This window comes from Rhinolophus hipposideros (genome assembly GCF_964194185.1).
Source record: "Rhinolophus hipposideros genome assembly, chromosome: 22".
NCBI classification, from domain to species: Eukaryota; Metazoa; Chordata; class Mammalia; order Chiroptera; family Rhinolophidae; genus Rhinolophus; species Rhinolophus hipposideros.
Window position 1 is genome coordinate 22,606,645 of NC_138068.1, and position 141,213 is coordinate 22,747,857.

The 141,213-nt window shown below is 49.5% G+C and overlaps 4 protein-coding genes and 1 pseudogene across 15 annotated transcripts in view; 2 read left to right on the forward strand and 3 right to left on the reverse strand.

Annotated features, from left to right (window-relative positions):
• The first annotated feature begins 1,550 nt into the window (after nucleotides 1–1,550).
• On the forward strand, nucleotides 1,551–47,503 carry BCL2L1 (BCL2 like 1). 4 transcript variants are annotated; one of them, XM_081033730.1, is made up of 3 exons: nucleotides 1,551–1,666; nucleotides 3,208–3,883; nucleotides 43,667–45,330. In XM_081033730.1, the coding sequence occupies exons 2-3, from the start codon at nucleotides 3,320–3,322 to the stop codon at nucleotides 43,802–43,804; spliced, it is 702 nt and encodes a 233-aa protein (XP_080889856.1). In that variant the 5' UTR covers nucleotides 1,551–1,666; nucleotides 3,208–3,319; the 3' UTR covers nucleotides 43,805–45,330. The 4 variants fall into 4 exon arrangements, with proteins under 4 accessions (XP_080889856.1, XP_080889855.1, XP_080889853.1 ...); XM_081033729.1 differs by having other exon boundaries at nucleotides 1,566–1,779; XM_081033727.1 differs by lacking the exon at nucleotides 1,551–1,666 and adding an exon at nucleotides 2,391–2,475 and having other exon boundaries at nucleotides 43,667–45,324.
• Nucleotides 47,504–52,688: 5,185 nt separating this feature from the next.
• LOC308490875 (ATP synthase-coupling factor 6, mitochondrial-like) lies at nucleotides 52,689–53,015 on the forward strand (annotated as a pseudogene). Its single transcript has one exon. The product of its transcript is annotated as an ATP synthase-coupling factor 6, mitochondrial-like (transcript).
• A 6,050-nt stretch (nucleotides 53,016–59,065) lies between these two features.
• COX4I2 (cytochrome c oxidase subunit 4I2) lies at nucleotides 59,066–64,730 on the reverse strand. Its single transcript, XM_081033702.1, has 5 exons — nucleotides 64,630–64,730; nucleotides 63,497–63,578; nucleotides 62,025–62,189; nucleotides 61,075–61,206; nucleotides 59,066–59,321 (listed from the first exon to the last, which is right to left on the reverse strand). The coding sequence occupies exons 2-5, from the start codon at nucleotides 63,576–63,578 to the stop codon at nucleotides 59,185–59,187; spliced, it is 516 nt and encodes a 171-aa protein (XP_080889828.1). The 5' UTR covers nucleotides 64,630–64,730; the 3' UTR covers nucleotides 59,066–59,184.
• A 13,359-nt stretch (nucleotides 64,731–78,089) lies between these two features.
• ID1 (inhibitor of DNA binding 1) lies at nucleotides 78,090–81,940 on the reverse strand. The gene is made up of 3 exons (XM_081033748.1): nucleotides 81,856–81,940; nucleotides 80,521–81,753; nucleotides 78,090–80,286 (listed from the first exon to the last, which is right to left on the reverse strand). Exons 2-3 carry the CDS (start codon nucleotides 80,941–80,943, stop codon nucleotides 80,245–80,247), a joined length of 465 nt encoding a protein of 154 aa, XP_080889874.1. The 5' UTR covers nucleotides 80,944–81,753; nucleotides 81,856–81,940; the 3' UTR covers nucleotides 78,090–80,244.
• A 22,364-nt stretch (nucleotides 81,941–104,304) lies between these two features.
• HM13 (histocompatibility minor 13) overlaps nucleotides 104,305–141,213 on the reverse strand; it is a 37,653-nt gene continuing 744 nt past the window's right edge. Inside the window, exons 2-14 of one of the 8 annotated variants that reach the window (XR_013992272.1) lie at nucleotides 133,301–133,399; nucleotides 132,820–132,948; nucleotides 128,106–128,188; nucleotides 122,771–122,859; nucleotides 120,985–121,070; nucleotides 120,758–120,883; nucleotides 119,907–119,964; nucleotides 116,835–116,918; nucleotides 113,737–113,773; nucleotides 111,698–111,800; nucleotides 107,506–107,591; nucleotides 105,589–105,791; nucleotides 104,305–104,742 (exon numbers count right to left, since the gene is read on the reverse strand). Coding sequence is in view for 6 of the 8 variants with exons in the window: in XM_081033731.1 (XP_080889857.1) it covers nucleotides 104,643–104,742; nucleotides 105,645–105,791; nucleotides 107,506–107,591; nucleotides 111,698–111,800; nucleotides 113,737–113,773; nucleotides 116,835–116,918; nucleotides 119,907–119,964; nucleotides 120,758–120,883; nucleotides 120,985–121,070; nucleotides 122,771–122,859; nucleotides 128,106–128,188; nucleotides 132,820–132,948; nucleotides 133,301–133,399 (1,227 nt within the window). In the remaining 2 variants the exon portion in view is untranslated. The remainder of the gene's footprint in view (nucleotides 104,743–105,588; nucleotides 105,792–107,505; nucleotides 107,592–111,697; nucleotides 111,801–113,736; nucleotides 113,774–116,834; nucleotides 116,919–119,906; nucleotides 119,965–120,757; nucleotides 120,884–120,984; nucleotides 121,071–122,770; nucleotides 122,860–128,105; nucleotides 128,189–132,819; nucleotides 132,949–133,300; nucleotides 133,400–141,213) is intronic. The other 7 variants (XM_081033731.1, XM_081033732.1, XR_013992273.1 and 4 more) reach the window with 7 other exon arrangements.

The window sequence follows — 141,213 nt, forward strand, 5'->3', positions numbered from 1 at the left end:
AAGAAATGAAAAATAAAAGTGCGTCTCAATTTTTATTTCTGATTGGCAAGGATAAAAATATTTGCTAACACATTGTGCAGTTCAGGATGTGAGGAAATAGACACTCTCATACTTTACTAATGGGAGGACAAACTGGTACAACTGCTGTGGAGAGCACTTTGCCAATATCCATTCTAACAAATCAAAAACAAATCCATACACTCATTTACTGATAATTCCACTTCCAGGAATTTACCTAGCAGATGAACTCCCACATATGTAAAATAACAAATGGCCAAGTTATAGTATTATTTGTAATAGGAGAGGATTGGAAACTACCTAAGAGTTCCAAAATAGGGGATTGAGCAAGTAAATTATGGCATGTCTTTATAAAGTTGTGTTAATTTTAGAAATTGAGGCAGATCCAAAATGTAGAAATCAGCAAAAAAGGAAGAGGTAGAAGCTTTTATAGCAAGCTACTGTTTGTGTAAAACATTTACACGTGTTTGTGAATATAGTGACCTTCTCTGAAAGACCACAGGGGAAAGGAGTTAAGGGTGATCTCCGTGAGGGGAACCGGGGACTGGAAAGCAGGGTGGGAATAGGACTTCCTTTTTCATTCTACACTCTTTGGTATGTTTTTAACATTCAGTGTTCCTGTATCCCTATTTTTTTAATCAATCGAATTAACACAAAGTAAAACACGTTTTAATGTTTAGAATCCAGTCCAACTTACTTCCATGGTCAGCTTTCCAACCTCCTCTCGTACCACATTTGCCCTTCCTCACACTACCTTGCAGTCATAATGCTTCTCCTTCAGCTTCTGGAACATACCAAGATCTTCCTGCCTCAGGACATTTTACACAAGCTGTTCCCTCTGCCTAGGTTGATATTCTCTAGCCTCTTCTGAGGGGTGTGAATTTTCTTATACTTCAAGGCCTGGGTTCTATATCATCTCTCCAAAGAGCACATCCCTGGCCACCCAGTCTAAAGTAGCACCTCTCCCTTCACCATCTTTATGATGATACCCTGATTTACTTTCTTCATAGCACTCGTCGCTATTTGAAATTACCTTGTTTGTTTAATTTCTTAGTTATTTACTGTCTCTCTCCATCTCAAGGGTTTAAGTCTCCATGGAAGCAGGGACCGTGTCTTGTCTTGTTCCCAACTGTCTTCAGACACCAAACAATAAGCGTTTGATGAATTTATGCAGCATATACTACAGACCACCCACTGTTCTACGGACTTCACACATCACTCTTTTAATCTTTATAGTAACTCAATGAGGGAGATTGGTATTTACCCATTTTACAGTTAAGGAAAGTGAGGCACGGAGCGATTGAGTAACTTGGTCAACTGACTTCTCAGTCACAACACGATGCTTTTTCGATATATAAGCGGACGGAGGGGTGAAATTGACTAAATGAATGGAAATGTGAAATGTAAACGTTGATGCAAATATATATACATGTATATTTTTTGCGTCTCCGGGTTCCCAGCTCTACCGCAAGGAGGCGCTCTCTTCCAGGTCTTGACGCCAGTCCTCAAGGCGCGCACTCCTTTTGCGTCTCGGGCTCGCGCGCGCTGCCGCGGCACCGGAAGTGACTGAGCTTGCAAGTTCCCCCGGTGTCTTCAGGGGAAACTGAGGCCGGCTCGTTCGGAAGAGACAGCCCGAGCACTCCGCCAGGTAGGCCGGCCCGGGTTCGCGGCGCGGAACCCGGCCGCGAAGAGCCCTCGCGTCTGGAAGCGACCTGACCAACAAGGGGGAATGTGGCCCCCCACGGCTCGCGGGGCTTGCAGGTGAGAGCGCCGCCTCCTCTGTGCGTGGCAGGCGCTGCGCCCAATGGGAGCCCTCGCCGTCCCGCTTGCGTACCGACTGGGCTCTCTGATTGGGTATGCTGGGGCGGGCCGGCGGGGGCGAGACCCCTCCTCCCAGAAAGGTCTAGGGGGCGCCCCTGAGGGAGAGCGGTTGCCTAGCAACGGGGCGGTGGCCCGGCGGGTACCCGGCCCTGAGCGCGGGAGAAGCCGCGAGGCCGCAGCCCACCCACCCCGGGCTCCGGAGAGCGGCAGCCCCCGGCCCCCAAGTCCTCCCGGGGGCGCGAGGAAGCTGCCTCGGGCCTGGCCCCAGGAAAACGTGGTCTCGGCTGTGGGAGCCCTCGAGCAGGCCTCGACCCTTCTCCCTGACCGGAGGAGAGGCCCGGCGCCTCACCCTCACCCCGTCTTTGTGCAGGGCGCCGGCGGCCATTGTGTCCGTGTGGGGAATGGAGGACCCGGCAATCCCCCACCGCCACCGCCGCGTCCAGGGCCTTTGGGGAATTCAAAGAATACCAGCGGCGTTTCTGAGGGGTCCGCGGCCTTCAGCCTCCCGGCAAGACCCGGGGATGGCTTTTCCGAAGTCAGACCGCAGAGCCGAAGCAGTTTCCCCCGCCCTGCGTCCCTCCTCGAAACCTTGAGCCCCATTGAGAAGTCCCTTCAGGGTTTCGGAAGCCTGGGCCGGTACTTAAATAGAAAAAAAAAAAAAAAAAAAAGAAAAGAAAAAAAAAAGGCTCGGCTCCCCAGCAGCCACCTCCGGGAGAGTTCTCCTGGCTCCCAGTAGGAGGCGGAGGGAGAGCCGAGGAGCGTCTAGAGCGAGGGGGCTGGGCTCCCGGTGGCAGGAGGCCGCCCTCGTTCTGGGCGATGGAGGAAGAAGCCCGCGAGGCGGTGGGTTCGTGAGCTTCCTAATTCCTGTGCCGCCTTCTGGGCTCCCAGCCTGCCGGGGCGCATGATCCCTCCAGCCGGAGCTGGTTTTTCTGCCAGCCGCCGCGAGGCCGGCTGACTTACCGGCATCCCGGCTGCCACCTCCTCTTCCGACCTATATGATACAAAAGATATTCGGGGACTGCACCTGCCTGCCGTCGCCTGAGACGGATTTGAAAGTAGGTGGTGCGGGGGTGGGGGTGGGATGCAGACTGCCCATGGGGGTGCCTTTCCGAGGAAGACATTTCGGAGAAAAGGGGGGTGGCCGGGGTAAAAAAAAAAAAAAAAAAAAAAGGCCGGTGTAATGATTCAGAGCCCACGGGGGCTTTTAATTCGACTTCATTGAACTCCGGGAAGCTGGACCCAGACCTTCCTAAGAGCCACAAAGAAACCAGTTCTCGTACCTGGAGGTGCAGAGGGATGTGGTAGGTTAAATGGTATGCATGTGAATTTTCTTTTTCCCTGAAGCTCTTTTTTTTTTTTTCCCTTTAGAACGTTATCTTGGTTTTGGATCTCAGAAGACAACCACTAAGCAGAGACCAGACTCCGTGAGTGAGCAGGTGTTTTGGACAATGGACTGGTGGAGCCCATCCCTATTATAAAAATGTCTCAGAGCAACCGGGAGCTGGTAGTTGACTTTCTCTCCTACAAGCTTTCCCAGAAAGGATACAGCTGGAGTCAGTTTAGTGATGTGGAAGAGAACAGAACTGAGGCCCCAGAAGGGACTGCATCCGAGATGGAGACCCCCAGTGCCATCAATGGCAATCCATCCTGGCACCTGGCGGACAGTCCTGCGGTGAATGGAGCCACTGGCCACAGCAGCAGCTTGGATGCCCGGGAGGTGATCCCCATGGCGGCGGTGAAGCAAGCACTGAGGGAGGCAGGCGATGAGTTTGAACTGAGGTACCGACGGGCATTCAGCGACCTGACATCCCAGCTCCACATCACCCCAGGGACAGCGTATCAGAGCTTTGAGCAGGTAGTGAATGAACTCTTCCGGGATGGGGTGAACTGGGGTCGCATTGTGGCCTTTTTCTCCTTCGGTGGGGCACTTTGCGTGGAAAGCGTGGACAAGGAGATGCAGGTATTGGTGAGTCGGATTGCAACGTGGATGGCCACTTACCTGAACGACCACCTAGAGCCTTGGATCCAGGAGAACGGCGGCTGGGTAAGGACCATGTCCCTTGTGTGTCCCCTTTTCTGGGCCTCTCGTCAGAGAGATCCCCAACAGCCTTTCCTCCTATCTCTTTCTGTTGTGCTGGGCGATTATTGGACGTGTTATTTAAGAAGACATGATCGGCCTCATTACACCACAAGAGGTTGATTGTTCTGAAATAGATGATCTCGTTCTTGAAGGACCAGGCATCTTTCATTCTGGTCACCCTCATGACCCCACTCTTTCATACTTGTGTTCCAGTTTCTCAGCAGAGGAAAACATAACCTGTGTGTTCATTTGTCCCAGAACCTTTGAGAGTGGGAAGTTAGCCCAGTGTTCCCCTCACCCTGACATAATGGCTCGCCACGCAAAGGGGTGATGAGTAGAATGCCTGAAGAAGATAAGTGAGTATCAGGGACCCACAGCCCCTCCATTCTTATTCCCTTAGAGGTGCCAATACTGTCCTGGGCTTTCCTCCCCGACATCAAGTTCGATTTATTTCAGAGTTTGCATATCTGATACTCTCAGTAAAGGGCATGGTCAGGCAGGAGTTCTCACTGGCTTGGATGGCTGAGGATTGTCTCATTTTAGGGCAGTGACCAATTGTGTTTGTGCTTCATCTCTATGTTCATTTGCTCTGATGTGTGTAACTTTCTGCATGGTTGGCCTGTTTGCAGAGCTCTTGCTGTGTCACGCATTAAGCCCCGGACTTTGTACTTCACTGCCTGGGGTCCGTTGGTGAACTCCAGCTGTTCTGCCTGTTGCCTTCCGGCCATGGCTCTGGGGCTTCTTCACGGGGCACTGTTTGTTGGCAAAGTAAGAACCCAGTCTGTAGCACTCAATGGGCCATTGAGATGGAGTGACTCACTTTGGAATCAAACTGATAAGGGGATGAGTCCTAGCACTGTCACTTAACTAGCTGTGTGACCCTGGACACGCTGGTTTACCTTGAGCCTCAGTTTCTTCCACTAAAAAAATGAGGCAAGTCCTCTTTGTCCTGCACGGTATTGGAGCTAAAGTGAGCACTGTGACTGCTACTAACAAGTTGGCTGTATAGTACCAGACACACTTTCTGGAACCAGGAGTCATGCTTCATTGCTTCCCAGAGAGGGAGAATTCTCTTACCCATCATCAGGTCAGGATGAAATGGTGGTGAGAGATTCTGTACCAGTGGTCATTGTTGCTCTCCTACAGCAAACTCAGTCCTATGTCCTCGTTATCTCCCTGCCTAAGGGAGGTACAGGGCTTATGAGAGACACTCTGTCCCCTCACAATACCCCCAAAATTGAGCAGGCTGTGGAAAATAAGTCATCTATTGAAGAAGCTGAAGTGGAAGGGGCCATGCACCGTGGACTCAGGAATGTCAAGAATGCAATTATCCATAGGCTGGGCCTAGGGCGTGGCAGGCACTTCAGTTACCACTGAGCAGAGAACTCTGAGTTGGCCCTGGAACCCCACCCCCTGTTCTATTTCCCATTTTTTTGCAACTTCATCAACTCTTCCCACTGCCCGTTAGGGGTCACATCAATAGAGGTCAGTTGACTGGGAGGGGGTTGGGGAAGGGAAAGATAGAGGGCCCTCTTGCGCTTAGGCTGATCAGACTTAAAAGCCATTCTGTAAATGAACTCCCTGGGGGGATAAATGATTAAATAGTTCCTGTTGGTTTGTGAGATGACCTCTCATTCACTCCTGCTTTGATTCTCTTTGGGGGCAAATATTTGTTCAGCTGATTACAGGAGGGACAGGATTCCAGTGCTTCAGACACACCCACTGAGGCAGGCATCGCCAAGGAGAGACTTGGGCCATTTGCCCACTCTGCCTGACTATTGTCTTTGGCCAGTGGTCCTAATACCAGGTGGGTTGTTGCCAGCTATAAACAAAAGGCAATCTGGGAGAGGTGCCTGGGCTGCCTGGCACCAGAGACTTGCCAGCCACCCAGTGTTGCACGTGGAAAGAAGTTTTCGACACAGCAGCACTGGGCGAGTTCATTATACAACCACTGGATTGAAATTCCATTTTCTCCTCTTTGCTCAAGAGTTACCAGAGCCTGTTGGACAACATACCATGTGTTACTTCCTCTTGGTGAATGGAGGGGATGTGTGCTGAAGAGCTAGTTATGTCAACCATTTCTGGGCATGCATTCTTCCTGAGGCCAGGAGGTAAAGAACGTTTGACTCAGGATCCTTTGGGTAGAAGGTACCTGCCCACTTCTCTCTCAGGTACCATCCTGTTTGAGCTGACAGACTGGCTACTGCAGTGACATCTCATGACGTCCCTGCAGGCTGTGGCTGGGGGAATCCATGAAGGTAGGAGTTACGGGTCGTTCCACCCTTGGATATACTCTAAATTTAGCATCCCTACAGGAAAGCAAAAGGAAATAAGCCTTTATGGACTGCATCTTACATTTGAAGCATTGTGTTAAGTCTTGTACGTATGCAACCAAAATTTATTGAGCATCTGCTATGAACCACACACTGTATTAGGTGCCGGCCATAAGCCTGACAGGTACCTTCCGTCATGGAAATGGCAAACTATTTTATATGTTCCACACAATAGTAATCTTCCAAGGTAGGTAGGCTTATTCTCAGTTTACCTGTGAAGCTCCTGGTAGCTTAGTGACTGGCCCTAGGTGTCCCTCAGCCAGTTAAGTGACTGAATGAGAATTTACACGTAGGCCGGCCTGACTCCAAAGTCAAATTCTTTCCATCCATATCAGGTTGTCCTAGGAGGAATAAAGTGACCCCAGCATACTAGCGGAGAAACGCTGTTGGGCCAAGCACAGCATGCCTGAAGAGGTGCTCAAACCGCTCTGTGACCCTGGTATTTTTCGGGTAGCTGCAGGAAGAACCGTGCCTTTGTTGGCAGTAGCAGGTTCCCAAAGGCACGTGTGTGGCCTCAGACTCTGGCACTGGTAAAATTCAAGTGGGTATTGGGTTTGCCCAGTCAGAGTGAGCTGTTTGTTAATTATGTCATTGTTAAAACCTTCTCAGACCCTACCAATAGGTAAGAATCGTGTGCGTGTAGGGAGAAGGTGGCCTGCTCCAGGTATGTCTATAAAGACTGGAATTCCAGACTTACAGCCACACCACCGCCTGCCTGGAGTCAGCTGGCAAGATGCTGAACCTGTTTGTCTCTTGTACATCCATCTCTCCCACCTATAAAATGGAGTCATGATAGCCACCAGCCATAGCTTGACTCTAGTAAAGGATCTAGAACAAAGGCCCTTCCTGGGCCCTAATTGTAGGGTGGAAGCACCCCTTTTCATGAATAGACTACCTGCCTCAGAAGACTGAACTTTGCCCCCAGAGTTTCTGAAGAAACGAAGCCAGCCCCTGAACTATGGTATATACAGTGACCTTCCCTGAAGGGTCAGAGTGTTTCTGGGGCTTTCCAATGGCAATGTGGACAGTTATGGAGTGAGGACCCTGGTGGGCCACGCTGCCCCTGGGTAATCTCGTAGCTAAATGGAAACACTATTGTTAAGAGCAGTGAATAGAATGTGGGGGAGAAAACATAATTTGGCCTCTTCCAGGGTGCATGGCTCGTAGGTTTCTTCTTGTCTGTTCTGGATATACATTTAGCTGAAACACCTTAATGACCTTTGCAAAGCTCAGCAGCTGTTGGCAATTCTGCGGTTTTCTTGGGGAAACCCCATTAGAAACCCCAAACGTGGAAATTTTTAGTAATCTCATTCAGGTCCCAAAGTGAGACAGAGGTGTATGAGGGGCTCCCCCTCAAAGCACCCAGTTCTTCTGGATGTACATTTGAGGTTGCTCTTAAAACTCTATCACCATCACAGGGTTTTCCAGACTTCCTAGGACTAATTTCCCCAATAGCCCCATGGAGCCCTTCAGCTTTTGGTAGAAAATTACCCAGGTATTTTTTCAGGGGCCCCAACGGAACCCAGAGGGTTTTCTTGACTTTTGTGTGGGAAGTTACCAGATTTGTTGCGGCTGCAGGAAGCAGCAGTTGTTAGCTGTCTTCCCCAGCAGGTATCTGTCCGAAGGCCAATGGGCTTGAGTGTCTTCTTCTGTGCCCAGCCTCCCTGGTTTTTCCAGCACCCTCAGCCTTTCATCATGGGGCTTTCTTTCAGCAGCCCTGGTTTGGTCTGGGTGTAGCATGGATAGAGTTAGGGGTATTTCCCAGTGAGCTGCTCTTCTACAGAAACGTTATCTCCTACTACCTTAATTAGCAGGGCCCTGTTCCCACCCCAGCCTCCAACCTAATTCCACGGAGTCCTCCCTAAGGACTCTCTCTTTTCTTTGAAGGAGTCACTCTGCTCCTGGATCTACTACTTCTCTTCTGTTCCATCAGCCAACAGTCATCTTCCCCATTCCCTGTTGGCAGGCCTGAGTCACCACAGCTCCACAGGGTCTTTTTTTTTTTTTTAGCTTGGGGAAGAGAAGACCCAGGAGAATGTGATCACCGGTTTCAAATATCTGAAGAAGAGGGCTAAACCTTTTTCTATCAGTATAATACCCAGCAGAACTTGGATAAATGAGAGGAAAATAACAGTGATAGAGTTTAAATCAGTGTCAAGAAGACATTTCTGAAACAACCGTATCTCTATGAGGTCTAGCAGCTTCCTGAGGGTCCTTCCATACTTGTGTGTCCACGCTTATTTCCTCAGCACTGAGTAGAGGTCTTGGGCAGAGCAAGTACCTAATGAAAGGATGCCCACTAAATTTCTGAAGAAGTAGACACTTATCAAACCACAATAACATAATAGGAATTGCCCTTTACCTAATCATTTAGTCATTGGTTCAAACAGTATTTATTGAGCTCCTCCTATGTGCCTAGGTACTAAGGGCACAGCATTAAATAAAACTAATTTTCTGTTCTCATGGAGCTCACATTCTGGTGGAGAGAGACAGACAATAAACATGTAATTACACATATACATGTGCATATATACACACATGCATTTTATATATATACATGTATATATGTGTATACATATAACATATTTTAGGTGATAGTAAGTGCTATGGAGAAAATAAAGCAGGTTGAGGCATAGGGCATGCCTAGCAAGGGAGATGGGGCTGCAATTTTGAAAGAGTGGTGAAGGCAGGCATCACCAAAAAGATAATATTTGAGCCAAGACGTGAAGAAGGTGAGGTGGTGGACGATGTGGGTACTTGTATAAAGAATGTTGTGAGCAGAGGAGATGGGCTCAGCAGGGAGTATGCTTCGCGTGTTCAAGTACAAGCAAGAAGGCCAGTGTAGCTGGAGAAGACAGTGAGAGGGCATATGGTAGGAGGTGAAAGTGTAGAGCGGTTGGGATTGAGGGGGAGAGGTAGCCAGGGCCCAGATCACGTAGGGCATTGCAGGCCTTGGTGAGTGCTTAGCTTCGGTTGAATGAGAGGCCAGGAGGTTTGGAGCAGAGATGAAATGGTCTGAATTCTGTATGGGTGGCAGCTGGGAGCCCAGTGAGGAGGTGAGAAAAATAGTGGTTGGATCAGGAGGTAGAGTGATGAAAAGGCGCTAGAAAATAAGACCAGGCTTGCACATAGCCTATTGATGGGACCAGACATCTTGGAAGCCACATTTTCTTAACTACTTGGAGATCATAGAATGAGAACCAAATAAGCTAGATGTTCTTCAGGGATAGTTCTCTGAATGTGGTATCCGGAATGGTTGTCCTTCACTGTCTTAACAACTGCCACATGTCGGGGTTCAGGTCCCCCCTTACCCATGTCTAGCTGTGTGACCTTGGGCAAGCTCCTTGAACCCTCTGAACTTTGGGCAAATAATACCTGCCTCACAAGGTCATGGCAAAGGCCTAATGAGGTATGCCTGAGATGCATGTTAGTCTCGTTGTTACCATCTTTGCCACAGAATTCATGTCGGAGACCCATTTGCAGAATTTTCAGCACCCACTCTCCTTTCTGTGTACTCGACAGTGACCCTCCAGCACCCCCTGCGCAGGCCGGCCCTGCCGTGCTCCTGTGCCATGTTGGTACAAGCACTGGCCTCTGAGTCAGGATCCCCGTGCTACTCTCATCTGCTCCAACTCACTCCCACCTTGGCCAGGTCCCTTCAGCCCCGGCCGCAGGCCCCTGTCTGTAAGATGGAGGGTTGAGGTAGACAGTCTAGGACTCTTGGCTCTCACTGGCCGTAGGCCTGTGGCAGATTCCACTGTTACGGCATATGTTACATTAGTTATGTCCTAGGGTGGCTGTTTCCTATCAGCAGCTGCAGCACTTTAACTGCAAAAATTAACGAATCCCAGTATCAGTTTAGGATAGTTTATCATTGGCCCCTCAATAATAACGCTCCACCTTTATGAAGCACTTTATAGCTTAGAAAGCGCTTTCTTTCCACTTTGCCTTTTTGATGCTCAGAGCCACCCAAGGAGGTGCTGGGGGGAAATCAGGCTGAGAAAGATGAAGTGACTTGGCAAAGTAGCATCAGGAGGTCTAAGACGCGAATCTGGACTGGACCACTTGTTTGTTGTGTGACCTTGGGCAAGTTTTTTAGCTTGTAAATGGCTATAATGATAGTGCCTTGTTCAAAAGATTGAGTGAGTTCATGTCTTGAGGCTCTCAGAATAGTGACTATTAGGATCAGCGACAAACAGCAGCCGCATCCTAGGGCTCCTTCAGGTCACGTCATCTGACTTCCCATTTATTACGTATTGATTTTTTTGCAAATAGTGTTTTTGCAGAAAGAAACTGCCTTTGGAATCTTCCGCTACTTGGTTTCATCCTTGAGACTCTCAGGCCAAGCTAGAGCCTTACCGCTCGCTCCGAGCTACAGGGCTTCTTGGGCAGACTCCAGAGCTCCCCTCGGAACTAGAGGTTTTTCTCTCATTCAGGAAATGCCATTGCCATGACTTCCATGGACTGCTTCCTGTCCCAGCCCAGCAGCCTGATTCCTGCTGGCGAGATTATGGAAACTGGAAAGTAATGTTCCTACAGGCTTGCCATTCCACCGACTGCTCTTTTTGAATGTGTCCCTCCCTTTCCTCTTGTCAGTTACTTTCTTTACTCCCTCCCCTTTCACCCTTCACCTAGCTTCTCTCTCCTGCCCCTGATCCTCCCCTTAAGAGTTAGAAAGTACATTTCTACCTAGTTCTGTCCCGCTACTCCATGCTAGCAGTTTGGTCAGAACTCGGGTTTTCTCTACGGCTCCATCACTCAGTAGCAGTTTCAGTCTTGGACTCCCCCTAGAGGAACATTAAGGCTGTCACTTGCAGTGCTTTGTGTCATCCATTAACCCTCAGTTCCCCAGGGGTCCCCACCCCACCCCGGCACCGGATGGAGACTCCTAAGAGAGATCGTGGAGGTTTGGCACCTATAAATCCTGCCTCTTGGAGATTGACGGAGGATAGAGTGAAGTGGAGCCTGTCACTCCCTCCCCCCAGTCACCTTTCAGGAGGAAGCTAGAAGGTTGGAAATGTTGGACAATCATCTGAGGAATGGGAGCTAGCTTGGGAGGGGATTGGAACGCACTCAACTATGCCTCAGATCCTTTGTTCCGCTCTTGAAAGAGAAACATTCCCCTCCCTCCTCCCTGCCCCCCCCACACACGTGCCTTTGTTCCCCTGAGTCAGGCAGCTGGGAACACAGTGTCCCTTCCAAGGAGCCTGACTTGCCTCTGCAGAGGCTGGCGTCCTCATCAGCAGGACTGGGGTTTGTGCTCAGGAGCCCCCAGCCTCTTGTCCTTCCCGTAGCAAAGTTTTCCTCTCAGAGGCTGAGCACTTGCCCCCACACAGCTGCCCAGGCACTTCCCGGGAATTATTCCATGGGATGCCCATGTCCCAGGATTAAACAGTCCCTCCCTCTTATTCCACATGGTGATTAGTATTATTGTTAACATTACTATTAATAGACCTAACATTTATCATGTACTTACTCTATGCCAAGCATTGTTCAAAGTGCTTTACGTGTATTAATTTATTCCATTCGCATAGCAACCCCTGAAGTTGGTACTATTCTTATCCCCATTTACAAATCAGGAAACTGAGGTACAGGATGGTTAAGCAGCTTTTGCAAGGTAGTAGGTGGCAAAGCCTGGGAGGGTAGCTTCCAGCCTCCCACTTTAAACACTACACTGTGTCCTCTTCCCCCACTGTACCAGTGTCCAGATGATCCCTGACTCTTGTCCTGTGCTCACTGTGACAGGCCTTTCACCAACATCAGGTCTGTGTCACTGTCGCAACAACCTTGTCATTCATTATAGGGCACAGATTTGGGAGGACTCGTTTAATAGGTGGCAGAGTTAGGATTTGAGACCAAGTCTGCCTTACTCCAAAGCTCATGTTATGTATCTCTAATCCTTCTTTAAAACCCTACACGGTAGGTGTTGTCTTCATTTTATGGTTGAGGAAACTGAGGCTCAGAGAGCAGTGACATGCTCAGGGCCTCACAGGCTAGTACCAGGAGGACCCGGGATTCAAACTCGAGGTGTTTGACGTCACACTTGACCACCTTCGTAGTCTGTAGCATGATGATAATTGCTTTTATGTGCGTGGTAACACTTGATAATTTACCAGACTCCTTTGTACACATCATTTCACAGTGACGTGGGTATGTTCAGCCCCATTTCAGGGAGGAAACTAAGGCCCGAGGCTTGTCCCACAGTAGTGACAGTCAGACTTGGAAGAATCCATGTTTTGGCTTGTCAGTGTCATCGATGGATTGCTCAGAGCTGTCGTCAGAGTTTCGTTTCATTTGTTAAATCAGTCAGTACTGATGAATGCTTTGTATGTGCTAAATACCGTTTCCCCAAAAATAAGACCTAGCTGGACAGTCAGCTCTAATCGTCCTATGGTGCAAAAATTAATATAAGCCCCGTCTTATTTTACTACAATGTAATTTTTGCTCCAAAAGACGCATTAGAGCTGATTGTCCGGCAAGGTCTTATTTTCGGGGAAACGCGGTACTGGGGAAACGATACTGCAGTGACCTCAGTGGTCTGTTTCTGTGCGCCACACCTTGGGTCTGGCTAGTGTCCTCTGCCATCTGAACAGACTGTGTGTGTATCACCCACCCGTTTCCTTAGCTCCCAGACACGCCAGGCAGGGTTCATTCTAATTAGTATGTACTGATCACCTTCAACACACCCATAGAGAAAGCTCTGGGCTCCGATTCGAGACTTAGCTTGGTGTTTTCACTGGTGGTGTAACACTAGGCAAATCAGCTTCAAATTTTCATTCATAAATTGGAGAGAATAATACCAACCTACCAGAGTAAGCAAGGCTTAAATGAGAAAGTGAAACACAAGTGTGTTTTAGTAATAATAATAACAGATACTCTGTGTTGAGTGCTGGCTCTGTGCCAGGTGTTGTGTTTATGCCCTTGACATAATCATCTTGTTTGGTCCTCAAAACTTCTCTGCTTTGAAAATGGAGAAAGCAGAGCTTCCGGAGGCTCTATAACATGTCCACGGTAACACACCGTCCACAGTAACACACCTCGTACATCTTGCCCTCAGGTATATCTGGTGCCAAAGCCCATCCTCCAGCTGCTGCGTCATAGCTTCTTTGCAGGCCTGGACTGGCTTATTTCATCTTGAGTACCTGGCACAGGGCCTGGAGTTGGGCAGGGGCTCAGCCAGGGTCTCCTCAATGAACATGAAGGGTTGTTATAATTAGATGCAGTTTAAGCTGCAAAAACGTCTCTATCCGTAAGGAAGTAAACTCATTTGAAGCAGTAGGAACAGACCGAAAACACTTGGTGAATGGCTCCAGGCAAACTATACCAAATCTGTGGTGTAGACTCCAGAAGTGGAAGAGGACTGAACCACTGGCTGCGTCCCACAGTGCCCTGGACCTCAGCCAAGCGGCCCACTTCCACCATGGGCTCCTCAGTGATGACTCGGCCCGGAGGCCCCCACCCTCAGCCGGTATCAGTGCACACCCTCTGCCTCGCCAGCTGCGTCACAGCCCAGACCCTCTTCTTTGCCAAGGAGAAGGTGTCGGGAAGGAGAAAGGCCACTGGAAGCTTGAATAATAGTTTACTCAACAGCGTGGTTTTGTGTCAGTCACACCGAGTCCTCAGTTTCCTCATCTGTAAAATGAGGAAAATAGTCATCCCTCAGTGAAGCTAAGAGCAGTAGTTTCTTTCTCATTGGCTTGCTCTGTTTCTTCTGCCTGGATCACTCTTCCCCTAGGTCTGAGCAGGGCTGTCTTTTTGTCATTCAGGTCTCAACTCAAATATCACTTCACCAGAGACCACTCATGTTTACATGTTTACTGTCCATGTCCTCCAGGAAAACCTCCACTCCAGAGTGTAGGGGCTTTGTCTCGTGTCTTCCTTCGTCCCCAGCATCTAGCAGAGTGTGTGACCTACAGGAGACACTCAGCAAACATTTGTTGAATGAGGAGGAAGGAGGAATGAGTGATTCTGTCGCCCACCTCGCACAGTTCCTGACACGGTCTATTCAGTCAATGCTGGTGTCATTATTACCTTGTAGAGAGATGTAGGCCATAGGCTTTACAGTAGGTGAAAGAATGTGGCAAGGCCGGGCTCGGGAGGTAAGAACCACCCAGGCAGATGTGGAGGATGGAAGGTGTGTGAAACATTTGGGAGACAGTGAGGGGTGGTCTGGCTGAAGAGGGTCTGGGTTGTCAGTAAAGCTGGTTATGGAGAAGGGAGCGTGACTGATGGTGGAGGCCTCTGGGCAGTCGGATGGGGATGGTTGACAGTAGTGGTGGGCCCAGTGGGGAGAAGCCCCAAACCAGAGGGATGCAGCTAGGACTCAGTAACCCCTGCGAAAGAGAATCCCTTGCCAGCTGGGGCTCAGCAGACAGAGCAGCAGGGAGATAAAAGCCAGAGGCACCTGTGACCTGCAGATCAGGTAGGCTGCCCTGGTTGTTATTTTGGGGCTCTGGGCCAGGTGCAGATTCAAAGGCTTGATTGAAGCTTTTTGGCAACTCTGGTCTCTGCTGGGTAAACATCACCTGTCTCCTGCCACCTGTGGCAACAATGCCAGGAAGGTGCCCTGGGCAGGCCCAAAGGGACCCAGCGTTCTTGCTGCCCTCCTGGAGCAAGAAATCCCCCCCAGGAGAGGCCACTCCTTCCCTGCCCCACAGCTCTCTTCTGAAGGGTTCAGGTGGCACTAAGGGGCCTCTTGCCCAAGAGGCCCCCATGGTTCCGGCCCATGGAAGTCAGGGGCGGGGCATTGGGAGCCGTTGACAGCTGGGCCCAGCTGGGGGGAGGGGTCAGTTTGGGAGCAGGTGCAGATTTCGGGGAGGGTGGGGCCTGAAGGGAAGTAGGGATCTTGGTAGGCTGTAAAATTTCCCTCCCGTTCCCCCACCCCCCAGCCACAGCTGGTTTCTCCAGGAACCTGATGACCTAGTTACAATGCTTAGAAATTGTTAGCTTAGTTTAATTCAGGGCTGTGCCAGTCTTTCCTCTCTGGGGCTTCTTGGGTCCAAAAGGTGCCCTGCCATTCCCCCAAGGGGGTTCCATGTGAAGGACACACATCATATCACGTGTCCAGGCTTCTTGCCCAAGAGAGTGAAGAACCAATGAGGCTCTTTCCTGTTGTGCCCCTCCATCCCAGGGAGGAGACTCCCTTGTCCCCGCCCTCTTCTATCTCTCTCTGGGGGCTTAGTAGGTAGCAAATGGAGGTCACAGACTTCTTCCTTGGAGGTTCAGAGAAGGAGCAACGCCTATTGCCCTGGGAATAGCTTGAGCATACGTAACTATTCCCACCTCACCTTCCCATCTCAGTGTGGTGTTCAGACCTGTTGGGAGGGAGTGAGGAAGAATCTGTTGGGGGCTCTGGAGGCTCCCGCCCTCCAGGCAGCAGCTGTTCCTGTTATTCCTGATGTCTGCCTGCAGTGCCTCCCTGGGAGACATTCCATCCCTGTTAAGAATCAGGTACAAAATGTGACGAACCAGTGCTGAATCCTACTTGCTCTCTGGTTATCCTTGGGCAAATTACTTAATCTCCCCCAGCCTTAGTTTCCTCATCTATAAAAAAGGGGATAATCATATATAATGCTTTTCTTCAAAGACCCTTGTAAGCATGAAAATAAGTGGTGAAAGCCACATATATGAAGCATTTAGCATGGAGTCCGGCATATGGTACTTACTACCTGGTCTGACAGTGACTGTTGCTGCTGTTGGCCGATTGCCCTCACAGGTGACCACAGTGCTGTGATCACTAGGGAGTTCCTCTTCAGAAGCAAACTTTTAGGCTGACAGGGTATGTGGATATCTTCTCAACCAAGAGCTTGGAGATTTTAAGATTCCTGAAGCTAGGGACTGTGGCTTATCACTTTGTCCCCACCTCCTCTACGAGGGTCTCAAGTCGTGCTTTGTAGCCAGTAGTGGTTGGGCAGTGTTGTAGACTAGGCGTTTGGCAATGGGGCATATTTTCTTCAACTTTTGCAAGTGCCTCCAAGAAACGGGAAACGGGGACCTCCTCTGCTTTCTTCGCTGCTGTAGCCCTCCCACAGAACCTGGAGCATAGAAGGCCCTTCACCATTATTTGTTGGCTGAGTGGAAGACTTAATGAGCTGAATATTTAAAGTGTGTAGGAGCATGTCTAGCATGTAGTAGGTGCCTGGCATATCTTTTTTCTCCTTTAAATTTTTATTGGGGAATATTGGGGAACGGTGTGTTTCTCCAGGACCCATCAGCTCCAAGTAGTCGTCCTTCAGTCTAGTCATGGAGGGCGCAGCTCAGCTCCAAGTCCAGTTACTATTTTCAATCTTTAGTTGCATGGGGCGCAGCCCACCATCCCACACGGGAATTGAACCGGCAACCTTGTTGAGAGCTTGCGCTCTAACCATCTGGCCACCCCTCCAGCAGCTCAGAAGCAGCTCGTTGTCTTCAATCTAGTGGAGGGCGCAGCTCACTGGCCCATGTGGGAATCGAACCCGCAACCCTGTTGTTCAGAGCTCGCACTCCAACCAGCTGAGCCATCCGGTGGCCCAGCACGTCTTTGAATGATTAAACAAAGTACTGTGGGGACTCGAGTTTTTCCAGGATGGCCCCACTCCTTGTTTACTGCGTGGCCATAAGCCTCTTGCCCAAGCTCTGCCTGTTGCCTCATCTGTTGAAGAAAGATAACACCCGCTTTGCCTCCCTTGTGGGCTAGCTGCGAGGCCCAGGGAGATGATAGATGAAAAAGCACTTTAAGAACTTGAAGTGTTTGATCTTGTTGCTGCTCCTTGACTGAGGTCACAGCCACAGCTGTGTCATTCATTCATTCATTTAACCAACAAGCAGTGTCCTAGCTCTGCCACTCATCTGACTTCATGAATTTGGATAAGTTACTTTACTTCTCTAAGCTTGGGCATCTATAAAGTGTAAATGATATTCATTTCACAGGATTGTTAGAAGAAAGACTAAGCAAGGTGCTCTGAGCTACTGAGGGTGGAAACTGTGTCTCACTCATTATTATCAGCTACTGTGAGGCTGTTCATAAAACATTCAGAGTGATGAGTGGTGGGTGTAAAATGCCCTGCACGGGCCTGAGGTAGATAGCGTGGTCGCTGACCAAATGCTGGGTCTTTCCTTTTCCTCTAACTGAAGTTTCGTCCTTTATTAATTCAGCCATCGGTTGTCTTCTGCAGTCAAATTACCAGGCAAGGCTAAAGCTAGGCTTCTGAGTGTGACTCAGATTTGAAGTAGAAGTGAGTATTAACTCCTAACCCCGGGATGTCCTCACCCTCCCACGCTGGACTTCCGAGTGGGAACTCTGACCCAGCTGAGATCAGTGGTGCTTTAACATCAGACAGGCACCGCAGACCTCACCCCACGCTTACCTCTGATTCAGAGCAAGAACACCTACCCATTGTTCTGCCCGCTCCCTGTCTACTGCTCAGTGAGAAAAATTGTCCTTTGCGCGCAGCACCTACATTCATGTGGAACCCTAGGGGTTACCATATCAAGGAAGTCCCGAGGGAGTCACTCAGGAATGGCCCTTTGGGGCAGGGTCCTGGGAGGGGTCTCCTGGGACTGGGTCTAGAAGCAGGTGCAGACCTGAGGCCCCAGGCTGGTGGCTGAGTGATGAAACTGAGAGGTGAAGAGGGCCAGACAAGAAGTAAACCCCGAGGAAACAGCCTGCCTGTCCATGCAGGTGTCTGGGCACCTGGGGGCAGTTTCTGGGTCTGATTTACTTGGTTGTGGTTACAAATTAGTACCCCAAGCCTCAGTGAGGGGAACCCCTGCACCTCCAGGGCAAAGCCTGCAGTGGGCACCCAGGTCAGTACCTTTGAACCTTCTCAGACTCCGGCAGGGTGAAAGAGGCCTTTCCTTTGGGCCCCACAGCACCTACTGCTGGAAGGTCTCCCGGGACAATGAAATAACAGCCACAGCTCCTTTTATGGGGTCCCCGCTGGCACCATGCTGGACATTTTTTAAAAGAATGGGATCATTTCATTATTGGAATTCTGGGCTCTGGAGTCAGACAGCTGGGTTTGAATCTGAGCTCCGTCATGTACTAGTTGTTTGATTATGGCGTGTTCTTCTCCCTTCTCAGCCTCAGTTCTCCTGTCTGAAAAATGGAGAAAATAATACCTGCCAATAGGGTTTTTGTAAGGATGAAATGAAATCATATATGTCACGCTTAGCACAGATGTTACATTAACTTTAATAATAGCTAACGTTTATTGAACACTTACACTTACGTGTTTTCTATGTGTTCGTTCAGCGGATTCTAAAAACAGTACCACTGAGATAGGTACTCTTATTCTTCTCATTTTACAGGGAGAAAAGTGAGGCATTAGGAAATTCAGGAATTTGCCTGGAGATGCCCAGGTAGGAAGTAGTGAAGTCAGGAATTGCACTTGGGCAGGTTCCACAGGCCGCGCGTGTCCTACCTCCGGATGAAAGGGCCTTAGAAATGCTGCTGCTGTTACTCTTGTATCCAGCGATGTACTTGTCTGTGGTGTGTGGTCTGTCTGCCGAATTCTGAGCTCAGCGAAGGCAAGAAACCCATCTTAGTCACCTTGCACCCCAGAGACCAACATAGTACTCATAGTACTCATTAATATTTGCCTAATGGCTGAGAATAGTCCCTCTCTTCATTAATCAATCAATAGCTTTTTATCGACCATTTCCTGTAGACTAGATTTGAGGTAAATCCTGGGAGGAATGCAAAGTACAACTATGCCTCTGTAAACGGAAGATTGGGTGTGTGTGGTGGTAGGGGGAGCATTCCAGAGCGCTGTGTCATGGGCAGAAACTTCCACATTGGAGGCAGAGACAATACAGGTGGCTGAGGAATGTTTTCCAAGCTGGGATTCCCACCCCTCCCTGATTGGGCCACTCCCTTCGTCTCCTGCAGAACAAAGTGACAGAGATTCCCCAATCCTGCCCAGGGCAGAAACCAAGCCTTCGCTTTGCTCCCTCTCCAGTGAGGAGGACGCATCATCTTTCTTGCTCAGGCACCCAGTTCATGGGAGTCTAGAATGACGGGAGAAGTCAGAAGTTGGGAGCTGGGAAAGGACCCTTAAAAATCACTTCTGCACCAACACTGCAGCCAGAGTAATCTTTTAAGAACCGAACTCAGAACTTATTACATTCTTGCTTGTAACCCTCCTTCCCAGGGCCTCTCAGGTGTCATGATCTGGTACTGGCAGCCTCTGCAGCCTCCTACCCTCCATCCTTCCCTCTCTGCACTCAAGCCACAGGGGCTCCTGTTGTTCCGTTCCTGCTCTCTGGCACACTTGTCCCTGCCTGAGGGCCTTTGTAGTTGCTCTTCCCTCTGCCTGGAATGCTCTGCCCCTGATGTTTGCCTTGCTGATTCTTTTAGTTGACTCAGCTCACAGGTCACCTGTTCTGAGAGGTTCTTTCTGACCTTTGGTCTAAAGTAGCTGAGCTACTTGTATAAATCACTCTCTAGTCTTTTACCTTCTTGTATTTTTGTCATAGCACTGACCTCTATTTGAAAATTTCTTTTTGTTTGTTTACTTGTTTTTTTGTGGGTTTTTTTTTTTTTGGCTGTCTCTTCCACTAGAATATATGCCCCATGATTATAAGGACTTTGGTTTGTTCATCATTTTATCTCTAGTGCCTAAAACTGTGCCTTGCAGGTAGTAAACATTCATTGAATGATTTCAGAATGAATGATTGACCAAATGAACAAAGCTAAGGCATTGTTTTTAGTTTTTATTGTATACATCGAAAAGCTGAGGCCCAGAGAAGAGAAGCTAGTAAGAATTGGGAGTGTTCTTTCACCTGACTTTTGAATGCTAAGTGCCCCGCACTGTACTCAATGATTTACATGAATTATTTTTGTCACTTATCTTTAGTTGTTATTTGGTAAATCATTTTTTGTGCACCATTGTAGTATTTTAAAGAAAACTGGACCAACTGTTATCTTCATTGGAACCTCATTCTGTTTTACAAAGAGTTGGAGGCAATTTAGGAAAATTCATAGACCCAAAAGGATAAAATACCTAGGGGAGTCAGGTGAAAGGAGAGTATAGGTAAGAAGACAAGAACCAGAACTAAGATTAGTTCACAGAAATGGATACCATACAATTGCCTTTGAACTGAGCAGTTTTTGTATCATTCTTTATGATTGGTAAGTAAGTTATGCCCAGATTCTTGAAAGTGATGTTTTTTCAAAAATCCAGTGACACACGTGACCTTGGGATTGTCCTAGACTGCACGTGATGGTGCGGGGTTTGTTGGTTCCCTCACTGCCTCATCAGCGGGGCTCCTGGAGCATGATCTCCTCTTCTTCCTCATTGGCCATAGGGGCCAGTCTAGCAGGGAGGAGCTGGACCCACTCCCCAACCCTCTGTGGACCCAGCCAACTTCGTTTCAAGGAGAGCCTTTTTCCCAGAAGATTTATTAACTGAGTATCACCATTGAAGACCCAGTTCTGCCCTCAAGATACTTCCAATTGAATTAGAAGAAAAAGACATAATGCACATAAAAAGATTTTGTGAAAGGCAACGCTAAATGCCAAATAAGAGAAGCACTTCACAGAAGAAGTGAGATTTTGTGCTGGGACTTACCACAGAGACAGGGAAACTGGCTGGTGCTCCTATCAGCTGGAGCCAGATATGTGGGAGCCTCGAGTGCCAGGGAAGGATTCCAAGGCTCTGCTCAGCAGCCCTGGTATCCCAGTAGGTGAGTCATTGCGAGGCACGGATGCCCATCCTGGCTGCCATCGGCCCACTGATTCCCAGGTAGCAGTGACAGCACCTGAAATGGGAGCCAGGACCTTGAACTACCAGTAAGCAGAGCAGTAAGTGTGGGGCCATTGTCGGTTTAGCCTTTGGTCATCCCAGGTGCATTCATTCATTTGGTGATTCCACAGATGTTTATTGAGCACCAACTACAGTTGACCCTTGAACAGCTTGGGGGTGGGGAGGCAGTTCGGGGCGCCAAACCCTCCCCATTACCCCCAAACAGTCGAAAATCTGCATAATTTAAGTCAGCCCTCCGCAGGCAGGGATTCCCTGCTGGTTGAAAATCCTACCTGCCGGGTCCTGTGCTACATGCTGGGGGTGCTGTGGTGAAGAAGACAGTCAAGGATACTGCTTTCCTAGAACGCTTACGTTACTGGGGGGAAAGACAGCCTGAGAAACAAACAAATAAGGTGATTTCAGATAGAGGGTTAAATGATGTAAAGAAAATGAAACTGAGTGATGAAATGTCTAAGGAAGCAACTTTATACAGGGAGGTCAAGGAAAGCCTCTCTGGGGAGGTGACATTTGACCTGAGAGTAGATTAAGGAGCAAGCCAGCCTGGGAAGATTTGAAGCAAAGATTTTACAAACAGATAATGAGGCGGGATTGAACTTGGTTGGTCTGAGCTTTGGGACCACACAGATAACTCAGCTGTGACACTGGTGGGCCCAGTCTGGGCCTTTGTTTCCCTTTGTGTTATAGATGAGGATGATCGTTCATACCCCCCTCACAGAGATCCGAAGGGAGTATAATGGTGACTACCGTCTATTGAGCACCTACCCCATGCCAGGCACTCAACATGCGTTTTCTCATTTAATCCTCACTCCCGGCCTATGTGGTAAATGGTCTGTTAACCCCAGTTTCTTTCCCATTGAGGAAACTGAGGTTCGGAGAGATGAAGTTCCATGCCCACGGTCCTGCAGCTTGTACATGGTGGAACAGATTGGTGTGGCTCCAAAGCCAGGTTTCTTTCCACAGCTCCACCCTTGGAATAAATGGAGCATTGTTAGTTCAGGACATGCAGAAAGCTGCTGAGCCAAAGGAGAGTTGGGGAAGCATCTTGGAATGAGTCTTGAAGGTCATCTACTGGCCTCCCTACTGAGAGGACTCTTTGCTCATCTGAAGGACGAAGTCTGGGGTTACTGTTGGCCTTTGCCAAAGGCATGTTCGGACTTAGCCAGCTGAGTATCCTCCAGTTTCCTGCTTTTACCATCTCAGCTGCTGGTCAGGAGGTTTGGGAAGGTGACATCATCCAGCTGAATCAGCTGCTGCTTCTAGACACACTAACGGGAACTGAAAGTCATTGCCCTTTTTCTTCCCACTCTGCGCTATCTCGTCAGAACAAGGCTGGGGTGCGGGTATCCCACCTGTCCACAGGGTCTTGGCTGAAACTGTTCTCCCACTTTTAAAGAGCTAGAAGGTGCATTTTCTTGGAGAAACCTGTCCTCCAGGCTTCTCCAGCTAAGGGAACAGAGTGCCCTTGAGGGAAAGGAGGATCGACAGGAGGGCCACCCCATCCCTCTCTTCCACCTTCATTTAGCCCTGTGACTCTGACGAAAACTCCCGACCTTCTGATCTCATTTGCCTAAGTTCAAAGCTCAGGCCCAGCACACAAAATGCTATTTGTGGACTTAGACAGTAAGGCATTTAGAGTCTGGTCAAGAGGACAAAAAGACAGCTTACATTTCAGAGCAGAGCTGCCACCACACTATGATCTATTGGATATCCCCCTTGATCCAGTGACCAAAAAGGAAAAAAATAAGTAGAATACATTGAAAGAAAGAAAATCAAAAGACAAAGAAAGTAATAAAAAGATGGCTCAGTGAGGTGAGTAGGACAACAAGCTTCTTTCAGCGTCACTGTTTTCATGTGTAAAACGGATGTCATTGGGGTATGCGGCTCCTTGGGCAATTGGAATATCACACAGCATATAAAGCATTCAGCAGTGTACCCAGGCCCCAGGGAGTGCTCAATGAATGGTAGCCCTGTAGGTAGGTTCTCAAAAGAGAGACAGGCCATTGGCGAGGGTCTAGGAAGGCTTCTGGACAAGATGGACTCAGAACTGGACTTTGTAGCCTGGTAGGCTGTGGATGAATGGATGCTGGCTGGAAGCAGCCTACTCAAGTGGGAAGAGGACGGACTTTGGATGCTGACAGTCTGCTGTGTAATCCTTGACAGGTGACTTGACTTCTCAGAGCCTCCGTTTTCTTCTCTGTAAAATGAGGATACTGTTGAATCCACCTCGCTGAACGGTTGAGGAGATGAACACGGTGCTATATTTATAATGAAAACCGCTGTGTAGAGTGCCCAGTACGTGCTGTTGATGTTTCTTATTTAGCAGGGGAACTAGCCTGGTAAAAAGGCTGGAAGTGGGATGTGAGAGGGCACAGCTATTGCTCATTCCCTGTCTCACCTGGACAACTCTGCCAGCCGTCTTCCTGCTTCTGTCCTTGCCCACAGAGCAACCAGTGATCCTTCTAAAATAGAAGCCAGAGCCTATCATTCTTCAGTTCAGACTCTTTATTCATGAGAATAAAAGCCAACTGTATACAGTGCTCGGCAGATGGAGGACAGTCCCCTAGAAATAAGTGCCCTAGGCTCATTTCTTCTCAGGAGCAGCCCTGCTCCAGCTCCCGTGTCCCGGGGCATGTATGCAGTCAGATGACACGGTGGTGATGGTATACACATACACCCAGAACATTTCATACTAGCAAAGGACATTGACTACTGCCTCGGGACTACCAGAGGTCATCAGGAATGAGAAAGCCAAGAACATTCAGCCAGGCCTCTTCCCCTCCGAATCTGAGTCATTTCCTGAGAAGTGTTGCTCATTCATTCATTTACACACATTTATTGAGTGCCTGCCATGTGTCAGCACTGAGCTATAGGTTGGGATGGATACCATGTGAACCAAACCAATGTCCCTGTTTCACTGTGAGCAAGGGCAGGAAGAAGAGACCAGCCAGAAGCTGGGCAGGTGGCGATCATGGCGTGTACGAGGGCGGAGGTGGTAGAAGTGGTGAGCAGGTCAGAGCTTCCATGTAATTTGAAGATCAGGCTGGACTTGCTGATGATGGGATAAGGGCTGTGAGAGAGAAAGGCATCCGGGTTTTCTGTCCTGAGCAGCTGGAAGGAGCTTGTTGCTGTTTAATGGGAAGGGGAAGACGTCATGGCCAGTTGTAGTTTCCCGTGAGGTCTGTGGAGTCGGACTGCCTGAATTCAAGTCCAAGTTTGCTTGTTCTTTGATTGTGGGTAAGGGTTTAACTTTATCACGCCTCAGTCTCCTCAAATGTAAATCTGTCTAGGCCATAGGCAGTTGGGTGCTGTGAAAACTAAATGAGGGGAATTTGTGTGAAGGGCTTAGGACAGTGCCTGGCATATAGTAACGCATCAGTTAAGAAAACGTTAGCTCTGATTATTGTGGAAGGCAGGGAATTCCATGACCAAGCAGGCAGCAGGTCCCACCCCCACCTCCATCACCCCCTCTAGGAGCCCACCCTCCAGGAGGCAGCTCAGACACCATCTGTCCAGCAGAGAAAAGCCACAGGGAGACAGCTTTTGGGGGGCGTTAGATAGATGAGCCCTTCTCAGGAAACCTAATCTTATTCTCAGCAGGTGCTAATCCCAGCAGCCTCCCTTGGTATCTGAGCCCAGCCCACCCAGTTCCTCTCCCACCCCCACCCTGAGTTCCAGACCCTCTTCCCCTTCTCACCAGCTCCAAGCAGCCACCAGGACATTTCCTTACCAGATGGAGGGGCTCCTGCAGAAGGAGGCCACCTTCCATCTGACTGGTCCCGTCCTTCACATGTATCAGGTCACCAAGGGCTTCAGGTGCCACCTGTCCAGAGCCACCTCCCCACCCCCCCTACACACACACACACACACACACACACAGGTGCCAGTTACTGGGCGTGCTTGATCCAGCAGATCCTGGCTGGAGCCAGCTGGAGCCAGGGACTCCCACTGTGCCCCAGCTGCCGCCTGCCCTCCCACCCACAGGCGGAGGACAGGCTTAACCCCTTGCACGCCACACATACAGCCAGAGTTAGTGGCTGTAGTTCTGGCTTGGAGCATTGCACTGTTCCGGCACATTTTTTGCTTTTTTAAAGAAATTTATCATAAACAGAGACTATCTAATGCATATGTAAAGTTTCAAAAATAGGAAAATGATCACCTGTGAACAAACTCATTACCCAGTTTATGAAATCAAACATTTATGAAGACATAGAGCCCCTGTGTGTCCCTCTCCAAGCATAGCCACCCCCTACCCATTCTCTGAGATGCCATTTGGGTTTATCATTCCCTTGCCTTTTTACTACATATGTATATTCTTCTGCATGCTTTTAAATTTCATTTAAATATGCTGCGTGTATTCATCTGCAGTTTGCTTTTTTCATTCAGTATTGTGAGATCCATTGATGTTATGTGTACATAACATCATATCTGTTTGTATGATTATGTCTCAAATTGTGTATCCATTCTACTGTCAGTGGTTTTTTGGGTTGTTTCCTTGTTTTCACTATTTCAAACAATGTGGTTTTGAACATTCTGTGTGTGTGTCTCCTGCAACTGCACATGTTCAAGAGTTAGTTTCTCCGAAGACTTTAGCTGCCCATCAGAAATACCCAGAGGGTTTGTTAAACCAGTTTGCTGGGCTCCACCCCCACAGTGTTTGATTCTGTATGTCTGGGATGGGGCCCTGAGAATTTGCATTTTCTAGCAAGTTCTCAGGTAATACTGCTGCTGCAGGTCTTGGGACCACACTTTGAGAATCACTGCTGTAGGGTATAATATACCCAGGAGTGGAATTGCTGGATAAAAGGTAATGCCTGATTGTTTTCCTCTGTATTTGTAAGAATTTAGGGTGCCACCAGCAGCATATGAGTTTCCAGTGCTTTACGTCTTTGTTAATACTGATATGGTCAGACTGAATTTTTTATAGGGCTGGTGGGTGTGAGATGGCCATCTTGTGGTTTTAATTTGCATTTCTCTGATTACAAGTGAGATTGAGAATCTTTTTTTAACACCTATTGACCATTCGTGTTGCCTCTTTCATAAAATACTTGTTCAAGTCTTTGCTCTGTTTTCTTTTTATTTGATTTTTTTCTTATGGATTTGTAGGAATTCTTTATATATTTTGAATACTGAACTTTTCTCTACGTACGTTACGATATATAGGCTCTCAGTTTGTAGTTTGTCTTTTCATTTTTCACTTTTTCACATCTAGTCTTGATGACTAGAATTTCTTAATTTTTATGAAGTTGAGTCTTTTCTTCTGTGATTCACACCTTTTATGTTTTGTTGAATAAATTCTTCCTTAACCTGTGGTCCGAAAATCATCTGTCTTTTAAAGTTTTGCCTTTCACATTTAAGTCTTTAACAGATCTGGAATTGACTCTGCTGTCACCTTAGTAGTATTTTTGTTGGTGGAATACCTTTATTTCAGTAGGTTTTAAATGTCTGTGAATCTGAATTATTTATAACTTGAGTTGTACCTAAAGCTTATTATATACACTGCATTAATATTTCATATTGAACATTAATATTTCATATTGGGAAAGAGTTTGGATCACATTTAAAACCTTTCCGAGATTTTTGTTGGATTTTTCAAATTGTAGATATGATAATGGTATTATGGTCTTTTCTTTTTTCCTCTTTAAGATTCCTTATTTTTTAGAAATACATACTGAACTATGGTTGGAATTTGCTTCAAAATAATAGAGGTGAAGGAGAGTGGTTGGGAAACAGAGGAAGTAACATTGGTACTGAGTTGATAATTGTTGAAGCAGAGTGATGGGTATATAATGGTTCATTTTATCATTCTTTCTACTTTTATACTGTTTAAATTTTTTCATAATAAAAAGTAAAAAATATCCAAGGACTATTTCCAGGGTTACTTATGAGATAGAGCATCTTTTCTTATATTTTATTATCCATTTGTATTTCTTCCAGAGCCAGTTGGGTCTCCATATACTTCCAGGAGTCTCTGATAGAGCGTTCTTAGCATGCAAGCAGGAGATTAATTGTTGAGTAAAACAGGAGTGGGGGAAAAATAAGGGGGGAGAGGATTTCTCAGGCCTAGTTGCCAGCCTTCCCCTAGAGCCAAATGGCCCCCACTCTCTCCAGAACTAGGTCCCCTCCCATCCCTTTTTTTCTTCCAGGCTATCAGGGAGAAATTTAACCAGAACCTTCTTTCCATATTATTCTATGTGGACAGACTTAACTTACAGGATAGAGGAACCTCCTCATGGATCCTGGTTCTCTCCCAGTTTAACAGCGCCCAGAGACAAAGGGTCAGAGATGGTGGCAACCCTAGTGCAGTTGGTCACATAGTAGTGATGTTATTTTGGTGTCACAAGATGCAATACCAGAGTTGTCATTTTTCTCTGACAGTATAACTGGCCAAAGAGTCTGCCTCTGTGGAGTCCCAACTGCTTCTCATGGTAGAATCAGTCAGTCAGTCAGTATCTCTCTATCCACACATTTATCCCTCCCTCCTCCGCCCCTTTAACTTTTTATTCATTTTCTTGAAATAGGTAACATATTCATGTAGTCCAAAATGTGAAAGGAACAATTGTCTCCCTCCCATCACTGTTTCCTAGCCACCCAGTTCCCTTCCTGGGAGAATAGATTGTAGACACAAGCAAACACATATATAATTCCCCAATTTTTACACCAGTGGTCATGTGCTATACACCGTTTGGTACCTTGATTTTTTTCTCTCTTAACAGCGTCTCTTAGAGATCCTTCTATATCCATTCAAGAGCTTCCTCATTCTTTTTAATAGCTGCATAGTATTTTATACATGGTGCTATCCTCTACTTCATCCAGTTCCCCTGGGTAGACAGTCTCTGCAGCCTTTTGCAATTATAATAGTGGTACTCAATGAACAGCCCTGCGTACTTGTCATTTGACCTATGTGTAAACACACGGTATCTGGGGGGTAAATTCTAGCAGTGGACTTGCAGGCTCAAGGGTGTGTGCACTTGTGATTTTATAAATGGTGTTGCCGCCCTGAGCCTGTAGCCGCAGCGCCTGTATACGGGGTCTTTTCTCTGCACAACCTTCCATCACATTCATTGAGTGCCAGGCCCTGGAGACAAAGAACACTTTCATGTATCAAGTGAAATTGTTACTGAGTGCCAGGTACAGGCACGTTACCCGGAAACACAGCCACCCAACAAGCAAGGTTTTTAAGCGAGAAAACTAAAGCTTGGAAAGCATAATAAATAGTGTGATGGGGTCACTGACCCAGGCTAGTAAGTGGCATATCTGGGATTTAAACCCAATAAACACCTCTGCTACCTCTGCACTTAAAGCGCGCCCTGCACTACCTCTCAGGAAGAAGAACGTGTGGGCTTAGAGGCTAACACAGGTGAGAAATCAGGCTCAGAGAGAGTAACTGGCCAAAAGAACAAACAGCCAGGAAGCTATGGAGTCCCCTGGGAGGACCCACATATGTCTGTTCTGGGGCCTGTGGTCTGTACTGAGCTGCCGCCCTTCCTTCCATGGAAAGAGTTTCCAAATCTAATTAGGATTCCATCCAGCGCCCCAGCTGCTACTACACGGAACCACAAGTCCCTGTTCTTGCTGTGTATCTATTGACCAGCAGAGAGGCCCACAGACGTAACCCGTGTGTGATTAGTACACAGTTCAGAGGAGAGTGCCGTCATCACTGATGAAGACAGCAGGGTTGCTGCCGTTTATGCGTGCGCTGTAAGGAACACTGTGTTATGTGTGTAGCCCTCGCAGTAATCCTGCTGGAGAAACATATTATTGTCCTCATTGTCTAGATTAGAAAACTGAGAGTAAAATAGTAGTTAAATAATAGTCCCAAGGTCAAATTCTAATCAGGACAGAATCCAAATCCAATCTGTTAGACTCAGAAGCCCTCACTTGCTCACTGTTGGTGTCTGTGGGTTTCCTTTGGCTCCCTCTGCCTCCCCTACTTTTCTGTATTGTTTGGTGCCCCCTCCATAGGGTGAGTCTGACTTCTCCACCTCACGCTGACTGCTTTAGAGGAGACAGCCAATAGCCCCATGTACCCTACCCCCACCCCCAGTGCTTAGCACAGGGCAGCCAAAGAGTGGGACGCCACATGACACCTGAGGATTGGTGGGTGATGGCTGGCGATGATGCTCTCTGATAACTGCCTCAGAAAGGACCCATCTCCCGGTCATGTAACACGTGTTCTTTGAACATCTGTCATGTGCTCACTACTCCAGTAGGAGAGAAGTATAAAGTACAGGCCTAGCTCTCAACAACTTAGATTGTGAGACTGCAAGTACCAGAAAAGACTACAAGGGTTAGCGGAGTTCAGAGGAGAGAGGCGGCATAGCGTGATGATAACAGTAACACATATTCATGGAGCGCTGTAGGGTAGGTCTTACTCCCGTCTTATAAATGTGATCAGCCAGGTTGTACAGCAAACAACCGTGTTTCCCCGAAAATGAGACCTAGCCGGACTACCAGCTCTAATGCATCTTTTGGAGCAAAAATTAATGTAAGACCCAGTCTTATTTTACTGTAATGTAAGACCAGGTCTTATAATAAGACTGGGACTTATATTAATTTTTGCCCCAAAAGACGCATTAGAGCTGATGATCCGGCTAGGCCTTATTTTTGGGGAAACACGGTAAGTATCAGTTAGGACTCTGAACTCCTCAGGGGACAGCGCTGTGGCTTCTGTGCTGGGTGGCCTAGAGGATCCAGGTAAAGGGAGTCTGGAAGGATGGGCCAGATGTGGACAAGAAGGGAGAGGCTGAGATGTCGTAGGACGGAAGGCTGAGAAGTGGCGCTCTCATACCCCTAAGATATTACAGTGTACGCCTGTCTCCTTCCGCAGGGGGGACCGCCTGGCTAGGGCCTCAGTCATAGCACAGGAACCATCACTAAGGCTTTGTGTCCGCACGTTATCTCAGTGAGCCTCTGACTGTGCGAGGAGGTAGAGGAGGCTTTCTTACCATGGAGGGAACGCAGGTCTTCTGCCTTGAAATCCGTCCGTGCTGCCTCCACTTTTCTATCATGGGAGAGCACAGGCGACACACCTGGGTTTGAACCCCGCCTCCTCCATGTTGTGTCTCTGGAATCTTCAACTTTGCAAGTTAGGGCAATTCCAGGTAAAGAACAGGGGAGACAGGCATATGGTAAGGCGTGAACATTATACGTGAGACATAATGACACCAGAGTTCCTATAGTGCTGTTTTTCAATGCACTTTGGTTTACGTATGAAGACAGTGCGGTGTCCCCGGGGGTGAAGTGACTTGTCCAAGATCACACAGCGAGTTTATAAAGGGCAGCGCTGGGATTAGAACTTGGGTCTCTGGTCTCCTAAGAGAGCTTACTACTTTTCCCTTATGCAGCACTGCCCCCTGAGGGGACGCGGGGCAGAGGCCTCGGGGTCGCCTCAGAGCACATGGGGCAAGAGAGAGGGCCTCAGAGATCATCTGAGCCATCCTCCACCCTTGAGTGATCAGAAAAGTGAGGCCCAGGGCGCTTAATGGACATGTCCGCACCCACCTAGAACGACCACAGAGCAGGAGTAAACCCTCCTGTCCTGACTCAAGGTCCCAGGTCCTTTGTACAGTACCATGCAAAACTTCGAAATTGCCTTTTTTCCCATGCAAATCGAAAGCCTCATTCCAAATGCCAGCAGCAGTTTACGATTAGAACAACTGGTTTGGGGAGTTTTTGTCCAAATGCAATGTTGTTTTCTTTCTCTCTTTCTCTCTCAATTCTTAGTAAGGATAATACACTAGAAGTGGAGGGAGCTTCAGTGGGAGACCTTGATAGAAAACATAAAAATTTGGTAGTCTCCAAAATCTAGGGGGTCCTCAAAGCCAGGAAATAATGTAGAGGACAGTCTCCTTGCCTATCCCAGCTCGCTTGCCACTTGTTCGGCCCCACTCACAACCTACCTTCCAAAGGCCCAAACTTCCCTTGGCAGCTGCATCTGGTGAACGCCAACGGAAATCCCTGGTATTTTTCTTTGCATGCAGCCAACCATGGAGATGTAGGTCAGGCATTGCTGGCCTGGCAGTTACAGCAGCTCGAGCTTTACCTCCTGCACCTGCAGCCATGTTTGCTGAGCCCCATGGGGATGGGAAAAGGATGTTCCCCTCCAAACAGATCGAATCCTCAAGACTCCATGTGGGCGGAGCTGGCTGGGACTTAGGGGGGTGCTGGAAGAGACCACTTGGAATGTGGGGGACTACCTAGGAGGGTGGCTGCTTCTCTTCCCTGAATGTCTGATGCCTGCTGTGACTAGAAGCAGGGTTGACAGTACCTCTGCTCAGCTCAACTCAGCGTTATCATCACTGATGAAGACTAGAAAGGTCCCACCCTCCCCTTGGGCCCCCAGGCCTGCAGCTGAACCCCCACGCCTGTCTGGTGTTTACGGGATTGAAGCTGCCACCCTTTGGGACCTAGCCTGTTTTTATTTCTGCTCTCAGCTGTCTCTTGTCTCCGTGGACCTCACCTCCAGGTTTGTGCGTGCCCTTCCCCCATGATGCAGCCCCACGGGGCTCCTCCAGCCCGGTGCCCTCCTCTTTGGCCTTTGTTCTCTTCAGCACAGTTGCCAGTTCTGTGCCTGCCCTTGGGGAGAGCTTTCTTAGCCCCTCACACAAGCTCTGTTGGTCCAACCTAGCTGCACCCTTTCCAAGATTCAGGCTGCACCCTGGGTGGGGGCAGGGCTAAAGTTCCGAGATACAGAGGGGACACCTGTGTGGCTGCTCGGACTGGCCTCCAATTTGCTGGCTATTCTGTCCTGAGTTTTTTCCTGCCCTGGACCTCATGTAGCCCCTTGGTAAAGATGTGGGGACCAGGATTGATACATGTGCCATTGGTCTTCAAAATAACTTACAGGTGATATGCAAATGGACATTTTTACTTTAATAGTCAATGCTTTTATTTTACATTGATTTCCATCTGTGGCAAATGATTCTGGTTTTCTATTTAGAGTAGATATAATATCAGTTGCCTTTTCATTTATTTATTTAGCAAATATTCAGTGTCTACTCTATGCCAAGCTCTGTTCTAGTTACTGGCGACGCCTGTGCTCGTGGAGTTTACATTCTGAAAAGACAGAGAGTGCTGGTGGGGGTGGAGGGCGTCTAGGCCGCTGATGGCCTTTGTGTTTTGAACAAAGTGATTGGAAACGGCTTCTCTGAGGAGGCAGGTGAGCAGAGATCTGCATGACCATATAACAGTCTATGGTAAGAACATTCCAGACAGAAGGAACAAGTACAGAGACCCCCAGGTGAGGAGGGTGTGCTTTGCATGTCTCAGGAAGAGCAGAGGAGATGAGTGTGAGTGGAACAGAGTGAGCGAGGAGATAGTGGTAGAAGGTCAAGGTTTGTGTGAGCCATGGTGAGACACCCTGGCTCTGGCTCTGGGTAGATGGGGGGAGGCAGTGGGGTGTTTTGACCAGACAGGATCCAACTCCTTTTAGAAGGAGCGTTTTGTGTGGTGAGGGACCATAGCGGGCGGTGAGAGGCTGGGACACCAGGAGGGAGGTGGTTACAACTATACAGGCAGAAAATGGTGTTGGCTTGGACCAGGTGATGGCGGGAGAGGTCGTGAGAAGTGGTGGATTCTGGATCAGTTTGGAATACAGATCCAAAGGAATTTGCTGACAGACGAAAGCTAGAAAAGATTTAAGGGGGACTGCAAAGAGTTCCAGACTTCAGCACCTGGAAGGATGAAGCTAGTACCATTTACTAAAAATAGGAAAAGATGCAGAAAGAACGGGTTTGGGGAGGGTTAAGAATTTTCAGTACATTTACTTAAATTTTTTAAAGTGAGTCAATTGATAGAAAAATGTTAATGATACCTGGACAAGACCAACACAGTGCTGGCTGAAATTGTAGATGGGATGGACCACATGTGTCTGTGCTTCCTTCCAGCTCTAAAATTCTGCTTTGCTGATTTCGGCCCTCCAGGTCTCCCACTGATGAAGAATGGGAACTTGAGACTCAGCCTAGAATGTAGCTGATACAGAAGGAATGAGAGGAGGGGAATCCCTTAAGCCAGGCTTACCTCGTGTTAATTTGGAAGGACTTGGGAAGTTCTTGCACACATCCTGGCCTCCTGGCATTGCCTCCTTCACTCACGCACTGGCTCACTAAGCACCTTCTGCCTAGTAGGCCTTGGAGACAACACAGGTCTGACGTCCTCTCTGTCCTAATATAAAGCAAGCTGTGTCTACCTCTACGGTCACCCCATGCCTGGCCTCTCCACGGCCCTGCTTTTTCCTGGAGTTGGGGTGATGTGTTTGCTGAAAGTGAACAATCATCACAGCCCAGGCAGACCCTGCCCTCCCTTTGCCCTCCTTTTATTGCTATCCACACTTTGGGGCCTGGGAGCAAATGGCTTTGCCTCCCTGAGAGCAGAATTGGTTTTGTGTTACTTCATTCCGTAGTTATCAAGCTGGGGAAAAATCCTCAAAGGCTCTTCCCCTGCCTTTTGAGAAACAGAAGGCCAGAGAGGCAAACAACTCCCACAGTCCACATCCTGCCCATCAGCACATCCTTTCAGCTCTACTTTAAAAAAAAAATTCTGAATCTGACTGCTGCTCACCAACTTCTCTGGCACTGTCCTGGCTAAGCCACCATCGTATTTCTCCGGGACGACTACGGCAGCTCCCCACCAGACCTCTTGCTTCCACCCTTTCCCCTGGAGGTCTCCACCTAGCAGCCAGAGGGACTCTTGTTAAAACCCAAGTGAGATCATGTCCCTCCCCACTCACAGCACTGCAGTGTTCGCATGTCACTTAGAGAACAAACCCAAGGCCTTAAATGGCCTTCACCACCCTGCACAGTCTGACCTTTGGCTACTGCCAGACACATTGCTACCACGTTCCTTCATTCACTTGACTTCAGCCACTCTGGTGTCTTTCCTGATCCGGGAACATCCCAAGTATGCACCTGCCTCAGGGCCTTTGCACTTGCTGTCTCCTCTGCCTTTCCTCAGATCCTTGTAGAACCTGTTTTCTTACTTCATTCAGGACCCTGGTCAAATGTCACCTCTTCAAGCTTTCCCTGACCATGAGTTCTAATCCTGCCCTCTTCCATGTTTCTCTAACCTTTTTTCTCTCATTTATTTTTCCTTTTACCACTCATCGTCGCCATCTGACACATTTGTTTATTGCCTGTCTCTTCCCATTAAATTGTAAACTCATGCAGGTGGGAATTTTCATCTGATTTAGTCACTGCTTTATCCCCAGCACTTAGCATAGTACCTGGCATTTAGTGGACACTTAATAAAGATTTATGGAATGAATGAGCGTCCAGAGCTAAGCAGAGCAGTTTGTCTGGTCCTTCCTGCAACCCCACAGGTCAACCCACAAAAGGGTCACGGTCTATCTTGGAAAAGTCAGCTAACAGCTCTACCAAAGCTCCTTGGCATCACTTGTTTCCAAGATAATGACCAGGTAGTGGGAGGGACTCTGCAAGGACAGGCCTTGCAGGGACTGGGTTAGGGGTAAGGGAGGCACAGAGCAGCCATCAGCACGCCTCTCCCTTTCCCAGCCCTGAGGAAATGCAGCCCCAGTGGAGCCTTCAGCTTGGAGGTTTGGGCATGGGGGGGGGGGGTGAGAGAGTACTCACATGTGCATGCACTGGGGGAGGGAAGGGTGGTACAGGGATTCGCTCCCGCCCCCAAATCCTCCAGGGCTGTTGCCTTCTGCTGTGGAATTCCAAACATTTCCAATCAGATAAAGGTGGCTGAAAATACCAGGGACTTGTCTGGACTAGTTGGAGGCGGTGCTGGGGCGAGGAGGTTGAGGCCACAGGGGCAGAGACCAGCAAGGTCTGGCCTGTCCGAGGAGCTTGCCCTGAGTCACAGGTGCCACTGCCCTTTCCCCCTGGAATCCTGCAGGTTTGAGGGCAAGGCTGAGCAGGCTTTGGGCTGGAGGAGAATCCCACTCTTTGGTGGCAACAAGTCTTTCTCAGAATGTCACCTGTCATTTCCCACACTAATTACTGGATCTTTTGGATGCCTTTGAGAAAGAGAACCCAGGTAGTCACTCACACGTCCATATATGAGTTCCTTTCATCCTCCTCACGCTGCAGCAGCAGTAGGAGCCCTTTAAGATGATTCCCTTCGTTTTACAGATGGCGAAAGTTCCAAGCTTTCCCAGCATCCCAGACAGGGAACTGGACTCACCCTAAGCAAATCAGGGACAGAGCTGGGCCCACATCTGCTGACTCTCAGCTTAGCGCTCTTTTCTTCACAGCATGCAGCATTTCTCACCACCAGCCGAGACTCTGGGGACAGCTGTGGGCGGAAAGCAGGGAGTGGTGCTTTACACTAGGGAGTATTTGGAGGCATAGACCCCCGAAGGAAGCACGAGTTTTAGGGAAAGGTTTGGCCCCAGAAAACAAGCTCCTATTCCTTGTAGGTTGTTATCACAGTCCCTCCTGCCTTTGCCTCAACACAATGCAGAAGATGCCTTTTTCAGAACCTTCTTGTAGTTTCCTACCCCCTTTCCTGAGCCTGGGAGAACTTGGTGTCTTGGGAATCCTCGGCACCTGCCCAGTCGCCTGGTGTCTCGTGTCCTTCTGGTTTTGCCAGGCAGGGAGGATGAGCATGAAGAGAGAGAAAACTGGTTTTTCTTCCCTTCTCTCCTTACTGTCTACCAGTCAGCTCCACTCATCAGCACCTTCTCTGGGCCGGGCACTGACTTGGCTGGACCTGGGGGACAGAACTCCCGGTCAGAAATGAGCAGCTCCACAAACTGCTGAGAGGGCTGAAGAGACAGGGAGCAGGAGGCCTCCTTGAAGCCGTTCCGACCTGAGATAAGTGGAGAGCGCTTTGCAGAGGGACCAGCCTGGCAAAGGCCCTGACAGAACAGGACATGGCTGGAGGCCTGAGGCAGCCAGGTCCAGACAAAGCTGAGGAGACCCACAGGGTCCTGCAGACCATGGAGAAGGCTCTGAGACTCAAACTGGGTTTTGGTCTAAGAAGAAGAAGAGTAATAATAGCTGCCATTTGCTAAAAGCACTAGGTACTGTGCAGAGTTCTAAGGGCTTTACAGGCATCGAATCCTCAGTGTTCTTGTGAAATAAGTACACTTTTAGTCCTCATTTTATATATGAGATCCACAGCTAAACATCTTAGTCTCGTTGCAAGATGTACTGGGTACTTGCCTGCTTTTTGTTTGGTCTGGCAGCTCAGCTTGGTGGAGAAATGGAGGTCAGTTTGTCACCAGCCTTGGCCTTATCCAGATAGCGCTGCCATTTTACACATGAGGAAACTGATACTCAGAGGAGCAGGACCTGGTCCAGGGCCCAGTGCAAGGCCCGCAGAGCTTCCTCTGCCAGCCCGTGTTGCCTTCTCAGGCAGCCCTTGGGACAGAGTTGAAGAAGGGCAGCAGAGGGGAGAGGAACAAAACCAAAGCCCAGCCAGTGGGGAGAGAGAGAGGGAAAGAGGCAAGGCTTTCCCATAGCGCTGTCCAAAGGGGAAAGTTTTCCCGTAGAGCTATCCAAAGATGAAATGCTCCACCCCGGAGGGACGGGGCCCCTTAGGACAAGTGTGTAAGCAGAGAATACCCTAGAGAGGGTTGTGAACTCCCACGGTTATGGACCATCTGGAACGAAACAGACCCACTATGTGACCTGGGTGCTCCGCCTTTCTGCCGCCCATCTGGGCAACGACGGTGGTGGTGGTGAGCTCGGGCATCGCGGGGAAGGTCGGATATGTGCTTGTCTGCCTGTTTCAAAGGTGAACCTGGTCCTTCTTCCTGGACACTGGGAGAAGAGTAGACGGCTGTGGCAGAATAGGGAGTCACCAGGGATGGGATGAAGGAGGGCTGAGATGAGCGAGGCCTCAGAATTCCAGGGAATGGATGCCGATGAGCATGGAGCTCCACCCAGGAGCCGTTAGTACTTGGGCTCTGGAGCCAGGATGCCTGGATTCAAATCCCAACTCTGCCATTTATGAGCTGTATGGCACTCTGCGCCTGATTCCTCATAGTCTTGATGGCACTTAACTGCATGGGGTTAGTGTGATGATTCAGTGAGTTGGTATGCACGATGAAACTCCGAGCACCAGGGTGAGTACTCAGTAAGCACCAGTCACCACTCCTAGGGAAGGAGGTTATGAGCCCCGACACGAGCATCTGTGCCCCCTATAGCTGCTTTTCTGAATTCTCTCTCTGCCTCCAAGGCTAGCACCCTGGTTCTGAGCTGAGGAGGTGGAGAGCCCACGCTCACACTGCTGGGCCCGATAGCTTTCTTGATTCCCCAGCGAGGTGTTATCTCCTCCGGCACAACCACTTCCTTTTCTGAGAAATGAGCGCATCTGTGAGGCTTAGCTTCTTAGAACTCGTGGTGGGGGAGGAGAGGCTGGCAGCTGACAGGCAGAGTGGGAGAAAGATTAAATAAAACAAAGTTTGCTATGAGGTGCCTTCAAATATTCCCTAAAGATCAGATGGCATGGGCCCCCCATGACACCCTCTTCAGCCAGTAACACCAGGTCACCTTGCTTTACCAAGTGCTTTCATCCCCTGATCTCACCACTACTGCCTTATGGGTGGTGAGAAACTAAGGCACAGAAGTCGAGAGGCTTGCTATGGCACCCACAGCCAGGCTGGCTAGTCAGCCCAGCAGGCTGGCGCCCATCTCTTTGCCCCTGCTCCAATGAGCTGCCTCTCTGAGTTGCCCACATCCAGGCCCATGCTCCCCCAGGAAAGCCAAAGGAAGTGGATTCCAACCACAAACCTCACTTCTTCCGAGTCTCCCCCTGCAACCCCTTGCTGAGAGAATGATAAGGCCTCTCTGTTTGCCCCACCCCTCCTTCCTGCCATCTCCCAGGGATGTCCTGACAAGGCCTCATCGGTCTACTCAGCAGGCATTTATCAGCCTCTCCCCTAGGGAAACTGAGGCCAGGAGCAGAAGGTGACTCTGCAAGTGACTCGGGGCCGGAGCATGCAGGGCCATGAGGAGGCCAGAGCCAAGTACAGTCCTAATGGCCCTGGCACTTTCTCTAGGCTGCTAGAGCCCCTTCCTCTTCTCCACCTAGCTCTTTCCCGAAATAACCAAGCAGGAAGGAAGCGGTGGGCCTGGGCCCTGCAGAGTCACCCTAGAGGAAGGAAGGGCTCGTCTGGCACAGGCGCTTGTTCCCCACTGAAGCCAGGACGGAAGGGTTTCACTTTCCCTCCTGGTCGTCACATCCTTTTCCTGTGGCACCCAGTTCCCCTCAGCTGGCTGGGGGCCAGAGCTCATTCATTCAGCTGGTGGCCTCAGGCCACCTTCCCCCTCCGAGAGGGACTCAGGACTGTAGGCCTGGTCCAGAATGTGGGGTTTGCTGCTGCACATGCTGGGACTTGCACTTGGCTTCCCCGCTTCCCCATTTGGGGCAGGTCTCAATATCTCTGAGCCTCAGTTTACCCGGCCTTAGAATGAGGACCTCCTTCCGTAGCAGAAGTGCGTGCACCTGGACCTCAGTGGGGCCCGGGGAAGTACTGTGCTTTTGAAAGTGAGCCGAGTGCGTATCGAGGTTAGGAGCAAAGACGCGAGTCAGTTGTTGGTGTAGGCAGCCCGGCCAGGTCACCAGATTCATTTAGAATGGCACGTGCTGTGTTCCAGGCACAGTCAGGTTCTGGAAATAGAAGTTACAAAACAACACACAGTCCAGTAGGGGAGACAAGACAGAAAAAGAAGCACTCAAGTTACGATTATTGTGCATGTAATCAGGGAATATGGCCTAGTCAGGGTAAAATGCTTTAGCTCAGTGCCTGGCACAGGTAGAACATTCCAATGTGTAGTACAGGTCTGCTGCTACAACAGGTATTATTTTATTGTTATTTAAGAAGTGCGGACACTAGGAGCCGGAGAGGTGAAGTGACCTACTCACAGTCACACTGCTAAGTAAGAAGTGTGGCAACGTGGGAGGTGGGATTGGAGGAGTGATCAGATTCAAGCAGGGGCTGCATTGCATCCCCGGCGGGGGGGGGGGGGATCTGCCGGTACCTGGGCCATTGCCACAGGGACGACGACGTGCCAGCCTTTCCCCTGACTTCTCCAGGGTGGCCACTGGCTCAGGGCGACCTGCACTGTTCAGTTGGCTGCCTCTGGGCAGAGATCTAGCTGAAGTCAGTCTGTGCCTGTCTGGCTGGGTCCCTGGCTTCAGACAGGGGTCAGACTTGGTCCTTGCCTGCACTGAGCCCCCCAGACTGATAGGGGAGAACGACACAGACAGAGGGCCTCAACCTAGGGATACTTGCCTCTCCTTCCCGCGCCGGGGCCTGCACGCTGCTTGCTTCTGCTGGAGCACGCTCTTTCTCGACCGATGTTATGGGTCCTCCTCGGCCCCTCCACCCTGTCATTCAGGTCTCAGCTCCAAAACCTCTCTTCCCCAGAGACACCTCTGAGCACGCCCCCTGCATAGTCCCCCAGGTATTCTCTGTCCCCTCCTCATGACTTACTGAGTTCGAAACCCCATCACCTCTGAAATTGTTCTCTTCTTATCCTCTCTGCTTCCCACTAAGACAGTGTTTCTCAACCTTTTTTCCTTCTCACCGCCGCCTAAGGAGTCTTTTTACACGTCCTCATTGCCCTCCCGTGACATTTGAATACCACAGCTGTATAGTGTATCCCTACATGTGCTGTGGCCCCACGGAGAGCCACAAACCACTGTAACAGCCAAGAATTTTTCGCTTCGCCCCATTGGAGGTGACGTCACCCCCACTGAGCATGCACAGACTAGAACACAAGCTCCCTGAAAGCAGAACCCTGTCTGCCTTGCTCAATGCTGTCTCCAGTGCTGGGCTTGGAGTGTGATAGGTGCTTAGTAAATAAATAATTTGTGGTGTGAATGAAAGTCCATAAACCCTGGAGTACTTAGGAAACATTCATCCCGGAGTTGAAGGATGGGCTAGTAGGGCCGGTATCTGGGAAGACAGGACTCCAGAGTGGAGTCTTGCAAGCTGAGCAGGGGTTGGCTAACTGAGGAAGGGAGATGCGGGAGGGTGGCCAGTTAGCGGACACGTGTTAGCAGAGGCACATGTGGGGCCGGTGGGGTGGGGCCATCCCTTGTGTGTGACCGACCGTGGGAGGCCTTGGCTTCTTCTAAGACCCCTGGTTCTTGTGTCACCATTCTGAAGGGCCTCAATGCCAAGTCGGGAGACCCCAGTTCCTAGTCCAAGCTCTACCACACACCGGCGTGTGACGCTGTAGAATGTGCAGGTGGGTTGGCATTGCCAGCTCGTGGGGTCTGCCGGGCTAGGAGTCCGTGATTCTCCCATGGGGATCGTTAGCCACTGCCTCTCTCCAGTGGCCTTGAAAATCCCCATGTGGATCCCCAACATAGCGGTCACAGTTACAGAGACACTTCCCACATTTGCTCTCACACAGCTGAGGATGCAGACATCTCTCAGGCCTGGGTCTCATGAGAGTCTGTGTGACATCAGAGACCTCCCTACAAGCCACCCTTCCATCTTACCTCCCTGCCCACCAGGCCACGCTAGCTACAACTAATGGGAGCCGCTGAGAAGCAGTGGGAGCTTATCTCTGCTATTCCAGACTGGGCTGCTTTGCAGTCCTGTTTATTTATCCAGAGCAGCCGCCCGCTGAGAAAATGGCTGTGTTTGTTTCCAAGTGTGTCGTGGGAGCCGTGGGCTAAATATACCCACACCACTGCCTCCCAGCACCCGCCCTGGAACAGCACGCCCCGTTTTGCTCGTGCTCTCTCTGCAAAAGCAATCCCCAGAATCTACAGCCCTTGGAAAGCCTACTGTCCCCTCCCCAGGAGAAGGAGCTCCTTGAAGTGGAGACAACGGTTGTCCAAGCCAGGAATGCACACGTGGGGACTGGTCAGGTCAGAGCCTTGTTCTCCATGGCACCGAAATGAGAATGTTCCCTCCACCCTGGAATGACTGTTCCTGGACAGGGAGTGCTTTGTGCCCTTGCAGTGACAGGGCCTATTTACTCCAGCCCAGCCCTAGAGCCGAAAATTTCCTGTGGCTGCCAGCCCTCTACTTCAGGAAAGTTCCCATCGAGGGAGCCAGGCCTCTCCCACTTTGGCTACAAACACAGTGTCCCTGGTTTCTTGTGGGACATTTGGCCCCTTGGGATAGATAACCAGGGCCTTTTGGCCATGGCCTCACTTCTCCCATGCTCCCACAGCCCAGGACTCTCCCCGCTCACAGATCCAGCTTTTTTGTGACTCCACCTGGACCTACTTTGCTTGGGATCAGAAAAATTAAAACTCCTATACGAATTTTCTTGTCTGCCAACACCCATGGAGGCTGGCCAGGATGAAGGGGGAGAGACGGAAGCACGTCCACACCAGCCATGCCTGGGCAGCGACAAGACTAAGAGTTAGGAGGCTGGCTGCTGCCGCTGCTGCTGCCCTTCTCTCCCCAGACCCAAGGCTCCACCTCCGCCCATCGCCATCCCCCTTTTCCAGGGAATCCATTCAGCACTAGTGACAGCCCCCCACTGAGGGAATGCCCTGCAGTGGCAGCACTCCCTTTGGAGCCAGGAGGTCCTGGGTTCTGATCCTGACGTTGCCACCTGTTAGCTGGGTGACCCCAGGCAGGGTCTTCCCGCTGTAAACCTCAGTTGTCTCATCCGTGAAATGAGGTTCAGATCTCTTGTCTGGGGATTCTGATGAAGGTGAAATGAGATAACTGTGACTGGCACGTGGCAGACATGCAATGTCCTTGTTCTACTCAGGCATTTGTGCCACCACCAACTATGTGCCAGACACTGCTGGGCACGGGGTGTGTAGAAGTGAGACAGGATCTCTGCCTCTTGAAGCCACATCTAGTGCAGGAGGTAAATCAAACAAAAATGGAGTGTAGAGTCTGGTTATGTAAAGTGCTAAGACGAAGAATAAAGCAAGGGGAGGGGATAGATAGGCAGGAGAGATGGGGGTGGGTACCTTGTCACACATGGTAGCCAGGGAAGGCCTCTGAGGAGATGCCGTTTGAGCAGAGTCGGGAGTGAAATGAGGGAGTGAGGCAGGAGACATCTGAGGTCAAGTGCTCCAGGAAGGAGAACAGCAAACTCCCGAGCTCAGCAGATACTCGAGGAACAGGAGGAGGAGGCTGGTGCTCCATGTGGAATGTGCAGTGGGAGGGGCCCGGTCCCCCCAGGCCTGGCTGGCCGGTAGGGCATTTATTCCAGGTGTGATGGGAAGCCTGGCAAGGTGCAGGGCTTAGAGCCATGTGGTCTGAGTGCAGGGCCTTTCCCCATCCACCCGCTTTTCCCCAGAAGATGGGAAGCTTTCTGGTGAGGACTCTGGCTGATGCGTCACTGCTCCTCCCGAATGGCTTAATGAATGTTGAGGGTTGTCCGAGTCGCGTTGGCAGCTCTGTGCACATGGCGCGCCTCTAGAGTAAGTAACAGGAATAGGTGTGAACAGCAACGACCCCAGCTTTCTAAGTGCAAGGGAAGGCTGTGGAGGACCTAGCACAGGCTCGCCAGGATCTGGTCTGTTGTTACAAATCTTCTCTGTGTGGAGCAGGGAACAAGGCTCAGCGCCATCGAGACCAGAAGTGGGGCCAGGCGGGTATCGGAGTGAGCAGACTAGCCACGTGGGACCTGGGACCCACTGGAGATGGAGGCCCTGTCTGAGGAAGCCACCACTCAGCCAGTTGGGACCAGGTGGAAATGTGGGCCAAGGGTGTGAGCTCTTGGTGGAGAGGCAAGAGCACAGGCTCTGGAATCAGCCAGTGATTCATTCCCTCCCTAGACACACACAGCACACTGGTTTCTAGGCGCCAGACACCAGGCTTGGATTCTGGTTCCATCACTGACAAAGCTGGGTGACCTATCAAGTCCCTCCTCCCTCAGAGGCCCAGCTTCCTGGTCCGTAAATGGGGAGAGACAGCCTGCTTTGCAGCATTGCTGGGAGGATTAAAGGACAAATGGGATGGCAAGCTCCTCATTGAGGGTGCTCCACGCTCCCCTCTCCCTGCCCCACAGGCTGGCTCCGCCCTGGGCTGGGGAATTGAACCCGAAGCTCCGCCCTCCCATATCATGTGCTTCCCTCCTGACTATCTTCTGAGGGCTGTTGCTCACTTCTCCTGGGCCTAGAGTCATGCCCCCAGCGCTGGGGACAGGGACAAGACCTTAGACCCATCCTGCATGGTTGTTACCCTCTACTCGGACCTGCTCTGCCCACCATCAGCCTGCCCTGGACAGAGGCTCCCTCCAGAGGAAGGAGGAGCCCCTGGCCACGGGCTCGGACCTGCTCTGTCCCTTTTCTCTCCCTTCCTCCCTCCCTCCATCACAGCAGTGGAAAGGCTGAGGCTTTCTCAGACTCTACTTCAAGCTTCTCTGTGGCTTCCAGACCACACATAGTCCAGCTCTCACTCACCCTGCAGCCTCGGCTCTCCTATCCCTCCCTCCCTCTTCACTCCGCTCCAGACATTTGGCCTGTTGTTCCCTGACCCTGCCCATCTCTTTCTCACCTCAGGTTCTGGAGTACCACTTCCTAGCTGTCTGACCTTGGACAAAGCTCTTGCCCTACGTTGCACTTGTTTTCTCAGCAATAAAATGGGTTGGTAATCCCCAGCTGTGGTGTCAGGGACGGCATCCCTTAACCCTTTGGCCCAGAGTGGACACATGGCTAGTTTTTCAAATCACCAAGGCCATCGTGTGTAGGTGGCCCTCTTTCTCCTACCCACTCACATTACTGTTTGAGGACTCAAACAACACCTCCCCTTCTCTTTGTTCCTGCAGGACACTTTTGTGGAACTCTACGGGAACAATGCAGCAGCCGAGAGCCGGAAGGGCCAGGAGCGCTTCAACCGCTGGGTCTTGACGGGCGTGACTTTGGCTGGCGTGGTTCTGCTGGGCTCGCTCTTCAGTCGGAAATGACCAGACACTGACCACCCCCTCCCTCCCACCCCCGTCCTGCCCTCACCACATCCCTCCTTCCAGCCACCGTTGCCACCAGGAGAACCACTACGTGCAGCCCATGACCACCCATCCAGCACAGGGTTGGGCCTACACATGGTCCCCCGCAGTTAGTTTTCTAGAATCTATCATGCTTTTGTGAAAGCCGCCTTCCCCCACACCTCAGTTCTCCTGGCCTCAAAACCCACAAATTCTCCCCAAAATCTGCCCCATGGAAGCTGGCAGGTGTGTGGGGGTTTGTGGCTGGGGGCTGGAGGGCCCTGCCTATTTGGTGGAACCCCCTTACCCTTAGCCTCCCCGAGAATGCTTTCCTGCCAGGGAGCTGGAAATTTTTCTGACCCTTTTTCCCAGAAAGACAGACTAGATTGCCTTCCTTTTGATGTTTGTGGCCTCAGAATTAATCATTTCTTATTCCTCTCCCCCACCCCGAGGACCTGGGCTCCCCTCCCTTTCATCCCCACCCTACAATAGTCACTTAGGGGCCACTCTGACTAATTAGGGATTCAGGCTGCTTGGGATAAAGAAACAGGACCAGGACCCCTCCTCACCTCCGGCCTGGCCAAGTCCCCACTCCCAATCCCATGTCCTCTGGAGGCCTCTGGCTAGAGGCCAGGCCCCCCCCCCCCCGCCCAGGAGGGAAGGGGAGGTAGCTGCAGGAAGCACCCCATGCCAAAGCTGTGGTGGCCCTTGCAGTTTAGCACTACCCCGGTTCCCGTCCCCTTCCCTCCCCTGGCTCCCATGACCGTGACTGAGGGACCAACTGGGCCCGAGACAGGTGCCCCAGAGCTGTTTATGGCCTCAGCTGCCTCACTTCCTGCAAGGAGATCAGCCTGTGGCATGCCTTGGGCTGCTGCCCATGGGGTCCAGGGGTTCAGGGGCCTTGGCCCAGAGGTGAAGGGGAGCTACGGGGAGCAGCTATGGAAGCCCTAGGGTCTTCCCTACCTCAGGCAGGAAGGGCAGGAAGGAGAGCCTGGTGTGCAGGGTGGAGGTGGGGCTGGCTGGAGGGGCCAGTCCTGCCTGGCCAAACAGATCCGTGCCACACCCCCATTCAGCCTGGGCAGCGGGGCTGCCAGGTCAGAGTGGCCTGGCCCAGAGCCCTTCAGGCCTCTCTCCTCTGCTCCACCCATGGCCTGTCTCATCCCTGGGGATCCTGGCCTAGCCTGGCCACCCCAGGCTCTCTGCTGTACATATTCGAGACTAGTTTTTATTCCTTGTGAAGATGATATACTATTTTTGTTAAGCGTGTCTGTATTTATGTGTGAGGAGCTGCTGGCTTGCTGTGCGTGTGCACGTGGAGAGCTGGTGCCCAGAGATTGAACAGCCTGAGGCTCCCTCCCCTGCCCTGGTCCGGGGACGCCAGCCAGGGGTCCTGGCTCCTGGGGGCACCTGTCCCTCCCCCAACCTCCACCCCACTCTTTTCCAGCTCTTTGAAATAGTCTGTGTGAAGGTGAAAGTGCAGTTCAGTAATAAACTGTGTTGACTCAGTGAACAAAGGGCCTGGGCTCTTGTGTGCTCCGAGTCGGGGAAGAAGGGGCTACTTGGCTGACAGGCTGCAGGAGAGCGGGTGCTGGTGCTGGCTCTGCTCTCAGTGGGAGGCCCTTGGGTGAGTTCCTTCCTCCCTCTGAGTTTCCCCATCTGTACATTGACCGGTTTTTTCTTGAGCATCTGCTGTATGCTGGACAGTAGGGCTGTGTGTGAACAGGACAGTCTCTGCCCTCAGAGCTGACATTCTAGTGGGAGAAACACTCAAACAGCCATGGGCGTAGTCCTAGGCTCTGGGGACTCTGCAGTGAATGAACCGCTTGTCTGTATGGAGCTTCCATTGTAATCTTGGAGACAGACTGGACAAATACAAGGATAGCTGTTGCAGGGCAAAGATGGAAACAGGATGACCATGAGGAAGCATGGCAGGACTTCAAGGACTTAGTGGGGAAGGAGATAAGAAAAGGTCAGAGTTGAGATAACATTTTAAAGGTAGGTCTCACAAGGTCAACTGATGGATTCAAGATTATAGAGTAAGAGGAGTCAAGGGTGATTCAGGAGTTTGGAATGATGATGCTATCATAGTTTAAAAATGTCTGAGGCCAGTGATCCCAAGAGGCTCATTGTGAGTGTTCCAACAGCATTTAATATGGGACCTGAGTTTGGGAGTCAGGGAGGACTCCCTGGAAGAAGTGACCCCAGGGCCTGAAGAATGTTTAAGAGTTAAAGAAGCGGGGAGGCAAGACGAGTGGTCCTGAAGAAGCAAATGCTCAGGATGAACAAGAGATTTACTCAGGCCGAAGGAAAGCTGGTGTGTCTGGAGTTGAAGGGGCTCCTGGGTCACTGTGATGCCAGAGAGATGGGGTGAGGGGACTGAACTTGGTCCCGAGGGCAGCAAGAGCCTCCAAAGCGCCCTCTGGCTGCTGTGTAAAGAAGGTTCTGAAGGGGGAGCAGAGTGGGAAAGAAGCCGTGGTTTGGTTCACGCTCCATTTCTGAGGGTGGACAGGCACTGTGTATCCTGGGTCACTATTCCTAGTCTTTGAGCAACCTCTACGTCCCAGCTTTTCCCTCTATGAAATGGGTATGAAGGCAGAACCCATCTCAGGCGATGGTGGTCAAGATTGAAGGAGATAACCCAACAGAGCTTGGGGGAGGACTGGATGTTGGGGGGACAGGGGATGCAGCGACGACCCCCCCCCCCGTGACGCGGGCTACCCAGGAGGAGGGAGGAGGCGCTCCTCACCAAGTTCCCAGTGGCTGCGGCCAGAGGACGGGGCGGGCGCTCCAGCAGGGGGACGGGCCTGGAGGCGGGACCTGCCTCGGAGTTCCGCCCCGCCCCCTTGCAGGAGTGGGTGTGACTGCCCCCTGGTGGCCGGGGGACGCGACCTGAAAGCCTCTCCATCCTTGTTCACCAGAAGGCTGGCTGCGCTTCCAACCCTTGGCGACCAGGTTCAGAGCTCGCCACTCCTCTCTTGGGGCTCAGGATCACCATGCTCCTTAGTTCAAGACTAAAGCCTCCAGCCTCTCACCCACCCCTATGACCACGAAGAGTCCCTGGTCTCTGGTCCTTACCTAGCCACTCAAGTCCCTTCCCCAGATTCTTGATATTCTTCCATTATCATCTTTTCACATACAGGAAAATACATGGATATCAATATTTTACCCCCCCCTTTTTTTTTGCACAAATGGTAACAGACGCATTGTGTCTTACTTTTTACACCTAAATAATGTCTTATAGAACTTTCCGTGTCCATATATGAATCCCCATGTACTCATCATGTAGCTTCAACAGTTAACTCATGGCAGCTTCATTCTTTTTTTCTAGCTAGGTAGTAATCCACAAACATTTTAACCAGACTTCTGAGTGATTCCCAATCTTAAACATGTCACACACACAAAATATTGGAAAGGGGGGGCGGACCAGTGACTCAGATGGAGCGCGTCCTCTCAACCACAAGGTTGCCGGTTCGACTCCCGCAAGGGCAGGACAACTGGACCTGGAGCTGAGCTGCGCCCTCCACAACTAAGACTGAAAGGACAACAACTTGAAGCTGAACGGCGCCCTCCACAACTTGACTTGGAAAAGTCCCGGAAGTACACACTGTTCCCCAATGAAGTCCTGTTCCCCTTCCCCAATAAAATCTTAAATAAATAAATAAATATTTGAAAGGGAAAGCTAGAAGGGTTTTCCGACTTTCGGATTGTCTGTGTGGGTCTGGGGGGAAATTCACCCCATTTCTATATATTTTTGTGAGAGAAATGAAAGACAACATATTTCCTAGAGAGGATATGAAGTATTAACTTTGATTAAAACATCTGAAAACATTTTAAAATTTATTTCTTAAGGAACTTGATCTTTTTCCTGTAAATGCAACTTTTTTATGTGAGGTTTTATGATCAAAATACTTTACACAATTCCTGACCAAGGCTTATTAATGCTCTCTAGATTTTTGGTAGTCAACATCGACAAGAAACCTTGTAACCTTAAGTAGGTGATAACAAGGATTTTAAACCATTCCAAGCTTACAATTAAAAGTATATTTAAATGCTCAAATAATTCTCCCTTTCTTTAATTGACAAATATAATGTTATCAATGGATTTCAAATCTAAATGAACTTTTTCACTTTGGGTATTTTAAAATAATGACGAGTTCCAGAACACAGGAACTGATGTGAAGGTTTCGATTTCTTTTTTTTTTTTTCTGTTTGGATGATCTATCCATAGCTGTCGATGATGAAGTTTGTTTGGTTTTTGTGTTTGTTTGTTTGTTTTGAGAAAATGGTAATTAAAACTGGACAAGGCTGTATATGACACAAAGGAAGAGAGGGAGAGAAGAAGGAAGAAAGGAAAGGAATCTAGGCCAATTTACTTATAAACATACAAGCCAAAGTTCTAAGTATAATATTAACAAAGCAAATCTAACAACATATAAAAATAATAATACATCATGACCTAGTAGAGTTTATTCCAGGTAAACACGACTGACTCAGTATAAGAAATCTTTCAATGTAATTCATTGTATTGAAACATTAACAAAGAAAATCCTTATGGTATTTCAGTAAATATCAAAATAGTATTTGGTGAAATTTAACACCTATTCATGATTTTTAAAAAATCTTTTAACAAGCCAAGGGTTGAAAGTTAGCTTTGACTTTTTTACACTCTTCTGAATTCTATAAAAGTTTAAGATAATGATTGTGTGCATTGTTTGTGCAATTTTTTTTTCCCCTAAGGAGGGCTCAGCTCACAGTGGCCCACGCAGGGATTGAACCGGCAACCTTGGTGTTATCAGCACTACGCTCTAACCAACTGAGCTAACCAGTCACCCCGCTTGTGCAATTTTTAAAAATTAACAAGTCATGCCAAAAAACAACGACTTATATCATGATCAAATTGATTACATAATGTCCAGCTCTCCATTTGTCTCTCTTCACCAACACAGCCTTTGTCATGAGGCAAAAATAACAAGAACTTTTTCTTAATATATATGAAATAATAGAAATAAACACATATGATCTCTCTAAATTTATGTCTTCTTTGACTTTTAATAAATATCCATGCACTGATATTAGAATTCTAGGCATATGAAGTATAAATTACCTCTGAAATTATTTAAACCATCCCACCTCAGTAGGTTCACACATGAATAATTAGCCTGATTAATTCCATGATAAAGAGCCTTGTGAATTCTTATGAAATTTAAGTGATCTTACTACAAAGTTTTAACATGTCAATCTTAAAATTTGAGGAAGTCACTCTTAAAACCAAGAAAATGGACACAAGGTTAAAAAAATTATCTTCTGAAAATAAAAAAGAATATAAACAATGTAGCAGCCGAGCCAACAAGATGGTTTGTAAATTTGTTGCTGAGTGGGAAATGAGCAGTCCCCACGTCAGGAAGGCTTGGCTCAAATTGCACTGACGTCAAAAACAATCTCTCCCCAAGCAAAACAAAACTGCCCTGTCTTATTGCTTTGTAAAAAGAATAACAATAAACAAAACTAACGGTAAGGCCCTTATCTGTATATCATTTATGTGGCAGAACATCCTTCTGCAGCTGGTTGGACGTCCCCTTTAGGCACATCAGTCTCACCTAGGCTTCCTGCCATGCCCCCTGGGCAGCTGGAAAACAAACTCCTCCAATGGCTCCGTGGGCTTTGCAGAAGGTGGGTGCCCTTCCAAGTTAGATCCCAGGTGCTCTGCGGCTGACCACTGCAGTACATGTCCAAGAAGGAAGAGCCCAACCTTAACCATGCTCAGCTCCTCCTGGCAGGACAGCAGGGGCCCGGGGAGAGACAGGCTAGTGCAGTGGTTAGGGGCAAGACTCTGCAACTAGGCGACCTTGGGCAGCTGGGTGCCCTTAGACAAGTGACTTCACCTCTCTGTGCCTGAGTTTCTTCACCTGTAAAATGAGGATGATAATTATACCTACCTGATGCAGAAGTTATGCAGATTTCAGGCTTGTGAAGTACTTAAGAATGGTATCTGGCACCATAAATACTACATAAATTTTATCAGGCTATGCTGCCAGAGCCCCTGCGCCTCACGACCAATGCTCCAAGGACCCCTGAGGGGACTAGTCTAGGGGCTCCAACTGTCCCAAACTCTATTAGTATGGCTATCCCCCAAAAACAAAGCCTAACATAAGGATTCAGATGTGAGCAGTTTTGATCCCAGGGCAGCAGGGCAGTGAGGCAGGGAACGACAGCACGCCAATACAGGGTGCAGTGTCGATTAAGTTGCCACTTCCGACAATGAAACTTCTTCCCAGGGGATCCTTTGAAAGACTTGTGTAACATTCTAGGGGCAAGAACACAACGTGTTTATCCACCAAATTCCATCCCTCGTTGGCTCATGGCTGATCCTTGGTTAATTTTCCTCAGCATTGGGCACTTCCTGCCTGCCCCATGCGTGGGCCAACTATAAACCTACGACCAAAGAGACACAGGTGCCTGTTCCCTTGAATGAGACGTGTCCACCCAAGCTGCACAGGACCTCTGAAGGTAGGCTGAGGGCAATAGCTGGGGCACCAACACCTCTCCCAGAACTTGTGAACCTTTGTAGTACACCAGTTGAGAAACTCTGCTTGAGGGAGGAACAATTTGGCAGTTCTCAACGTTTGCTAATCCAAACAATACCGCAATGAACAACTTCGCATGTCCATCATTCTACACACATGGGTATGTATCCACAGGAAATTCAGAGCAGTGGAATTGCTGGGCCAAAGGGTGTACGCATTTGTCATATTGATGTAGGTAGCCAAAGCTGGCGTCCTGTGAAACTGCCCGTCTTCTGCACCTTGGCCAACATCTGTGTTAACACTCTTTGATCTTTGTCAATCTGGTTGATTAAAAAATAGTATCTCATGCTTTAAAATTTCATTTTCAAAACTTTAATTGAGGTTGGCATCTTTTAATAATTTGAAAGCCATCTGTACCCCTAATAAGTTAATGACCAACAAAGGCTGCAAATGGCACACAAAGATAGCGAGGCATCAAGTGCCTCCTGGCCAGAGAACACAGCACACCCATGAAACAGTCTTGTCAAAAAGTCAAATCTGAATCAGTAGAATGCAGACTTGGGGAAAAATCCTCGGGACGAATGACCTTGCTTCTCTACTTCCACTTCCGGGAAGATGGAGCAGATGTAATTTTCCCTATTTCTCCTGCTAAGTCAAATGAAAAACCCCGGACATTATATATAAAACAAGCTAAGAAAATTCGGAAAGGTGGAGAGAAGGCCAATCAACCATGGGCTTCAGGACCTGAGGAATGACATGATGGTGAGTTCCCTGGGTTTTCTTTCTGCCTCAGAGATCCCAGACTTGGAGCTGAAGAAGCTGGAAGTGGCTACCCAAAAGAGCCAAAGAAAAGGAGAAAAAACAAAACAAACAAACAAAAAAAAACAGCCCCAACAAAAGCTTGCTCTCTCTAGGTAAAGGAACAGGAAAGGAAATTTTTGGACTTGGGCCGGCCCGGTGGCTGGGGCGGTTAGAGCTCTGTGCTCCTGACTCCCGGGTCTGCCAGTTCGATTCCCACATGGGCCGGTGGGCTCTCGACCACAGGGTTGCCGGTTCAGCTCCTCAACTCCAGCAAGGGATGGTGGGCAACATCCCCTGCGACTGGGATGGAGCACAGCACCTTGAGCTGATCTGCAGCTGAGCTCCCAAATGGCTCAGTTGGTTGGAGCGCGTCCTCTCAACCACAAGGTTGCTGGTTCGACTCCTGCAAGGGATGGTGAGCGCCCCCAGCAGCTAGAAAACGGCAACTGGACCTGGAGCTGAGCTGTGCCCTCCACAGCTAAGACTGAAGGGACAACAACTTGACTTGGAGGGAATCCTGGAGGTGCACACTGTTCTCTAATGGAGTCCTGTTCCCCTTCCCCTATAAAATCTTTTTTAAAAAAAATTTTTTTAGACAAATCACCACTTTAGTCCAGCCAAACACCATTGAAAAAACTACAGCCCCATCCACATCAGCAAAGGCCAATGGGGAGCCTAGACTTCCACCCTTATGAGTCAAGGTGACCCGAACCCCAACAAATATGAGATGTTGTAAGATAAGGCTAGGGAAGCAGAACTTTCATCTCTGCTGGCCATTATGAGCCCTCTCTTGTGGTCCACAATGTCTGGGCACTGGGAGCCCAGCATTCCACCCCCCCACTTCCCAGCAGTATGAAAGTGGGTAAAGGGACATAAAGGATCCCTTCCCTAATAAAATCTTAATAAATAAATAAGTAAGTAAGTAAGTAAATAAATAAATAAATAAATAAACAAAATCTATGTTAATGGGCACACAATACCTAAAGATATAATTTGTGACAAAGAATACAAAGGGGAGGTATTGAGATGTATAGGAGCAGTTTTTGTATGTTATTGAAGCTAAATTGGTATCAATTCAAACTATATTGTTATAAATTTAAGATGTTAACTGTAATCCCCATGGTGACCATTAAGAAAATATCTTAAAAATATACCTACAAGGAAGTAATAAGAAATAGAGGACTTAAGCAGCACTATAAACGATTGGATCTAACAGACGTCTACAGAACTCTCCACAAACAGCAGAATACACGTTCTTTAGTGCACATGAAATTTTCCCCAAGATAATCTGTAGGGTAGACCACAAAACAAGTGTCAATAAATGTAAAAGATTGAAATCACATAGTGTATTTCCTCCGACCACAGTGAAATAAATGTAGACATCAAGAACAGAAGGAAAACTGGAAAATTCACAAATATGTGGAAATTAAATCACACACTGTTAAATAAGCAATAAGTCAAAGAAGAAATCACAAAGGAAATTAAAAAATACTTAGAACGGTGCTGGCGGCTCTGGACTGAGTGCAAGTCACAGAATCACCATGATTCTTCAGAGGCTCTTCAGGTTTTCCTCTGTCATTCAGTCTGCAGTCTCAGTCCATTCGAGGAGGAATATTGGTGTCACAGCAGTGGCATTTAATAAGGAACTTAATCCTGTACAGAAACTCTTCGTGGACAAGATTAGAGAATGCAGAACTCAGTGACAGTCGTCTAAAGGAGCTGTTGATACTGGCCCAGAATATCAGCAGGATTTGGAGAGGCAGCTTTTTAAGCTTAAGCAAATGTATGGTAAAGCAGACATGAATGTGTTCCCTGACTTCAAATTGGAAGATCCCAAATTTGAAGTCATTGATAAACCCCAGTCCTGAGGAAATAATGTAAAATTTATCTGGCAATTTGTCCTAGATAAGTTGCACAACTGATCAGAAGTAGCAGAATAAATATACATTTCGCCACTTAAAAAAAAAAAGTTAGAGACAAATGAAAATGCAACACATCAAAACTTAGGGGATGTAGTAAAAGCATCGTTTAGAGGGAAATTTATAGCAGTAAATGCAACATCGATAAAATGGACCAATTAGTTGAAAAGAACAAGCTACCACAATTCACCGAATATGAAACAGATCATGTGAATAGCCTTATAACAGATAATGAAATTGAATTTGTAATTTAAAAACTCCCTATACACACAAAAAATCTCCAGGCCCAGATGATTTCACTGAAGAATTCTACCAAATGGTTAAAGAAGAATTAACACTATTTCTACACAATCTCTTCCAGAAAACAGAAGAGGAGGGAAGGGAATTACCCTGATACCAAAACCACACAAAGATTCAGAGGACCAACTGCAGTCTTTAGATTTAAGGTGGATCCTCATTCCAGGAAAATTCAAATAAATAAAGCTTTTATGAGGCAGTTAGGGAAATTTGCATACTGACTGGATGTTTGGTATTAAGGAAATATTGGTAAGACTTTTTATGTACATTAATAGTATTTTGGTCATGTATATTAAAACAGTTCTCATGGTTTAGAGACCTAATGAAGTATTTAAGGATGAAATGATTGACACCTGGAATTTATTAAAATAATTCAGGGGTGGGAGTAGGGAAATGAATGGCCCATAAGCAGATAATTGTGGATGCTGGAAGGCACATAAAGGTTTGTTAAACTATTCTTTTCTGTATGTTTAAACTTTTCCATAAGAAATTTTAAGCCATTTGTTTTGTTTTGTTTTTCTCTGATCTCCATGGTAATGACTTTTGCTCATTTTCTACTGCATTCCTGTTTTTTTCTTACTGATTGGTCAGACGGATTTTTTTAAAAAACATATTAAGGAAATCAGCCCTTGATCTCTCATACATACAAATACTTTTTAGTTCCTCATTTGTCTTTTGAGTTTCTTCCTTCTTTTTTTTTTACAGAAACTTAATAATATTACAAGATATTTTGACCCAAATGTTTTGACCTCACTCCAAGACTATTTTGACTGAGTTTTGAACCCAATTATTTTTATCAGAAGTACACCAATTCTAATATATCAAGACAGTTTTCTTGAGCAAGCTGCATGAAAACAATTTAATTCCTTGATCAGTTATTTTACGACCAAAGTTAAACTATTTCTAATGTTTCCTATTTTAAATTTAATCTCACAAAATTATTCTTTTTAATGACAATCACTTGGTTTCATGGAGTAAATGCCAACATGAAAATTTAATTCTTCTCTCAGTCATTTTTAGTCTCTATCTGAGTTCACCGGTTTCCTGCCATTATGCGTTGTTTACTATTTCCATTATCTCTAATCGGTCCAATTTTTTCAGGTCAAATTTGATTGCCTAAATGTCAAAACTTTATTCTCTGTTTGGATTTTGGTCAATATCCAATTTAACGTGGTCAGTTTTCGTTTCTGTTAACTTGATTTTATGTCAGTTATCTCTACACATCTATGGTAGGTTGTATTCTTTGCTCACAATTCTGCCTTCCCTCGCCATGCTTGCCATGTGCACTCTGCTGGAGGACATTTTTCTCCCCATCAGTGTTGGGCTTGACTGTGAATGGCAGCCTATATTTTCCACAGATGACCACAACAATACTTCCCATCTCATATCCATCTCACATCTTACGTTGTGATTTTGCTGACCCCCGATCAAGTCTATGTCCTCTCCTTCTTGAAACAGGGTGGACCCTGGTGAGTGCTTTTACCAACAGGGTTTGGCAGAAGTGATGCTTTGTGTCTTCTGAGGCTAGATTATAAAGATGCAATACATTTCCCTCTTGCTCTCTTGGAACCCCCCCCACCATGCTCTGAGGGAGCCTAAACTAGCCCACACAGAGAGACCACCTGGGGTGCCACAAAGAGATGTGTTCCTGTTGATAGTTCCAACTGAGGTCCCAGGTGACAGCCAGCATCAACCACCAGATGTGTGAGTGAAAACACCTCCAGAAGATTCTGGCCACAGCCTTTGAATATTTCCAGCTGAGGCCCCAGACATTCTAGAGGAGAGGTAAGCAGTTCCCACTGTTTCCTGCCTGAATTCCTGACCTATAGAATCAGTAGGCATAATAAAATGGTTGTTTTAAGCCTCTTAAGTTTTGGGGTGGTTTGTAATGCACCAATAGTAACCGGAACACCATGGGACTTGCTTTGGCCCATGGAATGTGGAACTGGTTGTGTGTGTGCTAGTTCTGAGTCTGGGCTTTAAGAACATGTGTACCCACTGTCACTCTGGCCCCTCAAGAACATGTCCTAGGTGTCTGCTGATCCCAGAACAAGGAAACACATGGAATATTCCTCAACCCAACTGTTACAGGCTGAAATGTGTCCCCTATAAATTCACATATTAAAGTTCTAATCCCTAATCCCTCAGAATGTGATAGTATTTGAAGATAAAACCTTTAAAGAGGTGATGAAGTTAACATGAGATCATTTGGGAAGGTCCTAACCCAATCTGACTGGTGTCCTTATAAGAAGAGGAAATCTGGACACACAATGAGATGCTAAGGATATGTACACACAGAGGAAAGACCAGGTGAGGACACAGCAAGAAGGCAGCTACCTACAAGCTAAGGAGAGAGACCTCAGAAGAAACCAATCCTGCCAACACCTGATCTTGGACCTCTAACTTCCAAAATTGTGAGAAAATACTTTCCTGTTTTTTAAGCCACCAAGTCTGTGGTATTTGTTATGGCAGTCCTAGCAAACCAAAATACCAACCCACAGCCCAGAACTAAACCTGCAGTTCCCAGCAGAGCCTCAGCCAACCCACAGCAGAGGCCCATGAAAGATAAAAATAATAGTTCAAAGTTGTAAGCTGCCAAGCTTTGGGGTTGTTTGTTACACAGCATTCTTGTAAGGGAAAAACTGACTTAGTACAACATCTAAATTTTCCCTGGACCAATTTTGATAATTTTCTCTGTTACAACATGATTCCTTAGCAATTTATTAATCGTTTACAAAATTCTACTCCCTGCATATTTCAACGTTTTTAGTTATATTGCAACTGCTCCTGCTGCTAGCAAAGCATCACGGTCTGGGGCAACATATACTACTAAACATTCCTATAGTTCTTATTCCACTAGTTTCTGGCAGGCTATAGCCTTGCCAGTCCCTCTGAACAGGCTGGGTGACCTGGAAAGTAGGACCCCTATGTGCTTTCCAGCATCTCTCATGCTAAAGAGGTGGTTAATAAATGGATCCCTCATGCCAAATAGAGCCTGGGACCAAGGCAGTTGCCTCTCTCAGATAAAAATTAAATGGACGTCAAGGCTCCCCATACTCTAGCCCCAGTATATTCCCTCAGCTCCGTCTTTCTCTGTTTGTGCAAACTTGTCTCTTCAGTAGAGGCAGCAGAGACTTCAAGACCATGTGTGAATATATTACTTTCCCATCTCCCCTTGTCCATCTCTTCTTTCTCCTCTGACAGCCCTTTGGCTCCCTTTGTTTCCTCTAACACGACATGAGGTCCTCACTACCACAGGGCCTTTGCACATGCTTTCTCTGCTTTTCACCTAGTTTATACCCAGTTATCCTTCATATCTCAAGTCTGAGGACATGTCCTCTGGGAGACCCTCCCTGACCTCTCTAGATTAGGTCAGTTCCCCCCATTGGTCAATCCAAGTACCATCTACCTCCTCTTCTTAACACTCATTTGTGCTATAATTTATTAGGATGACCATTTGATTGATGTCTGTTTCCCTATTCTCTAAGTATTTGTTGATTGAATGAATACTGTTGTCCCAATTGCTCCATTGGCATCTAGGGTGTCCATGGAGGTGTGCTGCTCAAATTTTTCTCCAAGAGAACCTGCTATGGTTCTGCTGCAGCATTCGTGCTGAGGCCACAGTCCTCCTCCTGGGAGGCTCCCAATCAAGGACTGAGCACAGTGGGTTCTAGGGATGGGTCAATATTGCCCAGCACAGGACTCCTCTAATGGGCATATTTTGCTCTGGGGACCTCCATTAGCCTGGGAAAGACTTTCTCAGAGGTGGCATTTCAGTTATCAATTTATTGCCTCTCATCTCCAAATTCACCCCTTAGTACCTGCTCTACAATAATGAACTAGACTCAGCATTGTCTCCTTTACGGTGAGATGCTAAACTTTGCCAGCAGAGGGTGCTAAGGGGACATTTCAGGAGGAAAGGAGGCTTGTCCTTCTGGTTCTGGTGTGTGTGAGAGAGTTTTCTTGCTCCTGCTGTGGGGTGGGTCAGCAGCGTGTGAGGACATCTGACGGTGATCGGCTGCAGCCATGAGCCCAGCGTTCACAGTCTGTCAGCTGCCTTGCAGCCCCCAGGCCTGCATACCATCTTCTTGCCACCCTCCTAACACAAATACCACACACTCTAGGCCTCACATCTGCCAAGGTGTCCCAGTTCCCCCACTCACCAGCCTCAGCTCCCTTGGGCCTTTGAGGACTTCTAATGACTATGGACCAGCTGTGACCCAGGCAACGTAGCAAAATTCTCTGCCATCCAGTAGGCTTCACTCACACCTCCTCCAACAAGGTCTGAACCCCAGCTTGGGGAAAGCACCCCTCTTCCAAATATATCCTTCCTTATCCTTCCTTTAAACACCCTTTAAAGTTATCTTTGCATCTTTATAGTTACTCTCTTGTATAAACTTAGTAATTCTTTGTATCAAACAGGCCCTGTTAAATTACTATGCGATTTCTGTTTACTGGTTGGACTCAGATACGGTATACTGAAGTCAGAGGCTCTTCCTACCTAATCCTCTCTCCTTCCATAAGCTTCTCACCTTTTCCTGCTCCCTCCCTCCTTTATCTTCCAGAGGCGTAACCCCAACATATCTCCTCACATCTTTAATTCATTCTTGGCATTTGTTTTCTCAGAGGAGCCATCACACTTAGCATAAAATCCCATGAGGCCCTATGTAATTTGCTTTCCACCCCAAGACCAACCGGCTCCCCCAACACACACCTTCCTACTACTCTCCAAGTAATTCTACTCCAGTCACTCACTATGGCCTCCTTGAAATTCCACAAACTTACAAACCAGAATCCCCACCCAGGGTCTTTGCACTTGCTGCTCTGTCTTTGATACAAGGCTTGTTCCCTCATTCCATTCAGACCTCTTCTCAAGTGCCTCCTTCTAAGAGGCCTTTACCTACCATTCCCAATTGCCCTTTTTTTAAAAAAAAATTTTATTGGGGAAGGGGAACAGGGCTTTATTGGGGAACAGTGTGTACTTCCAGGCCTTTCTTCCAAGTCAAGTTGTTGTCCTTTCAATCTTAGTTGTGGAGGGCACAGCTCAGCTTCAGGTCCAATTGCCATTTTTCTAGTTGCAGGGGGCGCAGCCACCATCCCTTGCAGGAGTCGAACCGGCAACCTTGTGGTTGAGAGCCTAATGGCCCATGTGGGAATCGAACCGGCAGCCTTCGGCGTTGGGAGCACGAAGCTCCAACCACCTGAGCCAACGGGCTGGCCCCTCAATTGCCTTTTAACTGTCCTTTTCCCTGCTTTGTTTTGTTTCTTCATAGCACTTATACTATATATTATACTTACTCACTTTTCTGTCTCTCCTTCCCCCCCATAAAGAAATGTGTCTGCCATGAGGCCAGAGACTGTCGCCTTGTTCACTGACATAGCCCTAGGGCCTGGATTGGTACCTGGCACACAGTCGATACTCAGTATTTGTTAATTGACTAAATAAAGGAGTGTCTTTGCCATTTCTGAAGCCATTTCCTGCACCTGCAATGCCTTCCCTTCTTCTTGCCTTTCCTAATTTCACCTGCCCTTTAAGACTCAGCCCTTGCCCCTATTCCTCCAGGAAGCCCTTCCTAACAAGCTGGGCTCTGAGCCCCTGGAAAGTGGCTTATTCTTGCCCCTCACCTACTATATTTTAGGTATAATGCCTAATTTTAGGTATAATGTAGGCTTTATAGCAGGTAAAGATTGAGGTAGAGATTAAAGGCAGACAAGAACAGGTCAGCTTTATTGGGGTTAAGGGGAGGGGAAGGAAGTGCTCCATAGGCTCTGGGCCAGGGCAGAGCTGCCGGGAGAGCAGCCTGGGACGCAGAATGCAATGTCACTTCTTCCACTCTTTCTTCTCATAATCCCACTGAGAGGCCAGGCCTTGCACAGGGTTGCCCTTCATATCTAGGATGCGCTGGAGCTGCTGGGCCTTCCACTCATCCGTCAGCGTGATGGGCTTCTTAGGGAACACTGCAGGGAAGGCATGGGTGGGGCAGGGGCAGCTCAGGACCCTATCAGGCCGGCCCTCTCCCGCTGAGCCAGGGTCTGCAGTCACAGACTTATGTGTCCTGCACTGAGGGGCTCCCTCTGCCCTGCCCATCCCCCTCACCAGACTCCCTCCTAAAACTTTATTCCAGGGACCTCTGAGTTCTGATCCCAGCTCTGCCTTCGTGTTGCTGTGGGAACTGGGCCAAGGTCCTTCCCCTTTCTGAGTCTCAGTTTCCTCACCTATTCTGTGGCCCAATGTGACAGGAGCACTGGTTTGAAGTTAGCTGGGATCCAAATCCCAGCTCCACCACTCCCTTGCTGTGTGACCTTGAACAAGTCCCTTTATCTCTCTGAGCCTCAGTTTCCTAACCTGTCAAAAATAGGTCTTATCCACTAGGGTTGAGACTGAAGTTAGTATTCATAAGGCAATTGACAAAATGTGGGACAGATATTAAGCCCCTAATATGTGGTAGCTACTATAATTATAATTACTGAGTTTGCTCCCACTTATAGGGAAGAGTACAGGATGAGGTAGTTTCTTTTGCTTCCTGAGAGGACTGAGAATAGCAGATCGGATAGGGATATTTACTTTAAAAATCTGGGGAGGGCAATACTTAACTCAAAGGCTGAGGCACTCACAGAGGCATTTTAGGTGCCTTCATGTGTGGATCAGAGAAGGTCTGGGGGCTGGAGCCCCCAACACTGCTCACATCTTACTTCCTGGTCCATCTGCCCCTGAGGCTGACAGCGTGCCTGACCTCTGTCCCTAATACTTCCTGTCCCAGTGGGTGGACAAGAAAGAAAAGATCTTTCTGGACATCTATTCATACCAAACATTGGGCTAGTCTAGAATTTTTCCTAAACGCTCTCTCATTTCATCCTCATGCAAGGTAGGAATTCCCATCATACTTTTACAGAAGAAAAACAAGGTGAGGCCACAAGAAATGAAGTCAAATGAAGCTGTTGGTCCAGAGACCATACTTGGAGAATCACTCTTCTGTAGTATTAACTGATCAGCTGGGTATGTGACCACCCAGCTAAAGCCTACATTTCCCAGGTGCCCTTGTGGCTAAACTTACTCGTAGTTATATGATCATTTCTAGCTAATAGGATGTGAGCAGCAGTGGTGTGTGCAACTTCTGGATCTTAAAGAGACGTGTGTCCTCTCTTTCCCTCTTCTTGTCTGGAACGTAGACTTTACGGCTGGAGCTAGAGCAGCCATCTTGTATATCAAGAAGGAAGCTGCATGCTAAAGATGGCAGAGCAACAAGACAGAAGGACCCTGAAGTTGTGAAGTCCCCATACTCCCCCTGGCTTTTTTTGTGAGAGAGGAACAAAACCTCTATCTTTTTTAAGCTCTTGTATGTTAGGGCCTCTTTGTTACAGCAGCTGAAAAAACATACTGAAAAAAATTAATCGTTAATAACAGCAATCAGTAACACTGCCATTCTTGATTATGTGCCAGGCACTGGCCTACAGCTCTCTCTCATTAAAACCTTACAAGACCCCTGAGATGTGGGCACTATTATTCCCATTTTACAAATGGGAGAATTGAGGCCCAGAGAGGTAGAGTCCCTACACTCCCACTCGGTAGACATGCTCTGCCCTTCACCCTACACCTCTTTGGGGGACTTCTCCAAACTCTTCAGATGAGTACCAGCATAGTTCCTTTGGTTGGCGCCTATGGCCACAGGACATAGCCCAGGCCTGTAGCAGGCGAGGTGTTGCCACTTACCATAGACCCGCTGCCACCATATCAGCAGAGCTGTGAATCCACAGAAGAAGAAGACACAGCCCATCACTGTCTTCCACTCATTGGAGCGATGGTTCATCTCTGCGAAGGTCTCATGGAACTGGAGCCGGTACACTGGAGACAGGTAGGAAGTGGGGACGCAGGGGCCTCAGGTGCAGCCATTTCAAGGACCATGGGCCAACTCTTGGTGTCAGTGATCTCCAGCCTCCCTCTCCCTGCAGCAGATGCTGTCCATTCGGCAAATTCTTATTGAGCATCTACTGTATGTAAAGCATGGCCAAGAGCTGGTGCTGAAGCTACAAATATCAGAGTCAGCCCAGGTACTTCTGGTGGGCTAGACATGGAGTCACACATCCCTCCTGCTACCCACGGTCAGGCCCCTGCTTGCCCGCCCACCTCACCTGCCTCTCTCTACTCTGTCCCCTCACACCACTCAATGATGCCAGGACCCTCCATGCTCTCCTGCTCCCATATCCTTCCCCATGCAGTTCCCACTATCTAGCAGGACCCTCCGCCTCACCATTCAAGGCCAGCTGGAATGTGCCCTCCTCTAGAAGGCCCGCCAGGATTTCATCTCTCTCCTTTGGATCCTCACAACCTCTTGAAAACACATACCCTAGCCACATACCCTGTATTATCTGGGTTTGTGCCAGTTCCCTCTCTGGACTGGAAGTACCCGGATGGCAGGAACCATCTGGTGATTCACTCCTGTGTCCCAGTATCACCTAGCATTAGACTGTGCACAAACAATTGAGTGAATAAAAGAATGGATGGATGAATGAACTTCCCCTCTCAGGTATGCATTCAGGTGTTTGAAGTTTCTAGCTGTCTTGAATGGGGGCTCTACCTGCCCACTGCTCCCTGACAAGCCCTTCTTTGCAAATTCACTCCCAGCCCACTACCCCCCCACCCAGCCCGACCCTGAGACGTACAGGCCACCTTCTCGGCGTGGCTCAGCTGGGTCCAGCTGCCCTTCTCCTTTTCCTTCAAGGCCTGCTGCTCAGCATTGAGCTCTGTGCAGAAGGGTTCGTCCGGCATGGGGTAGGAGCGCTGGGCATGGTAGTTGGTGTAGGGGGGCATTTTCCCCTTGCTGGGGGCTGCAAGCACAAGGGAGGAGCTGAGTTTAGGCTGCCCCTGGGACATCCCAGCACTAACAATAGTATTAATGGAGATGACTGCACTTATTGGGCACTTACTGTGTGCCAGGAGCCATTCTAAGGCCTCCAGGTGAGTCGACTCATTTACTCCATATCACTCTGAGCCAGGTGGATGCTGTTATCTCCATTCTACAGATGAAGAAACTGAGCAGCTAAGTGACTTGCTGAAATTCACAGGGCAAAAAGGACCAGTGCCAGAGCTGCAATTCAGCCCCTGTGGCTTCAAATCCCATGTTCTCTGGGAATATTTGAGGTGAGTGGGCATGTCAGGCAGACGTAATGGGTGGGCAAAGGCTCAGTGAGATGAATCTGAAAGGACAGATGTAAACTGCTCTGCAAACTGTAGGGGTCAAGGGCATGGCTTTTGAGTCAGCTGGGTTTGAACCCCAGTTCCTCCCTACCTCAACTCCCACTGGTCCCTTTACCTCACTGTGCTTCAATGTCCTGGCACACAATAAATGCTCCGTAAATTATACCGATAAAGAGAGAGCTTGGTTTACTACTGGCTTCTATTCCTGGACACTTTCCCTGATGGCTAAGCCCTCAAAGCCTCTCTGTGGGTGTCTAGAACAAAGCAAAGTACTAGAAGGGTCCCAATAAATCTTCTTCTGTTTATTGTCACCAGAGATACCCACAAGGAGGGCATTGGTATCATCTTGCCAGGATAGTATTGGAATTGCTTTGCACATGGAGTCCTGGCTCCTTTAATATCTAGGTCTCTGGGCCTCAGTTTGTTCATCTGAGAAATGGAGATAACAACACAGCATCCACTTCACATGGTGGTTGTGAAGTCTAAATGTGTAATCTGTGTAAAATATTTATCACAGCTTGGGGTACATAGTAAGGGCTCAATAAATGTCATCTGTTATTATTCTCCTGAGGGTCAGGAAGGCCCTTTTGCTATCTGGCTGTAGTCTCTCCTGCTTAGGCCTCTTTCATCTGACTAGCACTGACACCAGGGTCCGGAAAAGAGGTCCAAGATTCTGTCAGCACTCTACCTCAGAACACAAAGGCCTGAGATTTGGGGGTCAGGCCCTGAGGAAGCTTGGATGGAGGGGGCTGCTGTCTGCTTGCCCTTTGAGCACTACTTCCTGGAAGAATGTGGCCCAGGACCAAGGAGTAAAGATTGTGGGGAAGGTTTTGGGGTAGGCCCCGGGCAGCATGGAAGGGATAAGGGGTAGCTTGCAGCTATAACTCCTGGCCCTAGCCCTGGAGTTTGGGGAGGGAGGAGGGTGTCCAGGTCTTACCGGTGTCCCCTGGGCTGTGTATCCCTCGTATTCCAAGTCCTCCTTTCCTTAGCACCAAGCTCCAGGCAGTTCTGAAAAACATCTGGGGTGTGTGGGTGGATGAGTCCTATGCTATGTCCCTGCCCCTCAGGGCCCAGACAGAGAAACCATTTTCACAGGTGTGGTGGTGGTGGGATTCCAGAATTTCAAGGTCACCCTCAGGCCCCTGACCCTTCTAATTTTGTCTAATTTCCCTATGGCGGTAGATGGGGGTCCTAGACATTTGAAACCCCCTCCTAGAAGCTTCCTTCACCATCTAAGAAGTGGGAAGAGGCCTAATTCTTAAGGCAGGGTCTGAACAGTTTGGGACTGGGGGCCTGGGTTCTGCTTCCCGCCCCAGTTTAGCCTGGCCAACTTGGGAAACTTCCTTCAGTTGTTTCCCTTCCTCTGCCCCCCCCCCCAGAGGAAATGGGGTGGGTGTCCAGGTAAGGAGGGAACAGGTCCTGGGGCTACCTCCCTTCTCTATAGGGCCATCTGCCATGGTTTCTGCCAGACGGTCTGGCCCCCACTCCTTTCCCCCTAATTGGCTGCCTACGTGCACAGTGCACAGAGAGCCTGCTCTGCTGGATCTGGTGGGGGAGGGGGACAGGATGAGCCCAGCCCCCACCGGTCTCAGGGTCTGGCATCCCGTGAGGGTGGGCAGGGCTTTAGGGGAGGACAAGGACCAAACTGGGTCAGAGGGAGGAAGAGGAGCACACATCTGGGGAGAGTAAAGAGGTATCCCATTTCGAGGAAGAGAAAGGGCCCCCCACATCTGGGGAGAAAGCAACCCAATAATTAGGAAGGGATGATACCATAGATGATAAGTGGGAGGAGGCTTTCACATCTGGGAAGGAAGGGCTCCCTATCAGGGATAAGTGGGTGAGAGACCCGCACATGGGGAGAAGGAAAGAGTAATCTACATTTGGGGAAAGAGATGGCGCTCCATTTATGAACAGAGTAATTCCCCAGGAGTCCTCAACTCTGAGCTGCCAGAAGCACCCCCCCCACCCCCCGCCTGTCCCCCGCCATGGCAGGGACTACACCGGCCGACATTTAAGCCTCATGCTCCCACCCGCCCCTGCTAGGGGAGCAGGGCTCTCCCACACACTTACCTCGCGGCTCTGCTGCAGCGAGAGAGACCCGGGTCGGCCAACCGAGTAACAGAAAATGGGCTGCAGAGAGACCGGAGAGCTGGCGTCTGCCCCAGGGCCCGCCCCACAGCCTTTCCAGGGCCGCCCCTGCGTGGGAACGTCCTGCCTCAGAGGGGCGTGGGAGAGCCCCGCTCACGTCCCTAGGGGCGCCCAGCCCACAGCCTGGGGCAAGGGACTGCAGAGAGACTCTCCGCCCAAGAGGAGACCCCCAGCTAACTGCACCCTGGGACACAACAGGCTGTGTGTCCTGGGCTAGCCCAGCCGTCCGAGTTTGGTAGTTCCAGGAGCTGGATATTCCTGCCTCCACACCTTTGCTCACTGCTGTTCCTTCCATCTGGAATGCTCTCTTCAGGGCTTTGTAGATCCAGTCTTGCCAACTTTCCAGCCCAGACCCAATGGCTCCCGCTCCAGGAAGCTCACAAGCATCTAGAATCTGGAAGCTGGCCTGTGGTGTACCACCTCACTCCCACAGCCTCATAGCCAATGACAGGTGGAAAAAGTTTCCCTCTGGCGTTCAAATCATAGCTGTGGAGCCTTCAACAAAATGGCCTAACGTCTCTCAGTTCCTGTTTTCTTTTCTATAAAAGGGAGCTAATGATAGTTCTTTCCTCACATGGCTGTTGTAAAGATTAAGTAAGTCACTAGAAAAGCATCAGGCACATTTATTCAAGAATTATTTATTAAGACCTGTTACAGCTGGCATTTATTGAATGTCTATTGTTTATCAGGTTAAATGTTTGGGGATATAGAGCCAAACAAAGCCAAACATAATCTCTGCCCTCATATAGGGTTTACAATCAAGTTCTAAGCCCAGAGAAAGGCTTGTGCAAAGGCCCAGGGGCAGAAAAACACAGGTATGTTCAAAGAACAGAGAGAAGCCATTTTGGCCAGCATGTAATGGACAAAGGGAAGAGTTGGAGTGGGTTTGGATCACCAAGCAGGGCCTCACAGGTGATGTGATTAAATGTAACAGAGCATGAGTTCAGTAAACATGGCCTGCGGATTGTTAGAATACTGATTGTGGACTGATGGGTAAAGGCTGTGGGTTCCTGCCGTAGTCTGTGGCCAAAGCTTTCTTGGTCTCCCAGCTCTGGGCCCATGAGGTCTGCCCAGCGCCCACCCAACCATCAGTGTTTCGGTAGCTCAGTGAGGCCATAGGAACGCACTCCAGCCAGTGTCTGGAGAGAAGGGCTTAGTCCCGAGGGGGCAAATAAACCTAGAAGGGGAGAGACTCAGGGTGCTAGAGACACCCTAGCGTTGGCAAATGAACCTAGAAGGGGAGAGACTCAGGGAAAGGTGCTAGAGCCACCCTAGAGTTGGCTGTCACCTCAATTCTGGACTTCAGCAGCAACAGACACAAAACCTTGAGAAGGAAGTGCAGGAGCCTCCTGGAGCTCCAAGAGATCACCATGGTAACTTCTGGGAACTGCTCCTCCCCTTTGCACATGACCAAGGGAATTCCAGATTTGAGAGACCCCCAAGAGGACCACTTTACCTCTTGGATGCTGACCAGAGTATCCTGAAGAGTAGCCCAATGGATGGAGGACGAGGAAATAGCCTCCTTCAGGCAAACTGCAGAGAGCATGCCTTGAATCTTTTCAGACCTTTCTAGGGTCAGGCGGGTGCTGGCTGCACTGAACTGAGTAACTAATGTGTAGGCTCTACTGCTGCCTCGCTGGTGGCCAAATGGTGCCATTTCTGGGCCCCAATTTCCCTACCCCTCAGAGGGCTTCCCAGGGGAAGGCATTTAGGGATCATAACTAGCTGTTCTGCCCTGCCCTCTTCCACCCCCACGCTCTGTGGGACTCCAGGCCCCAGACTGGGGCGATGCTATGATACTGAACATCTGTTGGGGATGAGGGCAATAGGGCGGAGGCAGGCCTCCGAGGCTTCAGGTTGACATAGGGCAGCACGACTGCCCGTAGGGCAGTGCGGAGCAGGGTCTGGTGGTCCTAAACCTGGGAATAGTCACATTCTCCCATAAGGCAGGTCTCTTAGGGGGTCCTGGGACAAGGAATAGGGGTCTTCACAAAGCACCTTGGTGGGCATAGAGGGGAGGGGCCTCTGGATAGGGTATTACAGGCCATTCATTGTGATGGGCCCTACATGTGAATGCAGGCTGAGATTGCAGAAACAGCAGGAACAGGTGTGAGAGATCTGTTCCTTTTCCGTTGGCTCTGCGCCTCCGACACCCCAGCTCTCACTTGATCAGATAGATCCAAGGCGCCCTCGAGGTTCTGCCCAGACATAGAGACCTAAGCCACGGCCTCGGCATCCTGCCTCTAGGACTCCTCCCAACTCCCATCAGGCTTCACGCAGAACCCACCTCGGGGCCGCCAGCCCAGAAGGGATACCGAGGAAAACCTAGGCCTCATGCAAGACCCGAAGGAGAAAATAGGAACAGGTGTTGAACAAAGTGTCACGGACCTTTAGCCCCCACCCCCTCCGGAGACCTCGGAGCTGGTTGAACTTGGAGAGGAGGTCTGGGTCAGGAGGGGCGGGGGCCAGTAAGTGCAGGAGCGGGGCCAAAGATGGAGGGTAGTCAGAGCCAGGGATAGGGGTTCAGAGGAAGGTAGGAGTGTGCGGGGCTTATCCTCGGGGTGGAGACTGCAGTGTAAGGGCGGGGCCAGGGTACAGCTGGGAAACGAGGCTCTAAGGGGGTGGGGCCAGTTGGGTGGAGGGCGGGGCAGTGAGTGAAGGGGGCGTGGTCAGGATCGAGGGCGAGACCTCTCCATCTCACCAGCAGGAATTCTGGCTGATACGCGGACTCCGCGGAGGCGCTGACTCCGAAATACTGAGGACCGCAGAGCGACAGCACCAGCATGAAGGTGCCCAGGCAGCAGCGCAGACTCGGAGGTAGTCGTGCGAAGACCCGCAGCTCCATGGGCCAGTCCAGAAAGAGGTTATGCAACGGTGAACAGGCAGGCCGGGTCAGAACCAGCGTGGACCCAGGGCTGCCACGGGGACGGACACTAATGGCAGGTTTCCCAGCCCTGGGAACAATTCCGTAGCGCGATCAGGGGTAGGTGAACGCCCTGGGCTGGATTTCGCTGGGACAGGACGGGACTGGTGGCCTGGAAGGCGGAAACCTCTTTCCTGCGGGTCGGATGTTTGTGCACCGTCCCCACCCCAGGATAGATGCCCTCGGAGGAGGCGGCGGGGCTGAGGGAGGGGTCCGGCTGGTGGCAGCCCGGGCAGCGACGGCGACCCTGCCCTCACCTGGAGCATGAAATGAGGGAAGCTCGGAGTGTTCAGCGAGAAAGGGAAATCCTTACAGAGCTGCAGGGGCGATGTTTGGGGACGACTCCTCTTGGCTGTCACTCTGGGCCCCTCAGCCCCGCCCTCGAGGCGTCCATCCTCTCGCCTCACCCACAAGGGGCCCTCATTCTAGGTCCTGCCACCTACCTTGTCACTCATAGTACGTCACCTACGTCCCGCGTCTCCTCCCTCCTTCCCCAGCCTGGAGCTGCAGTCACCCCTCCGCCGCCCCTAGGACAGTCATTGTTCCCCTTCCCGCTGGGCTCCACCTCGTAGACGGGCGCTCCGCCATCTCCAGTCCTACCTGTGTCCTGTCAGTTACCTCTGGCCCCGCCCGACCACTGGCCTCGCCCCTACCCTGAGAGATTCCTCCTCAGTCGCTCAGCCCGGGTCCACCCCTTGCCCTGTCAGTCACTCGGGCATTGCCTTCACAAGCCACTCTGAACATTCGTCCTGGCCCCAGCCTTGCTCTTTGGGTCATCTCTGACCGCGCCCCGCACGGCGACCGCCTCCTCTCCCAGCCCTGCCCTAACAGTCATCCAAGCCTGGCTCCATCTGCCAGCTAACGTCCCAGCCGCGCCCCTGTCAGTCATTCAAGACCCGCCGCAACAGATCCATCCCGAGGTCCTGCCTTATGCGTCACTCCTCTCCGGCCCTTGCCGACTCCAGCCAGGCCCGGACTGACGCCCGGGCCCCACCCCCGAGGGCCAGCTCAGGTACCTCCCTTACCGCGCGGTCGGGGAGGACGCAGGTGGGAATCCCCACGTCGAAGGCGACCGCCGCGGTGCAGGCGGCGGAAGCCCCCCCCCCAGGCAGCGGCAGAACCGTGCACACTCGGATCGCGGATCACGGGGAGGGCGCGGAGCCGTCGGATGGGTATCCCAGCTTGCCACGAGTGAGGGGAAGGGGCGTGGGGGGGAGGGTTTCGTCAGAACTTGCTGCAATGAAACCCCGGGGCCTGGGGCCTCGTCACCACCCCCTCTTCTGGGCAGATGTATACAAAAGACCCCCTAGCTAATATCAGGGACGCTGAAGCTCCGCGGGGGGGGGGGCACCACTAGGGTTCTAGTCCCAGCTCCATCCTCTGCTACTTTCAATCCCTACCCCACCCTCCCACCCACCGCGCTCACCCCATCGTCTGGGTTTCCCCGTCTCTATCTTGTCTGTCACACCCAAGCTCCTAAGGGCCGTGAAGGTGAAGTGACGGTCTGAGCAGGGTTTCTCCGAGAGGTGCCCACAACAGTGATATATCAGCTAAGTCAGCGGTGGGGAGGGCATCACTGTGAGGTCCAGCCCAGTGCTCTGCTCTGACCGCGGCGTCACCACCAGGGACTAGTCCAACTTGACAAAGGCCTGAGGCAGTGGGATCCTGCGGGTGCACGGGGTCAAATCAGCCCTGGGGTAGGTACTCGTCCCTTCAGATCATGCTCTGGAGCTCCTCACTAACCTGGAATGGGCTTCAGTTTCTGCTCCAGGTCTTCCAGAACCTTCCGCATCACAGGCCAAACTGGGGGTGCACAGGGCAAGGTGTGAGCGATCTTGGCCAAGCCCCCAGGCTGGGGCCCTTCTCTTTTCTCCCACCTGGCTCATGAGCCAGGGGCTGTGCCTCCTGGATGTGGCTCAGGAAGTTTATCAGTAATTGTGGCCTTAATAATCTCTCCAGTTCCACGTGCTCTTTTTACACTGTGACTTTGACACTCCTGCCATCAAGGGGTGGGATCTATATTCCCATTCCTTGAAGTTGGGTGTGCATACCTTTGTGACAGGCTTAAACACAGAACATGGTGAAGGTGATGCTATGTGACCTCCAAAGCTACATCATACAAATGCCATGTACTCTCTTGGGACACTCTCTCTTAGAACCCAGCCACCATGCTGTGAGGAAACCAAACTAGCCCGTGTGGAGAGAACACATGGAGAGGTCACATGTGGTTTTCTGGCTGCCACCCTTGCTGAAGTGCCAGCCTACATCCAGCCTCAACTTCTAGACACATACATCTCCAGATGATCCCAGCCACTAGCCTTCAAGTCCCCCTCAGTCGTCAAATCTTCCCAGCTGGGGCCCCAGACATCATGGAGCAAAGACAAGCCATCCTTGCTGTACCCTTTCTTATTTCTTGATCCATGAATCCATTAGCATCAGACAGCTGTTTTATACACTAAGATTTCAGGTGGTTTGTTATGCAGCAATAGTAACTGGAACAGCAATCAAATGATATTTTGATTTCAATTTACCTGACTCATTTGACTCAGTTATTTTCAGAACTTGGTCAAGAAAGAGGGTGTTAGGTATTGACACCCCAACCCCACCACTGTCCTTCAAATTTCAGCTCAGATATCATCCTCTTAGAGACTTTCACTGAACCCTATGGAAAGTGCCCTTCCCAGTCAAGTGTAAATTTATTTTCTTCCCAGCATTTTTCATTTTCCAAAATTACATACATGGAAACCCACAGTCTTCTTGGAAACCTACATACCAAGCCTGTTCACTCAGGTCCCTCCACTTTCAGACTATGATGAAGTGAGATCTGGCTGTACAATGGATTGTATGTCTGTGTCCTCTCAAAATTCTTATGTTGAACCTCATCTCCAGTGTGATGGTATTAGGAGGTGGGGCTTTGGGAGGTGCTTAGGACATGAGGGTGGAGCCCCCATAAATGGGATTAGGACCCTTATAAAAGAGACACCCCCCCCCCAGAGTTCCCTCATCCCTCCTGCCTTGTGGGGTTGCAATGAAAAAAATAGCTGTCTTATGAACCAGGAAAGCCAGCTCTCACCAGATACAGAATCTACCAGCACCTTTATCTTGGATTTGCAGCCTCCAGAACTGTGAGAAATAAATTGCTGTTGTTTATAAGCCATTCAATCTATGGTATTTTGTTACAATAGCCCAAACTAACTAAGACAGGCTGTTAGATTTATACCCTCATATTTAATTGTTACTGGTGCTATTGTAAATGGTATTTTAAATTTTTTTTCAATTTCCAGTTGTTCATTGCTACTATATAAAAAACACAATTGATTTTTATATATTGACTTTCTATTCTATGACCCTGCTAAATTAATTTATGAGTTATATTAGTTTGCTAGGGCTGCTCTAACAAAGTACCACAGACTGGGTGGCTTAAACAACAGAAATGTATTTATTGTCTCACAGTTCTGGAAGCTAGAAGTCCAAAATCAAGGTATTTGTCAGTTTGGTTCCTTCTGAGCGCTGTGAGGAAAGGATCTGTTCCAGGCGTCTCTCCTTGGCTTATAGATAGCTATCTTCTCCCTATGTCTCTTAACATTGTCTTCCCTCTGTGAAGGTCTCTGTCCAAATTTCCCTTTTTTAGTGCTCGCTTCGGCAGCACATATACAAATTCCCCCTTTTTATAAGAAGACCAGTCATTGATCTTTTCAAAAAACAAGCTTTTGTTTTCACTGTTTTTCTGTGTCCATATCATTAATTTCTACTCTTCATTTCCTTCTACTTGGTTTGGGCTTAATTTGCCTTTTCTTTTCCTAGATTCTGAAGAAGAAAGTTTGTATTATTGATTTGAAACCTTTCTTCTTTTTCCATAAGCATTTAATTCTATAAAATTCACTCTTAGCTCTGTTTCAGCTGCTTATCACAAATTTGATGTTGTATTTTCATTTTAATGCGGTTCAAAATGTTTTCTAATTTCTCTTGAGACTTCTTCTCTGACCCATGGGTTATTTAGAAATGTGTTGTTTAGTTTCCAAATATTTGGGGTTTTTCCAGATATTCAGTTCTTGACTTCTAATTTAATTTCACTATAATCAGAGAACGTACTTTATATCATTTAAAATTTTAAACATTTGTTCAATGTAAAAGGCCCAGAATATGGTCCATTTTGGTGAATGTTCCATGTGTACTTGGATAGAATTTGTTCTGTGCTACTGTTAGGTAGAGTTCTCTATAAATGTCTATTAGGTCAAGTTGGTTAACAATGTTGTTGAGGTCTTTAATATCTTTGCTGAAGTTCTGTGTTTTCAATTACTGTAAAAGGAACGTTGATATCCACAAGTATAATTGTGACTTTCAGATTTATCAGTTTTTGCTTTATATGTTTAGGAGCTTTGTTGAGAAGCGCATACACACAGAATTGTCATGTCTTCTTGGTGAATTAACCCTTTAATCATTATATAATGTCCTTCTGTGTCCCTGGTGATTTTTCTTATTCTGACTTCTGCTTTGTCTGTTATTTATATATCCATTCCAACTTTTTCTCTTTGATTAGTGGCTCCATAGTATGTCTTTTTCCATCCTTCTTTTAATTTACCTAGATAATTATATTTAAAGTGAGCTTCACGTAGACAGAATATTGTTGGTCTTGTTTTATTTTCTTTTTACTCTAATACAACAATTGCTAACTTTTAATTGGTGCATTTACATAATAATTAGTACATTTATGTAATTGTTAATAAGAGTAAATTTAGATCTACTATTTCATTATTCTTTTTAATTATTTCCTCTTCCTCCTTTCCTGCCTTCTTTTAGATTACTTGATTATTCTTAGTGTTCCATTTTAATTTATTTATTATATTTTTGGCTATATATTTTTGTATTAATTTTCTCTAGGGTCTGTGGTTTCCCTAGGGATTACAATGTACATACTTAACTTTTGACAGTCTATTTAGTGTTAGGAGATTGAGAACATCCAGTGATTTTTTTTAAAGATCTGAGATACTGTATTTCTAAAATGTTCATTTGGTCACTTAGCTCTTTTGTTTTTTCCTTAGTATAACTCAATGATTCTTTTGAAAGTCATTTTATTAATGTGTAATTGACATACAGAAAGCAGTAGATATTTAATGTATACAACTTGCTGAATTTGGAGATAAGTGTACGCTCATAAAACCCTCTCCACAATCAAAGCCATAACTTTATCCATCACCTGCAAAAGTTTCCTAATGCCCTGCTCTTCTTTTAATATTGATTTTCCTTTCGCGGTAAGAGCACTTAACATAAGATCTATTTTCTAAGCAAGTTTTAAAGCATACAGTACAGTATTAACTCTAGACCTTCTGTTGTACAGTAGATCTCCAGAACTTATTTGTCTGGTATTACTTTGTACCTTTTGACCAGAACCTTCCCATTTTGGGGTTCTTTTTTAAATAATTTCTATTTCTCTGCTGAGAATGTGTTTTTCCATTCATTTCTGAAACGTTTATCTTATATAATAGCTTCTTTGAAGTCTTTGTCTGATAATTCCAACATCTGTGTCTTTTCATAGCTGGCATCTATTGATTTTTCTTTGAGAATTGGTCGGATGTTCCCTGTTGAGTAACTTTGCATTGCATCCTGGATATTTTAAATATTATCTTGTGAGACTTCAGGTACTATTAAAAGCCTCTAAATTTTTTCCATAGCAGGCAAACCTGATTAGGTTCAGACTGTATGTTCTATGTCACTTTCAATGGGCAGTAGTTCTAATATCTGTTTTATTTTCAAAGCTTTGCTATGCTCTTTGGGTCTGCTAGGGGCTGGGGTTAGTCTGAGACTTAGGCAGTGGTTTATATGGTGTTTCAGTACTTTTCAAAGCCTTATCATCCTTCTTGGGATGTGTTCCACCCAAGCACAGCTTCTGGTTGAGCCCAGGATTTGTGTTGGTTCATACACAGAATTAGAGGGTTCCCTTTATGCACTCTTTCTTCTCCAGGATTTTCTCTACATTCCCTGGCTGCCGGGGACCCCCTTTTCTGGTTCTCCAGTTGGAAGTATGGTATTCTCTTAGAATTTTAACTGCCAGCACTGTCTCACAATTCCTCACCATGAGGCCTGCCCTGAGGGCAAAGCAGCAAGAGAAAAGAGAAAAAAAGGAGGTTTAGAGGATTCCCACACTATCCTCACTACAGAGGCCCCTTTTCCACAGTCTTTTCTCTAGAGGGTGGATTTTTTTCTCAGACCTTTTATCTCAACAGGATTGGGAATTGCAGGGCAGACAGGGTGTCCTGGGGCAGGACCAGGTGAGAACAAAAGTTAAATAAAAATAATAACAAGAATTCTCCTCACACTCTCCAGCTCATTTTTCCTGGGGTCCTTTTTCCTGGGTTTCTGATCAGAATGTTAGACTTTTCTTTTTTAATTTTTATTGGGGAATAATGGGGAACAGTGTATTTTTCCAGGACCCATCAGCTCCAAGTCAAGTCGTTGTTTTTGTTTATTTATTTGTTTTTTTCAATCTAGTTGTGGAGGGCGCAGCTCACTGGCCCATGTGGGAATCCAACTGGTGACCTGGGTGTTAAGAGCACTGCACTCTAACCACTGACCAAACCAGCCACCCCACGTTACGCTTTTCTATTGGACTTTTTGCTGCCATGTCAACTGCAGTTTCCTGATTTGGGCACCACAGTTCAAAGCAAGAAGATACAAGAAGACAATTTAACCAGGAAACTCCCCATTGCCATAGTGGCTGTTCCTCAAGTTTTGACTTTTCATCCCAATCTCTTCTCTATTATTTACAAAGCTCCTTGTAAGTAGTTGCCTTTTGTATTCAAGCAGAGTTTTTATTTGTAATCAGTGGGAGAGATAGACTATATAGGCTTATTCTAGTTTAGCCTTCATTTTATCTAGAGGGGCACACAGGGGCTTTAAAAGAACTAATATTTTATTTCTTAAGCAGGATGGCTGGTGCTTAAATTTTCACTTTATTATCATCTTTAAACTGTATATATTAGTAATATCTACTTCTTTTGTATTTACAATACATTTCACAATTTATAAAAAAATTTCAAGAATTTGCCCAAGATCTCCTTTTCTGGGGGAGGTAATGATTTCTCAGAGGGGGCTGTCACAGAGTAAGGAAGAAGAAAGAGGATGAAAAAGTGGTGGAAAAGTAGCTAAGGCGCTGATCAGAGCAAGGCGGAGGATGAAGATTTCTGAATTTGTCGCCTGCTACTACGTACGTTTACACAGATACATATTCACATACCAGACACAGAAATACTCTTCCAATACTCCCAGCTCTGGATGCAGTTCCCAGAAGTTCGGCTGGAGGCCGCCAAAGCACCAGCTTTCGCTGCCCGCAGGAACCAGGCCTCATTTCTCGCCTGTGCTGGCGCACTTCCGGCTGTCCCCGGGAGGGGGCGCCAGTGGACCGAGGAAGGCCAGAGCGGGCTTGGCGCCCGGTTTACTGGTGCGCTAGTGAGCTCAGCGGCGCCCTGGTCCTCCCAGCTTTCACTACCGCTCAGGATCCCGGCTCTCAAGCTGAAGAAACGAACAACATCGTAAACATGATTCTGCTGCGCCTCCTGCAGCCTTGCCTTCAAGTTGGATCCTGTTGCGCGCCTCCCTCTCCCCCTCACATGTAAAAGGGAGAAGCTAAGTTTTTGGAGCCTAAGTTTTTGCAATCTTGGCACAGCATTTTGCAAATTTTACAAGAACACACACCAAAAAAACCATGAACACATTGCTAGGGTTCTTTCCAGATGAGGAGACTTGAAGTTTAAGCTTCAGTAATTTCAGAGTAAATCCACCTCGGATCATACATACGCATGTGTACTACTTACTGTCTGTCCTCCATGAGAATGTAAGTTCCAAGAGGGCAAGACTTGTATCTGAATTGTTAGCTCCTGCAGCCTCATTGGTTCCGAGCACATAGAGGAAGCTGTACAATTATTTGCTGAATGAACCAGTGGGCTGGCACAATTTTCCAAGTGGACATGACAATGCCCTGGCATGGGATTTGAGGAGTGGATGGGATAGGAATGATGTCACTGAAACCTCAAAACAGTAACCATAACACTCATTTAAAAGCTGAGGATGCAGCAAGTACCCAATCTGACGTGGCACAGGGCCTAGAACCCAGCTCTGCCTTCCCTTGCTCTCTCTTGGCCCCAGCTACCGCCCTCCCTCCCAGCCACCCCTTGCACAAGGCCCTGATGCAAGCTGTGCAGGCTGGGGCGCCCCTCTTACGGGCAGCGCTGGGAAAAAGATTTTGCAAGAGTTGGGGCAGGAAGCTCCAGCTAGGGCGTCCTGAGAAGATAAGGGCGCCCCTGCCCCTCAAGCGCCTCCAGGCCTTCTGATTTCCTCTCTTCCCTTCCCTTCCCTTTCCCGGAAAGCAGCGACTGAACCCTGGCCGGGCTGTGACTCACCTCCTTTCCCTCTGGCAGCCAGACTGGGATCCCAGACCTGCCTGTCACTGGAAAGCCTTGCTGTGCGTGAGGCTGGGCAGCAGGGAGCCCTCTCTAGCAGGCAGTTTCTGGAGTAACTCAACAAGAGTAACTGGCACGCAGAAAGGTTCTATTGCTGAGCCTTAGTCTCAGGAGGCAAAATGTGGGGGACCCCTGGAGTACCCCCACATTAAACCAACTTAGAGGCCTAGGGTGACTCAGATTAGGTGTAAGGTTGGTATGTGTGAAGCACCCTTGTTCCCTATGGGTGGGAGGAGCAGTGTACATATCTCTGGATCAAGGCCTGGTGATCCCTCCGCTTTCAGGACAGCAGCAGACATGTCCACAGTTTGGTTGGTCCCTACCTGGTTCAAGACCACAGGTTCAAGACCCAGCTGTGTGACCTGTCCGCTCAGAACCAGGTCACACAGGATCTGACCCAGGACTTTTTAGAGCTCAAGAGCCTGGGCCATTTCCATCCTTCAAGGCTCTAGTTAGGCTTTTTAAATTAAGAAATACCACAACAAAATGTGGGTTGCAATACTTGTGATATATGCATCATGTGTCTTGCATTTTCCAAGTTTATGCTTTTGAAACAAAAATATATTATGATTAGGTATGATTTCAATTGCAAATAAGATGAAAAAGGCTAAATTGGATGTCCTGAGGGAACACGAAACCCCTCATAAGCCTCGTTTAGACCAGCCTGATTTCTGTTCCGTCCTCTAAGTCAATGTCACAGTGTGGCCTTGGGTGGGTCACCTCACCTCTCTGATGCCTTCCTTTTCTCATCTGAAAAGTAGGAATCTTCCTTTTCTCATCTGAAAAGTAGGAATCGCAATGGGCCCACACAAGGCTGATGAGACAACCTCCTTAGGAAGGGCTCAAAACATTTCACACCAACATATACTAAGTGTCCACTACAAACCAGTCCAGTGCTAAGCTTTTTACCTTCAATTGATCCTGGAGGCCAAGGTTCTGGAGCCCATTTTCCAGATGAGAAAGCAGAGGCTCAGACAGGTGCAGTGATGAGTATCAGGGCTGATTCAGAGGCTATGGTCTACCAGCCTCCCTACTAACATGTTAGTCTATTGTTGTTGCTGCTGTTGTTACTGTGATTATTAAAATGAGCACATGATAGCATTGCTCCCATACAGCTGTGAGAAGGATTAAATAAAAATTTAAAAGAACTTAGTATTTAGTACCTGGCACATGATAAACACTCTGTGTTTGTTAAATAAAAAGTAAAAAATACTTCAGGTTTTGGGCCCCCAGTCCTGGAGAGGCAAGGTCCAATGTTCAAAGAAACTTTGTCCTGGTGTTTCTTTGAAAGCTACTGCCGGCCTCCCGCCTCGCCCCATCCAGGAGGGGTTAAGGAGTTAATGATTTCCCAAGCAGGGGCTGAAAGGAGCAGGGTTTTGCGTGCTACCCGCGCACACTACACACACACACACTCACACACTCACTCCCTCCCTCCCCGGCCTCTGTCCCCCTCCCTCCCTCCCTCCCTTCCCCTGCGAGGCCGGGAGCCTCTTATGCAAGCCGGCGGCGCCCGCCCGTTCCCAGGCCCGGCTGCAGCTGCGGGCGGAGGGGCAGGGCGGGGGCGGCGCGCTGTTTGTCTAGCGCGGCCGTGCCAAAGGCGGCGGGCCCCAGACAGCCAGGCGCCTCCGTACACCTGGGGATGCTCAGGTTAAATAGCTCCGCATTCCTCGGGCCCAGCTGATGGAAACGCTCCCAGGCCGCCGCGGAGCCGGCCTCCAGATGGGCTGGGCCCGGGCCAAAGGGGAAAAGAGGGAAACGTGGAAGCCAGAGTGTGCCTGAACGGTTGGGGCTGGGGGCCAGGTCCCGCCACAGCCTCGTCCTCCCCTGGAAAACGGCCCTACCGTGTAGGAGTGTACGCGGGGACACGCCCCCGCTCCCGTGGGTGGGCTTGCAGGCGGGGGCCCACACACGGGAGGGAATGGGTGCACACGTGTGCTTCTGAGGACACTCCAAGGACACACAGGCGACAATTAATAATTTATAACTAGCAAACACCACAGGCTAAGTGCTCTACTTCATTTATTCAATACAATTCTACGAGGTTAATGCTCGTGAAAAAAAGCAGTGGGGAGGGGAGTCCATGGAGAGTAGCAAAGGACTTAATTTACCTCCAAATATTATGTTCTTTGATAAAGTTCATAATGTTCTTGGAGAGAGGGTGGGACGTGGTTTTTTTAAATTTATTTTTCAATTATAATTATATTTATTAGTTTCAGGTGATTAGACAAGGAATGTTATCTATCTTAATGTTAATGCTCAATAGAGGATAATCTTTAAAACATTTTTTTTGTTCATCCCCTCTGAGCCTCTATTTGTTGTAAACCTAGGATCAGAATCCTAACTTAAGCACCCACCCTCAGGGATCCAGGAAATCGTTTATGTAAAGGGTTGAACATACAGGCAGGCTCATGGTGCTAGGTGCTATTTATTTTATTCTATTTTATTTATTGACAAAATAAAATATATTAAGTTCTTATCCTCTCTGGGACAAGTGCTTTGCCCTTTCGGGGACTTTGGTTTTTCCCTGTGTAATACATGGGATTCGACCTGGCCGGGATACTTGAGGGTCGGTGTCCTGAAGGCTAACAATTCCCAGGAAAAGAGGCACTTGAACTTTCAAGGAAGGGTTTGCCTGGATACAGCTGCCCCCACCTCCACCCCTGACCAGCCAAGACCCAGGAATGCCAGCCAATCTACAGAACAATTACCCACTTAGGAGCCCAGTGTGGTTCTGCAGCCACTAGACAAGCAAACCCATCCATCATGCCAGATCCATGCAGAGATGCCCACAATGCATTTAGGTACAACACACAAGCCCAAATAACTGGACGTTGTACTTATCTGCAGAACACGTGCTCACATTTGCCCTCTGCCTACACCCCCATGCCTGTACACCAGAGGACCCAGCCCCACGGGGGGAACTACCAGTTCATTCATGTCACACACACAGGCCCACTCATATGCACTCCCCCATGAGTACGAACTCACGCACGTGTCCAGGCAGATAGGCCCTTACCAATGACACCCTTTTCCTGCTCAGGAGCGGGGGACTGTCCTGCCCACTCCTCAGAACCCACACAGGAGCCCTGGGGGAGAGAGGTTTCTATGAGCTTCTGGCATAGCCAGGCCAGGGTGAGGGGGCTGAGTCCGAGCCCAGAGCAGGTGGCCCTGCAGCTGTGCCCAGGCTAGTCCTGCCAAGTTGCTCACCCACTTGGACAAGCCTGGAGCTCCAGGGCAGACTGCTGGAACCCAGGGTTAGGCTGCCCACTGGGGGAGGCACCTCCTACTGGGGAATGGGGCAATGCAGTCCTGCCTTAGATAAGCTGAGGCTCTGGGCAAGTCCCGTTCCCCTGGATCTCACTTCCCCCATCTTGGCAAAGATGCAGGTGGTCCAGTGACCTGGTTCTCCAACTTAAATGCCTTGTTGAAGACTCCAACCCAGAGGGGATCTTGGCAGGTTGATCTGCATTTTAACAACCTCCCCAGGTGACCCAGATGGCCCAATGACCACTTTGAGAAACCCCAAAGGATTTAATTTTATGACACTGGGGAGCAGGAAAATGGCCATGGATGAGGGATAAGAATACACTTTAAAGACACCGGAAACACTCACTTCAGGCCGGGTAAAAGGGACAGTCCAGATGTGGCTTTCCGGTCCTCCTCCCCCCAACACCAGCTGCAAAAAGGGTCACGGGTCATCCCCCCAGCCCAGGCCCCTCCCCTCAATCCAAGAACACTGCAACTTTACCACCATCTAAAGTATTTGTTTAATAACAACAGAAAAAAAACCCCACAGAACTATTGTAAAACAATATTCTCAGTCGGTGATCATTGTAATATACAATACAAAGCAATTAATTTCCTCAGAAATCTGAGAAGCACCAAATGTGACCATTTTTTAAAATGTCTGCTTTTCAAAAAATAGAAACACACGGGGGGCACTTCCCCCCCAAGTCTCTGGTGGCTGATAGGTGTGGAGGGAGGGTCGGCCTGCCCTCGTCAGTCCCCCAGCCCTGGGCTGGCTCTAGCAAGCGCCCAATGGCCGCCGATCTCGGTTTTGTTTCTCCCCAGCTGCCAACGAAGCGCTAGGGAGGACCAGAGAGCACTAATTCCTCCGCCCCGAAGGGCTGGGGTCCGCCGATCCCGGAGGACCGCGCTTCAGCGACACAAGATGCGATCGTCCGCTGGAACACATGCCGCCTGTGAAAGGAAAAGAGAATAGGTGAGACGGGAGGTTTGGAGGAGACAAGGCTGCAAGCGCCCCCTTCCCCAGAAGACACGAGGGAGCGCTTTCATCGATCTCCTCGGGCACCCTTACATAGCCGGGTGTCCCAAGGTTTGGGGTGGACGTGGGGCCAAGATCCCCTCCTCTCTGGACCTCAGTTTTCCCATCTGTAGAAGGAAAATGCTATCGTGCTCCATTTCGGACCTCACCTCGGCCGCCAGGGCGCTGATCTCGCCGTTGAGGGTGCTGAGAGGAGCTCGGGTGGGGAGCCCCCGGCCCCCTGGGGCCCCGACTTGAGATTCCGAGTTCAGCTCCAACTCCAGGTCCCAGATATAGTCGATGACGTGCTGGAGGATCTCCACCCTGCTCACCTTGCGGTTCTGGGGCAGGGTGGGCACCAGCTCTTTGAGGCGTGAGTAGCAGCCGTTCATGTCGTAGAGCAGCACGTTGACCTGCTGCTCATCGAGCAGGGCGGGCAGGCGCGCCCCGGGGCCGCCGGCGCAGCGAGAGATGGCCACGCTCTGCTCGGACAGACAACGCACCACCTCGCCAGCGCCGCCGGGCGTCTTGCCGGCTTTCAGTGCGCAGCTGGGACCCGCGGCTGCCGCGCCGCTGCCACTGGCAACCTTCATGATTATGGCGTTGGTGTAGGAGAGGAGGCGAAGCGAACGGAGAAAGCGAGGGATGGACCCACGGGAAAAGGTTGTAACGCTGTAGAGTCGGTTGTAGAAAGCGCGAGCGAAGCGCCACTGCCCGCTATTTATAAAGACTCGGCGGCTCCACCCCGAGGGGCGGGCTCAGGCGTTCAAAAGCAGCCAATGGGAGAGCGAGAGGCGTGGCCTCGAGAGGTTCTGGGCCCCGCCTCCTGCTCTGATAGCGCACCCTGGAGGGCGTGGAAAAGGGACCAGAGTCTCAGGAACCAAAAGAGTGGGAGGGTACAGGGCAGGGTGGCTAGTGGAGGCGAGGGCTGTCTTGGATTCCTCCGGAAGGAGGCAAAACCGATATTGCCGATAACGAAAAGACTTCAAGAATCAGTTTTCCTGGGGTCATTTTCTCATTTCTCCAGCCCGAATGAAAGATACTGAGGCCCTGATGGAGAAGGGGCTAGCTCTGAGTCGCCCAGCGAGCTCACTAATAGAGCCCCGGCTTTTGGACCCTATTGGAAGATGACCTCTGGGACCACGATCTCGCGAATATTTGGGCCGAAATTTAAAACAGGATCTCCTTTACACTCCGTTCCCCGGGGCTGTTCTTTTTCCCAATTCCCAGAGAATGTTGCTGGTTAATGTTCCTAGGGGACTTACCCAGGCCCCTTGGGTGGGAGCAATTAGCCTCGGAAAGTCTTCCTCTAGGATTGGGGGCTGAGCTTCTAGGACCTGAACCAGATAGAAGGCTCCCAGAGTGGGAATGCATCTCCGAATTCTACCCTGAATTTGCAGCCCCTGCAAAAAAATCCCCAAAGCTGCATCAACTAGTGATTTAAACTATTTTCTCCCTTTTTTGGCTGTTCTCCCGCCCACCCCACCCCCCCACGCCCCAAAGACCTCGGAGCAGGGTCTCCCTCCCACGGCGCGGCAGCTGCGGAGCTCGAGGCTCTTCCCCCGCCCCCCTCGCTTCCCGGGCTGGTCTGTGTCAGCGTCTGAACAAGCGGCTCAGACCGTTAGACGCCAGGCCCGTGACGTCACCCATTCATAAAACCGGGACGGGCTGTCAGGCTGGCGCCGCGCGGGCGGTCGCCATGGAGACGGCAAACGGGACTCTGCGCTCCCCCAGCCCCAAGCCAGTCACCTGTGGACCTCGTGCGAGAGGCCTGGGAATGCGCTCCTAGAGGGCGCGGTCGCCGGACAAGGGTAACCTTACCTCCCCGCCCCACACCTGGAATCTCCCCACCAGGCCCAAAGCTTGGGCCGCTTGGGAGGTTTCTCCCCATCTTCAACTCCCCCTCCATCCAGCCTGGGGAAAAACGTCCGAGTTCCGATTCCAATTTTACTGCTAGGTGAATTTAGTTGAGTCTCAGGCCCCTGAGTCCTAACATCTGCCAAGTTATTTCGATAATAATCACACAGGTGACAATTTATTGCGTTTTTACTTCGTGGCAGGCAGGCATTGTGTGAAGAGTTTGCCTTTATCATCTTCTGTAATCCTTGCCACAACTCAAGAGAGGAGCTGTTAGGTTTATACAATGGAGGAAACTGAGACTCAAAAAGCCTCCCAGGAGCCACAGCTGTTGTAATGGCTGCATTATTATAAAAGGGCACTTCATTGTAAAGCAATCCCTTCCTGCCAGGGCAGGCAGTCTGCTTCCAGAACCCTAGATTGACCAGAGGCAGGGAAACTGAGGCTTAGAATAGCTACCCAAGGCCACACAGTGTTAGCAGGGCTAAAATTCTAATCCCAGACAGGGGAGGGTGATATTATGGACTTTCTTCCCCTTAGCAATTAATTCACTGGGAATCATCAGGTTTCCTTTTCCTACAGAAGTTTGGAGGAAAGAACAATAAATCGGCCACCGACCTCCACATGAGGAAACCAGGAAAACTGACCAGGGAGACCAGTTTCAAAGGAGAGAGACATCATCAATTAATTAGCTGGTCTCCCCATCATGCAAGATCTCCAAACTCCCTAGGCTTGTTTAGCAATCCTCTAATGATTGAAGAGAACATGTTTCTGTGCAGACGAATTGCTAAAGAATTGGAAAGACAATGACCAAACAGATGAACTTAGGATATTAATCCATTATCTAGTGTTTATTACTTGAACCTGCAATGCAACTTGCTGGAATCAACTTCAGAGACACCTACACACAGGGGCACAAAGGTGTCTGCTCAAAGATGTCCACTGAGGTGCTGTTTGCAAGAGGGGAAGTTGAAATAACCTAAGTGTCCATCAACAGTGGCATTACATAAAGGATGAATAGAGCATCAGTGCTGTGGAGTGGCCCTACAGCAGAGGAAGGATAGCTCTTGAGAGATATCTAGATTTTTTTCTACCTTTGATAGAGAAAGCAAGAGTTAGACTGGAGGTTAAGTTAGGACCTCTTGTATGTAAAAAAGCAAACATACTCCTCCCAAGTATACATGTATCTGGAAATGAATTTAAAATGAGAGAGGAAATTATGCTGCGGAAAAAATTTCAAACACAATACTGTGTGATTTCTTTTACATGAAGTTCTAGAACAGGCACAACTAATGTATGGTGAAAGAAATCAGAATGCTGGTTGCCTCTGGGAGTGGAGAATGGAAGTTGCCAGGGAAGGGGTGTGAAGGAACTTTGTGGAGTGACAGAAATGATCCATATCAAAATGAGGTGTGGATTACACAGTGTATGAATTAGTCGAGGCATATTGAATTATCTACTTTCATGCATTTCACTGTATTTAAATTGCACCTCAATAAAAATATTAGAAGAAAAAAGTATAAACATGAAATTACTAATGTTACCACTGTGATGAGGAGTGAGAAGGGAAGGAGAGCAATGTGGAAAGGGAATTTCACTTTTATCTTCTCATAGGCATTTAACGTTTGTTTTGGTCTTAAATAGTATTATTAAAGTATAATTGATATACACACACTGCGTATCTTTAAATTATACAACTTGTCAAGTTTTGATAGACATACATACCCATGAACCATCACCACCATCAAGAAAATGAACATAGGCTTCATCACCCCTAAAATTTTTCTTCTGCCCCTTGTAATCTCTGCGTCTCCACTTTTCCACCTAGGCAACTACTAATCTGTTTTCTCTATAGATTAGTTTGCATTTTCTGGAATTTTTATAGAAATGAAATACAGTATATACTGTGCATATATATGTATGCACATATGTAATGTATATATAGTATATACTCTTTTATTTTGACTTTTTTTATTAGTTTCAGGTGCACAAAACAAAGTAATACTTAGACATTTATCATTTATATCCCTCACACTGTGTCAACCCCCGCCCCCCATCCACTACCCCTCTGACATCGCACACAGCCATTGCATTTCCACTGTCTCTATTCCTAATGCTGTACTCCGCTTCTTGTAAGTATGTACATATATATATGTATATACACACACATATATATACATATATATAAACTTGTAGTTGACATTCATTATTGTTCAGCTTCAGCTTCAGGTGTACACTGCAGTGATCAGTATATACTCTTTAATATTGGGGTGACAATTGTTCGTAAAATTACATAGATTTCAGGTGTATAATTGTGTATTACATCATCTATAAGTATATACTCTTTATTGTAGCTTTTTCAGCCTCCTTTCTTTAACTCAGCATAATTATTTTGAGATTCATCCATGTCCATTCCTTTTTATTGCTGAGTAGCAGTAGCGTATGGCTATAACACAATTTGTTTATCCATTCATCTATTGATAGACATTTAAGTTACTTATAGTTTTTGGTTAGTACAAAGGAAACTGATACAAGTACTTGTATGGGAGTGTTTATATGAATCTATGCTTTCATTTCTCTTAGACAAATACTTAGTAGTGAAATGACTGGGTCACATAGTAGGTATTTATTTAACTTTGTAAGAAATTGCTCAACGTTTTCCCAAGTAGGTGTACCCTTTCGCATTCCCATCTGCAGTGTGGAGAGTCCAGGTCCTCCACGTCCTCTCTAACAGTTGATGTGGTCAGACTTTCCCAGTCATTCTAATAGATTTGTTGTGGTGTCTTCCTGTGGTTTTAATTTGTACTTTCTGAATGACTAAAGATGTTGAGCATTTTTTCATGTGCTTATATGCCACTCATCTTTCATGAAGTGTCATTCACTTCTTTTGCTCATTAAAAAAAATTAGTTTTAGATAATTGTACATTCAAATGCAGCCATAAGAAATACTAGACAAATATATGATGATGGAAGGAGAACTGACTCTGGGTGGTGAACACACAATGGGATTTATAGATGATGTAATATAGAATTGTACACCTGAAATCTATGTAATTTCACTAACAATTGTCACCCCAACAAATTTAAAAAAAAAGAAATAATAGAGAGGGGGTGGCCGGTTAGCTCAGTTGGTGCTCTTTACAACAATGTTGCTGGTTCGATTCCCCACATGGGCCACTGTGAGCTGTGCCCTCTACAACTAGGTTGAAACAACTACTTGACTTGGAGCTGATAGGTCCTGAAAAAACACACTTAAAATAAATTAAAAAGTTTAGAAACATAATAATAATGATAGAGAGAAACCCCTTATATCCTTTACCCAGTTTCCCTAATGGTAGCATCTTGCACAACTACAGTACAATATTACAACAAGATTTCATGTGAAATTCAGATCTCACCTGATTGGCACTCACCCATCTGTGTGTATTCAGTTCTATGCAATTTTATCAACCGGCCGCCCCCAGAAGTATTAAATTTTGATGAAGTCCAGTTATCAGTTTTTAATTTTATGGCTCATGCTTTTCTTGTCATATCTAAGAAATCTCTACCTAACCCAAGATCACAAAGATTTTCTCCTATATTTTCCAGAAGTTGTATAGTTTTAGGTTTTACATTTAGGTCTCTGATCCATTTCACATAGGTATTTCTTGAATATATTTTTAAACAGAAGTGTATTTGTGTACTACTTTGTGTAATAAAAAGACAACTTGAAATGTTTAGTATACCTCCTTCTGGCCTACTTGTTGGCATGCGGTGGAATGTCAAAGACACTTTGCAGACAAGCAGACAGGAGAGAAAGTTAAAGGACAATTAGGACCCCCAATTAACATTTGTACATCCACCTCCCGCCAGGTCCTATGCTAACTACACTAAGACTATACTATGAAAATTTCCTGCTAAGTGCCTTAGCAACACAAAGAAAGGATGAATTCGACCTTGGAGGAAATCAGAGGGACTTCCTAGAGGAGGTGACTTCTTCTCTGGGCATTCCATGTGGGAAAGGCACAAGGGGAAATGGCCTGAATGAAGACATGTGAGGAGCATGCATCTGAACAAACATAAAGCTTTGACACTTTGAGGAGAAACAGTTGGCTGTGGAATAGTTAAAAGGGCTGAGGCTTGGGGCCCAACAGGTCAGATTCAAATCTTTGTTATACTGTATGACCTGGAGCAAGACGCTTCACCTCTCTGAGCCTCTTGTTCCTCACTGACAAAATGAAATTGCTACCTCCTTAGTTTACCGTGAGGAGTCATTGAGATTAGGGTCCCAAAGCACCTGCCATGGTCTTGGCACATAGTAAGTGATCAGAAAACAGTAGATTGGAATAGTGTCTGTTCAGTTTCAGCCCTGGACCCATTTGGTTGCAGTTTTACTTCTGGGGGGGGGGTTTAGTGAGCCGTGTGAGACTAGCTTTCAGACTCCCTGAAACATGCTCTTCACTGCGCTCCCCTCACACTTCCCAAGTGAAACAATGACAGCCTCTCCCCCTGTACACAAGCCCATCCTAGGCCTGTGGGAAAAAATTAGCTTCATTTCATTCCAGAAAATTTCCAGAACTCCCAGACATTGGTTTTTATCTCTTACATTATTAAGGCCTGTTTATCTTATTGCCAAATGGGCATTTTGCTGGCCCTCTCTTTGGTAGTGTGAATTGAGTGAGCCTTTTATCCTCCTAGTCCTACCTACCAAGTCATCTCAGGGAAATGGGCCCCTCTTTTGGTGGCCAGGAAGCTTGGAGGACTCATTAAATGAACCTCCAGGGTTCATGCTTCTTGAGAGGCCTCTTTACACGCACCTGGCACCATCTGATTTTCACAGCTGCTCCTTGATGCTCATCGCAGCTGTACTATTATTATAATGCACCATTTCACAGATAGGAATCCTGGGCCCCAGAAAGGAAAAGGGACCAGCCCTTGACACCTTCAAGTCTTGGCTCTACAGTTGACAAGCTGTACCTCAGTTTCCTCATCTGTAAACTAGAGCTAATGCTTATTCCTCTTTGTAGAGTGATTGTGAGTGAAACAAGCTATGCCAAGAGGTGACCGGAGCCCCTGGTGATGAATGGAAATGTCTTTTCTTTATGTCTTTGTCACCACATCTCATTTCTACCTGCAAGATCCCTCCTCTGGCCTCCGGAGCTCAAGGCAAAGGCGGCCATTTTCTAAGTGCTCACCCTGCGTAAGTCATCGTTCCCACTATTAACCTAAGACAGGTAGTAATATGATGTTCTCTTTGCAGCTGGGACCACTGAGGCCCAGAGAAGTTCAGTGGCTTGCTTCAGATCACACAGCTGGGATGTGGCATTGAACCTATGTGGTCTGGCTCCTGAGGCAGTGGCTGTGTGGGGCTGAAAGACCTGTGTGCGTGCATGTCTGCACCACGGAGTATGTCCTTGTTGACGTGCGTTCATGTCCAGCATGTTCCCACTGCCCCTCCTGGGAGTCTTGGCCTTGCAGGCTCCAGGGCGGGCCTGCCCTGTGCCACGTGACCTGCTCTGGCCCTGGCCCGGCAGCTGCTCCCCAGATGTGCCCACAGAGCGGTCTTCCAGCCGCCAGGCCGGCGCCTCTGGGCTGGGACTGCCGGAGCTGCGGGGGAGAGACCTTTGGCTCTGGCTGTCCCCCCGCACCCCACCCCCCCTTGTAACAGGAGACCACAAGTACCCCCCCCTCCACACTCAACCCCAGAACTGTGCGCTCAGCCAACACTGCCTCTCTGCCCAACACACTGAGAATAAAATCCAAACCCCTCCTCAGCCTGCAGCCCCTGCCTACCCCCACCAGTGGCATCTTCTGCCCCTGCCTTTCTCTTACCAGTCACGCGGTCTCCTTCCCAATACTAGCACAGTCGTACCTCAGGGCCTTTGCCTTGGCTGTTCCCTCAGCCCAGAACACTTATTCAGATCTTTACAAGATTTCTCATTTTTCAAGTCTCAGGTCAAATGCCATCTCCTCAGAGGCCTTTTTAGAACCTCCAATTGGCTGTTCACTTTCTTTCACATTCCCCTGGTCTTAATTATTCATAGAATTTATTACCATCTGAAATGATCTTTGTTTTCCTGGGGATTGTCCATCCTCCTCCACTCCCACGCCCTCCCCTGGCTGTGAGCTCTAGGAGGGCAGGAACCAGGGCTCCTTTGGTCATTGCTGTGTCCCTAGAGCTGAGCACAGGGCCTGGCCCAGAAAGGATAAGTGATTTGCTCAAGATCACACAGCATAGGACTTAGAATCAAGTATAGTGATACCTCGGTTTTCAAACGTAATCCGTTCTGGAAGACCAATCAAGTTCTGAAACACTGGAAAACAGCCGACAAGTAGGCCTCAGGATCTTACACTCAGCGGAAGCCGCGTGACATGTTCGACTTCCGAAGTGTGCTCGAAAACCGAAGCACTTACTTCAGGGTTTACGGCATTCGTAAACCGAAATGTTCGTCAAGGGAGACATTTGAAAACCGAGTACCACTGTAATGTACACAGTAATATCTATTGAATTAATGAATTGTTAACTTATGGTCCTCAGTTTCCTCATGTGCAAAATTTGACCTTAACCCACAGAGTTATGACATTTCAGTGCTTAGCATAAAGTAAGCATACAGAAATGGGACCAGAATAGACAGTTTTGTATCTTTCCAAGGGCCTCATTTTCCATGCCCTAAACCCAGCAGAAGGCTGCATATGGATGGAGGTCTCAAGATCTGTGTCTTTAACAGGCTATGAGCCTCTGCCAAGTCCCTTTCCTACTCTGGACTACAGTTTTCCTATCTGCAAAATGGGGACTCTCACCAGCCCTTCTTAAGGGTTTTCTCCTGGGCTCCTGGGTCATTTCAGGGAGTGTAAGGGGCTAGGCTTGGGTCCACCTTTTGCCTCCCATCCTGTTTTGCAAAGAAGCCCCAGAACAATGGACAGGGAGGCTGGAGTCCGCCAGTCTGGGCCCCTCCCTGGGTTCCCTGCAGATGGTGGGGGTGGGGCCTTCCTGTGGCCTGACAAAGGACAACTGCTGCCCTGGGGTCTCAGGGGCCAAAGGGAAGGGCAGAGTCAGGACTCAGGGAGCTCCCTTCTTAGGTCGCTCAACACCGGCCAAACCTGCAAGGGCTACACTCACCCACAGAGTGACACAAATGCATACACCTACACAACCAACACAGCACATGTATGTAAACTGACACAATTGATGCAACTGAGAGCAACATCTTAATATGCACAATTAACAGAGCAGCGCTCCCAAACGCACAACACAGCAATACACCATTACATACAACCAACACACCAATCAATCTCAAGGCACACTACCACAACCCAAATCTGCACAACAAAAATTCGGAGACTAAGGAGGCAACACATCAAAACACCTAATTTCCCATCTAACAGAACCACACTAAAGCACCACTCCACAGTAATACCTTCAATAAACACAACACAGATACACACACCCTACAGTGCAACACACATTCGCCAAACATTACATACACTTAAACCCATATCAATACTACTCACACGAAAATGTGGACATGCAGGCTCACCTCCTTAAAGAAAACAACCAAACGCAAAATTGACAAAACAACTTCCTCTATGCAACTCCTCCCCACCATGCATATCCCAACCAACACTTATCTTCACCAGCTCAAGGACCCCATACTGCCTCCTACCACCCCCAAATTCTTTTTAAATGTAGACACCACACCACACTTCCCCCCATCGAACTCACACACACAATTTACAATCCTGCATAAGCCCCAAGAACACAAACCACTCAACTATATTCACCCAGACCCCAGGAACTCATGCCCAGGAATGCAGTCCTGGGCCCTGCCCAGGGCAGAGGGATGGGAGCTGGTCTGACTCTGGCAGCCCCACAGACTGACATGACCAGCGGGGCGCACCTCAAGTCAGGGCCCTCTGCAGAGTACAGCAGAGACTACCACCCATGCTGCAAAGGCCCATGCAGGACAACTGATGTGGAACGCGGGAGACTAGGTAAGAGGCCTCTGGTGGGGGTTTCAGTGGTTTCTCCATGTGCCTATTGGGGGATGGATAGGAGGCCTCTGAGCCCTCCCACCCCCCAGTGCTCAGCCTGGCCCTCTCTTGACTCACCTGCCTCCCATGCACCTGGCTCCCCATCCTGCCCTGGGGCCCGGAACCCAGAACCAGCTGAGGGTGTATCACTCAAGGTCTGCCCAGCTCCCTGCCCACCCTGAAGAGCCTGGAGCAGTCCCCACCCTCTCTGCTCATACAAACCCCAAGTACTCTGTCACCAGGGGGTGGCACCTCCAGCTGCACCCTTGCCTTAGGTCACAGGTGTGGCTGTTACACCAACTACTACCTGCTATGACTCATGACAATCTTTTAAGTATTTTAAAAAGTCTTATTATTTTTTTCCTGAAGCAAAAACAGAGCTGTTCTGGTTAAAAGGAAGTTGACATCTGAGAAAAAACGAAGAAAGGGACCTGTTTCCTAGAAGACAGGAGAGTGCGGTCTCTCAGAGAACCAAAGAACCCTGGATTCACATCCAGTCTACTGCTTATGAGTTGTGTGTCAGTCATTTCATTTCCTCGTGTCTCAGTTTCCCCACGTGAAAGTGGGGATGGTATGAGTTCCTGTCTCTATGAGGATTAAATGAGTTAAGTCACATAAAGCACAAAGAAGAGTGATCAGCAAAGTCAGTATTCAGTAGACACTAATCATTATTATTCTTACTGTGGTTATTCCACCTCTTCGGGAGGTAACCCCTGTCAAACAATCAGGTATATGCTGCACCACTGAATTACAGAGCTTCAGAATCATTAAATGCTAACCATTCCACGAATAATTAGTACACACCTACTTTGTACAAGGCACAGCAGTGACAGAACAAGAGGTCGGTTCGGGCTTCCAGGGAGCCATGGTCAGTTGGGAGTAACCAAATGGAAATAAACACCATTGGTCAGGTGGTTGGTTCCTGGGGACCCAGATGCCATGTTATGTGGACTGCTGCCATTCTAAGAGGGCACTTTGCAGGAATTAGAAAAAGGAGCCCCTTATTTTGAGTGGATGAAATGTGCCTTCTAGGAGCATGCTCTGTAGCACCTTCACGCTCTCCACAGCCTGCTCAGTGGCCACCCCTGCTATCATGGTCCTTGCCTTGGGGAGCTCAGTCTGGTGGAGGAGGCAGTCACCACCCAAATTCCCAGTGCTGTGATGGGGAAGCGCATGGGGCTGTGGGGGGAGTGGTCTGGGAGAGACCCCAGTCAGCTAAGGCAGGTCAGGGAAGCCTTCTTGTAGGAGGAAGCAATATCCCAGCTGAGGTGAAAAATGGTGAGGAAGGGCAAGGCCGATGCTTCTGAGCCAGCATTGACATCTGGGATGTATACAGGACACAATTGCCACATCAAACTGTATAAACTTCAGTCCGATAATATAAAATGTGTTTGGGATGTGGGAAAACAACCCTCATCCACTGCTGGTGAGTGTGCAAACTGGTATGATCATTTGGGAGTGCAATGTGGCAATACTGAGTAAAAGTGACCGTCGAAACACCCTATGACCCAGCAATTCACTCTTGTGGATATTCCCTGAAAGTCCTGCACACAAGATGTGGAAGACAACTGGCGAGAAACCGCAGCTGTGTCTGTAGCAGCAACAAACGGAAAACCATCTACTTGTCCAACAACAGAACAGGGGAATAAAATGACAGTGGAATAGTATACAGCAGGTAATAGGAATGAACGAGACCTGTCTGTATTCTGTTGGAGACATGCAAAAATATGATGTTGCTTAGGAAAAATGCAGGACCGCTTGTTTTCTTTTTAAGCGTACATTTAAAAAGACACAAAAGATGTTAATACATTTATGTGTATAGTAAATGTGTAAAAAAACATGGCCTGGAAGAAAACATACCCAAGTCACGATGCTAGTTGGGGGTTGCAGGAGGTGGCACGTAGACGTGGAGCAAAGGGCAGGGGGCACTGGTGACCAGAAGGCCAGCATTATCTGTAAAGTTTTATACTTTAGAGAAGATGGGAGGGGAGCAATTAGAGCAAACCCCCCAAGGTTGTTAGCTCTGGGTAGTGGGCATAGGGTATCAGGAACACAAAACACTACATTTCTCCATAATTTTTACATATCACAGGATAAAAAGTTAGGCTAGCAAGGAGAGAAAGGGGCATTTCCAGGCAGAAGGGCCAGCACCGTTAAAGGTCTGGCGGCCAGAGATGGAGGGGTGAACAGGGGAAGACGAGGTGAGCCTGGGCAGCAGGCTGGTTGGCCAATCATCCTCCGGGAAGAGGTAGGAGGATCTCCTGCTCCCTTTGCCGGGGCGCCCGGGCCGTGACTTTGCGCCGAGCCCGGTGGGGAGAAGTCCCGCACCCCGGGCTTTGTTCTGGGCGCGCACCCATCTGAAAGGCATTCCTGGGCAAGGTGCCCCGCCCCTTGGAGACGCCCAGCGGCTGGACCGGCCGCTCCAGGCAGATGGGCGGCCCCAGCTTCCCGCGCTCGACCCGTGGGAACCTAGCCGGGCGGGCGGGGGAGGGGCGCCCGGAACCGCCCTCGGGGAGCGGCGCACAGATGGGGCGGGGGCCGCGGGCGGCGGCAGATGGGTGCGAGGCCGGCCTGTGGCCGAGCGACAAAGGCTACGGGCAGATGTTCGCGGCCAGATGTTCGCAGGATGGGGGGAGCCTGGGAAAAATCAGCTTGCTTCTCCACCGCCCTATCCCAGCGGCTGTTAGGGGCGGGCCACGAACGAGGTGCAGCGGGTGTGCCCACCGCCAGGGGCAACGGGGACGCGGGGAGCCGGGGACTTCTAAGGGCGTCTCTGGAGGAAGAATTTTACCTCTTGTGCCCCGCTGCCCCAACCCAGCCGTTCTACCCTCTTGCTGTGTGAAGTACCAGAAAGACATCTCAGGAATCTGCTCTGCACGCCCCTCTCCCAGGCGACCTCCTCCTGGTTCTCCTATGTTAGTGCCCTGTCCTGCACGTGGAGGGGTTAGCGCACACCCGCCTGCACCGCCGCCACCTCCACAGCAGCAGCGATGCAGGCTGATACTGATTAGGCACTTAGCAGGGTTAAATCTTACTTCACTTTCACAGCCACCCTGTGCAGAAGGTGCTCTGAGCATCACCTCCAATTGAGGGACGTTGAACATGGAGATCTCATGTGAAAGTGCCTTGGTGAAGGTCCCAGCAAGCATGTGGCAGGGCTAGCGTTGGAGGCCAGGGTTCTCAAAGCTTGTGGGTTTCCTGTGTGCTAAGAGCTTTACACACCTCACTCTATTCAGTCAACAGGTATTTGTGGAGCACCTACTATGGGCCATTCCTGGGAAATCATAGTGGACAGAACAGATAGAAGTCTCTGTCCTGTGGTGTTGATATTTGGGATAGGGGGCACATAATGAACACAGTAAAGGCAACACATTATCTCATCTGGTGATAAATATTAGGGAGAAAAATTAGTCAGGAAAAGAGAGGATAAGGAGGGCTGGGGTGGGGGTAGGTTGCAATCTTAAATGGAGTTGGAGGCAGGTCAGCAAAGGTCTCTCTGAGAAGGTGATATTTTAGTAAAGTACTTGGTCTCTCATTACCTTCAGCTATTTGGGGGGAATAGTCCAGGCAGAAGTCACAACCAGTGCAACGGTCCTGAAGCAGAAGTGTGTCTACTGTGTTCAACAGGCGAGTGTGACTTTAGCTGAGTAAGCAAGGAACAGGGTGCTAGGAAGTGAGGTGAGGGAGATATGGGGTGGGAGGGAGGGCATAGCTGGATCACACAGGGCACGGTGGAAACTTTGGCTTTTAATCTGGGTGAGACAGGAGCCATGGAAGGTTTTAAGCAGAGGAGAATAGTGACCTAACTTATTGAATCTCAATAACCTGCAAGGTTATTATCTCCAATGTACGTGAGACATGGCCCTGCCCATCTCACACCTTGTGTTTCTCCATTTGTATAATGACAGCAATTCATTTAGAGTTTAACTTGGAGACTCCTGGGTGGGTTTCAGAGTTGGGTGAATTTGATGCTTTTTTGGGGAGGAAAAGGATCCACAGCTTTTAATACATGGCAAAGGGGGTCTGAGAAGAATATATAAAGTGTTCATAGCAGCCTTGTTCATAAGAGCAACCAATTAGAAACAACTTAAATGTCCATCAAAAGGAGCATGATTAAATAAACTAAATAAACCATGTGGCCGGGGAAACCATGAGAAGGAACTTCCACTTCTAGGAATTTATACTAAGGATATACACTCAAATGTGTGAATTTATACTAAGGATATACACTCAAATATCTAAGGATACACTCAAATGTGTGAAATGATGTCTGTCCAGGAAGAACACCCACCCGTATATCCATCACTTGGGGATTGGTTGAATGAAGGCTGTTTTCTCCATATAACATTAGGCTAGCAAGGAGAGAAAAGGGCATTTCCAGGCAGAAGGGCCAGCACAGTTAAAGGTCTGGGGGCCAGAGATGGAGGGGTGATCAGGGGAACCTCGGTGTCCGGTGTTGGAGGACGAGGAGAGACTGGGCAGCAGGCAGGTTGGCCAATTGGCCTTTGGGACGAGGCAGGAGGAGCTCCAGGCTCCCTTTGCAACCATAAGAGAGAACAAAGAAGCTCCCTATTATCCCGATCTGCTAAGGTCTCCAAGGTACATTGTTAAGTGAAAACACAACAAAACAAGGTGCAGAGTGGGGTGCACAGACTATATCATCACTTGTGTTTAAAACAGAAGAAAAAGCAAAGGAAAAATATATATGTACTTCCTTGTATCTCACTAGGACTCTGATCGCTGTGGCTGCCTCTAAGGGGGAAAAGGGAGATGTTTGTACATTTTAAATTTTGTTCCTTGAGCATGTTTTACCTATTCAAGAATGAAATTAAATTGAAATGAAAAGGGGAGAGGTCTGGATCCAGGAAAGAGTAAGGGAGAGGGCTATGCCCCTGGGGGTTCCTGCTACTCTGAGATCATGTGGTTTAAGGAATGGGAGAAACTCTTCAGAATTGCTCACCTGGAAGTGGGATGGGGGCTTGGAGGTAGTGGGCGCCCTGTCAGTGGTCTGAGGGCCCAGAGAGAAGAACATTTCTAGACTTTACTGTTTTCTTTAACAGTTTTGAGATTATTGTTATACGGAGATATATATGTCTTATTATATTGAGATATAATTCACATATCATACATTCTACCCATTTAAATATCATACCATTCACCCAGTCAATGGTCTTTAGTATATTCATTGAGTTGTGCAACCATCACCACAATTAATTTTAGAACATTTCATCACCCAAAAAAGAAATCCCATACCTATAAGCCGTTGCTCCCCATTTCCCCTTAGCTCTCACCCCTGGCAGCCACTAATCTACCTACATTCTTCTGTCTCTGTGAATTTCCCTATTCTGGACATTCCATATAAATGGAATCATACAATATGTGCTCTTTTGTGACTGGCTTCTTTCATGTAGCATAATGTTTTTTAAGTTTTCTCTAGAATATACTTGTTAAATGCCCAGAGACCCCAACAAGCAACAGTAGAGGTTACCTCTGGGGTTGGGATGTGGGATCAGATGGGGCACTCAGATTGGACGTGGACCCTCCCCTTTTTGTTGTACTTCTGTATGATTTGCTCTTTCATAATAACATATTCCTTATGTTAACATTGTGTAAAAACGACTGCACATAGTCATCATAGAGCCTTTGGAAATACAGGTTAGTTCAACACAGAATTAAAATAATCCTTAATCTTATCCCTACATCCATTAATGCATAGAGAAAAACCTGTTTGCATATTTAAGGAGTGGCTGGATTTGGGCACAGTGCAGGAAAGGCAGTATCTGCACCGGGGATCCAGATTCCCACGATTCCATTTAAAGAGGCAGTGATTTGATTTTCTGTTACTTGCTGTAATTTGGTAAATATCCCTCCTCCCAGAGGCCTGCTGTGAATGCCCTGCCCTCGCCACCTCCCCAGTCTCTGTGTGACTTATCGCAAGGTGAATTATGTATTTCTTTGGAGAATCATTTATTCATGAACATTTTGGGTCCTCGAGGATATACCAGATAGGAATAACGATTCCAGCATTACTCAAAGAGCAAGCATGCAGTTAAAGTTGGAAATCAGCCAGGGCACAGGGCCTGGCCTACAGTAAGTGCTCCACAGAATGTAAGCAATGAGGAAACAGACTCCATGACCAGAAAATGAAGGTGTGTGTTTCATTTCTTAGTTATCTCACTCATTCAGTCCTCAGTTATTAAGCACCTATACTGTGTGCCAGGCTCTGGGGAGACAGAGTGACATTTAGGTCTCCTTCCCTTCCTATCTTCCGTGGAGACTTTCGGGGGGAGGAGTCTTTTCCAGGATCATTAGCTAAATTGATAATTGTGATGATAATAATGACAACAGTGATATAATATAGTGGTTAAGATCTCAGGCTCTGGGGTAAGGCGACGCTGGATTCAGATCAGGGCTCCGCGGCTTGGAGACTGCAGTCCTTTGGGTACACAGTCAGTCCATCTTCCCCTGGGCTTCAGCATCTTCTGCTAATGGGACCCGAGCAGTGCCACCCACAGGGTGTGGTGGGGATGCGCTATGACAATGAAACAACGTGCCCCACCCTGCCTGGTCCAGCGTAAAACCGTGATGATTACAGTTTATCATCAATACCACCCTCCACGTGTCTGCAGTTCACGTTTCCTCCAGCCTGTCACTTTCCACCATTCTCATTGGAATCCTCTCAGGCACCCTGTGACTCAGCTACCATCACCCCCATTTTGCAGATGAGGAAACTGAGGGTGCAGACTGCTGAGGATGGTTGAGGAGGTGAGGCCGTGTGTGTGTGTGTGTGTGTGTGTGTGTTTCATTTCTCACTGTCTGACTCCCAGGACCCAGGGGCAAGGAGGTTGGAGGCTGGGAGGAAGGGGCTCTTCTTCTCCACCCTTCCTCCCTTCCCTGGGAAAATCTAACAGGTGGTGGGGCCGAGGCACTGGGGGCCATTGTGCATTGGCCTGGGAGGGTCGGAGGGCCCAGTGTGTGTCTGGGAGAAGATGGATGCCTTCATTACCATGTGAATCCTGGGAAACTGCCTCCGGGGCTGGGTGGTGGGTGGGCGTGGGTTGCAGGGGATGGACTGGGGGAGATCGGCGTTCTCAGGCCTGGACCACACAACGGCTGGGAAGGGGGTCCCCCCCCAGAATCCTGAGGGACCCATTAAAAAACCCAGATAATGGGATTTCCCTCTTGTTTAATTTCTTATTTTAGTCCATCTCCATCCTGTGGGGTTTAAAAGAGACACAGATTGAAAACAAAGATTTTGTAAAGAAAGAAAAAACCTTTTTTCGCCTCTCAGTTGCAACGTTCCCACCAATTGCTCTGAACATTTGGGCCTGAACAATTAAAGTTGGAGCTTTCCCCAGGATGCAAACAAATCAGCATCTCTGTGGGGCATTTCCCAGCACTATTTACTGAATGGCTTTTTCATTCATGTAAAATATGTCCCAGGTAAATCCAGGGTGATTAGCAAACAGTTGCTGAGCAAGTTGGGAGAAGCAGGTTTGAAGCTTAAAACACAAAGGTGTCACTTTGGCTGGAGCAGAAAGGACTGGCCAGTGTTTGCAAAGGAGGCAGGCGGCAGAGAGAGAATGAGAGTAATTCAAATAACAGCAAAAATCAGCAACTAGGTATCCCCATTTTACAGAACAGAAAACTAAGGCTTCGAGTTAGTTGGCTAAGGCCACACAGCAAGAGATTGGCAGAGTCAGAATTTCAAACCCTGTTTCTCTAAGTCCAGAGTCTGTTGTTTCCGGGGGTTCTCCATGAGGCCAGATGAACGGAAGCCACGGGGAGGCCTGTGGAGACACTGAGACTGGGGTGTGACCCAGGCAGAGGGGAGCATGGACCACAGAACAAGACCTGGGTACACAGACTCACACACACATGGGCAGAAAGGTCAAACAGCATACAAGCAAAGCCTTTTCAAAAACCCTTTACAAACCCAAGCACTTCCATAGCCACACAAGAGCTCTCGCACACCAGCGCAGGCACTTGTTTACACAAATGTTCTCACAAACACACCCTCGTAACATATCAAGATAGATCTAGAAGCACAAGCACGTGTTCACAAACATAATCGAGGGGAAACACATCTACAACACTGTCCCACGTTAAGAGTTCAGCACGTCACAGTTACCCACATACTTGCACAAACCTAACCCAGAGACTTACAAGGACACACTCACACACGCACAGACTCATAATTGCAAAGACCTTCTCAAGCAGAAAGGACCCGGGTCAAGGAGAAAGGGGCTTCACCCAGCTCTGCACCTTGGCAGCTGGCTTTCCAACCTTGGCCCCGTGGGTTTTCTCTACTCCCTTCCACCATCTGCGACATGTGTTGTCTGCGTGCCTTCTGTGCCCCTCCCCACTTCAGGGCCCCAGATGGACCCTAGAGTAGCCCAAGAGCAGGTGGGCACCCAGCCTGCAGAGGCGAGGTGTGGGGGGATACTCCTGCCTGCTGGGGTCAGGCAAGTGGAGTCCTTGAATATAGTACCAGGGGGCTCAGCCTTATCTGGGCCCTCTCCCTTCTTCCCCCAGGATCTGCTCCCTGGCAGGCACAGAATGGGGCCATTCACAACTTTGAGGAGGCTGGGAGAAGAGGGGAGGAAAGAAAGGCCCATCGCTGACGCAGGCGGGCCTCTCCAGCCACCACCCAGGGGTCTGCCTTCACATGCAGATGGCCTGTTTGCCTCACCTGGTCTACTTTAAAATGACAAAGTGTTTGGATGCTGTCCGGGGATTAGATTACACGACAATTGATCAGAATGGGAAGTGGAAAGTTATTGACTGTGGAAGTAAAATCAACGACGTCAAAAGAATATGCACCGTAGATGTGATTTACATAATAGGCATAGAAAAAAAAATCTGACATCTATGTTGTTAAGGGTTGTTACGGGGTGGCAGTAACATGCTGTTTTATTTTCCCATTTTTTTTAACACATATTCTAATTTTCTACAAGGCACTATGTGCAGCTCCTGGATAATAAAGTTTTTATAAGTGAATATTTAGTGACATGAAAAATGATGATGGGGCGGTGACCTCATGTGAGCTCAGAGCTTGGGAAGGCTCTTGATTGCTCTGTGGACATGTCCCTTCTCTGTGTCTTTATCCCTTCATCTGGATAATGGAAATCCACATGGGGAGTGTTGTGTTAAGGATTTAATGCATGTAAACACTTGGACTGTGCTTGGCACATAGCAAATGCTCAATAGTAGCTGCTGTTTATTACTCTGCCATGAAGGTTTCTGTTTACACTCTCTAGTACAGATTGGACACCTCCTGTGTGCCTGGAGGGATGGGTGTGCGCAAGTCCCCTACGCTGGCCCATGTGCAGGTTCACATGTATATAGGTTTGTGTGTGCACATATGTGTGCCTTGTGCACACCCAAAGTATAAATGTTGCACGAGGCACACTGCACTCATGTGGGGGCACGAGGCACAAGAGTGTGCAAACAGGATCACAGGCCCTTGGTTCCGAGAACACCCTGGGGTGATAGGAATGCTGTTCTTAGTTCTCTGCCCCCAGCGCTCTCCTCCGCCTGGTTCCCTTCAGCTCAGAGCTGCTAAATTTAGGTTTCTTCCTGGCACCCACCCAGACCCAGGGACCCTGAGGGGACTTAAGACATGTTTAAGGCTGGCAATGGTACGGATCGAACAAGGAAGAGGAAATTGGTAAGCAAAGTTGGGGCACCTGGGTTTGTGGCTGCCATGCTACCCAGGGACATCTGGATGGCTCTGGCTGCCGCGTCTCTGGCCAGCTTTGCGTCCTCAATCTCTCTTATCCATATACCTACCCCCATACTCCTTGCCCTTTTATCACTCAGAGCATCACCATCAATGGCCTGGAGCACCATCACTGGCTTCCCAACCTTCTCCATTTCTAAAGCTTAAAAAGGACTATGTCAGTTCCCTGCTCAGAATCCTTCCTTGGAGCCCCACTGCCTCCAGGATAAAGCTTAAGATCCTTGCCTGGTTTTGTGGGATCTGCTAAACTTTCCTCATCTCACTCTTCTTCACTGTGCTGGCCTTTTCTCTCTCCTCAGACAGGGATTCCCTCCTGGAAGCAACGAAGGGGAAATGAAAGAGGTGAGCTTCCTCCCCTCACTCTTTATATTTAATTTAGAGTCCAGCAACTGCATTCAGATCTTATCTTTGCCATATCCTAGCTCTTTGTGAACCTGCGCAGAGTTTTAGATGCCCCCTTTGCCAGATGGAGATAAGTTAATATTTCCTTTTGTTGTGGCTACATTTACTTTTATTTTCAATTGTATTTGTTTTTTAAAAAACATGTTCATCTGGCTCAAAAATTTAATACAACAAAAATTTTCTCCCATGACACCCAGTTCCTTTGTATCTTCCTTAGCCTGTTATTCTTTTTGCACATCTTGTAGACTGACTCTTCCATGAATATCATCTGTTGAGGACCTACTGTATGTGCTTTCCATGGATATTTCACTCAGTTCTCAGAGCCACCCATCGGGTAGATGAGGAAGTCGAGGCTCAGAGATGAGAAGCCAATTGCCCAAAGCCACACATTGATAAGCAGTAGACCCAAGATAACGGAAGCCTGTCCATTTATGAAGTGCCTACTATGTGCCAGGTCCCCAGGACTGTCCCAGACCTGGACATTCAACAAATTATTCAACAGATACTGAGTGCCCTCATCTTTTGCGCACTCGGCAGGGTGTAGCAGACGGCTCATCGTTGATGCCCCATTTTCCAGATAAGAAAACCAAGGAACAGAAGGGAAAGAAACCTTCCTGAGGTCACATAGTGATAAGCAGCCCCGTTTCACTGGTGGGAAAAGTAGGGCACAGAGAGGGGAAATGACTTCCCCAAGGAAACCCAGCTGGCAGGTGGCAGCGCGCAGACTGGAAGCCTCACATGGCCTTGGGGGTCCCAGCACGCGGCCGCGTCGCCCCTCCCCTCCGGTGGGCGGACTCAGTCCGGGCCCCGCCCCCGCCCCCGCCGCCCGCGGCTGCGATCCAGGCAGCCCCGGCGGCCGTTTCCTGCCTGCTCGTCGGGCGGGCGGCCGGCCCATCTGGCGGCCCCCACGGGGCGGTGCGGGGAGGCGGCCCAGACTCGCTGGAGCCAGGCGCGGGCCCTGCCCCCCTGCCCGCCTGCAGAGCCCAGGTGTGGCCGCGGCGGGGGAGGGGGTGTGCCTTCCTTCCCGCTCGGCCCTTCCTGACGCACCCGGGCAGGATGCAGCCGCCTCCTGGCCCTCCTCAGCCGCCGCCCGTGGCCCGGCCTGGAACCGTGGGGGGAATCGAGTGCTGGGAGAGCGGGGCGGGAGGCAGCCTCAGGCCCCGCCCGCTTCTGGTACCCCCTGCTTGGGAAACCCGGGCAAGTTTTGCCCTTTGGGGGGGTTCGTGTACCCGCTGGTGCGAGGACAGCTGAACTCGGCCCTTGTGGATCTCACAGGCTCCGGCCTCGTCCCTCAGGGTCCCCAGACAGAACTGTGGGAGACTGAGGTATCTCTCCTGCGTTAGGTCTTAACGTTATCATTAACATGACATGATCCGTTTGTTCAGCACTGCACGTCTCTTCCCATCACACCTCAGCTGCAGCGTGGGCACCGGACCTGTTCCCCGCTGTGCCCAGCCCAGGTGCTGAGGTCTGACCGGGCGTCCCAAGGCCTTATCCCCAAAGTCGGAGCCGTCCCTGGAAGGGAGGTTCTCACCCATTTCACAGCTGAGGAAACAGGCCGGAGTGGGCAGGCCCGTCCCAGCCCCATCGAGGCAGCCAGCCCGGCGCAGTCACATGTTGACTCTCTTCTTCAATGCGGCCCCCAAGGAAGGGAACCCAGAATCCAGTATCCTGGCTGATGTCCAACCACGTCTGGTGAGCATCGTGGTCTTGGAAGCCAGGCACCTTGGGTTCACATCCCCTCTGGGTACTTAATGCCTCTCAGCTTCACTTTCCTTTATCTGTAAAAATGGTACCTTCCTTACAGGGTTAGTATAACAAATATTTTGGAAACACGCAGCGTGATGCTACACACACAGGAAATACAAATGAAGTAGTATGTGTACTTGGGCTCTCAGCAGGGCTGGCTGGTCTTCCCCCGGCGGTCCTCTCCCAAGTACGGGAGTCGAGGGAGACTGAGGCCACAGAGAGGGACACCTACCAAATCAGGGGCAGAACTTGGGGGTTTTGGAGCAGTTTCCCAAGAATCCACCCCCACCCCAGGGTGAGGCTGGCACTAGGCCCACCCAGCCACCCACCCCCGCCTCTCAGGCGTGCAGGCCCAATGCGAGCCCGGCCTGGTGCCATTTTTCCATGGGACTCTGGCGGTGGCGGTTCACATCTGGAGTCTAGACTCGGAGGCTCTGCGGGCCGGGCCTACCGCCCGGGCTGGGCCACCGCTGCCCGCTGTTTGCTCAGCTGAAGCTGGTTAATTGGAATTAGAGTGGCCTCTGCGGTGCCGGCTGGCCGGGCGGGCCCTGGATGGCCGCTGCTGAGGTCTGTGGAACATCTGGCCGGGCCAGGACGGTCATTAGGTGGCAGGCGCCCGGCGCCACTGCCACCTCAGCCTCTGCCGGGGGCCGGCGGTGACTCAATGAGGCCTTTGTGGGCCCTGGGCCGCAGAGCCTACTGCACTGTGTGCCTGGGCTGCCTGCCCCATCTGCCGCCCTCAGAGGGGCCTTGTTCCAGGACCACACGGCCTCCCCTCCAGAGGCGGCTGGAGTCAGAAGAGATCCGAGAAGCCCCTGAAAGGGACCTCCCTGGCCAGGAGAAGCCTGTGAGATTTCCTACTCTCACTTTCCTTTCTGTAGAATCCCAGGCCCAGAGAAGTTGGATGGCTCGCTCAAAGGTACCCAGCACACCAGCCTCAGTGACTCAGGCCCAGGAGTCCAGACGAGTTGCACAGTGCTTAGGAACTTCGGAATTCGACTGGGATTGCTTGAGGCCAATTGCTGGATTCCTTGCTTGTGGGCAAGCTGCCTTAATTCTCTCATTTGCACAATGGGACTAATACTATCACCCGAGCCCAGACTGTAAGAATTAAGTGAAATCCTGTATTGAGGTGCTTGGTACATGTAGCCGCTCAATACCTAGTGAGGTTATTACAATACTTCTGATTCGCTGCTCATACTTGTTCTTTGGACACCTCCAAACTGCCTGAAAGCCACCGTTATTTTCAGCCCTTGAACCTGAAGCTTGGGCAAGGGAGTGCGGTAGCAGACTGAGTGTCAGGCCAGTGGCCAGCCCCTCCCATCTGTTTCTCCACCCAGTAACCCCAAACTAGGCAGGCAGACGAGGACCACTCCTCACCTGGTCCACCGTGGGTTCTCCTGCAGTCCCGGGCTGCTGTCTTCTGCAAACCTTGGAGAAACCCTGGACCTGGGATCTCCAGCTTTCAGGCCTGGATGGCCTCTCAGAAGCACTGGGCCCAATCCCACTCCACCCTATCCTTTCCATTGGCCCTGACCCTTGTGCTGTGACCGGCCTCGCTGTGGGGAAGGAAGTGGCTCCTAGAATCAGGATCCTTTTGGCCTTGCAGTAGTCACTTTGGAACCCTGGGAATGGGAGTGATGGGACCTTGATCTCCAGGGTGCCCTAAAGTCCCGTTGCTCTCCAGCTGAAGCCATGTGGGCACTGGGACCAGGGCAGCTGGCTCCTGCCAGCCTGGGAATAAAACCTAAACTTCCCTGGGTGGGGCCCACAGGCCCTGCCCATTTCTCTGGCTTTACAGATACTGGTCTCTTGCTGAGTGAGGTCAGCCCTCTGGTACCAACCCCTCCACCCCCCTTGGTGGGGGTGGGAGGATAGGGGACACATCCAGCACCTGTCCGACACCCTTGCTGCCCTCTAGTGTGAGGATGGTGGTGAGTAAAACTGGACGGCTGGGGGAGAGGAGGGCTCACGGGCCCCCTCTACTGGCCGGAGGGTATCCTTGGGGTGCTGAGCAGGCGCGGGCCAGGCACTGGTGGGCATTCAGGACAGAGGTCAGGGCCTCCTCCCAGGTTGCGACAGTCCAATCCCCAGGAAAGGGGCTCACGGGAAAGTTTCTGGGTAGAAGGGTGAGAGCTAGTGAACCCAGTGCAAGATGCTGGGTGCAGAGAACCCCTCCAAGGAGCACAGCGGCTTGCCTGGGCAATGGGACGTGTTTTTAATGTGAGGCAAAGTCAGTCCACAATACAAAAATCTAAAAATCAGACCCACTTTTCCCACCTGGCACCTGGGGAAGTGGGGGGACGTTGGGGGCTTCCTTTGCCTGCAGGGGATGGGGAGGCGCAGAGGAAGGCCACAGAAGGGGGAGAGGGAAGCAGGTCACAGAGACCCCATCTTGAGGGATCCCGCTGCCCCTGTCCTTGCCCCTCCCTGGAGCCGCCCAGCTTCCGGCGCCCTCTGCCTTGTGCAGGCCTGTGCTGGTCCGTCCCCTCCTGCCTGGTCCGGCCCTCCGAGGCTCAGGCACCAGGTGCATCATTTCTCCTTCTTCTCCAGCCCCTTTGATGCCGAGGCCTCTGTTCCCTCTTTGGATTCTGTCACGACCGCTGGATCCTTAGGATTTGACTCCTCATAACTGACCAAAAAACAAAACAATAAGAACAACACATTTAGAGGAGGGGGAGAGCAGAATCTTTGTGCCCTGCCATCCCACCGTCCCAGGAAAACCCCTGGGCTCACAAGGAACGTTAGCCCGTATCCACTACCCAGCATCCTCCAGTGCTCAGCCCGGCCGCACTGTGTCCTCCTCAGATAGGTGGCCCTGCTTTCCCTGTGCCCGGTGGTGCCAAGAGGCAGCAAGGGCAGAAGGAAATAAGAGAAATTGGGCTTGGGTGGACCAACTTTAAGCTTCTTGAACTTTCCGCTGGAGACAGTGGGGAAACAAAGAGGCAGCCAGGATGAGGCTACGGGAGATGGGCTGCCTCCCAGGGCACAAGGCAGGACTCAGATAGCTCAGCCCCAGGGGTGCGGGCAGGCGAGGGGGTTGCTCTACAGGCAAGTGGCACGGAGCCACCTTTGAAGGCGGACACTCGGGCTTAGCTCTTACTATGGGCTTCACTTATTGAGCAATTGAGTTCCTGCCAAGGACAATACCCACATTTCCTCACCAGATCAGCCCCGTGAGGCAGGAATGTGCCCACTTACAGGTGAAGAAAGAGAGGCTCTGAAGGAAGAAAGTGACTTGCCCAAGGTTATGTATGGACGAGCAGTAACAGTCTCCACTACTGTATGACAAGGGCTGTTGACATCCACTCTCACGAGAGCCTCACATTACTGGGGACATGAGGACGCGAAGTTGACGTTGCCCTGCTCCCTGGCCCCATGCAGTGACTGCCTGATGGTTGTGGAAGGGCTGCCTCTTGCCGCCTGCCCCTGGCAATGCTCCCTGCCCCGTACACTGGAGCTGGGGTGTCTGCCCTACCTTGGGCCCCGGGGCACTGTGGGGAAGCGGGCAGGTGGGCACCCACTGGGCATTACATGGCGCTGGGATTCTGCGGGCGCCGGCGGCGAGGGCCAGCTAGCTTCTGCTGCATGGAGGCGGCCAGGCTGGCTGGGGAGCCCGAGACTGTGGGGAAGTGGGTGAGCCTCGGGGTGTGAGGCAGGATTTCCGCTGAGGACTCGTAGCTGCGTGAGAGACAGACAGAGAGACAGAAAAAAAGAGATGGCGAGGAAAAGACTAAGGGAGGACAGAGACCTCTCTTCCCAGGAGCAGGGAGCAGAACTATCTTACTTTGATCTCTCTCTATACCTTCAGGCTCTCTGGAAAGAAGCCAGTATCAATTGGAGAATTAAAAAAAAAATGCACCTATACAAGGGGGATACTAGGCAGTTGGGCAAAAGAATAGGATTCACCAGACGTCTGTTGTGGGATCAATTCTCAGATACACTGTTGTGTGAAAAATCAAGACGTAGAACGCTCCGAGAATGCCACCATCTGTGCAAGGATATGTACCCATCTATCTGCTCTTCAGTGCAAAGATGCCTCTGAATGTAGAGACACTGATGGAGCTGGCCTCTGTGGGGGGGCTAGAGGCCTGAGGGTGTCGTCCCCCCTCAGAGCTAGGGAATTTTGAAGCATGTGAATGTATTACCTATTTGAAAATAAATGAATTAAAAAAAAGGCGGGGGGAGAAGAACCAATAAAGGGAAAAGTAAAACAAAAGATAAGGTGGAGAATTAGGGAGAGAGATGGAGAGAGAAGAGAGAGACTACCTGCTTTCCCCCTCAACCTAAGAACCTCCTGAGGCGTGGGGGTGGAAAGGTCGGGGCAGAGTGCCTATATGGCCGAACATTTAGGGAAACCAAGCAGCAGTGGGTGAAAGGGGCACCCTCTGTTCCAGATAGGGGTGTTCAGAGCTTGACCCCATGAGGACACAACAGGACTGGGACTGGGGAGGTTACCCCAAGGGTGGGAGCTGAGCTCAGGGATCACGCCCCACCCCTGCTCCCAAAGCAGCACCCCCAGATCTGTCCTCAGGTTCACCCCCAGCCTTGTCTCAGGGTCCACAGGACTTTGCCAGGCCAGGAGATAAGGACAGGCAGGCTGGGAGCCTGGGGCTTCTAGGCAGGGCAGGTACGGGGGAGGGGTGAGTCACAGGTTCCCCTGCAGGCAGCCAGGTGCACAGAGAGCCTGGCAGGCACTCGAGGGACAACGTGGAGGCCAGGCAGGTGGAGCTGGGTGGAAGGCCCCTGAGTGGGCAGTTTCATTCGCAGCTGGCAGTTATTTCTGGGTCCCTGGCAGGCGGGGTTGGTGGTGCTGGGGAGCAGACACCTGTCGGAGTCACGCAGGCCTTGGGGTGTAGGTGGGGCTGAGCACAGGGTGTGGCCAGTGTGTATATGGCCATGGGGCAGGGGTATGTGTGCGACTGAGACACAGAAAAACCAGCTTGCTGTGGGTTACAGCCACAGAGGGGGCTGACCAGGGACCGACACTTGATTTCCAATCTGGGGGGCACTTTCCACCACCACATTGGAATCCTCCCTATTACTTCCCTGTGAAAAGGAGGCCAAGGGAGAGGAGGGACATGCCTGGAGTCACATAGTGGCACAGCTGGGCGGGAACCCAGGACTCCTGACAGTAGGGCAGCCGGCGGAGAAATCCTACACCAGCCAGTCCCTTCTTAAGACCAGCTGGCCTCTAGCTGTGGGCTGCTTAGAGAGCCCCAAGGCCTTGCCCTCCCGTGGCCCCCTGCGCTTCAGTGCAGTGGGAAGGGAGAGGGATGGAGCTGGTGGTGGGAACAATGTTCCCTTGGAGATGTGTACAAACAGCCCTGGCAGGCTCTAGCAGCTGCCTGCAGGTGCACCTGTGCCATGCAAATGTCTGTCCCTTGCCCCTTACCTGAACATCTCTGTCACTTCTCCTTTGGCCAGTGCCACTAGGACGGGAAAGCCAATGCAGGCGGGGACCAGGTAGAGGAGGGCAGGCTGTAAGAGGACACAGGGTGGTGAGGCAGGGCTGGGCAGGGTACTGGCTCAAGGCTACACCCATCATTCTATCCCTTTCCTGAGCAGGACAGGGACAGCGACCGCCCAGGTTCACAGAGCAAGTTAGTGCCTGGGGCTCCTGATTTCCAGACCTGGGCTGCTGCTCCCTGGGAGGGAAGGCAAGAAACCCAAAGAAACTAAAGTACGCAGGGCTTTAAGGTACCCAGGAGCCTGGCTGGCAGTGTCCCAATCAGCTAGGACATCAGGTTCAAACATGCAACCTCTTGGTTGGTCTTATTCCCAGAGACTCTTGCTTCCCTAGGTCTGAGGCTAGAAGTTTATATTTTTAACAAATGCTCCAGGAGATGCTGGTATAATATGACGGTGACGACGACATAGCTGCTCTGTGTGGAGCATGTGCTGTGGCCTGTACTGAGGTTACTCTGATGGCCATTGGCTCCACTGGGATTCATGCCCTAGTGGTCTGGGCCCAGAGCCTGTGCCGAGATGGCTGGGTTTAGAGGACAGGACAATTATACTAACAACCCCTGGTCATGGAGCGCCTATTGTGTGCACTGAGCTCAAGCCTCCCAGGGGGTATTTTGGTCCATGTCCATATCCCCTAGGACTGTTCTCCTTGTGCACAAAAGGCTGATAATTTCAAAGAAGAGGGGACAGCCCAGGCCTCAGAGGTCTAAATGGTAAACTGGGGCTTGAACCTCGGGAATACTCAAAGCCATTCTTTTCCTTGCAGCACCCGAAAGTTGGACGTCACTCTAGTTCAACCTCTATGGCCTCCAATGCTCCCAGGGGCCCGAAGTCTCTGTGAGATGTGACCCTGCTTCCTTCTCCCCCTTCACCTGCACCTGCCTTACTCTGGCCACACTGGCCTCATTTCGGCCCTCACGGTCACCTCCAGCCTCAGGACCACTGCAGGTGGAGTTGCTGCTGTCAGTGATGCTCTTCCCAGCTTTGCTGAGGTGCCTGCTTTCAGACCTCAGCTCAGCTGTTACTTCCATGGGGAAGCCTTCACTTGCATGGAGTCAGGCCCTCTGGCTGCACACTCTCAGGGCCCCGTGCAGTCCTTCAGAGCACTCTTTGGCGATTTGGAACAGGACATCCGTGTGCCATTACAGACTGGAGTCTCTCCCCCTCAAGGCTGGGAACTCTCTCAGGGCAGCTCCATAGCTGTCTTGTTCACAGCTGGATTTCTGAGACTCAGAACAGGGCCTGGCAAATACCATGTTTCCCCCAAAATAAGACCTAGCCGGACCAGCAGCTCTAATGCGTCTTTTGGAGCAAAAATTAACATAAGACCCTGTCTTCTATAAGACCGGGTCTTTATTAAAGTAAGACCCAGTATTACATTATATTATATTATATCCGGTATTATATTATACCTGGTCTTATATTAATTTTTGCTCCAAAAGACGCGTTAGAGCTGATAGTCTGGCTAGGTCTTATTTTCGGGGAAACAAGGTACGAAACAAATGGTGTCTTCATGGGTGCTCACATAGTTAAGAGGGTGTCTTGGAGATGACTGGTGAGGAGACATCACTCCTAGGGCAAAGCCAGCCCCGGGCCAGAGAACAGGGCTCCATAGCCCCGATCCTGATCTTCGTATCATGTTTTTGGTACCCGCCATGGCTGTACTGTGAACCGTACCACTTCATATCACATTATCCTCGAAATCTAATTAACATAGCAAATCTTAAGAGCTGAGTTTTACAAATGATGCTACTGAGCTTCAGGCAGAGGGCAATGACTCGCCCAGGGCCACACGGGGCGTCTAGAAGTGGATGAAGCTGGATTTGAACCTGGGCAGCTGAGCTGCTCCTCCTGCAGCAGGTCCCTGCTATGAGCTAGGCTCTGGGCTGAGAGCGATAGAAACCACACTGACGAAGGTCCCCACCGAAACTTGTGAGAGGCAGCCGGAGCAGTACTCAGAGCCGACGGCGGGCAGTGAGCGTGTGATGATCAGGAGGACATCAGTATGTTATTTTCTTTCCTCGCAGGGCAGCGGGGAGCCTCTCCAAAGAAAGTCAGTGCTAGACAGAGGCTGGGATGTACAGCTTGGGGCAGTGAGCTGAGGGTCAGGACTGCTGGCTTTCCGTCTGACTGGGCTTTGCTGTGTGACCACGGCAGACTGCTTCCCCCTTCTCTGTATAATGAGGACACCTGGTCATCTCCAAGGCCTTTCTAGATCCCGGGCTTGGAGTGGCTTTTGATAGAGGCTGAGTAAGTTGAAGACACATCGGTAGAGGAGACCCCTACCCTAGGGAATTGCTGGCATTGGGACTGTCTGTGTCTTGGAGAGGGAGAGGGACCTCATAGATCAGGTTCCCCTTGTGTCCTGGATCCCTTTCCCAAGATTTTCAGGGAGATAGCCACATGGGTGACGGGAGAATGGCTGGGCTGCTGTTGAGGCGTAGCACGAGCCTGGGGCCTGGGGCCAGGGGCCAGGAGCCCAGGACTCCAGCCAGGACCCAGCCTGGCTTGCTGTGTGACCCAGGGAAGTTTCCTTTTCTATCTGGGCCACTGTCCCCCACAAAGAGAGGTCCACCTCTCCTGCCTCTGCCTAGCGGTGTGAGAGCTACCGATGGGATCCTCTGCTGAGTCTACCTGAGGCAGAAGGCAAGCCTGCCACCTGGTGGCTGCTGGGGGAATGGCTTTGGGCTTGGACTTGTAACACTGGCTGAATTGGAGAAGAGACCTCCAAAAGACGCTAAATGCGTCCCCCAACCCAGGTCTAATCACTGAGACCTCCTTGCCAAGTGTAGGTCACTCTCAGTTTGAACAGACCCAGAGGCCATTTGGAGCAGAGAGAATGAGAGGTGACTCCCCATTGGTTGGTTTTTCCACCCACCTCCAAACTTTTGTAAAATAACACTAGTATCAACTTCATAGATACTATAGATATTTAAATATTATAAAGACTAAACGAGTTAATGAGCAAAAGGGTTTAGCACAGTGCTTGGCACAGAGTGTAACTGCTTAACAAACAGCTCTTGCCATTAATTTAAAGGTGGCTCCTCTGTGGCAGGTGCCCTGGGTGGTGGGCGGCCTGGGGATGGGGCGGGGGGAGAAGGGGAAACAACAATTTGACAGCTAGGGCCAGGCATTGTTCTGAGCACTTTACTTATATTAACTCATTTCATCCTCAAGTAATCCCAGGGTGACACTACTATTTATCCTCATTTTCTCTTTTTATTCAATGAAGAAAATCAAGTGTAATTTCAGCAACCTATTCAGAGTCCCATAGCTAGTAGGTGGTGGGGTCTGGATTCCCACTGGGATTCCCTCCGCCTCCGTTCCACACACCCTTTCCCAGGGCCGGGGGTTCAGAGCCTGGGCTTGCTTTTCACGGGACCCAGGTTCGAATCTCAGCTCTAACACATACTTGTGGCGTGGTACCTGAGCTCCGGTTTTCTCATCTGTTCACGACCCTCCTGTAGTACTGAACAGGGCCTGGCTCATGAGAAGCTCTGTTATTTCCAGTAGAGAGTAATCCTGTCTGCTGGCTTTGTCCCCCCAGACTGCCCCTCTATACTGACAACAGCCTCTAGCCCCCACCCCATGTAGGTTCACTCTGTGGCAGCTCAGTATCCATCTTGGGGGGAGGATACAGGGCCTAGCCTGCCTGGGGAGTGGGGCCCCCAACACCCTATCACTCATCTGGTGGCGTGGGCACTGGTTGAAACACCCGGCACCCACCCCAGTCCCGTTCTTCAGTCTTGCCCTCTACTGAAGCTCAGAAGCCAACTCTTCTCTTTCCTAGACGCCCTGCAGCTAGGGCCATGTGACACTGATCTGGCCCATGAGATAGGGGGAAATATATGCTGAGAAGGTTCTGGGGAAGGTTTTGCCTTCCTCGTGACGGCAACAGGTGGCTGGGGTCCTTTTCCCGCCTTCTCACCACTAATGTGGGTGTGCTGCCTGAAGCAGAGGCAGTCATCTTGCAGCAACCATGAGTGAAAGGCTGAGAGAATCAGACGTATTTGCTCTGACACCGCTCGGTAGTGCCCAGCTCGGTGTATGACAAACACGTCCTCTGACGTCATTTGCAGTGAAAGCACTCCTGATACACTGAGTGTGGTCCTGCTCACCTGGGCGTGCTTGAAGATGTGCATGATGAAGATGGTAAGGCCCAGGCCGAAGATGTAGGCTGCAAAGCTGGTGTAGAAGTAGGTGTGGGTGTTCTTTTTCAAGCTTTAGAAAGGGGTGGGAAGAAAAAGGAGGAGGGTTAGATGTAGGCATCCATTCTGAGAGGGGAGCTGGGAAGACCACGGAGGCTGTGAGGTGCCTGAGAGCTCTGGGCTGAGAGCCCGGAGGCGGGCATGCACTCTGGTACTGCCCCAGCTATGTGTCTTTGGACAAGTCACTTCCCTCCCCTCAGCCTTGCTTTACTCATCTGCAAAATGGGGAAACCACAAGCCATTTCCCTGGTGCCTGTGAATATCAAAATGCTATCACCTAGAACAGTGGCTGTAAGACTTCAGCCAGCATAGAAATCACCTGGAAAGCTTGTTAAAAAAAAAAAAAAGACAGTTCTAGGTCTGATCTAATAGGTCTGGGGCAAGGTCCGGAAACCTGCATTTTGAAAAACCACCCAGGTGAATCTGATACAGGTGGCCCATGCTTTGAGAAACACTGATGCAGACACTGTAAAGCTAAGTTACTACTTTTAAGTGCAGTGCACATAACATTCAGTAACCTGTTGTGAATACTAAATAGATGCTGACCGTGTGGATAAAATGCCAGTGACTTCCTGGCAATTCGTCCAAGCTCAGCCTCAGAACAGCTGCATCGCACGCACCCTGGCACTGCCATTACACTACTTCCCTTCACAACACCAGCTCATGACTGCTCCACGTCCGAAGCACCTGGGCCAGTGCCCAGTGACATCTGTGAAATGAACGGGTACTTCTGACCCCCTTCTTTCCTTGTCCTGGCTGCTTCTAGGCCTTGAGCTGCAAGTACACTGAGAGCTATCTGGTTATAAAGCCTGGCGTGCAACTGACTCCCATTGGGAATGTTGCACAGATCCTGGAACCACTCTGAAGGGCTTGCTTATCCTGCAAGTCCAGCCGAGGAACGAGATTCTGCCTCTGAGGATGCTGGCAGCTGAATGTGCGTTTCCTGCAAATGGCCTGGGGACTGTCATGAGTTTCTCTTTGTATCACCTCTGTAGAGCCAGGAGTAGAGCCAGCTGGCAAGATGTGTCTCTATTTACAAACTGACCAGGTGCCTTCCAAGGCCTGTCTGTAAGCTCGTGTGTACATGAGGTCCAGAGTGGCGCCACACAAATAATCCAGAGGTATGTGAGGGAGGAAAAAGTTAAGTTGCACATGCAAACTGGATTTCAATGATGCTGTACTGAGTTTCTCACTACCACTGTCAACACTATTACTGCTTTTGCAATGACTGGGCACGAGCAAATGAAAAGCATAAACCACCTCACAATTAAGGGCACACACAGCAAGCCCTCCCCTGGAATGACGGAGCGCCACCTGGTGGTGGCAGCTCTAGCTGCCCAGGTGCTCACTGTTAACTCCAGTGAGACCTTTCCTGTGGCTTTCGGTGGTAACCCAAGCTGGTCCCCTCCTCTCTCCCCTGTGCTTTCTACAATTGACTAAAAAAAGTCTGAATAACGAGAGGTTGTGGAACAGCTAGAGCAGCTGGGACACGGTGACCTGACCCTGGGCTGATAAAAATAATGATGAAAAAAAAAAAATGACGAGACTGCAGCTGGATTTCGCTGGGAGCTACTGAGAGCCTGTGTTCAGTACTGTCTCTCCAGATCTGCTTGATAATCCTGAGGTAGAAACTCTCGTTTACCAGAAATGTAAGGATGAGAAACCTCAGCGTAGGTCAGGTCACTTGCCAAGGTCACACAGCGAGAGAGAGACTATTGACCTTCTGGGTTTAAACTGCTTGGTCTGTGATTCTTAATTTACCTTTTTGAACACTTAAAACCTCAAAAAGCAAAATGCAGATAAAATCAGAACTGCTGTGGCCGCTGTGGGGGCGGAGGGTCTGGTCCCCCAGTTACCTCCTCTGGGTTCCTAAAAGCCACTGGAGAACCCCCGCCTGGGGAAGGCCCCTCCCTCACGCAGCCTGAGGGTTAGGGGTCCGAATAGCTTACCTGATGTCAAAACGCAGCAGCAAGGCAATGAAGATACCTGTGGGGAGAAAGCCTGAGTTAGACGATGGGGAAGCCAGCGCCTCAGGAGATGGAGCACCCCACCTGGGCCAGGGAGGAGCAGGGTAGTAACTAACACGCAAATGGGTCCCCAAGCTGGTGTTCCCAGTCATGGAGCAATCACTGGGGCCCAGAGTGTTGCCAATGCTGCCAACTGCCAGCAGAAATCCCGTTTATCAGGCCACCGAGAACAATGTCAAGGTCCCAGGATTTTGCTTTGGCTTTGGACCACATTGACCTGGCATCTCACAGCACCATATTGTATCACACCGGCTCCATCCACCCAAGTGTTTATTGAGGGCTGCTAATTAGCAGGCACCATAGGCAATACAGGGGTAACAAAAACCACTGTTCTCACAGAGCTCAACCAAGGGGGCAAGGAGTACACAGGCTGATCGAAAAGTAAGCAAAGTCAGTGTAAAATTGTACCTGTGAGGCTGCTTCCTGTGTCATGGGAAGGAGTACTGGGATGAGACCCAGGCTGGGGGTTGGGGGAGGATGAAGGACGGCTTCTTTGAGGAAGTGACACTTGCCAGGGAGAGGCAACAGCATGTGCAAAGGTCCTGAGGAAAGGCTCAGGGAGTGTGGCAGGGGATGGACCGGCCATGCAGGGCCCACGAAACATGAGGAGAAGCTGGGTCTCTATCCTAATCAAGGGGACACACTGGAAGAGTTCTGAGTGGGAGAATAACCTAAATAGACTTTAAAAAGACCCCTTTGGCAACTGCAGGGAGAAAGAGTAGGAGTAGGCAGACCATTAGGAGGCTCTGTGGGGCAGCTCAGGGGAGGGGGGTTACCTCTGTCCATCCACTGGACTCTTATTCACACTTCAAAACCCAGTCCAGACACCCTAGAAGCCTCTAAGAATCCCCAAGACAGCCTCCAGCCTCTGTATATTGTACACACAGCACATCTGTCTGTATCATCTCCCTGACTTTTTGGGCTTAGACAGGCAAGGGCCGAATCTCATTTAGTTAACAGCCGGCTCTCAAGAACCAAAACATTCTGTGCTGATCAGAAGCACCGACTGGCAACATATGCTTAATTGTAAAGAGAGAAATGAGTTAGTCCTTACTGTAGACAGTGTGAGAGTAGGGAGTTGGTGGGTGGAGAGCAGACAAATGCTGCTTTTCTGGAAACAAAGCCAGGAACTCAATGCCCCCTAGCGGCTAAATTCTGCAAGCGTTCTGCAACTGATCCAGGGGTCAGAGCTCTGCCAAACTTTCTTTCACTCCTCGTAATGCATCTGGTCCTCAAAACAATGCTCTGCAGCAACCCATCCTTCTTTGAAGAATATCCCCGAGGCTCTAAGAAGATGCAATTAACTTCCATTTATTTTGATTGCTGAAGGACTTAGATATACAGAGGGTGCCAAAAAAATGTATACACGTTTTAAGAAAGGAAAAAAATATTAAAATTGTAATACTTCAACATATGCCGGTAACAAAAGATGACTACAAGTCACATGTGTACATTTTTTTGGCACCCTTGTATACACAGGGTATATACAGAGATGCAGAGAAGTGCGGCACAGCCTCAAGCCCAGCGCTGTGACAACCAGGACATTGGGGAAGTGTGTGTGGGCGCCTGTGACAGACCATCCTACAGAGTGAACGGAGTGCTTTACAGGCCTGTTCTTCTCTCTGATGGAGCTGCCTCTTCCAGGGGAAGCTCATCTCCCTGCCTCACAGCACTGCAAGTTATAGCAACAGTGGGTTCAAGATCATACCCATGTAGCCCCAAGGCTGTAGGCACGCCTCCACCTCATTGGGTTGCTAAGAGTAGCAAAGACAATGTATAAAAAGCACTGCCACAGTGACTGGCACACAACAGGTGCCTGACAAATGACAGCTGTTGTGATTATCTTACTATGTGATGACCGCTATAAGAGTAGCTCTGACAGTGTAACCTTTTTTCGTAGTCAGACAGACCTGGTCTGAGTCCTGGCCCTACTGCTCACCAGGGCGAGAAGTTAGGTTAAGTCCCTTCACTCCTGAGCCTGTTTTCTCACTGGTGTAAGAGAGAGCCTCTGCTTTACCACCACGAGTACTTTGTGATACTTATATCACAAAATAAAAGTATCAACAGAAATGCATGTTACCACCCCAGGTTAGGAGAATAGCTATTAACTTCCTGCAGCGGAAAACAAATTGGCTTTTCATTTGTTTCAAACTTTCTTCTTTTAAGCAACTAGCTACGGGTGGGTGGATCGGGGTGTGTGTGTGTGTGTGTGTGTGTGTGTAACCCTCTAGGACTAGGAGAACACATATGCCCTTTGGATGTTCACTGCCCCTGTCACCAGGCCCAGCCACTGCAGCTGCCCTCAGAGTGGCCACTCAGCTTTGCCCTTAGTGTCTTGACTGGTCATTCAGGCTGCCGGTGCCCCGAGGCGAGGCAAGGCTGCGGCCCCCAGGGATACGTGCCCGTGATCAGACCTGCAGATGGGCACAGGTGTACTGACTAGCACCCACATGTAGACAATGGGCTCAAAGGCCAGCTTGTGCAAACGAGCAGGTGTGTGCCACATGTCCCTCTGCTAAAAGTGCAGACACAAGAATCCACACCCATGGTGCTCCTCTGTCTACATACACAGCATGTCCTCCCTGGAGCCCTTCCACCACTAGAAGAGGACCAATGGGACTTTGGTAGTTCTAGCACATTTGTGACACTTGCCAACACTGGCAAAGGGAGAGCACACGTGTAGGTGTGTGAGAGGAGTCAGGTTCCTCGAAGACGGTCATGACATGTGCTTTTTCAGAGAGTGAATTTCAGTCTGCCACATAATTTCTTTAGTTCTTGAGTAATATCTGTTCACCCAGACTAGAAGCTCTGTGAAGACACTCTTGCTCACTGCTGTCGGCCTGGCACATGACTAGTGCTCTGTAATGTTTATTAGGATGGACTCCTTCACCAAATCCCGGGCTGACCCAGGGGTGTGGGTGTGGAATCGCCATTCCCCTTCTCCTTCCCACTGGGTGAGGCTGTCTGTTTCACCGCACTCCTTGATCCAGGGACTACTCCCCCCACCCCAGCCCGGTCACCTGGAATGACTATATCGCCGAGTCCCAGCATGGCAAAGTTGTCCGCTTCGAGGCCCTTCTCCAGCAGATCCTGGGGAAACACCACTGCAGGGGAAGGCAAGGAATTGGCGAGAGCCCAGCTCACTTTGACTCCTAGCCCCCTATCTCTGTTGTAGGAAACTCACGCACCTGAATTTCTGGGTTGGGGGGTGTGGACGTGGAGGTGAGATGTTGGCAGGCTGAAGGGCAATGTCTCCATGTAGAACCACTGCTATTTACAGCGGGGAAGACTCTAGGCTCATCTAGGCCAAAGGCTTAATGCCTTTATTGAGCTAAAACTCACATACCATACAATTTCAATGTCTTTTATGCTATGAAACCCTTTGGTTAACTGGGATCGACCCTAAAGCCAAGCAGACCAAAGGGGATTAAAGAGCCCATGCAGTGCCGACATAATGGGCTTTCCCTCACCCTACAATAGGCGTATGGACAGCCCGGGGCCCTTGTTCTGAAGCTGGGGGCATCTGGACTATAGACTCCTGTGTCTGCCAAGGGACAGAAAGCCACACACCTACAAATTCCTTGTTCAAAGCCCCTCACTTGTAAATCCTGCTGCCCAGCTTGTTTGGATAAATACAGGTTGAGAGAAATGCTTCTCTCTATATCCAGTTATGGTTAAGAGGTGGCTGTAACTGGATTTCACCCTTAGGGCCTTGTGAGTAGAAGAGCAGGTAGGTGTGGGCTACTCAGACTGTGTGGGTCTGAAACCTGGTGCTGCTATGGGACTTTGCACTGATTACTTAACTGCTTTGTGCCTTAGTTTTCTCACTTGTGAACTGGGTATAACTCCAGAATGGGGCCCACAGGGTTGTGGTGAAGATTAGATGATTTGCACACTGCTAACTGCTACCCTACCCATTCTTTACTAACCCAGCTCCGATTTTGTGTGGGGCAGCCATCTCAGCTGAGGATCAAGGGTGCTGTAAGGCTAAGACAATCGGGACAATCCTGGTCCCTGAATTCTGGACTTCGCTTGCTGCTTGGGGTGGTCACATGACCCAGCTCTGGCCAATGGTCTGCAGAGGCATGCTAGGGGTTGTGGGTAAGCTTATGCTTTCCGAATAAATGTACAGATGCCCTCCTCTGCCTACTTCTTCCTGCGTTGAATGCAGTCACAGTGATTTACAGATCTCCTCATTCAATCATCTCAATCCTGGTACCGTCCAACTCTAAGTGGCAGATGCAGAAACTAGGGTCCAGAGAAGTCTCTTCCTTAAGGCCACACAGCCAGCAAGTGTCAGATCTGGGATTCAAGTCCAGGCAGCTGGACTTCAGCATATGTGCACTTAACCTCTGCTACATACTGCCTCTGAGATCTCCTCCTAGCAGTGGAGGGCAACTGGCCTTCACCCTAGCCAGGAAGCCCGATTCTAAGCACCGGAAACCAAACATGACAGTGTCATTTCCGTGTTCAGAGCCTGCCAGTGGCTCATCACTCCTGGGCAGGGTCCACGCTCTGTGGCATGACATCCTTGGCTTCCCCGGATCTGGCCTCTTTCCTGTTGCTCCCCTAAACTCAGCCACACTCCCTCTCTGAGTGTCTGCTCCCAGGGCCCTCCACGCATTTTCCTGCCTCTAGCTCTTTGCTGAAGCTGTACTCTCCCTTTCAAATGTCCATACTGCCCCCGCACGCTCACTCAATGCATATTCCTCCTTCATGACCCAGGAAAGCTTTCCCTGACATCTTGGCTGGGATCACCCAGCATCTGGCTTACCCAACGTCTGGTCTCTTGCTCTGGAGAACTACCCTCACTTGATACCCTTGGTTCTGGGGGGCTGCCAATTCAAATACTGTGCTCCCAGGCACTGGGGAGGGCAGCGACCCAGGCCTGTCCACACTGATCCTCCCTCACCCTGGCGGGAGTGCCTGGCTCACGGGCCAGGCCAGGTCTCATATATTTATTCACACCAAAGCTGGGAGAAACTAGTTTTCCTCTGGGGTCGCTGAGCGGGGATCCTAGCATTTAGGAGCAGTGTGCGGCCACGAGCCCCCCTATCTCATGGACAAGACCTGCCGCAGTGGAGACTAACTGTGAGAGAGGCAGCTATTACTCCACTCTCCGAGGCCAAGTTCCCCACACCCGCCCACTGCTGAGCCACTGCCTCCCACGGAGCTCCCTCACTGCTGAGGCCTCCCCAGCAGGGTCCTCCCCTTTGTCCTTGTTGTCATGCCCGGGTGATTCTGTCCTCCTCTCTGGGTCTCGTGATCCCAGAAGGTGACTTCTGAGTAGTCTAAGGCTTAAACTCTGAGCGAATCATGCTTTCCCCACCCCCCTTGCTGATCATTGGTTTGGATTTGGGCCTGTGACCCAATTCTGGCCAGTGAAATATAAGGGAGGCGGCAGGGATTTGGGGGAAAACATCCCTCTCTGATGAAAGAGTGACAAAGTTCCCGCTTTCTGTCTCTGAACATGGCTGTGTGAGGAGTCAAAGCTGGGAGCGGTGGCAGCCATCCCGGGAACCACGACAACATGAGCTTAGGGACAGGGGGGCATGCTGAGAATGGGGTGGTGGTGGGAGGAACGAAGTCACGCCGCGAGCTCTTAGCAATTCCACTGAGGGTCACTAAGCCAACACTGAGACACTCCATCGCCGGACTTGCTGCAGGGTGCGATAACAAAACCTCCACATTGTTTAAAGATGCTTGTAGCTGGATTTCCTAATATTTATAAACAATGGGTACACTGAAGAGCAGGCGCAGGGCAGTGTGAGAGACCCGGGACAAACAGTGCCTGCCAGCTAGGCGCGCAAGGGACCCAGCGAGGGGAGCTTCAGCTCTCTTTCTCTGAAGTGCCTGTGTGTCCTGCCACCCCTCTCTGTGCGTGCTTCCATTCCAGCCCACCCCACAGCACCGTGCACGGTGACCAAGTGGCTGGACAGAGGGTCGCTGTGCACAAACATAGCCAGATGAATCAATGAGGACACGGTGTGAGGGGGAGGGCTCAGGGACAGGTATGACCAAACCAGGGACCACGAGAGGAAGGGCCACTGGGGTGGGGGCAGAGAAGCTCCCCACGCGGGGTGGTCACTTACATTTTATTGGTGCCTCAAAGGACCTGGCCACTGTCACCATCACGTTGGTGCCAAATACCTAGAAGGAGAAATGAGGAGTCTGGAGGGAGGTGGGGGCTGGGTGGGACAGAATGGCGGCCTTCGGGTTCCTCAATGTGCTGTTGCCTGAGATCTGCAGGGACAGGGGCAGGGGGCAGGGAGGGGCTCCAGAAGAGACGTGAGGCTGAGAGTAGGTAGCCACCAATACCAGTTCTATGGACACGTCACTGGGCTCCTAGTTCTGGGCAACAAAAAGGGGCAATTCAAAGGAGTCGGAAAAGGGCCTCTGATGGTCCTGGCCAGCTTCCTGTTCATTGAGGGTTCTACCCCGCAAGAAAGTCCTCCAGTATCACCCACTTAAGGGGAAAAGAGGCTGCCGAGGCTGGGGAAAGGGTGCGCAGTTAGGCGGACCGCCATGCCTCTCGGCATCAGCATGGCAGGTCCCTCAGCCCAGGGCGGGTGCGGCCGGAGTGTGCTGTCAACAGCAGCTCAGCCTCCCAGCCCGTGCCCGGGCCGGGCCGGGCCGGGCCCATTCACCAGCATTAACCACCCTGCCTGAACCTGTCTGAGTCTTGGCTCGCTTGCTAGGGAGACATGGGATCGAGTAACACCCCTGTTGGGCCACTGTGAGGAAGAGATGAGGGTGGCAGAGGGCACAGGGCAGAGGGTGGGCTCTCAGTGAGAGGGGAATCTACTCTCTCCTGTTCCACAGATGAGGGCAGCTCAGCCCGGAAAGGACCTGCTCTGGAGCCTTGACTTCCCGGCCACGGCTGCTGCCTTCGGTCAGATGGCTGCTGACTGGGCCCGAGAGATGGGAGCGGGAAGAGACTCACCCAGAAGACATCATAGATGAAGAGGCCGCCCAGCAGGATGCAGCCGGTACTGACGTTATTCAGGTGCAGGAGCTCCACCCCATTAAGGGAGAAGGCCAGGCCGAAGAGGTTATTGGCAATCCAGTGCTGGGGGAAGGTGGCAGTGAGACCAGCTTACGACGCCCCCCCTCACCCCCCCCATGCTCCCCTCGCCCCTCTGCCCGCTGTTCCATCCCCTGGCTACTCACCTTCCTTAGCAGGTACCAGACGCCAACAATGCTGCTCAGGCCCAGGCACACCAGGTCCTTGGTGTCAAACTCATAATTGATGATCTCTGGGCAGAGAGGCCGGGTAAGTCCACTCCCCGGGGCGGGGCTGCCCCTCCCACCTGGCAGCCCCTGGACGGAGGAGGGCATGGCTGTGGGCACTGTCAGAGGCGCACAGGCCGGGAGTGCTCATGGGAGCCACCCCCAACCCCTCCATTTTCCTAGAGGAGGGAATGGAGGCTCAGACAGAACACAAGCCTGGTGTGGGATCAGTGGGAGGTGGTCGGTGGTGCTGGAAGCATGGGCTCTGCACTTGTAGGTGGGTGACCTTGGGGGGAGGCAGTGCCCACTCTGAGCTTCAGTTGACTCATCTGTAAAATGGGGACCATGGCATGTCCCTGACAGGCTGCTATGAGGAGCAAGTGAGATGGTCTTTACGAAGCACTCAGCACAGTGCCTGGCACACAGTACGTAATCAATCCCAGCTACCACCGAGCCCAGGTCTCTAACACGGTCCCAGTTCTTTTGGGAGTCTTTCTACTTTGTCACCAAAGGAATCGAGGTTGTTGGCAGCCCTATGTCACTAGCAGAGGAGGAAGAGGAGGAGGGAGAAGGTAAGAGACGGGGGCCTGGAAGAAAAGCCCCCCAAGGGAGTCCCTGAGAGAGTCCCACGGAGGGCCCTGTTGTAGACATCCTTGCATTAGAACCATTCTCCGTCACTTTCAAGTTTCCTAATAAGGAAGCCCAGGCAGGTGGTGGGGCTTGCCCAGGGTCATAGAGCACAGCCATTTCGTTCAGATCCCAGAGTGTAGCAGACTGCTGGTTGGCCCTAGTTTCTGTTCTTTCCTCTGTGGCAACAGCACCTTGATGATTTGTGTCTGGACAGAGGCCAACTAGCTCAGGGCCACAGTTTCCAGCTTCCCCTGTAGCTAAATGGGGCCGTGGTACAGCTGCCTCTCCGGCCTGGTGGGACTGTGGAGTGACAGTACATCATCCTGGACGTAAGGGCCACTGAGTGTCGCAGAGCAAAAGACAGATGGAGCCTGGGTCCCTGAAGACCCGTGGTGCAAGCTTAGCTTTTCTTTTTTTCTTTTTAATTTCACAATAATTGACTGGGTACAGATGCACCAGAGGTGCAAAAAGGAATCACTGCTCTTTAGGGACGAGGCAGAATGAGCGAGGCTCTAGTACGAGAGAGCATGACATCCACAAGCTCAGACTTTTACATGAGAAACACCTTCCACTTGGTCAAGACACTGGTAATCCTGTTACAGCACTGGAACTCATATCCTAACTAATCCCCAATGCCCAGGCTTTTCCCCATTCCCTGTAGTTTTCATTTTTCAAAAAGCCATGGAGCCTCCTTTTCAAATCTTAGGTGGGAAAGTAATCGTACTGAAAATAGCATGATAAAAATAGCGATAACAGCCAACTTTTACTGAGTACTTACTAAGCCAGGCAGAGTGCTGAATGCTTTCTACTCATCACCTACTCGCAGTCCTACCGCATGCCTACGAGGGAGGTACTAGAACATCATTTCACAGATGAAACAACAACAACAACACCCAAGGCTCAGAGAGGTAGAGGTGGTCACCCAGAGTCCCCTGTGTAGGCAATGGCGGGGCTGGGATGTGAACGAACCCAGGCAATGTGACCCCAGAACCCACTTTCTCCATCACTTGCTCTACCAGAAAGCCCCAACATTGGGCAGATAAAGGAGGACCAGAGGAGGAAGATACTCCAGGCAGGGAAAGCGGGAAGCACTGACCTTCCTTGTTCTCCCCGGAGCCCTGTGTGAAGAGCAGCTGATACTGCCGACTTGGGAAGTTGGCTGGAAAAACCTTATTCATGAAGGGGCTGGAAAAAAGACAAAGCAGATTGGCAACCACAGCCCCAGCAGCACCCCACGAAACCCCCATTCACGGCTGTGATCTCTAGCATCCTCACAGCTGTCCCAATAGGCAGGTGTTATTGTGCCCATTTTACACATATGGAAACAGAGCCCTCAAAAGGTAAGTCACTGCCTAGGGTCACACAGCGAGTCAGTATCTGAGCTGAGACTCGAACCTCAGGCTCTGGACTCCTAGTGCTTCTGTACTGCCTCTTGGTGATCAGCCAAGAAACACAGAACAGAGGCAGACATTCACGTAGAACGATTTTTAGGAGAGCAATGGATTCCAAAGTCTGGTCCATTCATTATCTATACGAGTCCCTTGTCAAGAACGCACATTCTTGGACTCCTTTCCAGACCTATTAAAGTCAGATGACCTGATGGTCACCACACTCTGTGACTTGTGAGGCATGGTATTTTTACAAACTCGTTGGACTTGATCAGCCAGATGAATCACAGCCCCTAGAGCCAGAGCACCCTCATGGTAACTCCAGGCGGGCCTGGCCTCACTCTGGAAGCACTCTCGTTACCCAGCATACTCTGCTTCCTCCCAGGCAGGGAACAGAGACTTTCTTTTCTGGATCACCTTCAGAGCAAGATTAGCCTAACAGGCCTCTTGGCCCAGCCTGGTCCCGGGGGCGGCAGGATGTGGGGTGGCTACAAGCTTGGGTGGCCCTGAAGCCTGCTCTGCCACATACCAGCCGTGCGACCCTAAGCGAGCCACTTCAGTGGCTCGTCTCCTCAGATCTCTGAGGGGACAATAATACCACCTGTCTCAAAGACAGGAGAGGGAGCAGGGAGTTTAGTCTAGCACTGAACCCACAGCAAGGGTGTAAGAACTGTGAGCTTCCTTCACTGAAACTTGTCCAGAGCCCGAGCTCAAGAGCATTCGGCAACATCAGACTGACATGACTAATGAGGTGAGCAAATCCAGAATGGTGTTCCCAACTGGAGGGTAAATGGAGGCAGGACAAGAGGTACCCAGGGAATAGTGGTAAAAGCAGGAAAAAGGGAGCCCTCCTTCTAAGGCCCTGGGGCTTGGAGAAAGATGTGGAGTTAAGAAGCATCTCTGGGCCTCAGTTTCCGTACTTTTTAGCCAATCCCTCCCAGTCTGCAAGGCTGTGGCATGAATGAAGAGAGGGCTTTGTGAATAGAGACATGGGAATTGGGAGTGGGCTTCCACAGTAGGCTCTGAGGAGGTGGAAGTCAGAAGCTGGGATGGGTAAGGCTGGAAGCTACTTTCAGATAGTTTGCTGAATAACTTTCGGGGGGAGTCTGAAGCCAGACTCTATGTGCAGAGGCAGAGAGAAGGCCTAAGGAGCTAAGCCCTTCACTCCAGTCTGCCCTCTTCCTTAGAAGGTTGATGCTTGCCTTCTCAACCAGCAGAGTGCAGCAATTAAGAGCATGGAGTTTGGAGCCTGCTGTCCTGGGTTTGAATCCCAGTTTTGCCACTTATTAGCTGTGTGACCCTGGGAAAGTGACTTAACTGATCTGTGCAACTGTTTCCTCATTTGTAACACCATAACAACATCTTTCTCATAGTCTTATTAAGATGATTAAAGAATGCTTGGCACTCGGTAAGCTTAATTGCAGTTTCAACTTCAAGTAGGAAATCTCTAGATTGATGTCTTTGTTATCCCAAGAAAAGAGGGGTTGCTGGATAACAGGACAGGAGTCGAGCAACCTGGCAGGTGTGAGACTGACCTCAAGGGCAGGGTTCCTGTCTCATCACCTTCATCCCACCTATGCCAGGCCTGGTGCTGGGAGGCAGCTGGCAAATGCTTGCTGAATGCCTCTGAATGCAAACTTTTGGAGCAGGCAGATTCTTTCTGGCCCCTGATGGCTTACGTCAAACCTAAAGGTCATTACTTCCTGCTAGCAAACCACATCCTGCTGCCTTTCTCTCCTGGGGGTAGGAGGCACGCACGGGTCAGTGACACTGGTGACATTGCTTCCTCCTCCCAGAGTGGCAGATTTTGGCCTTATGGGTCTTTTTTCCTCTTAAGGTCAGCTGGGTGGGGTGTGAGCTAATAGGTGATAAAAAGAGGCTGTGGTTTCTTGGCAGGAAGGATTCTGGCACAGGCTCGAATCTTGGTGACTGCAATGTAAAGGCAGGCTGCGGCCCCTGCCTTACCCCAACACTCCAAACTGCAGTTTCTTCCCAAAGAGGCTTGAGGTGGGCTGGGGGATGGTGGTGGCGGTGAAGGAATCCCACAAGGCCTGGGGCTGATGAGGCTTGGGGTTCAGGCCTTACCCCCTTCCAGCAGGCCTCTACTCTGTCAATCTGCAGTCCCACTCGGAGAGGGCTGCCGGCCCACGGTCTTTAGCTCTCTCTTCCCTTTCACTTTTGCCAAAACTAGAAAAACTATTGGCCGTGGAGTCTGAAAGGCCCGGGCTCAAAACCTTACTTTTTACTCCTACCAGCTATGAATGCTGATGGTCATATGACCCCTCTGAGCCTGTTTCCCTGTCTCAAACCTTCAAACCTTGCTGGATCCTGAGGAAGGGCTGACTCTAAATTTGTGGATATAAACAGCTCACCAAAATTCTAACACTGTAGACTTTTGAGAAAATATTTTTAAAAACTCAATTTGATTGAAGAAGAAAAATAAATGTAATTCTTGGACCAACTTTCTAAATAGCCTGATTAAATTATGCCCTCCCTTTCCCTCTACAGTCAATTCAGTTCTTTTCCATGTAAATTTTATAATCACGATTTCCCTCATCCCAGTTTTTAGTCCATATCGTATTTTTCAGAGGCTAGCGGTGATCCTGGATGTTGAGCAGCTCTTCTGTCCATGGCTACCGATTATTTTTATAAGATCTAATCTTCCCAGGTCAAATTTTGTGCTCTGAATTTTACCAAGAAAGTGATTCTTCTGATAATTTTTAGTTACTCACAAATTTTACCATGTGCACTTTTAGCTGCTCTTGGTTCTATTTTCCGTTGATAATTTCTATCAGTAAAACTTATGAATTCGTTAAAAGACATGGATAATTGTTTCTTGGCTAATCCATGACAAATTTGGGGCAATGTTCCTCAGTTATTTTTCTACAGGAGAAAAAGGAACTTGTCAAAATGATACAGGTTCCAAATATTCTGCTTGGGCAGTTGGATGGAGAGCTCTCTTGCAGGGTTGTTGAGATAAAGTGAAATAATCTATTCCTCAGCACCTGTCCTAATAGTGGCTTTCAAAATAAATTGGGTTCTCTCACTCTGTGATGGTGGTTGGGTGTGGGGAGGGCTGGGGGGCAAGGGGGTGTCTCAAACCTTTTGCAGATGCTGGGGTGTAATGTCTGAGAATTGGGAGGATCCTAATCAGGATGGGAAAGGAGGGTCCCCAGTGCCTGGCAGTGACTGTCCCCACCCCATCCCATTAGGGAGGGAGAGGTCTGTCCCTTTGAGGAAGGGTGACTGGCTCTGCCCCTGTCTTGCTAGGTCCTAGTCACTAAGGTTCTAGGGGCCATCAGTTTTTGGGGTTTGGGGCTGGACTAGAATTCTCCCAAGGTGGCTAGACCAAGATTTTGTGTGTGTAGGTAGGTGTAGTTGAACAACACTGAACTCAATCAAAAGACCAGAGTTCAAGTCCCAGCTGTGACTTCAGGCTGTGACCTCACTTACAGTGCACTTGGCACTGTGCTCCAGGTGAGTAAGAGATGTGGCTCACTGGATCAGTCCCATGTCCCTACCAGGAGGTACTTGGAGTGTTTCCATCTTATAGGTGACGGAATGGAGCTCGGAGAGCTTGAGTAGTTTACACAAATTATGGAGTCGGCAGAGCCAGGTGTTAGTACCAGGGCTGTCTGCCTCTTGAGGTCACACTCCTGACTACCGGGCTGTCCTGCGGTGTGCCTAGAGCAATGAAGCCAAACTCACCTTGGCATTCAATGCCTTTGTGAGCAGACCCTGCTCTATGTCTCTAGCTTTCTCTCTAACTGCTCTGGGAAGATCCTGACTGTGCTCTTATTGCACAGACCTTCCAGCTCCTGGCCTGGCCTCACCCTCCTTCGCACCGCTCCCAGGTTTCCTACCCTTCCAAGCTGAGTTCAAGTTGTGTTCCTTCCTTCTGGGAACTTTCTGGTCTGCTGGCCACCTCATAGTCTCTCAGTGTTCTTAGCCTGAGGCTGTACCACCTTACGGGGCCAGATGGAAACCGATGGGGACGCTTTTGTAGCCACAAGCTGGGGGGAAGAGCTGGGGGCACAAGTCCCATTTGGTAAGAGGGCTAAGGGTGCCAAATGTTTACAATGCACAGAGAACTGGCATGTTCAAAACGCCAACAGCAGCCCCACCTGAGGATCACTGGTCTAGGTCCTTCATCCCCACTGAAGTGACACAAGCATGTGGCAATCTGAGCAGGTGGCACTGGGAAGAAAATGAGCTCTGGGGCCACTCAGACCTGGATTTGAATCTTGGCTCTGCTGCTTATCAGCTGTGTGATCCTAGCAAATTTCTTAACCCTTCCGAGCTTCAGTTTCAGAATGTAACATACGATTAAAAGCAAAGGCTAACCATATAAGGTTATCTGGCAGGTTAACACAGTAATAATAATAATAATAATAATAATAATAATAATAATGGCAACAATTAGCAGTTCCTGAGCACATTAAGTGCCAGCTACTGTGCTAAAAGCTTTCCACATGATCCATGAGGAAGGTACCAGTATTTTCCTCTACATGCAGGTGAGGAAATTGAGGCCAGAGAGATTAAGTAACTTGCCCAAAGTCACAGGGCTATTAAGTGGCAGAGTCTGGATTCAAAGTCAGATAGTCAAATTCCAGAGCCTGCACTCCTATCTTCTCACTAACTGCCCCTCTCTCTTTCTGGAATAAGATCACGTGGGAGGCGCCTCGCTGAGTGTTTGGTGCCACAGGCTACACTACCTGATACGAAGCTCTGGTGTTACTCAGCTCAGTACTGCAACAAGTAACACGACATTACCGTCCCCAGATACTACTTTCCCAACAATCGGGGATACTCTTAGAGGGCTCACTGAATACTCTCATCAGTCCCTGTAAGGAAACTGTGGCCCAGAGAGGTTACAGTCCTTCTCCTAGGTAACCTATAGCATGCACAGGGGAGGATTCCTTTGGGTTTTACAGCCAGGATTCAAACCTGGCTCTGAATGGTGCCAAAGGTCATGCTCTCATCCAAGACCCTGTACTGGCTCCTGCGAAAGCTGCTTCAAAGGCTGCAGAGATGCCTTCTGACCTGATGGTGTGGGACAGGGCCAGGATTCCCAGCACGAAGAAATACATGGACAGCAAGAGGTTGATGTACTCCTGGGAGAATATCTGAGGCAGAAATACAAAGAGAAACAGGAAGTCAGGGTTGCTGGTGGCTGCAAGGAAACCAGAGTCCTGGCTTCTCTTCTGGAAGTTGGTTGTACCCCTCTGCAGTTGGGAAACAGTGTCAGAAAGAATCTCTGAGAGCACTAGGGGCCTTCCAGTTTCTGTGGCTCTGGGGGGAAAAAAGAGGAACCTCGGGCTGCCAGATGCACCTCCCAAAGGAGTCTGTCCAAGGGTTTGACCTCGGTGGCTTTGTTACCTGGAGACAGACAATACTATGTTTGTGCCCAGTATCCTGCATGGGAATTGTGGAGGAGGGGAGCCTGAAGTTCAGAGTCCCAAGGGCACCGTTTGAACCTCAGGACACACTCTCAAGTTTCCTCCTCCTGCTCTATGGAGCCCCTCACAGCCCACCACGGTCCCAGGCATGCTGGTTACAAGTCATCTGTGCCCCACTCCACTTAAGGCTCTTCTGGACAATTCCTCCCATGGTGATGGCAGCAAGTACTGACCGCCGGCCCTGACCGCTGCTTCTTGGCCTTATGGTGTTCACTGAAACCAAGGAGCATTCTGTCTCACAGTGCTCCAAAGCGGCCGTCACGTGTTAACTGTGGACTTGGGAAGGCTCTGCCACGTGGCTCCATGTTGGCCGCATCATCTTAATCTGTCACTGCGAATGGTCTCTGCCTAGGAGGCCATGTGCTGCTGTGTGGGCCACGGGGACACAGGGCACTCTCCACAAGGGCCCGTCTGATCATGTCGCTCCCCTGCTTAATGAATGCCTCTCAGCAGCCTGCCTGTTCTCACGGCTTGAGGCCCATATCCTCACTGTGGCCTCTCGGGCCCTCATGATGGCCGCTGCAGACCTCCTCAGCCACGGCGCACGCCATGCCACTTCTCGGCTACATGCTGCGGCCACATTGGCCTCTCTGTAGTCCTGTTGGTGTCACATTCCCACCCAGGGCAGTCTGAACTCATGCTGTCTGCTGCTTGGATGCTCTCCTCTCTTCACATAGGCCAACCCGACTCATCCTTTGTTTGCTCTCAGCTCAGACCAGCTTTCCTTGACATGATTATGCCATCGTTAATTCAGCTCATGTTTACTGACTGCCTACGACATGTAGGACGTCGTGCCAACCATTAGGGACACAGCAAGGAATAAGGCAGGTAAGTTCCTGCCCTCATTGAGGGCATGTGGCAATGAGGGAGAAAGAATCTCCAAAGATATGAATATGCAATATATTGTTAGGTGGTGATGGGAGCCAAGAAGAAAAGCAAAGCAGCACAAGGAGATGGAGAGAGAAGCGGGAAGAGCTGCTAATTAGACAGGTGGCCAGGGAAAGCCCCCAACAGGATGCCATTCACTTCATTTAGGAGTAGAATCCTTAATGAAGGGAGCAGCTGTGAGGATATTTGGGGGAAGAACATTTGAGGCAGAAGGAAGGGCGAGTGCAAGGGCCCTGAGGTAGGCACATGCTTCTATGTGCAGGGAATAGTAAGGGCCTGCGCCTGGAGCTGAGGGAGTGTCAGGAGCTGAGGCTGGGAAGGCAGGCGGGAGACATGCTGCAGCACTGTGAAATGGCTTTCGACTCATTTGGGTGAAAAGGAGGGATTTGGAGGGCTGAGGGCAGGGCTGTGACGTGATGGCCTGGGAGGATCCCTCTGCTGCCAGGTGGAAGACAGAGTCTATGGGGTAAAAGCGGGAGCAGAGTCCAGTGAGGGGGACACTGCATAATCCAAAGGAGGAAGGGTGGTGCCCTGGGCGGGGAGGGAGGGATGTGATGATCAGTGGTCCGATCCCGTGTCGGTCCTGGAGCTGGAGAAAGAAGCAGGGGCTCTGAGGGCTGAGGAGCAACAGGGAGCAGGATGAGTCCCGGGGTTTTTCGCTGTGTAGCGAGGTGGATGGGGGTGCTGCTGTCTAAGATGGGGGGCCTCGGCAGGAGCAGGGGTTTACTCCAGGCTGATACTTTGCTTTCCTGGCGCTACAGACCTTCATTGCACTTCCTAGGACTGTAACTCCACATTCACTTATGTGATTATTTAATGAGTATCTGTCTCCACCACTTAACAGGAAGCTCCTTGAGGATGGGTTTTGCTCGCTCTGGTTTCCCCAGCATCCAGCAGAGGGTCTGGTGCATAGCAGGCAATAAATGTCAATAGAATGAGTGAATGGATGAGCAAAATCAGTGGTCTCTAATGTGAATGCTGCAATGAAAGACCTGTGAACACAGGTCTTTCCTTAAGATCATGTTTCCTTAAGATCATGTTTCCTAAAGATCATGTGGTGTACCGCTCACATAGTGTTCTTTCAACGTGGGCCTTCAGGAAACATTTCTCTCTGGCTGCACCTTTCAGCTTCTGGCCTGCTTGACTGTGTGGGCTAGGAATTGCGTGCCAAGTCTCACTTTCTTTGTGCCCTGGCTGCTAGAAAGTTTAACTTTTAAAAGCTGCCTTAAAGCAATCAGTTTTAGATGCGGTAGGATAAAGTAAATTTTATGATTTTGAGAAATGTTATATACTCCAGTGCTGCCCCTCAGGAGGAGAGGAGGAAAGGGGCTGAGTGACAGTCTCTGTTAAGCAAACCAACTAACCAGTTGTCAGTCTGGAGTTTGGGCTGCTAGAAAGTTTAACTTTTAAAAGCTGCCTTAAAGCAATCAGTTTTAGATGCGGTAGGATAAAGTAAATTTTATGATTTTGAGAAATGTTATATACTCCAGTGCTGCCCCTCAGGAGGAGAGGAGGAAAGGGGCTGAGTGACAGTCTCTGTTAAGCAAACCAACTAACCAGTTGTCAGTCTGGAGTTTGGGAGGAATCTGGTGGCTGTGTTGTCCACGCAACTGCCTTCAGAAGAAATGTCAACATGGGACAGGGGTATGCTGTGCCGTTTGGCAAATGGCAGGATGTGCTTACCTGCCAGGAGAGGACAAATTGAGCAACAGGCACCCAGTGCCTTCAGTAAAAATGTGCGTACCCTCTGCTGCCAGGATTCCTTTCTGCGGAATCTAGCCTAAGGAAAAAATCCTAAATACTAAAAGTGTTAGAGGGTCTTGAGGAAAGGATCTGGGTGTGTGTTCCTGGCACTCAGCACAGCAGAAACTTGAGAAACGTCTGCTAAAAGCCAAGTCAGAGGCGGTGGGCTAGATGCACATAAAATGACAGAAAGATTTCAAAAGTACAGGGGAAAGGAAAAGGAAACAGAGGGAGATGTATCGCACAATTCTATTTATGGAAACTAGACTTTCACTCAATACCCACAGATACACCAACACCATAGATTTTACAAGGAGACACATAAATCAAATCATTAGAGCAGGTGCCTCTGGCAGAGAGGGAAATGGTGGTAGGAAATGGAGCTGGGCATCCGGGGTAGAGGGGGGAATATAAGGAGGGGGCCTGACGTGGGCTGATGATGGTGTGTCACGACGCGAAAGCATCTGATAAATTCTACTCTTCACCCGAGGTCCAGGAAAAAAAAAATCAGTGAATACCTAATGTTATTTGTTATTATAAATTGCTTAATTTATAAAAGTGAAAATCAGAATGATTTTTTTTCTGTTTAAAGTGGGGGACGTGGTGTCTCTGCTTGAGAGGATATCCTGAAAACCATTAAAAAGAGTAGTTCTGATCCAACAAGGAGGGAGCAATGAAACAGGAAACAATTGCAGGCGTTAGCAATTACGTTTTTGACTCACTGGCAGGCTGGTAAAAATCACGAATCTGGATGCTATGCAATGCAGGTGAGAGTACAGGGAAGCCAGCACGCTCGTGACGGTTAGTTAGAGGGGATACAAACTGGTAGTCTCTTTGGAGGAACGTGGCACTATCTGTCCCGATTACAAGCGGAGATGCTGTTTGACCTGGTAATCCCACTGCAGATATACTTGAAAATATGTGCCCATGCCAAGATATGTGCATGAAGACGTTCCCGGCAGCACTGCTCTGATGCCCCAGCACTAAATACCCCTCGGGGAACATCTGCAAAGCAGAACCATGAGCAGCTGTTAAAAAAGAATGAGGTAGATTTGACTGTGTTGATACAAAAATATCTCCATGGTAAGAATCGGTATGTTTGGGACATGTATTTATTTTTAAAATTTAACATAAATGTAGATCTAGGCATAGAAGAAAGATTCACAAGAAACTATACTGGGGAGAGGATTATGGCTCATTTGTACCTTCTCTTAGATTAAAAAAATTTTACCCTGTACGTGGTATTTTTAAAAAGTAAATTAAAGGTTGTCCTTGAGGAATTTTCAATGACCAGGAAAAAAGCACTTGTGATGTACTATTAAAAAAACCCCCACAACACTCTTATTATAATAATAATAATGTTAAAAATATGCCTATTAGAAGCCTGAAAGGAGATATGCCAAAATGTTCGTAGGGATTAGCTCTGTGCATTTGTCCCTCTCTTGATATTTCCCCTCCCTTTAAGTTTTCGGCATATATTACCTTTATAATTAGAAAATAGTACATGTTATATTTTTTAAAAAGTTTAAGGAGAGTTTGCAGTAACATGAGAAAATGCTTATGATGTTATTAATGTGAAGTGAAAAAAGCAGCTACAAAACTGAACACAGCACGTGGTCACAGCTACGGCAAAACCATGCACGGGAAGAAACAGTGGAAGGACACACCTCCAAGGGGAATCTGTGACTGTCTCTGGTAGTGGGGTTTTGGATGACTGCTGTTTTTCCCTTTTTACTTTTCTGTGTTTTCCAGGTTTTCAACACTGAGCCTGTGTAACTTTTATTGGGAAAATAAACCTCGATAAATTAAAAAAAAAAAAAAGCAATTAGTATGGCGGAGGTATGTCTGAGACATCAGCTAGACCCATCCCAACATAAACAGTACAATGAAACCAAATGGGTATTATGAAAACAAAACAAAAAGCTCCATGGAGAAAAGCTCCATGAAGTAAAGACTGGTGGGACAGAGTTCCAAACACCAATAGTGGTTGTCCTTGGGTAGTGGGTCTAGGGTGAATTATTCTGATTTTTTTTCCTGCTCTTTATTTTCCATAAATGAACAGGCATGTCTCCTGTGATGGGAAAAATGGAAACAAAATAAAATAAAGTTACTGGAACCAAATGACATGACAGGTGGCAAAGGACTTACTTTGAAAAAGAGGTAGAGCCCTAAGAGCGTGCAGCTGGCGATGATGGGGAACCGGGCAGCGTCTCGGCTGGTGATGGTCTCGGGCATGTCCGAAGCGTTCTGGAGGCGAGAAGAAAGGTGCCAACTGAGCAGGAGTGTGCTTCTGGCCTCTAAGGGTTGGACACTGGTGAGAATTTGGTGTCCGAATACCCCTTCACTGCCTTCCCCCTCTCTGCCCTGGTTCATTTAGGTGCCTCAGGGTTCCCATATTTTGCCGACTTGAGGCTTCGTTAATGTTGCTCCCTCTGATAGGGGTGCTGTCCAACCACCCTGGGGCAAGATGCTCTGCTCCCGCTCTTTTGCCTTTGAGGAGATCTGGACCCCAATCGGGACAGTCCAGGGGGGACCCTGTGCACAGGTGGTATATCTGGGAGAAGAGCTATGGCAGAGGCAGGCACACAGTATGTAATAACTGAAAGAACAAACTCTGGGAACTGGTGACAACAGAGTTCTAGAACTCATGAGAACTATTTCCAACTTTATTATGGATTAGCTAACAGGAAAATATGATTCATCTTTTATCCAGCAGGTAATGAATATTGAGTGGAACTAAACGACAAACAAAACTGACAATGGCTGAACCCACACATGGGAAGACCGAACCACAAAGAAAAGCAAATCTTGACAACACTTAAGAAATTTGGGAAAATTGAATCTGGTAAGAGTGAAAGCCACGATTAAATTTACAATGGCAGATGTTATAGTTGGCAAGAATGTGATCTGGGTAAAGAGCTGACAGAGGATAAATATTTACATGAAAAAGAATGGAATGCAATCAAAATAATTTCAGTATTATAAAAATGGAAAAAATTGGAAATGGAATAACAGTGTACCACAGGGATTAAACAGCTTCATAGACTTCACACCAAAAGACTTTCTAATGAAAACCCATCACGAGTAGCGTAAGTCTGATTTGAGTTTATATTAAAAACACGAAGTGAAAAGCTTCAGGACCATGATGCTCTCCATGCCCCCCGCTAGGCAAAATCCTCAGTCCTCAAGAACCCAGCAATCATCACTGCAGTGAAGCTTTGCCCGATTTCCCCACTGGGATAAGCCCACGTCCCAACTGCAATTCTCACTGCCGTCTATGTGTCTAATTCTGTTTTATATTACAGCTACTGAAATGTCAGATGAGACTTCTGCTCCTGCCAAAGGGAAGTTCTCTCCACAAGAGCCATAGGCTCATTGCAGCGCCCGAGATTCCACCATCCTGTCCATCCTGCGAACAAGGCACCAGCATCCCTGGGAGAAGGCATCATGGTCAGCTGCAGTGTCTCATTAGTATTTTGGCTCACAGCTGCCTCTTAAAAACCAACAGGAAAGAACATGCTGGGGGGCGGGGCAGTTGCCTGGAGAGGTAGTCTTTTTTTGTTTTTTAAAGTTTATTGGGGTGACAATTGGAGAGGTAGATTTTGACACAGGGACGCACGCCCTGGTACCGCAGCAGGGAAGGCTGCAGAAAGGGAAGGAGACAGGGCCTAGAGCAGCGAGCCCATGAACGATCTCTAGGAGATGGAGAGGTGGGGTACTGGGATGTTTAAATGCCATCGGTTTGGGTAAAACCTGGTCCAGCCTTTCGGGGAGGGCAGCTTGGTAGGTGCATCAAATCGTAAGTTGCACATAACCCAAGATACAACGATTCACAAAACAGGAACGACAAATGGCTCATAACCACAGGAACAATGCTCCTTCTCATCCTTAATAAGAGATTCCATTTTTCGTACACTGGAATCTTGTACACTGAGATTCCATTTTTCGTCAGAAGGACAAGAATCCATGTTTGATAACATACTGAGTTCGGGAGGCTGAGGGGAAACAGGTGCCGACGACCCCACTGCTGGCAGGACGGTTATCGGCCTTGCTTGCTTATCAGCCTTGATGGCGCGCTGGCGAGATCAGTTCAGGTCACAAATGCACACACCCTTTCACTAAGCAATACCGCTTCTGGGAATTTTTTCTACAGGTATAATTCATACATGTACAAAATGATGCATATAAAATATAGCTAAGGTATTCACTGCTCTTTTACGGGCTATGGGGTGACTGAGACAAATCATTTACTCCTCTGTCAAACAGATGACCACTTCTAGCTTTATTTACCTCTCAACGCGCCAAGAGGCTTAACCAAAGGAGAGGAGCTGTGAAAGAGCCCGACAAACTGCAGTGCTGTGACAGTATGAGGAGCTGCGATTATCGGGAGGCCCTTCACCAAACCCCACATAAGCAGCGCGGAGAGGGCCCGGCCACAGGGCTGGCGGGCAGACACTCCCCTCTGGAGCTCCCAGAGCCAGCTCTGTGAGTCACCCTCCGGCAGCTCTGCTGGGAGGTGGCGATGAGGTGGGTGACCAACACTGACACTGCGAGGCAGGGTTATTTTCCTTCCCTCTTCTCTCCCAGCCATTGGTTTCTGCTTTTGGCAGCAGTGTGCTGAGGGGCGTGGGTAAGTTTCTCACCCCCTCTGGGTACCTCGGCAAATTCAATGCTTCCTGGGTAGCAGCGGCGGGAGAGCGGGTGCATATGTGCATGTGCACACACAGACTAGCTCCTGACCTCAAAGAGTTCACAGGCAGGTAGGCCAAGACCTTGACATGTAGCTAGAATATCGCAATCCAGTGTGACACGAGACAAAATAAGACATGTGTGCTGGTGCAGTACCCAGCTCGAGCGCCAAACGGCTGGGAGGGCTCTGATGTCAGCAAGGCCAGGCTGCCACCCAGCTCTGCTTCTTTCTAACTCTAGCACCTTGGGAGCTATTCTCTCTCGGAGCCTCAATTTTCTCAGCTGTAATGAGTGTCAGGAGTCTATGGTTTTTGCACCCCAAGTACTTAGTGCTGTGCCTTGAGTATGTCTCTCAAGCTGTAGCAATGATTTGTATTATGAACAAGGGAATCACGAGAAAACAGACAGGACACCACTTCTGTAGGGAAGCAGGGGAGTGTCAGAGGTGGCTAGAGCAGATGCCACTTAAGCAAGATCTTAAAGGCCAAGCGCACTGGTGTGAAAGTATACAGGGAACTCTGGCTTCACCTACAAACCAGGGTTAGGGCTCATTTCCACGTATGCCTTTCACTTCAGCCCAGTAACCTGGGCAGGAAGGGGTTTAATATAATTTGATGACAAACCAAGGGTGGACAGCTGCTCCACCATACAGAGGAATCAGGTCTCCTCCGTGGGTGATTGTTATAAATATCCCACGCTGTAATGTTGAGTCAGAATGGGAGACTTGAAATCTGACTGACAATTAACAGTAATAAGGATAACATTTACTGAGAGCTTTCTAGGGGCCAAGTACTGTTCTAGGTGCTTTACCTGATTTCATCCTCACAAAAACCCTACAAAGCAGGTACTTTTAATAACTCTGTTTTATAGATGAGGAAACTGAGGCTCAGCGAGGTGAAGTAAAGTGCTGTAAGGTCACATAGCTGGCAGTAGTAGAGCCAGGATTCACACTGAAGCCATCTGGTGAGGCCCAAACTCTTGGCTATTACTTCCTAGATGCCCTCTACCTTTCCTATCTGGAAGTTTCTGCTGGAAAGTTGTGGCAAGATACCAGGGGAGCCTGAGACCTTTCTGAGGAACAGACTCCTGATGGCAACAGAACAGTTAACCTTCGTAGTTACAAAAACACTAAATGTTGTTAGGATTCTCTACTAATTCAATTTGGATTTTTTTTTTCCAAACAGACGCTCCTATGCAAATGCAGTAGCTCCTGAAACACACAACATAATTAGAGAGTTTTGGGGGGGAGAAGCTGACACAAATAGCAGAAATCAATTTAGCTTCCAGTGATATTCTAAATGTTCAGTTATCAGGGCGGAAGCAAAAGCGGTGAAGGAAGACAGATGCCTGGCTTCGAGGCTTAGGCTCTCCTCGAGCTCTGGGAGTACTGCTTCCAGGCCATGCCCTAGAAACGCTCTGGAATTCATGGACCATTCTGTTACTCTGTCACTCCAGCTGGAGACGCCAGGCTCCCCTTTCCTTACCACCCTTTCACTCATTCACCTCGCCCCAATTCTGCTTCCTAAGCATTTTCTGAACCCAGCACCCCAATCCTTTGCCCCCACCTCCACCTCCCACTGCAGTCTTCACCCAACCAGCCAGCCTCTTTCCTTTCTTCCTCCTGCCTACCACCGCTCTGCCAGGAGTGCTTTCTGAAGCCTAGACCTGATTGTATCACATACCTGCTCAAAAACCTCCGGAAGGTGGACTACTAAGCGGCCATTACACAGGAATCGAGGTCACTGCTGGTGGGAGCGTAAACTGACACAACCTTTATGGTGGATAACTTGGTAAAGTTAAAACACTCACATAGCCTTTGACCCAGAAAATCAACTTCAAGGAATCTATTCTACAAATACACAGACAAGTGTGAAATAACAAATGTACAGGGAGCTTAATTTCAGCAACAGCAAAAGCCTGACACAACCTAAATGACCAGCGGGGGACTCTTAAGTGAGAGGTTCTCACATGTGAGCATATATCAGTCACCAGGCGGGCATGTGAAAACAGACTGCTGGGCCCACCTGGAGTTTCTCTCGGAATGTGCGTCTCTCACCAGTACCTGGTGATGCCGATTCGTTGGGGCAGGGATCCCATTTTGAGGACCAGGGCTCTCAATACACTGCGCGGTCCAGGTGGGACGTCATACGGTTGGTAAAGAACACAACCACTCCACAGGTGCTGACATATTTACCTCCAACATGTGTGTGGTGAAAAAAAGCAAGGTGCAAAAAAGAGTGTATACGCGTATACAACAAAACATAATAGTTATATAGCAAAACTGGGGAAAAGCATATCTGTAAGCATATCTGTTTATCTGTAAAGGCACAGAATCTCTTGGCTGGTTATCTAAGAAACAGGTAGCAGGGCTGCCACTGCGGAGGGAACCTGGGCAGTGGGGTTGGAAGAGTCACTGTGCACCCTTGTTCCTCTGGAATTCTATACCTTGGGCATGTGAAACCCACCCTCCCTGCCATAGAACAATTGGTGGGCCCACAGGTACTGACATGGGAAAATGACCAAGACACTGTTAACAGGAAAAAAAAAATCAAGTTGTAGAGCATCATGTGCTATAAAATTCTATTTACATAAAAATAAATTTTACATATGGGTATACGTACAGGTACACACACAATGTTCGTATACACACAGCAGAAGTTCTGGGAGGTTACTCACTGAACAGCTAACTGGGTTATTTCCAAGGAGTGGTACTGAGGACGCTTTTGCTTTAAAATACTGCTGCATTGCTTGAATTTTTTTTTAACAAGTGCAAGTGTGTAACAATTTTGAAACTAGGAAGATTAACTGTTACTGTTGCCTTCAGGACTCTGTACCTCAGAAAGCCCCTCCATGAGCATCTTGTCCGCCCCATGCAAGCCCCTGTACAGGGCTCTGGTCACACTACTCACTGCCTCCCAGAACACACCTTGTGGTCCCAGGCCTCCCTCTTCCTGTTCTGCCTGCTAAACTCTCACTCCCCTATACAAAGACAACTGCTGCCTCCTCTAGGGGGCACATCAGCATTCAGTTGAGTCAGAGACTCACACATCTGTTTCTCCTTGGTGACCCAGCTATGTGAAAGCAGGGCTTGGCCTTCTTTGTCCTGGCACTCCTGGTACCCAGCTCAGGGCCTGGCACAGAGCAGAAGCCCAGTCCACTTGATTGAGGGACTCTTCAATCTGATGTGCAGCTATCGCTGGGGCTGGGATTTGCTCCCTTCTGGGAACGCAGGTCTCTGACAGCGCTGAGCACCCTCTAAGATTGCTCCTCCCATGGCTGTTTCTCCCAACACACTCCTGGACACTCCACCTTCTTCTCCCTATCATTTCACAATTTGCCCTGCCAGTTAGGGGTAAGTTGGCCCCAGGGAGAATTCTGTCCTCACATGCTCTCTCTCAGCTGGCTTTGGTGGGAAATAAAAACTCCTGGGACCCCCCCACTGACTTTTCTCTTTCATTGCCAAATGACCAGGAAAGCATGACTCAGGGTAGAAGAAGGAAGTCATTTGTCCTGTCCTTTTCCTGGGCCAAAATGCCACTTGTGTGGGTCTTTAGAGGAACCTGTGTATCAAGGTGAGTGCCCTGGACTAGGACTAGTGACACCTGGTTCTATCCCTAATTGGCAGAGTGAGCTTGAGAAGTAATTTCTTTGACTCTCAGTTTGTTTCTCTGTACAATGGGGATAATAAAATGGGCTCCGCCTGCCACACTTGGTTGCTGGAAGAATCAAAGAGAATGAATGAAGCCTTCGTAAGCTTTAGAATATCCTAGTGGTAGGAGCATAAGGATCAGGCTGTTTGCAATTTCATGCAGTCTTCCAACCCCTGCTGCCCCCAGGAGATGCTAGTGGGAGGTATTTAGAGGCTACGATGGATCTAAAGTTCTCTTCCATCCAGACCCTCTGCTCCAGCCACACTATCTCCTGAACTGCCTTGCACCTCTGCCTAGAATGTCTTCCACAGCAAGGCTCAAGCCCACCTTTGGCACAAAGCCGCCCTGCCCTGCCCCAGGGATGCTCAGATTTTTTCTCTAAACCCCGAGCATTACCTGTATTCCAATCACCTGTATTAGGAGGGAGTTACTTCTCCTTCATCCAGACACTTAAACTCCCTGGTGACAGGGCTCTGACACACTCATCTCTGCAGCATCCCCACACCCTAGAGGACAGTGGAGGTTCAGGAAATTTTGTTTGCCTGGAAGGTGTTTTCTCAAAGATTAGTGATTCATATGCCAAAGGTGCCAGTAATTACTCAAACAGTTTTGGAAGCTCCTCAGATCAAACTGCCCAGCAGTTTGACGTGGTGCCTGTCACCTCCTTTGTCCTGGTCTATTTCAGATATTCTCCCTGTACCAAGTGTCTGCCTGAAAGGTACGGTAGGGAGGTTGAAGGCCACCTGAACTCTGCTTAAAAACAGGCAAAGCAGAAAGGTAAAGGGGGCCACCTAAGCCCTTCCTGACTGCTCCCCTCTGCGTCTGACCAGTCAACAGTTGACTCTGAAGGAAGGTGGCAGGCCTCCACCCCTACTCAAGTTGGGCAATGTTTCAAAACCCAGGCTTGAGCAGTTTCAAAAGTGGCAGCTGCTTTGTGGGCCTGCCCTCTGGGTAAGAGCTTCCGCTTAGGTTCAACTTCAGGTTTGGGTTAGGGAGGAGCAGCAGGGAGCTGCAGATCAGGAGGAGGGGACTGGGTACCAGGAAGTGAGAAGCCATTAGTACAATGGGCTAGAGAGGGCTTAATATAGGGAAGAAGGGTGGGGGGAGGAAATAGGGAGGTGGAAGGTGCTGGGGTTCTCTTCCATACCCAATGGGACAGACATTGAGGAAGGCCAGGGATGCGGTCTGGCCCAGTTTCAGCAGGGAGGCCAAGAGCAGCTCAGTTTCAGCAGGTGGGCCCAATTTGATGGAGGGACTGTCTTGGGGGGTATAAGGAGAAAGGCTACTTTGAGGCAGGGTCAAGTTCTGGGGTGGGAACCGGGTTAGGGATTGGAACAGGGTCTGGGCTCAGGCTAGGACAGGTAGGAGAAGGTTGGCTGGTTGTCAGGGAGAGGAAACCAGCAAAATGAGGGGTCAATGCCTGGTGAAAAAGGGAGGCACCACGGTGCTAGGCTCTGAGGGGGCTGGCTGAGGGGAATTGGTTCCAGAAAGCGATGCAAAAAAACTGGGGGCTGAGCTGGGGCTATATTCTTCCGTTAATCTTTTGGAAGCAGGGGCAATGGCGCTGATCTGGGGGTTCTGGGGGAGCAGACTACAGAGCACAGATTCCAGTTGGACACATGTCAGAGTCTAGGGATGGGCCTGGATGCTAGACTCTGCCAGGGGATGGTGTGGGGCCGGGTTCCTAAGGGAGGGACGACACGAGATGTACCATTCGGTGGT

What these genes read in the sequence shown, in the direction of transcription:
- BCL2L1 (XM_081033730.1), top strand. Translation starts at nt 3,320, where the DNA reads ATGTCTCAGAGCAACCGGGAGCTGGTAGTTGACTTTCTCTCCTACAAG. An exon ending in TCCAGGAGAACGGCGGCTGG is followed by an intron (nt 3,884 to 43,666) that starts GTAAGGACCATG and finishes TTGTTCCTGCAG; the next exon opens with GACACTTTTGTGGAACTCTA.
- COX4I2 (XM_081033702.1), bottom strand. Translation starts at nt 63,578, where the DNA reads ATGTTTTTCAGAACTGCCTGGAGCTTGGTGCTAAGGAAAGGAGGACTT. An exon ending in ACACAGCCCAGGGGACACCG is followed by an intron (nt 62,190 to 63,496) that starts GTAAGACCTGGA and finishes TTGTGCTTGCAG; the next exon opens with CCCCCAGCAAGGGGAAAATG. An exon ending in CCACGCCGAGAAGGTGGCCT is followed by an intron (nt 61,207 to 62,024) that starts GTACGTCTCAGG and finishes ACCTGTCTCCAG; the next exon opens with TGTACCGGCTCCAGTTCCAT.
- ID1 (XM_081033748.1), bottom strand. Translation starts at nt 80,943, where the DNA reads ATGAAGGTTGCCAGTGGCAGCGGCGCGGCAGCCGCGGGTCCCAGCTGC. An exon ending in TCAGCGCCCTGGCGGCCGAG is followed by an intron (nt 80,287 to 80,520) that starts GTGAGGTCCGAA and finishes TTCCTTTCACAG; the next exon opens with GCGGCATGTGTTCCAGCGGA.